Source organism: Meleagris gallopavo, chromosome 2 (assembly GCF_905368555.1).
Source record: "Meleagris gallopavo chromosome 2, MGAL_WU_HG_1.1, whole genome shotgun sequence".
In the NCBI taxonomy this organism is placed as follows: domain Eukaryota; kingdom Metazoa; phylum Chordata; class Aves; order Galliformes; family Phasianidae; genus Meleagris; species Meleagris gallopavo.
This window is the reverse complement of record NC_139405.1, coordinates 2,046,035-2,189,776: the sequence shown is the minus strand read 5'-3', so window position 1 is coordinate 2,189,776 and position 143,742 is coordinate 2,046,035. Positions and strand designations below refer to the sequence as shown.

Below are 143,742 nucleotides of genomic sequence, written 5' to 3'. Positions count from 1 at the left end.
GTTCCAAACCACTGCCTTGGGCAGGGTTGCCAACTGCTGTATCAGTCACTGGGCCCCATCCCATCCAGCCTAACCCGATCAGACAGTCAGCTCATTCTGGTGAGAAAGGTATGGTGACTCTCTGCAAGCTCTCCTGAGTACACAGCCAGTTTGGGTCTGGGAGTGGGGAAGCAATGTAAGCTTTGCTTTTTACTTGACAGAAAGCCTCTTCGATACTATTCAAAGAAGCCACTATTCCTAATGATGTCAATTGATTTTAGAATTTGTGACAGAAGTGCTAAAATCAAAGTGAGTGTAATGTCACTGAAAGAGATTTCATGCCACACGTTAGCCCTGAGGCGCTGCCTGTAGAAAGTGTGAGTATTGTTTTCTAAAACAGAATGATGATAGGAAAGATATGAAATGAAAATCCTTAGGCAATAAGAGGCACGGTTCTGAATCACCAGAAAGATCTCTTCCAGCACCTCTGGTCTGCCTGCACGCTGCAAGCTTGACATCGGCCTGGCTGATGAAGACCAGCCTCACCTCTCACCACAGGGAGAAGCTCTGCATCCCGATGCTGTCCTGCAGGCATTGCTCCTTGTGGCAGCCCAAAGCACCGGGGAGAGGCTCAGTCAGCCTGCTGGACGGCACTGTGCAGCTGGCTCTTTCTAACACGCTAGGCAATGGGCTGGAGATGCACTGACACTGGATTAACACCTCGTGGAGAACAACCAGGAATGTGGCTCACAGAATCACTAAGGTTGGGAAAGACCTTCAAGATTATCAAATCCAACTAGCAGATGGATTTAGCTTGATAAACCAAGACTAATGTCTGAGCTTACTCCTGCCCTTTCAGTACAGGCACAACCAAAAAGAAGAATGATCTTTTATAGTGAGCTGACAAAAGGGATGCAGACTGAAGGAACTGTAAAACACATGAGAACCAATGGGAAAAAAAGTTTAAAATAGATGTGGAAATGACGAGGACCAGGAAATCATAGAATCACAGAATCACTTCAGTTGGAAGGGACCCTGAACGGCCGTCTGGTCCAATCCCCCTGCACTGAACAGGGACACCTACAGCTCCATCAGTGCTCAGAGCTCCTCCAGCCTGAGCTTGAGGGTCTCCAGTGATGGGCATCCACCACCTCTCTGGGCAAAGAAGAAGATCAAAAAGTGAACTGATAATCACACTCATAGCTCACATAATTATAGGAAGCTTTTACGGGTCATCCCCAGTCTGCTGAAGATACAGCTAATGGCAGCACTGTCTTCAGCGACCTGCTCTTATGGCATAGGAGAGGGATTCTGTGCACACACAGACATTAGTATCCTGGTGGGATATCTTTCTTTCCTCCCTACATTACAGAAGAAAAACGATTTTCGTGTCAGTGCTGTGGAAAATATTTTTCAGACTTTCACAAATCCTTTTTAGCATGAGAAGTTTCTGCTGCATGAAGATTTGAAGAGTTATATGCTTAAGATGTCCCTGGGAAATATGTATTTGCACTCTGATGCTAGGAACAGGCGTTGGGGAAAAAGCATGTGAAGTGAGTAAAAATGTCGGGAAACAGCTTCAACGTTTTGGGTTTTCCAGCTGTTAGTTTCACATAGCACTATGCAATTTTGGAGCTGCATGGACACAAGCATAGAGTGATAAATGCAGGCTGTACTTTAGAGAGGGGTGAATGTTTTGGAAGACTGGGTAGTTTTCAGAGATGCCTCTCATTAAGACAACCATAAAAAATCAAGAGAAGTTGCCAAAGCAAACAAACGCCTCCGCAGTCAATCTTCAAGTCCCTGCTGTTATTGGCCATTTCTTGTAGATGTAAAATGTACCCAAATAACCCCTTAAAAATAATTTGTGATTGTGGTACCATACTGCAGATTTACTTAAGGACAGGGCAGATAGAATGTATATTTTAATAGTGATTTTTGCCTTTTCTGTCTTGTAGGTATATCACATCACTGTGGTTTTTAAAGATTCAATACCTATTATGAAAGCCTGCATTTGGCAATGTCAGTGTTGTCTGAATAAAACTGGATAAATTTTTTCCTAAATTAATGATGAAAGTAGAGTGAATAAATGTTCCTGAGCTCTCTGGCCTGTCAGCGTCAGCACTTTGTGGCCTTTGCTATTGTCAACGAGCCCTAAGGAAACAGGTTAATCTGGGGCAGCTGTGTGAATTTGCATGGAACTGTCCTGGATTTTTCCATGTTCTCCTGAAACCCCAAATTTTTCAGAACAGATGGGACAGAGGGATTTCCATTAGTACCGGAGAAGTGCCTGTGACTCCCTCGCCTGCCTTTTTCTGTACCAGCTCCTGCATGCTGATGCCTGCTGACACCCTGAACAGTTGTCTTGAGTAGGAGTGAAAAATTGGAAAATTCCAAACATGTAGATCGTTAATAGTTGGAAATGCCCAATTTCCCTCCTGCCCTTCTACTTGTCCTGGACTGACACACTTACTAGCATCACCATCGGAAGGGAAAGTCCCTTTGCTACAAACTCAGCATCTTAATTATTTTGGTGAAGTGCAAGGTTGCAAATAGAGCTCAGAACAAATCGTAGCTATGTGGTTGCTATATGGAGTCATTCTACGATGGAAGCAACCTTGAGTGCTTTTACCAAACAATTTTTTCATAATATCATTGGATCTCTTATATCTTATATGTATGTTAGGCATAGATGTCTGTAAGCTGTATTTGAAATTTTAACTCTAATATTCCTGTGTTTGAAGTTCTTTCTTGGGAAGAAGTCCATACAGTGCATTTATGCACAGTTTAATGATATTGTCTATAACCTTTCTTAACCTGATTTCTATTTAGGAATTAATATTTGCCCTTCAAAGCCGAATGTGCCTGAGAAAGTGTAACTTCTGGACAAAGAAGGATCTATCCTTGTTAGAGCTGGAGAGCAGAAAGTTCTGAGATCCTCTGTGTGTAGCACAGATGGTTAAATAGTGCTGCAAGGCCATGGGCTGATAATTCTGTTTTGTGATGGTCTATTTGTCTACCACCTCTTTGATGTGAAAGCGGCGTAGCAAGTACTCAATAATTTACATACTGTACAATATAACTAAATATAAATGATGCATTATTCTTCCATTTAGCCCCATTTGAATTGATTGATTAGTAAATCTTACATTTATCATTTATCAACATTGCGATTATTTATAACTTCTGCTGAGTTTACAAAGTAATGCATCAATCAAGGAGCTGAGTTGCTCTTTCCCGATTTATAATGGGTATTTTAATGATCAGGACCTGATTCTTGCATTGGTTATTTATTTAATTTTGTCAGCACTGAGCTTGAAAAGGGTAGCCAAAAGATATAAGGCCAAGGCTAAGTCTCAGAAAGAAACCTCCCCCCCCTTTTTTTTTTCTTTCCCGTTTTGTGATATTGACTTTTACTATTGTAAGTTATTTTAAAAATAGATGTATCATGGAATCATAAAATGGCTTAGGTTGAAAGGGACTTTAAAGTCCATCCAGTTCCAACCCCTGCCATGGGCTGGCTGCCCCCCACCAGCTCAGGCTGCCCAGGGCCCATACAACCTGGCCTTGGGCACCTCCAGGGATGGGGTACCCACAGCTCTGGGCAGCACTGCCAGGGCCTCATCGCCTGGATCAAAAGAAGGAAAGGCAATGCTGATAATTTCAGTAATGCTTTCCCTCACCTGAATCCACACAGACTCCTGAGATACCCAGATGACTTTCCTCGCTTGCCCCATGGCTCAGGTCAGCCTTTCCCTGCTCTGTCCACGTCACTCCTGGGTTGTTTCTTGTTCTGTGGGAGGCTTAGGGAGGGAGCCCAGCTGGACACACAGAGCCCTCAAGTCTCTCGTATTTAAACCTGTGATCCCAATTCATTCTCTGCAGTGAAGCAAGTGATGCTGGTGACAAGACTGACGCTAGTAAAGCAGAGAAAACGAGGGTGCTGCCTCTGCTGAAAAGTTCTTGGAATGTTGGAAGACTGGAAATTATATCACAAAATTATATCACAGGATAGGTCCTTTTTTGGTCATTGATAGCTACATTTAATCACTGTGCAATCTGGTGGGGTTTAGACTCACCAAGCAGATTTGGAGTTTTTGTGCTAGCAGTCAGTAGCATAACTGCTAAGTGTGTTGCGGGAGGTGCTGCTCACGGGGTTTTCCCCTGTCTGCTATCCCTATTAACAATTGCTCCGCTAAGAGAAAAGAAGATTGAACATAAAAAGCTGAAGGTCGTCCATACAGTTGTCTCAATAGCAATCTGTGTGACTTTACCCCCGTTGAAGAAAAGTAATTACCCTTTGGCTTCCGATGACCCCAACTAACCTTTGCTGAAGGACCAGAGAAAATAAAGGCTGACCAACAGCCTGCCCTTGCTGCCCTGTGGTTAACCCACACGGGGAATGAGGAGCACTCCCAACAATAGGATGTGAAAATGTTGCCATGGAAATAGCACTGGAAGAAGAAACAAAAATCTATTACAATTAATAGTGTTTTATTAGGTGACTCCTATAGAACTGTTTAATCCATGGAAGTTGCTCTATCTTGAGATCTGGGGTCAGAAAATTTCAGGAGGAATAGAAGAGGCAGGCAGAGCATGCCTCTTTAAAAATTCAAGGGCTGTTGACATAGCTAGGATGGTTTGCACGAGATAAAAGAGTCCAGGTTGTGGTGTGTGCTGGAAGCATGGGAGGTGATGGCAAAGAATAGATGCAATTACTTTAATTGCAAATGATAACCACTGGCTACCCCCTGGTCAGGAAGAGTATGGATACACAAGCATTTTGGTTTTCTTGTGTGGTGAACAACAAGGATCATTTAGCTTTTCTTTCTCTTTTTTCCACAATACTGAGCCTAGAGAACATCAGGTTATTTGCAGAGTGCATGTTGCTTTTGTGTGTCTGACACCTTCAAATTCCTGCAATCCTTTTGTTTTCATTTTTTTCCCCCCTCCTTTTCCTTTTAATTAAAGCTGACACCTTACAACACATCACATCAAATTTCTGTTAAATTCTGTTAAATTCTGTTAAATTTGTGGTCTACTGTGTTGTGTTTCAGGCTGAGTTCTGTGCTGTTTGTTCCCCCAGCCACTGATGTTCACATGGTGCTGAGAATGCTGCACATTTCTGGGAGGACTTCAGAAGCTGCTGAAAACTCAGCGGTTCTCTGAGCACATAAAGGCAAATCACTGTGAACACAGAATCTACTTCTTGTTGGTCTACAATGTTCTAGTCTACACTAGTTCTAGTGCATGATAAAGCATTTCAGTTACATAAATTCTCTGATATTTTGTTACTCACTGGACAAATTGCAATAGGATAATTAATTTCACTTAATTCTTAATAAAAAAGTTTTAAGTTTGTGTTTCTAGCTGCATGTACCTAAACCATTTTGAATTATTGTATGGCTTTTAAGAGAAATGAGAAATGTTACCAGGTGTAAGACATTAATACACAATGGTATGTTTTCTGATATTGAAATGGAATTCAAAATAACTGTTACAGCACACGTTTTAAGAATGTTGTACAAAATTCCACACCAGGATCCTATTTTTGGTCTTGTTCCCCAAGTACAAATGCTTGAAACTGGGGGGATGTCAACTGAAATACTGAACTGGTGTTCCTGATAACCACACTGGTAGTGTGCATGTGTGCAGGACTCTGCCCTCACTGCAGATTCCTCGTGCTAAAAGCTGGAAGCACGGTAAGGAAATGAGTTGCCCTAAGTGTGATATTAAAATCTTTTCCTTCTCTTAAAATGGTGACAAGATTTTTTTTCTCCAGTACTTTCGTATCAGCTTCCAGTAATTTAGCTGTGAATTTTCACCATGAGAGTTCTTCAACTTATGAGTGTTTTCAAATGGTGATTTGCAAAGAGCACGCGATGTGCTGGAAAGAAACAAGCTTATTTCTGCGTGAAAAAGACTTTCCCATGCAACATCAAAATCATTTCCCATATTGCAAATCCGATCGTTACCTTCACTATTTCTGAATTATAACAGCAGTGCTCAGTTTTTAAGGTTTGTTGCCATTGGGGACCCTTGAGTGCACTGTGTCACCCTGCCCTTTTCTTATGACATGGAAACTTGTCTGTTGCTTTAAAACGAATCGCGTTGCCGTAAGCTTTTATGACTGCGTAAACATTTCAGATGGTTTTGGTCAGATGTCCTTCAGTACACAAGTTTGTATTTCAGCTTATGGAACCAGTGTAGGTCTGGGATCAAGGCAAGGTGCTTTCATTAATTTTCAATAACAGTTTCCATGTCGCTGGCTGCGAGGCATTGTTTGCTCGGAGGACTCACCTGCTCGTGGTGCTGGGGGCTGTCACCTGTTCCACTGACTGTTCCACTTTCTCCCTTGTGTTAGTGCCCAGGTTTTCATGTTAACCCTCTCCGTTTCCAGATGCTTTAGGTCCTTGGCAGTCTGGCAGAAGCTCAGAACAAAATTCAAGGGAGTCCAGCATTGCATGAGGAGTTTCTGCTGCTGTGTTTATTGAAAGAGAGAGAAGGCAAAGGTAAGCGTTTTGATAGTTTGCTCTGTTCTCAATACTTTGAGGAGTTTGAGAGATCCCTTTAAACCTTGCACATCTTATTATTTGTACATTAGAAGTTGCTAAGGTCTTCACCTTCACTTGTGGATCGTTTTCTGTCATGCTTTAACTGGTACATAGGCTACACCTTTCTCCATTTTACCCTGACATCACTCCCAGGCTTGAGAAGTGTTTGCATTTGTCAAATATTTGCATTCCAATTGGGGGATTAATAAAGATAGAGGACTCAGGGATCAAAGAACCTTACGTTGCTTCTGAGCGTTTGCCACAAAAAGAATTTTCTGTCCGACTCGCTAACGAGCTAGATGGACTTACTCTGCTTTGTAATGTGTTTCGTACTTTCGTGCTCTGAAAGATGCTATTGTCTGTCATTGTAAAATCAATTGGAAATTAAATACAGATTCCATTTACAGGTCATTATTTTATTGCATCGCTGTTGTTTTGGTATGAGCGTACACGTGTATGTTAAGCACAGTGTAACTTGTATAAATGAGCTAGTTAGGAAATATCAGAGCCAAACACTCAGAAATGTTTTTCATTCAAGTTCAAAGTCTGGTCACATGCAATGCAATTCTTTTAAAACCTAAAATCTGTTTTTACTTAAATTAAATTTGTTCATACGTTCATTGATATTTTAGTCATAAAACATAAAAAGGTAGGCTGGAAGCTAATGGTTAATCTTGCCAGCATATTGTCACAGATATGTTGTGGAAAGTCAGAAATGAAATTATTTCTGTGTTATCAATTCAGAGACGTGTATAAAATGCACGGCTTTCAAATGCATCACAGTTCTTAAAGCCTTAATTAATGTAACATTGCTGTGCTGGTGTGTTTAACTAGTGGCCTCCTATTGTTCTGTAGCATTATCTAAAAACATTATGCCTCTTAAGAGGAAGCCTGCCAATACCGAGGCTTAAATGCCATATATATGTTATAGGAAGAGAACTGATTTGGTCATTAATGGTAATTGCGGCAGAAATATTAATTACATCAAGAATACTTCACGGCAAACTACAATGCTGAAAGTATTGTAGAAAGAATGAACATCTGATTCTCAAAAATGTGAACACAGTCTGAGCACCCAAGGCATTGCAGAAAACGGTTTGTTTTAACAATTCGCTAACACTGCAGAACAAGAATTGTTTATAAAATAGTAGGACATTTCTGAGCACTTCACAGCCATCAATGAGATATTCATTAACAATACGGCAACAAAGCATAGAATAGAGTTTGGGTATGTGTTTATTGGTATCCCACATTATACAAGCAGATAAGTAAATTTTTATCTCGAGAGTTTTGTTTATAAATCAACAGCAGCATTAGATATCCTAAAAGTTACCATAGCCATTAAATACCTTATAGCGCTGTATCCCTGGTAATCCAATTTACAAAACTATATTCTCAGCAGAAACTCCTGGGATATACAGTAGTTCTCTTCAGTGAGCCCTTCCTGCTTTTTCTTGTCATGAAGCAGTGATGGTAGGTTTTTGTCCTGTTGATAATTTGGCTCTCTTTAAACTATTGCTTGTTGACCCACTGGACTGGTCTTTATGAGGGTGGAGGTAGCTGGAAGACTGAAGGACTGCAGACCATACATCTTATCTTTCTTCCTTTTTTACTGTACCTTAACATTCAACATAGCATCATTATTCTGAGGAAAAGAAAAGCTGGTCCATCATATATTCCACACATCGCTAGTCTTTCCTCCATGCCCTGCAGTGCTAGAGAGGGGGATTATTGCTGCAGAAAAAAAAATCTGGCCATAGTGTAAGGAATAATCACTGCAGTCCAGCTCACCCCCACACCTCTTTCTCTCTCTCCTTCTCTCTCTCTCCCTCTGTTTGAGGCCCCAGCTGATTCAGTCTGCATCCATCCATACATAAATCATTGCCCTTATTCTATTGGTTACATGGTACATGGCAAGTATTGATTTTTTCCGTTGCCTCATTGCTGGAGAACCCATGGTTTTTGTGAGACTGAAAATGCAAAATTTTTTTTGCCGGAGATCTTGTCAAGGTACAAAAATGACAAGCGAGGAGGGTGCTGTTTTAAGGCTTCTGTGACTTAAAAATCTTCACCTTCTCTGTTCCACTCGAGGAGTGCCTGTGTCCCCCAAAGTCATTGCTTGTTTAATCACCACTGCTTTAGGCAGGCTTAGTGGCTGAGCAGCGGGAGAATAAGCAAACAGAAGCAGGGCCTGGACACTTGGAGGATGGCGCTGCTTAATTAGCAGAAGTTTAATTATCCTCTGAAACATTAGATAAAGAAACAGAAAGATAAAGAACAGTAAGGAAACGATGGCATTTCAAGGAAAGAAATGAGTCGTGGGTGTAAGATGATAGTATGCTGTAGAAAAAGAAAAGGGAATCAACCCTTCTGCACAACGGACATATAGTAGTGTGTTTAATTCAGTGAGCTCTTTGCAGCATGCTGAAACCTTTTTGCTCTTTTCAGTCTGAATGCTGCATCGAGTTACTTTTTCTCAGCATGCAAAGCTGCCTGAAAATGTCTCACGGAGACGGCACCTTATTTCCTCAGAGAAGTGTTCTGGGGGGACAAGGAAGCCTGATTATGAGGCAGATTGTCAGGCGTTCTACTTCAGTAGCTGACAATTCCCTGGTAGAAGGGTCTGTCTTACTGACAGCCTGATCCTAAACACACTGGAGTCAACAGGGATGCTTTCATTGACTCTATAGGTGTGGGCTTGGCTTGGCATTACAAGAAGCCAGTGTTATCCTCTTCTGTGGAAACCATCATTCCTCTTGCTTGGAAAAAATGAAGTGGGTTAGGAAGGGTGGTTTCTACATGGTATTGTTGTATTTCACCTGATTGCATTGTTTAACACTTTTGAACACGATCTAAGCAACAGAGTGTAAATTTTTTTTTTATACTGCTGATGCAAAATCCCCCAGGCTTAAAATGCCTGTCCCCTGCCAACTCTGATCGCTGTAGCTTGCTTTTCTTTTTTTTTCAAGTCATCATGCCCGATTTCTGCTTATCATATATCCAAAGCAGCTGATATTTTCTATCTAACAAAATCTTAAACAAAATACAGGTTTAGAATATGCAGTATTAGGCTTGGATGGGGCCATCCCTCTCTTGGAGCATGTTTTTTTGTCCTAAGGTATGTTGCAACTGTTTTAGTGAAATGTAACTTAAAATAAAATGAAATAAAAGGTAGGACTGTGGGAAACATGAATTTTGGAGGCGGACTATTTCCTATTCCTTTTGCTGAGGAAAAGAGCAGGGTGTTGCCTTCAGCAAATGAGCTTCTTCCTTCACCAGAGGAGTACCACCAGTGAAAAATGTGTCTTTGTCCCATTGAAAAACGTATCTTTGTGGCAGCGGCTGCAACAAAAGGTTTGCTACATGTCTGTATAGCAGGCATTCGAACCAAGTCTCAGGTTTAAGTTCGCTCCTTTAACCTTTATTAATAAAAGAGGGGGGTTATTTGCCCAGCTGGGTGTGCTTTATCAGCAGAACACCAGTAGTTGACCGTTCATAACACAAAGTTACTAAAGAAAGACTAGTCTAAACCTGAATATTACAAAGCTTTTAGGACTCATCTTTTATAGGGACATGCTTCCCTTTTATAGGTTTCCATGGAGGCACTCAGCCTGAAGTTTTGGAGATTCACAAGATAACTGGCCTGTCTACATTAAAGTATTTTTCTTGTAGCCTGTGCTGCCCCTTTCCCAGGCTGTGCTCAGCTCTCAGCTCTGTTGCACTTTGGTTGAAGGCCTGGCAGACACCGTATGTGCACAACACAGAAATACCTCATGTATGCATCTAGGTTACAGACAAGGGAACACCTTAGATTGCCAAGCGTTCTCCATCTCAATACCTGCAGAGCTGCTGTCACTGCAGCCACAGCTGCCTTGTCTCCCATTTGTACAAGTGAAAGGGGTCACGGCTTCCCAAGCCCCTTTTCCTGTTTCTATTTTAACCTAAAAGGAGCCACTGAGAACTTGTGGCATGAGGCACTGCTCAGACCTGGTTGGAAAGGGGTTGCAGCTGCTCCCCTGGCCGCCTGCTGCCTTTGGCACTCACTCACACTTGCCCATAGGCACATGTAAATGGCAGCTGGCCCATGCTGGAGCTTTCTTGTGCACCAAGCCCCAACCACAGCCTTTTGCTGTCCTGCTTTGCAATAGCAAGGTTTACTTGGTGCAGCAAACTCAGCCAGCTTCCTTTTGCATCACTCTGAGGAAGGCGAACACTGGTCCTCGAAGATGGACATGAGAATTAATAAATAGCACTGACAAGAGGTCAGGGGGATTTGTCATGTAGCAGCTAATAACTAGTGTCTGTGTTGAAAACACTCATGAAAAGAACAGACAGGCGTACAGACTGCGCTCCGTGGTTGTGTAAGATGGAGTGACATGGTCAGGGACATTAACCCTCCCCAGGCAGGGCAACAGGGCAGCTGCCCTCTTACCCATGGCCATGGGAAGCCATCAGCCTGCACTGCTACCCTTGGGATCACGTGTGTGTGCTGCATCCGGGCACAGGAGAGCTGCATACAGCCTTGCCCTGTCCCCTGGCACCCATCAGCAGTGCCATGCCATACTGCGCACAGCTGCATCTCCCCTTGTGACACATCCGAAAATTAGGTGTCTGTTGGGCAAGAGCAGGCTTTCGTCCTCAAAGGCCTTCATAAATAAGCTTGTGATGGAGAAAAAATAGTCCTTGCTAGGGTCTGCAGTTCATAGGTGAAGAAATTATGGGAAGACCTGGCACTGAAGCTGTGATGGTGTTTGAGAGCTCCTGCTTGCGACACACGTGGGAAAACTGCTGAAGGACCACGTACGTGGGGAAGCTTGACCCCTATAACACTGCCAAGGACACAGAGATCTTTGGTGGCTTGCTTAGCAAGCATTAGTCAGAAAAGCATCTGGTTCAGCTCAAACCTGTAGGTTGCATTTTCTCAAAAAAAAAAAAAAAAAAAAAAAAAAAAAAAAAGAAGGAAATATCAACAGAACTTTTTTTTTTTTTTGTAGGAAGGCCTGCCTTCTTTTCTGCTTTCCTCAGCCTGTTGTTGTGCAAATCACTCTGTTACATCCAGCAAAGTAACTGCACGTGCTGCAGCATGCAGTGGGAAGGCTGCTGCGGGTTTGTCCATTTCAAAAGGAGTGGGATATAGTGTCACTTCATTTAACCCACACCAAACGCTGCCTGAGAACCCTGAAAAGTTATTCAGCAATAATTTTAAATCCCATCCCCAGGAAGGAAAAAAAAAAATAGTTTCGAACTGTACAGTTGGAGCCCATAGTTGCAATAAAATCCAGGAAAAGGCTATTTTACCTGAATTTATCACTTAGCAACCAAGAAACTACCTCCTGAGATTGCCATTCGTGGGTTACCAAGTAACTGGCTGTGACAATTACCAAACAGCTGTCCCAGGAATCTACATAGCCTTTAACCTCCGTCAGCTGAGAGATGGGCTGATGACAGCTAACAAACAATAGGAACACACCCTAATATTTTATTTAAGAGCTGAGGGAAACCACAGCTGTATGGATCTTTCAGCCAGCTGGATTTAACTGCTTCGGACCACGCTGTGCTGAGAGGTGTATGCAGGGCTTCTTCCTAACTTTGTGTCTGAGAATTGGTTCCATGCTACCAAGATAGGTTTTGCTAATGTACAGGAATGCTAAGCTGCTCGTTGAGGTGGTTTATAATATTCTTCCATTAATTTATTGTTGGCGTTTACAGAATGTAACTGTTTTTGCTAATTATTAGTGAAAGGCAGAGCGTTACCTATCAAAATAATAAAGGAGTAACTTAGGAAAGGGAAAAAGCATTGCTAAGACTGGCGAAGAAAAAAAGTACTGAGCTCGGCTATTGAGAGGAGCTGCTTATAATGAGGTGGATTGTGTCTGGGGGTGGTTTCCCAAAGGAAACAAGGAGAACTACAGTTGCAATGTGTGCAAGTAAGCTGGAGGCACTGTAATGCACTATAAATGTTAGATAGACTAATGCACGTGTCAGTCCAGGTTATGTAGATTCCGCTCCTAAATCTGAGGGGTGGAAGTGGCTTATTATTATTATCATTATTTTAAATTTCCTTTTTTATTTCCTGTGATTTTACAACCTTAAAAACACAGGGCAGCAAACCTGCCACCGAGTGCAAAGCCAACTGTTTGTGCAGATGGTTTTGATGCTCTGAGCTGGGAGAGACTGATGGACGTGCCTCATGCCAGAAGTTCTCAGTGGCTCCTTTTAGCTTAAAATAGAAACAGGAAAAGGGGTTTGGGAAACCGTGACCCTGTTCACATGCTCAAATGGGAGTCAACCAGCTGTGGCTGCAGTGACAGCAGCTCTGCAGGTATTGAGAGGGAGAACACTTGGCAACCAGTTGTTTTGCTACCGTTAGTTTTGCTTTGGCATATTCAAATCGAGATGTTACAGTCTGCTCTGGCACATTCCATGCACTGCCATAGGAGGAATCACCTCAGAAAATCCTACACCAGATTTCCCCTGGCAAATGAGTTCAAAAAGGGAATTTCCCCAGACCAATGCTGTCACATTTCTCTGAAGGGACGTCGTCATGGTCTTTGCTATTTATCTTATTTTACCTCTTATGGAAGTAAAATTTTGCCAGAATTACTTTGTTTTTGGAGTATCTTTATTGCATTATCTTCCCGTTAACTTTGTGTAATAGGGAAGTCAGAAAGCTTGTGATCAGGTTTTCAGTTCATTGTACAATGTTTTTTCCTGATCTGTTTGTATTTAATAAAGGCCCTCAAAGACTGTTAAATTTGCTACCTCAGGTATGCAGAAGAATGGAGGAACTGAAAGTACAGTAGCCTGGGGAATGGAAATCCTTCTCCTGTGCCTGCTGTCTGACCACGTGTAAGAACCCACGTGATGCCATGGGTTTGAAGTTGGTAGCTTTGGCCCTAATACAGATCCCCAGGCCTACATCTGGGCTGTGGCAGATGCTGACAGGTGACGTGGGTGGAGATCTGTGCTTCCAGCCAGTGATTCAAGCCCTGAGGACTGCAGGACACCAGTTCTGCTGTCATCTTTTCCATTTACAGCTGGCTTGCTCTTTCCTCCTGCTTCCTGCACGTTTTGCTGTGCTGCTCTGCCCCACTGCTCAGTCCCTCCATAAGGGCAAGTAGCCTCTGCCACTGCCTCCAGTGTCCCTCTGTACTCGTTTGGTCGGTCTTGTAGCCTTTTTCATTAAAAACTGTTAAAAATGAAACAAAGTATTTCAACTTGCCATGAATTTGTAATGATTTTTATTGTTGGTTGATTCAAAGTACTGTGTTTTTTTTTTTTGTTTTTTGTTTTTTTTAAACTTTGGTCACAGCTGAAAAACTTGTGATCTGCCCTATTAATGACTTGCATCAAGTGTGAGTGTTCAAATGATGTGGATGCTTAGAAAATGAGCAAAGACGTGGGAAGTATTTGTGTAAAAGAAATCGAAGCCAGGTATCTTCTTGATATTAATCACTTGTCATTGCCATCACTGCAAAGTCTTTGCATATCTGCTGTGGACATGTGGCACTGTGATCATAAGCACTTGGTGTAAACCTGGGGATGGCAGAGCCATGGTGCTAGAATGAGGCTCAAACTCATCACTGCGCAGAGGACGGTTCCTTTCCTGCTTTCCTGTGTTCCTCCAGCCCCATACCAAAGGTACTTCCACTGTTCAGCTGGTTGTTGGCTTACTTGGCTAGAAAGGGAAGGGCAGGAGATGCCAGTGACCATCTTGCTTGCACCCTGTCCTGCCGTTCATTTATCTCTGTGGAGTAGTTTGGATATGGGAAGTCTTTGCTGGGACATTCCTTCTGGCTCTTGATGACAGACCATGGCTGTCCTGTTTTCTGGCTGGTAGCGGTTGGTTACATTGACAGATGTTGCAATGATTCTTTTGGCAATATTCTGTTGTGCTGACTGTTCAAACAGGAAATTCATCTTTTAGTATTTGCACATGTTAAATGTTTGCTTTAGTAGGAATCGCTCTGACAGCAGGCTGGTCAAACAGTGTATTTTTGGAGCGGCAACTTCTGGAATTCTCAAAGTCCTCATCGTCCCATAGATCTGCTGGGGCTTGGCTTGGAGCCCCGTTCTCTGAAATACCGCAGAACTGGCTTCTGAGGAGAGGCGACGTGAGCTGCTGAGCTCCAGGTTGCTGCTGTTTCCCTCCCTCAGGATGACGTGTTCCTGCATGTGTTGGAAGGCACCTGGCTCAGATCATGCCGTGGTGTGGCAATCTGGGACACCCAGGCAGGTTTGCTGTGTGGTGGAGTCCATGCTGCCTCCATCCTCTCTTCGGTCTCCGAATGCCTGGCTTATCGAGGTGGCCTCTTGTCTCATGCTCATGGAAGAGAACAGGAAGGTGGCTGTGGCTGTGCTGCATGTGAGACAGTGAGGACGTGCTCAGGAAGCATGGAACAAGGACTGGCTGGAGAACTTAGTCTGATGAAGCAAGTTTTCATCTAAATCTACTTGTCTGATGATAAGCCCCATTTCAGGTGACACAATTTGGCCTTAGTAGGCTTCTCCTTTCACGAACAGTCTGCAAGTGCTGGTGTGATTTAATGTAATGCATTCTAATGTGTTTCCTACATTTTCACCAATCAAAAGTGTGTGTTCTGATTTGGGAGCTGGGAGTGGCTGTCTCATTGTAAGCAGTGGCACTAGAGATACCCTGCCTGAGGCCCATTCCTTCAGCTGAAGTTTATAAAATGTCACAAGTTATAATATTTACTTCTTTTCAGCACAGGCAGCATACTTACTGATGAGCTTATTATGGGAAGAAGCTGCATACAGGCAGGCTTCTGCTACCCATGGCAAAAAAAGGTTTGATCTGAGCAGGACCTCTCCAGACCCCTTCACCCTCACTTGGGAGGTGAGAAACAGAGCACATATGAAAGCTGCTTTGTGACTTGCCAGTCTTTTGGCAGTACTTCAGAGCTACGGCTATTTTGAGTAATGGATCTTGGGAGTGGAAAAAGGCTTTGTGGCAAACCTAGCATATGCATTTCTGAGAAACACATTCGGTTCCTATATGGTTATTTTTGTGTGTTTTGACAGGAAAAATCGAACAGTGAGGAGAACATGCTCAGAGGAGTTGGATTACAGCTTACAGTGTATTTGAACCCAAAGTTACACAATTTCATGAAGAACTGCGTGCAGAAATGGTTTCTGATTTTGCTTACAACGGCTGAGGTATAAAATCCTTGTTATTTGTGAATTTGTAGAGGAAACAGAAACGTTTGCTAGGTGGCGAATTGCTGAAAATGTTACACCTGCAAGAAGGTAGAAGAGTCCTTAAGAATTCAGTGCTGATTAGCATTGATGAAATATGGGATATGTGGTGAAATATATCCTTCAAAAACTGACACTTATATATTTGGCGTTTGGAGCTTGCATTGGTTGTTCACCCTTCAGTCGTATTATGACACACATATAGTTTCTAGAGTATTACTGTCTTGCATGCTGTGATAGTTTTACTGATCACCAGCATTTTAGTTTCCTTATCATTCTATTTTTATTATTAATTTTCTTCTCAAACGTGCTGATCTCTGAGTAACAGCATTGCTTCTGGCGGAGTCGTGCTATTTTCAAAAGAAACATCACAGTATGAGAAAAGTGCGTTGCAGGAAAAGGCACTGTCTTATAACAAAGTTTGTTTTTTAAGCTCAAAATAAGCAGGATTTGAATGTTATTAAATAACATTTTTGTGAGAAGGAACTGGATTTAGAAAAATGAACTGATTCTTCAGCCAGATCTGTCATGATCTGGCTGATGTCAAAAGCAGCTGGGAGATTTGGCCTGAGAATCAAGGTTGTTTTTTCTTTTTTCTTCGTCAGAGTTTGTAAGAGATTTGGAGGGACATAACATTTATTTCCTACTTCCCTGAGCTTCAGTCCAGGCCTTGGAAAAACCCATCTGACAGTGAGTTTGTTTGTATATTTCAAATTTTTTCCTAAGTATGCTAGGCTCATTAGCAAGCCTTGGAAAATGCATACTTTGTTGAAGTTAATATGGAAAACAAGATACTGAGGGCTCAAATCTGTCTCCAGAATATAAATAAGCATACCTTCCTTTGGAGCAGGTTTTGACTGGAGTCATACTGGAACCCTTGTTTCTGGGAGAGTTACGAATGTGCTTTGCTAGGAGATGCTGTTCCTTAAAGAGCTCGTGAGGCCTACAAGGTCTACATGCAGAATGACTGCAGTGCATGGCACCATGTGGCTTGAACAGGACCTCGCTTGTGTTGGCAGGAGATGCTGCTGGCAGGTACTCTGCCATGGAAGCTCCTGGAATACTTGGCTGCGACACGTCGTGAGGACATGGCGGTGACAGCTCAACGCTGACCAGACTTCTTCAATCAATACGCAACGCCATTTAAATAGCAGAGGAGCCCAATCAAAAGGTGTTGCTCAAAACTGTGCTTCCAAGGCTGAACCAATAAATTAATTCTTGACATTGCATGAAGCAGTCATATTTAACTCTGCATCTCCATTTCTATGGTAATTTTTGAACTCAAAGATTGGGTTTGAGAATTTCATATGTATTAAATGTCTGTGTAAGCTCTGCTTACCCACTTGGCACAAGGTGGTTGTTTCCGCATGGATCAGAATTTATACTTCCCATTAAGCCAAAGTAATTTCTATTCATGTTGTCACATGAAGTTGGGTCCTTTGGTGATCCTCTAATTCCAAAAGCCCAGTTGTTAAGTAAGGTTTGATTGAAGGAGTCTCTTTTTTAAGTCAAGCTTATGGTAATGTTAGAGAACACTAAGAGAGCAGAACTGCACCGTACTGAAGGATGTGGGGTGTCTCAAATTGCTGCTAGAGAAAAATACATTCTGAGGCAATGTGTAAAGCTTTTAATTTGAAACATGCTCTGGTGTTCAAGTCCCCCCAAGCAATGATGTACTTGGCTCTTCAGCTACTAACTAGAGGAGTACGTGCATGACTCTGAGTGTGGCACCAGGAGACACCTTCCTACTCTGATTGCTGAAGTATTTCAGGCTGCAGTACCATGTGGCAAACTGCAAAATCCTTTTCACCATCCACTGTTCCTGCTGCAAGTATTCTTTATTATATTTTGCCTGTGATAGAAGAAACATTTTCATCTTTACAGCATGATTATTTCTGTAGGGTTCAACAGCTTTCCCCATTGCTCTTTATCTGGAATCACATTGTGCAGCATCATTTAGTTGTGGTGAAGATAACAACATTATATGCTCTGAAAGGACAGCTAGATGAATGCTACCCCCCTCAGGTAAACTGCTTTTGTGCATGTGCAATTGTAAATGGTGGAAAAGAATGCCTTTCTGAATTGTTTATAACTCTACTTTTTGCAGCAAAACTGCATTTAGCTCACCACAACTAAGTGCACAGTTAGTAGAAGGAATGCTCTGCCTAAGTATCTGTTCAAACATTTTGGGAAGCCTCCATGTATTTGATTAAACCTTTCAGTAGCCAGCAAAGCTCCTCTTGAATGCATCTGCAGCAAAACATTTGGACTGGTATGCAGTGCTGCAGCTTAATTTGGTTAATCCTAAACCAACACTTCAGTAATAAGCAAATTTCTGAGTTAACTGTCAGATCAGTCTTCAGCTATCTATTGGTGGTGTACACTGAGGTGCTTTTCTGAGGCACTGGTGTTTTGATTTTCATCTACCTATATGAGATGATGAAGTGTCCCTCTTTGCATTTTTTCTTTTTCTTTTTTTTTAATTGGGGAATTTGCATTCAGGAAAATTACACAACTCTCCGAAAAGGAACAGGTGTTCATAGCAGTTGGAAGAGGTCTATATCTTCCATCACAGATCTGGCTTCTTCCTCAACTCATTTGCTCCAGGAAGGTTTTAAAACTGTCTTTTGTAAGAGGAAATATACTGTCTTGTACTGAACAGAGGCAGAGCTAATTTATTCTAACTTGGTATTCATCTGAAGATGTTTCCTTGGGAATTGTAGCTAGAGAGTCAGGTAACATGGAGAGATGGATTGGGACCTGTCCTTTACAATTTATTATTGCTGTTTCTTCTATGAAAGTAATGAAAAAGTCCCTCCCATAATTACCTTATAATGAATGTCTCATTCCTTTGCAGAAACCAGTATGCAATGATTATTTCTTAAATGCTCTGATTGCTTCTCTGACTCCTAGAAAACGGATGCAGTATCATCAGGATCACTAGCAGACATGGAAGGCAGCTCTGTTTGCACAGAAGTGGAACATGCTTGGTTCCATGAGCGTATACTACTGGATCACGTCAAGCTTTTGGTCTCCCAGAACCCCCACGTCCTTGTCCACAGGGCTGCTCTCAAGGAAATCTTCTCAGTCTGTACACACATCTGGGATTGCTCTGACCCAAGTGCAACAGCTTGCACTTGGCCTTGTTGAACCTTGTAGGTTCACATGGGCTCACTTTCCAAGCATTTCCAGGTCCCTCTGGACGGGACCTTCCTCTGTTGCACCACTGCAACACTCAACTTGGTGTTGTCTACACATAGCCTGAACAAGATCAGATCAGGTGAGCATTTCAGAGCACAGCCAGTCCCACAGCACTGACATCCCCTTCACTCCTTGTGTCATTGGGGTCTTCTGAAGGCTTCTCCCAAGGAAAGCCTTTAAGTGAATTTCCTGCTGCTGCTCATTAATGTTATGCTAGTTTTAATTTCTTCCTTGTCTTGTATCACTAATCAAGAAGTAATTGAATTAGCTGAAAAGAAGGATAAGACAAATTAGCTAAGAAGAATTAACTGTGTGTACCCGAGGTCAGCAGGCTCCTAGAAAATTCAAGGTGAGAATTAGTTGGACTATAACAGATTTAGCAGGAAGTTACTAAGTTCTCTGGAGAACCAAGATGCAGAAATACAAATGACAGCCTAACCATGAAAACCTAGGTATATCTGAAAGTGTTTGAGCAATTCCTTTCTATTTCAAGACAGGAGAGCAAAGGACTGCACTTACATTCTTTCCAACGGCTTTGTTTAATGAAGGGAATTTCCCTGAAGTTTGACTTTTCATCCTTGTGTGAATCGGCTTTGCCAGGAAGATATTTCTCCTTCTGTATTGATATTAAGGCAGTAAATTGTCTGTCCCTGTGTTCACTTGCTCAACTTTTTTATTTTTTTTTTCATGGTTGCTCTGTAATTTAAGTTCATCTTTCATGAAAACCATATGTTGGATTAAAGACAGGGTATTATTTTCATGCATTGTAATATACTCTGTTACCTCCTCCATTACAGTGCCATGTTAAAGTAATTATTATTCCACGTGTCACTGTGAATGCGTTTAAGATTCTTTAGGTCTTCTCTAGCAGGAGCTGATTTCCACTCCTGATTAACTGCTCTCATTCCTTTTATATGTCGGAACTAGCCAAGCATAAGCTTATAATTATTTTACAGGAAGACTTTTAGAAATATGAAAAAGTCTTTCTGAAATAATTAGAAAACGAATTAGATTACAATTAGGATGAAAATCATAAGCTAATGGCAGTAATTAACTTGACAAAACCTAAATAAACATAACTAAGTAATGATATAAAGAAAGGAAGTTTCAGTCTTGAACAGAAATGCCTTAAGACAGGTAAAAGAAGCAGTTTATACAATTGCAATTGTTTGATCATTGTATTTGCTCTTTTGGAGAAAGGTTGAAACTAGTTGGCTATAAAATAAGTTTATGAACTTATTTTTTTTCTAGCAGGGCTAAACATTGCACTAAAGGCATAGAAAGAGGCCCCATTCGATAACCTTATCACTGATACTCTCTTTTCACCAAACCTCAGCTGTAGCCGTATTAAATAAAAGCACAGAAAATGGTATAGTAACCTCACCATCTTCTGTGCAGCTTAGTTTGTGTTCTGCAGTTGGAGCTGAAAATACGTTGCTTCAAATTGTGAGTTAAGTCGCTGAAATGAGATGGGACCCCTGCAGCCTAATCCATAGGAACCAGCCAATTCTTTTGAGTTCCCTGTGTTTGATTAGTTGTACTGTAATTAAAGAAATTACCAATAGTCCGCTGTCTGGATGTGATTAACTCACCAAGTGCTCATACCTATATTCCTTAAGCATCTCCAAATAATTTAGGGCCTCATTTATGTTCCTTAATAAGGAAATAAATGAAAATCGCCCACAGCCTTAATACAGTGGCTTGTGCTACAAGCTGTTCTATCTTGTGCCTCGGTGATGCCTGCTCAATTGTTTCTGATTATGCTGCATTGTAATTAAAGAACCAGAAATGCTATTTGCCTGAATGAGAACATGCTGCCCAGTACAGGAGGGAGGGAAAGAAATCAGATAATGACGAGAGCCTTCTAAGCAAATCAAACCCAGAATGTCAATGCTGCACATAGACATGGAGCTGTGGATAGGACTGCTTGAGCTGCTGGTAAATTTCTCCTGGGCTCTTCAGAATTGGAGTTTTTGATGATAGTGACTTTTGTTCTTAAAAAGAAATGCAGGTCGGGTTGTTTTTGAAGAGCAGCAAAAGGATGCATTCACGCTTGCTGCTGCTGTCCCACTGCCTCTGAGCCCTGTTGCTCCCTGAGCTTCGTGCTTTCTTTCTAACCATGCCTACTGGAAGGTGTTGGGAAAAATTCAAGCATGCACCTCCCAAGAGCTGGGCAGCACCTGGGGACAGCACGGGGATGCAGCTGCAGATCTGCTTGGTCCCTGCCGAGTGCTGGCTTTCACACAGCCTGCTCCCTGCCAGGACAACCCGACAGCAACAGCATCGGTTGTGTGAGAAGTAACCTGATTTTCTCCAGGATGGGGCAGAGCAGGGCTCGTGGAAGGGGGCAAATGAAGAAGGGCTGACGGGATGTTTTTGTTTTGTCAGTCAGATGTGTTCTGAGAATATTCCCATGTGTTCTCACAGTAACTGAATGTTTGTGTAGGTTGCACCCTGAGCTGCCTGCACATCGTTGAGGAGATGTGGTTCCACGCTGATCCAACACTCCTACAGTCTATCACATAGCTGCTTCTACCCGCAGAATGAGGAGAATAGGGAGTTAATCTTCTGTAATGTGAACATTAATGCAAATCACAGAATGGCCTGGGTTGAAAAGGACCTCAATGCTCATCCAGTTCCAACCCCCTGCTGTGTGCAGGGTCACCAACCAGCAGCCCAGGCTGCCCAGAGCCACATCCAGCCTGGCCTTGAATGCCTGCAGGGATGGGGCACCCACAGCCTCCTTGGGCAACCTGTTCCAGTGCCTCATCACCTTCTGTGTGAAAATGACTTAAAACAAGCAGCATTGTGTGACAGGTGTCATGAGGAGAGATGACATGTCACATTCAATAGGTTCCTGAGGCATTCTGCACTACTTTGGATGAGACCACAAAGTGCTTGTTACCAGATCTAGAAATGGAATCGGAAATAGATGAGCACTTATAGATTTGGATTATGTTTACTGTTAGCTACTAAAATTGCTATTAAAATAGTTGCTGAGATATTTGGTGGGGCTTTTACTTGGCAGAGCATTTGTATTTGATTTCACTGTTATGTGCATTACACTTCTGTAATACATAAACAGAGCATTTCAGTGCACAGACCCTATTGTATCCCACCAAAAAACTAATTGATAAGAAAATCACCCATCTGTGGAGAGCAGCAGCATTTTCTTGGGACTTGATAGATCACACTGTGCACATCTCCTTAGCTCCTCCACGACCATTTGCTGCTATGCACTTTAGTTGCCCGCACCAGAATTTGTGTTATTCTGGCATATGATATGTAGTAAAGGGCTTTTATGGTAAATAAAATGTATGGCTTCATTTGCTGCAGCATGCAAATGAAAGCTCTGTGACGTGTCATACAGAACAGCTGCTTACTCAGCATCTGGCGTTGGCTGCTGATTGTCCTCCAGCTGTAGAAATAAGAGATTAGCAAATAAGTAAATCTGTGTGGGAAGTATGAGTGCCTTGTGCAAGGCACTACCTTCTGTGTCTCCCTGTGGCATTACAGTCACTGCAGGTTTGATAGACATGTCATTGGACTTGGAGTAGAGCCTAAGGCTCAGCAGGGTTGGTGGCCTGCTCACACCAAATGGGGGATGAAACTGGAAGCTGAAGAACCCCTATCTGCAAAGTGCACTCCATCATCTTGTTTTCTCTAATTTGTCTGCTTTGGTTGCAAATTCTCAGGAGGCAGAAGCTGCCTCATCCCATGGGTTACTCAGTGCTCAGTACAGCATGTCTTCATCACGGCTGGTATTTCTAAGAATTATAGCTTTTCCAAACAAATATGCATCACGGAGCAATAATAACGCTCATCCTTAGTGAATGTCCTATCCAACACTGCAGGGATTAGGTGGAAATAGAGGATAAAACTACTTTTCTGGTTCTAAAAATAATTCTTCTGGGTCATGTGGAAAATCATTGTGGAGGTTATTTGTGGGAGTTCAAATGTTCAGTTGTTCTACTTTCCTTTTTCTAGGAATTACTGCATGGCAGCGTGTCAGCCTCCAAAACTCTCAAAAAGCCCATGAAAAGAACTGCTGTATTTCCTTTGGAAAAACAGGATGGCAGTGTAAGAAAAAAAAAAAAAAAAAAAAAAAAAAAGTGTTAGAATGTGTTACAGCTTTACTTTATTGGGATTTGGAAATGTCAGAGAGTTTCGGATGTACTGATGGGTGTCACCATTCATACTGGACACGGAATTCATTTGGGGATGGAGTTTGTTGTCCTCAACGCCTTGTGACCTGCTGTGAGGACAGGGGTGCTGCCCAGCAGTGGAAACGTGTCAGTGGAAAATCATGAGGTTTTCTTTGAGGAACAATGAAATTTTTCAGAGGTTAGCAGTGTGCAGTAAAGAAGGTCAATGAGATGACTGCTTGGACAGTCCTCAAAGCCAAGGCAGAGCTACTGGTGTGCCTGGCCTGGGATGCACAGCCGTGAGCGAGGCTTTGTGACAGCAGTAACCTGTAAAGCTTGAGCAGAGGAGGTGGCTTTCCTGAAAGCTGCTGGCAGAGCCAGGCTGCTGAAACAGCAGGACTGCTGACCAGCAGTTCCTGCTCTCTTTACTGTTTGCCAAAACGTAATTTATTATTATTTTTTTTTACAGCCAGTGACTGAAAATAGGAAAAAATAAAAGAGCACGGTGCGGTGCTGGCACAGTGCATAGCAAGTCGTTTCCTGATATTAAAACAGTTGTCAAGCCACAGGTCGTAAGCACTGCCATTTGCAATTCTTTCTGTTGAATCAAAGGAAGTCAGATCTGATTATACAGCAGATAGGTTACTTCTAAGTAGAAGCAGACTTTAAAGGCTACCCTGCTCTTTTTTGATGCTGGATGTTTAATTATAATTAAAAAAAAAATAAAATCAAGACAGGAGTTTCTGTCTCTTTGTCCTCTTTAATGTTTTCCAGCACAGAATGCCTCTTAATTAAATATTGCATCGTCTATGGGAATGTCCCAGTAACAAGAGATCCGTGGGGAGGGTAAACTTAGGAAGAAAGGAAGTGGTGGGCAGTCATACAGGTACCTTCATCTTCTCCGGCTCCATCCTCTCTGCTGTCACCAGCAGGCATTAGCAGAAACAGGAGATCGGTTGTCCTGTGGCTTTTGCACTGTTTGCGATCTGCATGCATTGAAGAGAAAACTCTCCCATGGTGTAAACACCTTCATGTCCGATAAGGGAAGAAATCAGCTCACCTGTCAGTGCTCATCTTGCTTCAAGGATCAGCGTTTTGTGTTAGGTTGTCCCGCCATGTGGTACGCAAAGGTGAGGGAGGAGGGCCCCGCAATGCCACACATTCACAGAGGAATCTGTTCTGCAAAAACTGGAGCGATCTCAGCCTGCGATTTTAAAGTATGTTTCTTAATATCTCTAAGCTTCACGAGCACGGCAATTAACGATTCTCCTTCTCCTCTGCTGTGGCACCGGCTGAGAAGATGCTGAAGTACAGGTGCTTGTCACCTGCCTGAGGGCGGGCACACAGCCAGGAACTGAAGCACAGCAATCTGAGCAGCTGTAAACCGATCTCTTCAGACTGAGTTCATTTGCTTGGCTCCAATCCGTAGTCTGCCTTTATACCCATTTTGCAGTGAGATTTGCAAAACTGAAAACTGTTTATGCTATAAAATACAACTTTCTAGCATGGTATCAAAACCTGATGATAAATTTGACACGCTGGGAGGCAGAGGTTTGGGTCGGAGGAAAGATGACTTAGAACTAAGTAAAACTAAATGCTGAAGGGAACTTGGCATAGTAAAACTGCCATAGGCAGGGGAAAATTATGACTTTACTGAAGAAGAGAAAAAAAAGTTTTACTACTGGCTTCTGACCTTATTGGCTTCTCAAATGTATACAAGGGAATGGAGAATAATTACCAAACAATTTGTAGTGAGAATTGGCTGCTCCCTGTCGTGCTAGATGCACGTGCTGCCTTTGCTGCAGCATCCTCTGCCAGCGCTTCCCTCTCTGTGCACTGCTGCTCGCGATGCAGAGCCCCAGCTGGCGGCTGCCAGCAGCTCTGGAAATGCAGGGCCTTGGGCTGCAGGCTGGAAATTCTCGTTTCCAGGAGCAGCTTAAGGCCTGTGGAAAACTCCCACTGACTTTGCTGGGATTATCCATCTACGGAAAGTTATTTGGAGGGAAGTGCATTCCTTTGTAGAACGGCTGGCAACAGGTCCGGGCAGCGCTTCGGTCTCAGTTCTGGTGTATTGTTTTTGTTGGGCTGCGTTCATTCTGTGCCTCGCACAATGGGGCTGTGCTCCATCACTAGAGCTTGCACTTTCCATTTTAGTCTAATGAAAGTAGGATTAAAAAAAGAAAGCCCAACTTGAATGCATAGATGTTTTCAGATACCGGACCCCTAGGGCTCTGTCATGTTTGTGTCTTTGAGCACACTTGTAGAGCTGAGAGCACAGCTCTGCCTGAGGAGCATAGATCTGTTGTCAGTGCTTTTGAGGTCTCAGGTGAGGAAAATTGCATTGTAAATGGAAAATGAAATCAGGGACAATGCTCTTCCTTTGTTTTCTGAGCACTGCTGTTACTTATACTCTTTTCATATTTTTACATTTCTCTTTATAGTTGTTTTGTGATCTCATTCCTCCATGCAAAAGTACTCCAGTATTTAATTGGAAGGTTGAGGAGAGAAGTCCCTGAGCTAGCTTGTTTAAGGAGAATGTTATCTGCTGTCTGCTCTTTTCTGTGAAGCTCCAAGGCAAAGAATCCTATGCTGCATTTAAACTTAGGAGTTTGCTAGTAAAAATACCCTTCTTCCTGAGGTTATTTAAAATGAGAGCCTACATTTCTCACATCCTACTGTTGTCTGAAATACAAAATCCCATCCTATACTGCTATGCCAGAAAATGTTAGCGGATAAAGTGCCGAGCAGGTCACAGTATTTCTAATTCAGATTAATGACCCCATTCAGCTTGTCTCCTTAGCAGGAAATTAGAAAGTGCTGGGAAGGAGAAAATAGTGATTCATAATGCGTGACTCTTTGTATTGGCAGTTGCACTCATTAAACACTAAGATACTGTTTTGATATAAAATAATTGAGTCTGACTTATTTATGGAATATGCCTGTCTCAGCTTGTAGAGCTTCTCTGGAAAGATTGCTGGCTCTTGTGCCCCAGTGGAGGAAAAAGAGGTGACCGGTGCCCGTTGGCAACCCCTGGCCAGGTGAAACACAAAAGAAATGCACAGAAAATGACCACCCCTGCTCTGCTTAGAGAGCCTCAGAGGGGAAAACACCTTCTTCAGGAAGGTGTTGGAGCAGTCAGAGACAAAGTGAAGGTAAGCCACCTGGGAAAGCAGCTTACACTGACTGCATAATTTGATAACTGCAGTTACAGGAGGATGACTCCTCACATCAGCGTGGCTCCTGGCCTCTCTGGACTAGATGTGGGTACAACAATGGTCAGTCGTGTGTTCTGAGTGCGTCCTTCAGGCTGAGCCCAGGATATAGCTCTGCACCAATCTCTGCTCCCCAGCCACAGCCTTTCCTTACCAGGGGTGCCAACCTTCCTCCAGCCTCATGCACGTGCACCGTCACTTGATATGGTGAAGATACCCATCCCTGCAGGCATTCAAGGCCAGGCTGGACGTGGCTCTGGGCAGCCTGGGCTGCTGGTTGGCGACCCTGCACATAGCAGGGGGTTGGAACTGGATGAGCATTGTGCTCCTTTGCAACCCAGGCCATTCTGTGATTCTATGGTTCTATGATTTTGGCTGGAGAAAGTGTCCTGGTTCCAGAGCAATTACCCTGAAGTTTCTGTGGAAATGTGGGAGAGTTCTCTCCTTTTCAGAGCTTTTGACAAAGAACCTTCCTTCAATTTCCACTCTTAGCTTTTTTTTTTTTTTTTTTTTCTTCATTTGTTTCAGGCAGCAATAAAAGAAAGTAAGATTTGATTCTTTATCAAGTGTGTAACCTAGCCCTGCAGTGAGAGCTCTGCACTGGGCTAGGAAGAGAGATTTCTGTTAATAGGTGAGGTTCTTGCTCATCCCCAGGAATGCAGAAATGATTCTGAGAAGGAAGGACCAAACCTTTGGTTCCCTGGGGAATGCTGCAGCTCGCTGTTCTTAGGGTTTTGCTCCTGCCCGGTTCTTTTTTCCTACCCAGCAGTCCAGCTCCAGCTCCGTGGTTTGTGTGAAAGATGGCAAGAAGGATAAATGCTGGTTGCAAAATCTCTGATGTGTTCCACAGATTTGTAACCAGCAGGCTGTCCGTACCTCTAGCTGTGGTAAAAAGGGCTGTCAGTACTATTGTTCTGTGAGGAGCTCAGGTTGCTTTGTGCCTGTTCATTTGGAAATAAATATGCAGTGGGCTGAGCTCAGATGGGCAGAAAAAGGACTGTGGGTCAAAGGGGACCAGAGGGTGGGAAATGTCAGCATATAGGAGGCAAGGTGTGCCAAAGGCTAGGGTGCAAATGACCTTGGATTTTCAGATGTGTATCAGTATTGTGCCAGACTTTCAGCATTTGTATCAGTCACCTGCAATCTGCTGAAATTCCATATTTGGTGTCTTTAAGAAACATATATTTATTTACTCTGGATTTGGCTCCTGATCTTTAAGAGCTGTAGTTACTAGATGCTGAGAGGTGGCCCTGTTCACAGCCTCATGCTGCCTTGATTGAAATGCTGAGGTCAAAGGCCAGCAGGAGCCAAAGGTCTCTGCAAGCTAACCATATGCACAGGCTCGCCGAGCTCTTCTCCCTCTGTGTCATGAAGACAAATGGCATTTTTAAGAATTCTCCCAATGAACTAGCATTCATTTTCTGGTGTCTCTTCCTTCTTTATTGCTTCCTAATGAGCTTCATTCCCATCACCTCTAGCCTCCTGCTCTTGAGTCTGCATTTACACCGATGCATAGAAGAGCAGCAAATTCAACAAATTAATTAATTAAGTTGGCCCGTCTAATGAAAGGAGCTCTGGTGACTCTTGGGTTTTCCCCTCTTGCTTTTTAAAGAAATCTTCTCTATATCTTTAATGACCACAGTTGCCAGGCTTTTTCTGTCCACAGGCTCTGCAAGAACACCAAATTCTCTTTGTGTGGTGTTTTGGGCTTAACTGAGAAACATTTCCTTCTCTGTGTATATTTTTACACATACACACATGTATATATGTGCACGCAGGTATATTTTTATTCTTTATTTGTGTATTTCTGACCGTTATTTTACTTGCTTTATTATTTTAGCAGTGGAATTTTCATGAACGTGCTATTCAGGAGCTATTTGGAGTGACAGCTATTACTGAAGAGGGAATCTGTGCTGTTACAGCCCACAGAGCTTCCTCTCTGCCTGGTCTGGCTGGAGTTTGTTTGTGCTCCTGTTCAACCCATACTGCTTTGTTTGCAATCTGCACTCTCTGGGCCAGACCAGCTGATTCAAAACTAAGCGTTACCTACATGTCCTTCTCCTTTCCTTTACATATCTTTTTGAGACCTCTGAAAAGTTTGAGAGTGAGCTGGCACCAGCGGTGCCTCCTGACACGTTCCTAGTGAAAACTGCACCCAGGTATGCTCATGCTTACATTGCCTTTCTTTTCTTTCTCCAGCAGTATCAATCCTTAGTACTGGGAGGAGAAGGCAGCTGTTTAAAACTGTAAAATTCCACTTATTTCAATGAAGTGTTGCTGTGCAGATCTGGCCCCACACGTTTGTGCTCCTCATTACCACGGACTTATGTTTTACGTCAGGTGAGGATGTTGACTTTGGTGCTGCAAGTTGCCTACGTATAAAATGCATACAGCACCTCCGTGTGTAAATTACTGGCTTTACGCTGCTTTAAGAGACTCTCAAGGTGTGAAGGAGCATGATGAAAACAATGAACTTGCAAATGTTAAGTGTGGATCTAAGAAAGGGCTCTCCCGGTCCCGACCGTTTCCTTCTGTGACCACTGTCTGTAAGCACGCACTGCATGGCAGTGGAGCCATTGGTGAGCTGGAGCTGTTAACCAGGTGTTGCCATCAGGCCAACCAAGTTTACCCTTGGAAAAGAAAAATCATGACAGCTGTGCTTTCGTTTCTTATCACCAGTGCCCTTTGCTGCATATCTCTGCTTTCTTAGGAGGGTTTTAAGGCTGGTTACAGATGAATGGGACTAATGGCCTCCACCTGATTTTTACAAGATAGCTATTTAATCCAACATTTCTAAGTGCTGTTTCCTAACACAGTACTACTGTTACCAGATGAAAGTGCTATGGATTCTTTCCAAGGAATATGTGAATAATTTTAAATTGCTCTGCTGAAAGTGCTTTTGCTGAGCCTTTTCCCCTTCCTGTCTGCACTGCGTTTTCACTTTGAAGTAATAAATACATATAGTCTCTTGGTGTCTAGGTACTTACCCTGCTCATTTTCTTCCTTTTTATTCCACAGCTCATCACTTCATTATACCTGAAAAACAGTGAAGCTTCTGTGAAGTGAAGGCTATACGGAACACAGGGATGTAATTCCGTACCTGTAAGAGGTACTGTCTGAAACTTCAGTAGTGGTTAACAGAAGATCTGTAACGTGGTATGCAGAATTGCTAGTGGGAATCTGAACCTGATCCAGCTTTCAGTGTTGGTACTTTGTTAACTTCATTAGAATTATTACCACAGAATCACAGAATTGTAGGGGTTGGAGGGACCTCCGGAGATCATCGGATAAGAAATATCAGTTTAGAACTCGTCCCTCTGCACCTCTTTAATTCACTGTACATAGGACTCCAAAAGGAACGGTACAAAATTTTGTTTCTGCTGCTTTCATCACGCAGTTTATCCTGCAGTACTTTACCATTCTTCAACTAGAAGGTCTGGAGATGGAGGACAAATACATGGCTATGGAATCCTTATGCACTTGATACAGGCTGGATGATGGGTTTACTTCAATCCCTGGGTGTGAATTTGTTAGTACAAACTCTGAAGAAGTGAAGGATATCCAGAGTAAAGCAAAAGCCACAACTGGGAGAGAAAGTTTCACCAAAATTCTTTTAAAGACATCCTCTTTTTATTCTTGTGTTTTGTTATGTGCTCTTCTTCTTTTTGTGTTCCTTCTACCTCACTGATAGAAAGGACATAAATGGCTCTCTGTCAGAGAATAAGAGTGCAAGAAAGTGCTGCTGAAGACATAGGCTGAATCTGTGCTCCTAACAATGTCAGCCTGTAGAAATAAGACTTGCTACTTGAAAAGCTGCCTATTGGCATTTTTGTTTTTCCTTTTAATTAGAGAGATCAGAATACATTACCTACACTGAGAAGAGCAGCAAGGGTGATGTAACCTATGGGTGAGGTTTTGGACATTTCATTTGTCCAGTTTCATTAGTCCTGCTGTGGCCAGATTCACTGGCTCCAGCTTTCATAGTTTCAGGACCTTTCTCCCTGCTGGAATTTCCTTTAGTTGAGGCAGAAAGAAATGAGCTTATTTTGGAGGGCCAAAGTTTTTTTGTGAAAATGAGGACCTGCACACCTCATATTACTGTCTCTGCAGAGGTGGAGGGCTAAGTTGGACTGGTACAATTGTAGAGTTTAATCGCAGAACCACACCGTAAAGTATATATTAAAATGGTCCTCCCCCCACCCCCCCTTTCCTTTCTTTTTTTTTTTTTCTTCTGCAATATCCCTGAACCATTTTCTGTGAGCTAGAGTTCTTGCAAACATTTTCCTGCTTTAAAATGATCCAGAAGCATCTTTAAGAGTTTGACAGAGCTGTTGCCTCTTATGCTTAATGGCTTGAAATTTTGTCAGAAGAAGGAAGAGCATAAGGCTACCATGCAAGCCTGCTTATGCTGCCTACCAGCAAACCTCAGCTCTGCAGTTTGGGCAACACTGCTGAGAATTCTACTGACAATTCTCACATAACTCAAAAAATGGCACTAGGGTTTGTTATAGAAAGCACCTGAGCATCTCCTGAGACCAAGGTTAGCTCCTGAAAGAAATGGAGGTGCAATAACTTGTTGAAAGCTATGCAGCAGAAATAATGGGCCTGGCTATGACCCTAAGCCAGTGTCTTCATTTCTGGCTCATTCAGCCTCTTGGTGATGTGATTTCTTCACAGCACCTCCAGGTCTAGAAGTAAGGGTACAAGATCACAGGGAGGGGTATAAATGCAACAAAACCTGCTAAATTTGGTTTCCACATACCTGTCATGCTCCTTAGGAGATGCAGTTCCCTTGCTTGTGCCTTGGAATGTTTAGCAAAAGGGTTCTGTGAGTAACATTATAGCTTTATAGAGAGTGATCCAATTCTTTTAGCCTGACATATCTCTTCATATGTTTAGGAAGAAGCCAAATAAGGGGGAGAACAAGATGTCGAAAGGAACATAAGATGTATATTTGCTCTGTCAGTTTTCTTCAAGAAAAGAAGCTGTGAGAACTATACTCCCTACATGTTTGAGATTAGCTCACTTCATGGGAGTTGGCACTGCAGAAAGTATATATTTGTAGGGCTATACTCACACAAAATCTACTTCATACAGTCTACTGATTTAGATGTCTTATTTAGGAGCATAGGCTCTCTCTGTAATCACTGGAGTCTAAATTAACGCCTTGGAATTCCCTTGAAAGGACTCACCTTTCTCTATTGAGTACAGACTGACCTGAAGCTCCTAATTCAGGCACGCAGGTCCCACAGGCACACAGGTTAGGGACGGCCCAGCGTGTTAGCCTTGTACAAACCATACCCTGTTCAAACCCTGCACACCTCTCATTTGCTGAGCAGGGCAGAGATCTCGTAGCACAGACCTTGCCGTGAACCTGTATCACCGAGCAAGGAGCCACTGGTCTTTGCCAAATGTTGCCAGATCACAGCCTTGTCAGAGCAAGGAATGGCTCTGGCCAGCCTAGAAGTCAAGAAACTTTCGCAGGAGCAACCTCCTCACTGAGAGTAAATTGCTGGAGTGCACTGGCAGAGAGCAGAGCAGCTTTTGGAGTGAGGGGTGTACACCATGAGCAGGGCCCTGCTGGACGTGCCCTGCTCCAGAGAATCAGCATGGCTGTGGTACACATCTCACCTCTCCTTGAGGGTGAGGGAAGAAGTGGAGATGATTAACTCAGGGGGTGAAGGCACTTGCAAATCCCTGACTTCTATGTCCGCCTCTTCCTGCACAAGTTGCTGGTCTCCTGCTCAGCCTCCACCCTTTGCAAGGAGAATGATTTATTTACAGGAGGTGATGTCACAACAGCGTTGTGAGGGGATGTGACTCAGTGTTTGTATAAAGCTTTGAAGACGAAGAGTGCTAAGTATTGTTATTTGAGACGGCAACAAAATAAAACAAAATATGTTCGGTGCGGCTATTCGAGCCAAATCCATTTTCAGTTAATCTTCCAAGACAGGAATTCAAAATCAAAGTAAAAAGCCTTGCCAACTGGAACTTTACAGCTTGATGGGAAAGTATGAAAGAGAATTAATTGGGTTTTAAATAGTTGTAACTGTATTGTGATGCAGCATGATCTGGAGCACTCGGCTGCTGCTGGTTGCCAACTGGTTTGGAACTGGGATTGTTCAAGGGAATATTTTTTGCAGAAAAGAAAAATAGTTGGGCCATCGTGCACAGTGTGCTCTATAGACTGACAGGAACTGCCTCTGTGCTCTCTATGAAAACATGCACTTTTTCCACTTCGTGCTGCTGTTTTTTTTTTTTTTTTTTTTATTTAAGCAATGCAGAAACAGTGGAAGATGTGGAAAGCAACAGGATTGCCCAACACCACCACAGAGCACCTCATGGGGATTGTCTCCCCTCCCAGAAAGGAGGGATGGCAAAATATGATGGCAAAGCCTGTTACAAATACCTGTTCAAAGCAAGTTCTCCATAAAATAGGCGTATCGGCACACTGGCTTCCTGGGAGCATTGCTAAATCCAGATCACTTGCAGATGACTTTTAAGCTCTGTATTGAAATTAGCAAAGTTCCACGACTGTTAACTGCCAAAGACTTGCTTCTTGTAAGGAAAAGTCTGTGTGCATTGGCTTCACATTTTTCACCTGATGTTCAAAGGGGCTTGGACACGGCTCTCAGCCTCTTGTGTTTGGTGGGGTTTGTCAATATGAAGTACCCTTATAAGTGGGCTATTTAGTGCTTTCCCACTTTCAGTGAATGCAGTGTTTTGTAGCTAAGCCATACTGTTTGGGTTTTCCTGTTCTGTCCTCAAATCCTATTTTTTGTTTTCTTAATGCTTTTGAAGTTACTTGGTCCTAAAATATGACTCTCAGTAAACATTTCAGCACTTTAATTTGGCTTAAATTTTACACTTTAATATTTAAGTTCCAAAATAGTTTTATGAGCCAAGAAAAAAGATGATGGCTCTGGAAGCATCTCTTTTCAATATCTTTTGCTTCTGCTAAGCTATATACACAAGAAGCTGCCTTATAAACAGCTTTATATTGCACTCTATTGCCAATCACTGGAAAAACATGCCATAATGGGTTGCAAATGGCATAATGTTATGCAGCCAGAATGAACAATATCATTGGAAAGATACCATATTGATAAAAGCAGGCATGGAGAAAATAACTTTAAATCTAAAGTCTCTCTATCACAAGTAATAGAACAAAGGAAAAATTACAGATATTTTTTTCTACTCAGAATCAACCTGAGCCAACAGCACTTTGCTTGCTGAAATGTTTTCTCTGTCATATTCCAAGCAAAATTTGTTTTTCCTTTACAGCCATGTTTGCTGTTGTTTCTTTGCATAAATCATTTTTCTCACCTTTAGAAAGCAGATTCTCTCTGAGAATCCATTAATTAGCTGTCAGATGAGAGCAAAGATCATACATTCTCAAACACTGAGCAGACAGAACGGTCCTGAAACACCCACAGCAAACATTCATTACTTCAGGTCTGGCAACGTTAAAAATGCAGCACAGGACTGATAGATTTTTTTTCCCCCTTTTTGGAGAAAAAAAACCTGTGTAATCAGTCTTTATGCTTTACTGTCTAGTGTAAAAGTAACGCAGCAATTTAAAACCATGTTATGGAAGTCCTATGCCCAGCAAACACTGGACTGGATTTCAGTTTCGGGTCCCTGTTGTGTCTGACACTGAGCACAGAGTGCTCATTCCAGAGGGCTGATCTTGAAGGCTGCTTGTGCTCTGAACTTCCTTGCTTCAGTGCAGAACCCATTGGAGTCCACTTTGCAGGAGAAAGCTTGCTCAGAGTGCTGTGAGGCCTTTAGAGAAGGGGCGGAAGATGAGAGGGGCAATGGCTGCAGTCTTGCTGGGGTGGATCCTTGATAGCACACTCAGGGTGGGTGGCAAAACTAAAAATCACAGACTCGTGAAAAGATACACATCTTTTCCGATTATTATTTTGGCAATCCTGACTTTCCAAGTGCTTTCCGGAACACATCCAGAAGCTGAGGAGCCCTGGCCCACATGGCAGCTTCTGACATCCATTGAACAGAGGCTCACCCTGTAAAACTCCACCTGGAAAGTTCTGTCAGAAGATAAAGCATCATTAACTGGGGAACATATGTGGCTCCTTTGTGTTCGCATTGGAGGTGTCAGCTGTTTGACTGTCATACAGTTTAATTAAGGCAAGGCACGCTGATATGTGCAGTTTTATTTCAGCTTGTTCTTCCTTGCAAACCTGATGGACTTACTCAGCCCCACAAGCCTGAACAAGCCGGCAGTGTTTCTGCCAGTGGTCGTTGGCAGAGATCCCTGTGTGGATGCTGTGGGCTTATAGAACGAATTGTCTGGTCCTACCAGCTTCTGTCCGTAGTGATTTGAGGGGCATTACTGCCTTCCTTTAGAAAAGGTGATGACTGAGACAGAAGGATCTCATTTTAGTGCACGACGGAGAGGATACAATGGCTGTAAGGTACAATTCTGTCTTTTGTGGTGCTATATTTCACCAGCTTAGGAGCTGTCTCTCACCAGAGCCGCTGCCAGGCCCTACCGTGCGCTGCACCAGGCGCTGCCACAGGCGCTGTTCCGGGCCCGTTCCGGCCGCGCTCCGCCTGGACGCGGGCGCCACCTGCTGGCCGAACTGCGGCACTGCCGCCTCTTCCTTTTGCACCTCCTGTCCCCTCTGACGTTTTAAGTTACTTGGAGTTACGTTCTAACAATGCCAAGGAATGACTGAGATTTTTTTTGTTTTGTTTTGTTTTGTTTTTTAAACATAGGTTTACTAAAAAAAGCGCACCTCAAAACTCACCGTGCTGAATGAAGTCACTCCGCTCTTCCGTACTCCTCATGCAGTACCTCTCACGGACAGCCGAGGCTGCTGTGCAATTGCTGCTCTTGTATCTGAGGAGTGATAAGAAGGGCACTGTGTCATTGCTAAGGATCTCCTGTGGCCTCCCACTCTGTTGTCTCAGTGCTTGGGAATGCTGCTTTCCTCCCCAGCGGGGTTTGGGGCAGAACAGCTCCGTATCTTTGCAGCATGCAAACTGGAGTTCCCTCACTTCCCTCTGCTTGCAGAGGCTGCTGAGAGAGGGCACTGCTAGGGAAGGGCACAACAGGGAATCGTATCTGCTCCTGTTAAGTGGCACACCAGGCACCATGTGTTCGTGAGCATTTTCCACATGGAAAATCACCATCTCCAGACAGAACTGTTCTGTGCCGTTATAAATCCAAAAGAAAACTGAGTAGTTCAGTGCAATGTATTGTCCTGGGAAAGAGCATCTATTTGCAGCAGACCTACATATATATATATATTTATCTCCAAGGGAATGTATTGAATGAACTATATTATTCTCAAGATAATGGACAAAAATGTTCTTTATTATGAAAACTTTATGCTCTTTCACAAGTATTAATAATTCCGGGGCTGTGTGGGTAGGAGGGCAGGAAAGTAGAACTGATAAATGGAAAAGTGAAATGGGAGAGGAATGAAGGTGTAATTTCATATGAAATATTTCTCCGTATGCTACCTCTTTCCTTTAGAACTGTTCAATGAAGAGAAATGCTTTGCATTTCCTGCAGCCCTCAGGTTTTTACTGCTTTTTAAGAGCAGCACTACTGAAAGGCAATGAGAAGATGACGGCTTGTGGGAGCCTTTATTTGTCCAGATGATGGACAGTATGAACAGCAATGGAAATTTCCTCGTGCTCTGGGCCAGTGCTTGAATTTTATCTAAAAATCATCTTGTGGGCTGAGAACGCTGTTCCTCTCCACTGCTCACTTATTCTCCAGCATCTCTCCCAGACTTAATGAGATCGGACAAATTTCCGTGCTCTTCAGTTTTATTTTCCTGTACCTTGGAAAACTGGGTGGCTTTCTATCATAACCTTCTTTACAGGTGACAGGGCAGTGGTAACAGCAGTGGTCACTGCATGCGTGAGTGGGCCCAGGTGAGCTCCTGTGTGGGCTCCACATCAGAGCAATCCTTCCATCATGCGATTGCCTGGAAAATTCTGCCATTAAATCTCATTGGAAGAACCAAACGTTTCAACTCTCAGTGTTCTTTCTCAACGTTTAGCACATTTTAGTAATTTTTTTAAGAAAACTACTGTTAGTCCATCCACCGTGAATTGTAACTGATGACATTATTTTTTATTTCAACTTCTTTGCCTCACTGCTGCTGTTGTAAGCTATTTCTTATGGTCACTAGCAAGGATTTAGAGCTGTCCTGCCTTACCAATGAGAACTTCTGTTCACGGCCCAGAAAACTTTATTAACACTGAATAAACACAGTTCTGCTTTCCATAGTGTGCACAGAAATGCTTTCTGATTGGATCTTGTATTCAACATCACGCAGATTTAATTTGTGTCTGAAAGTAAAACGTAATGAGCTTGAAACTTTGCTATGTGGGTCTCACATGCAAAATTAACAAAATAGGTCATTTTGAAGAATAATGATAAAAAGAATAATTAGCACAGGAAGGAATATTTGCAGCCCTATTAGTCAGAAGCAAATGGTATAATAAGCAAGATTAAAATCCGTAGTGGCCTTTCCAGTTAGAAACTTGGGAGCATGTGAGTAACTTAAGTGGGGAAAAAAGCTGCTAGTTGAATTGTTAGTGAGAGCTTTGTTCAGCAGGGTTTGGGTGAGCTCTGCTGGTCTTTGCGAGTGGGCTCCTGTCCTTGTCACCACCTGTGTGCTGGAGGTGTTGGATCTCTATTTATTTACGTAAAAAAGAAAGCACCAGGAGCGTGCTATTGATTTCATTGATTGGAAACGTGTAGCTGGCACAAAAGAAAAGGCAAGTTAGAGTGGATACCAGTTGCTCCGAAGCTTTTACAGCGAGATAAAGAGTTAAGACATGAGAAGGCGTTTAAAAGAAGTCACTGCATCAGGCTGGGTAAATGCTTTTGTCCCTCTGCACTTAGAAGCTCAAGTGCAATTCTTGACAGTTACCTGTGAAGAAAACACAAATGCACTTAGTGGTCAGCTGGGGGAGGTTTCGCCTTGTTGTAGGCTGTGTATGGCTGCTCTTGTACAGGGGTGCTCAAAGCACTGGAGGTCACTTTGTTTTGGTTTTCGTATCTGAACGCCTTTGGTAACTGCAACAAAAAAAAAAAAAAAAAAAAAAAAAAAAAAAAGAAACCAACCACAGCGAACAAAAAAACCCAGAACGAACGTTTCCTTTCTCAAAAAGGCCAATCCATTAGCCACAAAAACAACAGATGTTGAAAGGAAGTAATTGGAACTGCAAGATTGAAGTTGGCAGCCGAGGGGAAGGAGTTGCCAAAATGCGTCTTTGTTTTGCTGCTTCTGAAAGCCTCAGTTCCTGCTAATGGAAGGCTTCTGCCTTTGGCCCATGTGCAGATGTCATTTCTCACTGAGAGCACGGGGTAGATTGGAACTCCGTTACTACTTTGCAGTGAGTTGTGTGGGATGCTTTGTTACACATCAGTACAAATAAAGAAGAAGTGTTTTGTAAATGGAGCGGTCAGAGGAGGGCAATTGAAATGATAATTCTCAACATATGCTGTTCTCCTGGGTTGATTTTTGAATTCACATTCTCCACTAATTAGCTAATGACAATGAAGAGTGTTGAAGGTAGAAAGTGCTTTAAATGCTGTGTGCTATTGCTACTGTCGTTATCTACTAGGTTTAATTAGTTTGTGTACATTTTAATTGGATTCTTGAGATGTAAACTAGAGAATATGGTTTGGGACTGAATGCCATCCTCAGAATCCTGGTGAAATGAACAGCTGCAATGCCCATATGCATAGGTAAGGAGATGCACTTGTTTACTTGTTTACTCAATGGGCTGCTAAATCTTCATATCAGTCCTGCACGAGCATCGGATGGCTTCACTCTGCCGTCATCGTGTCCTCGTCTAAGACCAAGACAGGCTGTATTCAGCCTGGCCTGGCTGTGGCGTTTGTACTGAAGGCTTTGTTACAGTGCTAAGGAGTGATTTATGGCCTTGGAGAACTAGAAACAAGAAGGTTATAGCAGAGAGATGAGCAGAGTCTCAATTTCCTTGTGGGGTCAGCGCATTTCTGTCACCCTTTGAAGATGAGGAGCTGGCTTTAAACCAATGGTATTTTTGACAGTGTCTGCTTTGCAGTTTTTCTTTTTTCTTTCCGTGCAGAAATGACAAAACCTGCCGACCTTGTCTTTCATTCTTGCCTGTGGCTCAGAAAGTTATAGAGTAAATAAGTTTCTATTCAGTCATATTTATGTAGTTAGAAGTGACTACTTTGGAGGGAAACAACAAGATCCTGTTGGGAGAAAACCTCTGGGGGCTTTCCCTTTCAATTTGGTCCAAACCACTGCTCTGCTCTCCTACCAACATCAGGGACTTTCTCAGTTTGTGTAAACTTGCACATGGTTTACTTCTAGAATTTGTTTTACTTCCAAAAGCAATTGGGCAGCTGGCAAACCTTCCCCTGCTAGCCTCTCTGTCCTGCCTTTTTCAGAATGTTTTGGTTTTAGTGCTTTAAGATACCTCCCACCATTAAAAAAAAAAAAAAAAAAAGGCATTGCAGTTCGAAAAAGGAGGAAATTTGCTCTTATTGTAAAACACATTTATCAGAATTAAATCAGCTGGGTACTCTGATGTACAGCTAACTTGCAAAACTCTTTAACATCATTGCATTTTTGGCACTGGAAGGAAGTTCTTACTGCTTGTATTACTGGAACTGGAAGGGGATTCCACTTGAAAGTAAGTTATACTATTTATTTTTTTCTTAATTATTTTGTATTAACTGTTTCCCTCTTCTGCCGCTTTATGCCTTGTTTCTCTGTGCACATGGCAGCCTGCTCCTAGAAAGAGATCAGAAATAAAGCTGATAGCTAAGGACTTGAGCAGCATGGAAACCATTGGAAATCACAGCTTTCTTTTCATGATCAGTTCTGGACACTGGTGGCATCTTATCCCCAGCTCTTTAAACTTCACAAGATCGAAACCATTTGTTCCTATCTTCAGGTATGAGAAGGTTAAAATCCTTTGTTTAAACCCTGGATGAATGCTTGTTGTGTCAGCCTAGGAAATCAAGACACTGGATTAGATCCTTTTTTATTTCACACAGCGCTGCACTTGCACGAATTCCCCATGCAGTCGTCCTGCTCTGTGTGCATTATTTATTTAATGCTACGAACAGAAAGTACTCATCTCCTGAAGAACCTGTTTTGCTTTGGCCTCTAATATTTTTTTTGTTGGAACAATGGTTTATCCTGCAGCCTGGCAGTTTATCTTCTGAAGCCCTTGCCCTTGGCAACGCCATACGTCAGCTGTGACAAAATGTACAGCAGTTTGTCTCTCTTTCCTTTCTGCTCCTTTTGTATTCCAAATATTGCAGTGTATGTCATCCCTAATTGCTGGCAATTGGCTGAGGTTGGCAATGCTTTGCTGGCAGTTGCGAAGCGATGGTTTGTGTTATAGTTAAGCTAAATGTTTGTTGGTTTTTTTGTTTTGTTCTGTTTTGTTTTCCTTCTCAGAATCTTTCCCAAATTGTCCCTCTCTCTGTCTCTTACCTCTGTTTTGTTCAGAGTTGTTACCTGGGCTGTCATACCTGCGGCTGTGCAAATCATACATTGTGATTGTCTCTACCAATGAATTTCTGCTCTGCTATATGCAAAACAAAAAAGCAATGAACCAACCAGCCAACATCACTCCAGTGCCCTCCAGTTAGCCTACAGCAGCTTCTGGAAATCCTGCCTCTCTGAAATGGATTGAATAATACCTGTGGGTAGATTAGATTGTGCATGGAGATGGAAGCTGCAGAGGAATGGTGGGGATCACCATTCATTCAGTGACCATCGTGGCACACCCTCTTATTTCTTGCCATGTGTGGCATTGATACACACGTGAGCATTTCAGCAGCCCCACGCCAGTAAAAAATTTCACAGCCTTACTGTGTGACGTGATGGTAAATGTGGAGTTCATGGCTGTTTGCTGAGATGACAGTGCTGTTGGAAGTTGGTACATCCTTTGATACATCCACAGAAGATGCAGAAAGGATGGAGTTAGCAGATCTAGCTCCAGCTCCAGCTTGCAGCTCCACTTGCCCTTGTGATCACTGGGATAGCTTCACAGACCTATTATTAGTTCTTTCTTCTCCAAGATTTTTGTTTTTTTTTTTTGGTGTCACCTTTTCAGTATTGCTTTCATTAGATGAAATGAGGATCAGTCTGTTTGTTGAATACATTCTGAGAACTCTTCATGCTGCCATCTCCACCTATATGACTAGCATATTGCACCAGATCACTGCAAAGAATTGCCAAAGAGCTAGAGACTGAGGGTTTGATCAGAGCCATATATGCTTGAAAAATGATGTTATAATTTTTTAAACTGCCATAGCAACAAAGACTATATTCATTAGGAATTAATACTTTCTGCTAGAAAGGCTCTGAATGCTTCACTTCACAGGAGCCCAAACATTGAAGGTGGGTTTGTTGTTGTTTTAATTTGAAAGGGGTTGAAAAAAATGTATGTCAGTAATGCTTAAATTTAAGCAGAACTACAAATAGACAACTAATTAAAGGATTTAAAGCAGAAACTTTCTTTTCCCTCTCTCAGTTAATTTGAAAATATTATTTTTCTAGATTTCTTTTACATTTTCCTAGTTGTGAATCCACAAACCTTCCTCTTTCTCAAAAATATTCTGGGGATGAGAAAGCTGCATGTTTAGTGCAGCTACGTGGCTCTTAGGACTCCTAAATGATTTTCCCCTCTGTCCTACAAGGGAGGAGGAGTGGATGGAGCTGCTGGTCACTGAGTGCTTGTGGAGCTGCAGTTGGCTTTTCTGACCCTGGGATCCTCTCTGAATGTTGAGGTCTGCTAGAAAGAAATGGGGCCCACTGTCCAAATCGAGCATCTTTGCCAACAGGGAATGGACAGGAGGAATTAGGGGGGAGGGTGCACTTGCATGTCTGCAATCTTATTGGGTCATGGAGGCATGGTTGGATGGCTCACTGGACCGGGGTGCTCCATGAGTGGATGGAGGCTGAGGGGAAGGCCAGGATGGAGCTGTGGTAGCACAGAGGGACGTGGTGAGCCAGCCTGGAGCTCATGGCTGGGAGCAGAGCAGGCCGATGTAGGCCACACCACGCTGGGCATCTGCTGCGGGCACGTGGATGATATCTAGAACTAAATTCCTAGATATATCTAAATATACTTCTCATTTTTAAAGCTCTTGTTTCCTTCCAGTCTGGAGATGACAGTTTTCGATTCTGACCTCTGCTCCAAAGCATTTTTGGAAAGTCTGAACAAAAACGATTTCGGCGTCTTTGTGTAAAGTGACTGCCATAGAAGTATTTGTTTGCTGTGACACATTTTTTGGCAGCCAGCTGTTGAACAGTTTTAGGGCCTCGCTGGAAGTGCCTAGAAGTGTTGGTAAAATCCTTGTATGTTTATCAGTGGTCAGAGTAATATTTGGAGAAATCAGAGCCCTGAAGTACTGGATAACCTGCAGGCAGTGGTGAAAGGACTGTGCTGGCCCTCAGGGACCTCCCAGCACTGCAGCCCCTGTGCCCAACTGTTTCAGCTTGGGGGTGAGAATGATTCAGGGGAACAAGACAAGCAGCTTCAATGTGAAATATAAGTGTGTTTCGGGGCACTTGTGGTCATCACTGCTGCTGCTGATCAATGCCAGCCCGGGTGGGCTGTTGTACAAACAGTTTGGAACCTGCCAGGAGCTGGAAATAATTACGTGGCATTTCCCACTCTCATCTTGATCCTGCAACATGAGTGTGAAATGAGACCCTTCTCACACTGAAGCATTCCGGATGAGTTTCACTTCACGTGATTCAGGTCTGTGTTCAGAACTAGCTCCAGCTGTGGAAGTTGGGCCGTACTGAACTATTTCCAGTGGCCACAACTTATGTTAACACGAGCTGAGTCTTTGTTGGAGCTTTTGGATTAAAAGTCTCCATTCCTGCATATAAGAAATCTACCATCACGGGGCCTTTCAGCTAATACCCTGCTGAATTACAAGAGTAAGAAACGCCTTTATTTATCACCACATTTCCCCCCAAGCTGTTTTTATTTAGTTGCATTAAGATGGAATGTATTTGGGCATAAAAGACGACAGCTCCTCTTCTTGGCCTCTTGGTGTACTTCCGCTGTGGCTGGTCAATGCTTTTATCTAAAGCTTTGCTCCTTCCTGAAGATTTCAGGGAGCGGTGGGAGAGTGAAAACACAGGATTCGTGCTTAGCACTGTGGCATACGGTGACGGCGAATCTCTGTGCTCCGTTGAGTGACAGACTCGGGGTCTCCCTCGGGAAGAAGCCCTTCCATGCGCAGATGTGGCAACATGGGAGGTGGTTGTCAGCCAATAGCTCACCGCGTAGTGGCGTTTCACCCAGCTCTGAGCTGCATCACGTCACCTTTCTCTCTAAGCGGTACGGAAGGATTGTCGAGCGTCGTTCCCAAAGCACCCGGAGACGGCTTTACGCGCAGCATCTCTAAGCAGACGGGCTCAGCCGAGTTTTGATCCCGGAGCATCTCGGCCGCGGGATTACTCCGGCCGATGCGGACGGCGCTCAGCAGGTGGCGCTCTCGAGCCGCGCGGCCCGCACCGGCGCGCCCCTCCCCGCCCGCCCCGCACGTGGCGCGCCCGCTAAAAGCCGCCAGCGGCCCCGCGCCCGCCACTGGCGCCGGCAGCGCCCGCGCGGCCCCGCGCCCGGCGTCCCGCGGCGGAGAGGCGGCGGGCCGGGGGCATGGGGTGCGCGCCGACTTGTTGCGGGAGCTGACCTGGCTTTTTTTTTTTTTTTTTTTCCCCCTGGCTTTTTTTTTTTTTTTTTTTTTTTCTCTCCCTTTTCCTCCCCCGGGGAAGTTTGCTCCTCGGACCGCGGCCGGTTTTCCTCCACGCCCTTCCCTCCTCCTCGCTGCCCGGATCCGTCGCGGTTTCCCCCGGCCCGCAGCATGGCCAAAGTGGCGGCGGAAAGTTGCGGGACGGCGCCGGCCGAGGACTTGTCCAAGGTGTCGGACGAAGAGCTGCTCCAGTGGAGCAAGGAGGAGCTGATCCGCAGCCTCCGCCGCGCCGAGGCCGAAAAGATGAGCGCGATGCTGGACCACAGCAACCTGATCCGCGAGGTGAACCGCCGCCTCCAGCTGCACCTCGGCGAGATCCGCGGCCTGAAGGTAGCGCTCGGGGCGGGCCGGGGAGCGGCACTTCGTCACCTGCGAGCCGGGCTGCGCTGCGCCGGGCGAAGCGACGCGTCCCCATCGGGAGAGCGCGGCGATAGGCGCGCAGGAGGCCGTGCCCGCTTTACGCTGCCGCCGTGTAAGGTGACTTAATACGAGCTGCTCGTCCCCGGGCTGCGGGCTCGGCTGTAGGCTGCTCGGCAGCGTCCCGCATCCTTTCGCGGTTCGTTCCGCTCCCAGCGCTGTGCCGCTGCCGGCTGCGACGCTGCGTCCCTCCTTCGTTTAACTCTCGGCCGGTGTGAGCCGTAAGATCCCGGCGCTTCCTTCTCCGCTTCTGAAGGCTGGGGAGGCGGTGCCGTTGCTTACAGGTGATCGCCCCGATGCACCGTGCGGCGGTCCGTGATAGAGCCGGCGTGTTCGCTTCGAGACGGCTGAAAGGCAGCTTCTGTCTTATTGCTTCGAGAAATGAAACTGTCTTAAGAAATTCCTTTTGAAGTTAAAGGGAAGGAGGCACCCAAACGTGGTGTGGGCTTTGCGTTATTACATGAGGGAATAGGGGAAAAGGGGTCCCGATTTGCAGAATAGATCCAGGCAAGTAAATTGTTGAAAAAGCATCTTTGGTAGCTGTGTGACACGGCTAAGTAGTGTGCAGGGGGAGGCTGCTCCTCCGCCTTCCCGTTCTGCAGAGTATGAGTGTGTCCCTTCTGAGGATATGTGATGTCCTGGGTGGGGGACCTCTCATTGTGCATCAGTGCAAGCAGATGTGACCTTTGTGATGCAGGTTAGTTATGGTGCCTTCTCCTAGCTATATGTTGTGCCATCACGTGGAGTTATCTGCCAGATGAGGAACGAGCCAGGCCAAGATGTGCAGGAAGGAGTGACAAGTTCCCCTTGCAGTGCCTAACTCCCTAAGTGACGTGTGACTTCCACCATTTGTTCAGATGTCTTAGCTGGAATTTCCACAGGGAGTTTGGGAGAACGAGGTCTGAGAGCCTACTGTGGTGCCTGAACCTCTCTGTCCATGAGAAGAGTAGGGCCCTGGGGAGCAGTGATGCCCGCACTTGGTATGTGGGTCCTCCTGCTTCTGCCTGAGCCATGGGATCACTTATTTCTCTCCAGTGCAGGTTTCTTGAGGCTGCCTTGAGTTTGCTTTGAGAGGAAGATCAGACAAATGCACACGTCTAGTGGGGCTGCAAAAGCCTCACGCTCTTCAGAAACTGTGCTAAAATGGCCTTTCTATAAGGCTTGCCTTCTAATGGTTTGACTAATCTCCACTTCTAATGTCCCACAGAAGAAGAAATGAATATTGAGTTGAGAAAAAGTAAGATACGGCACAAGAAAGTAAGATATAGCCACTAGGAACACGAAATAATGACAGTATTTTCTTTGGCATGCTGTTCTGCTTTAGTAGTAGCTTGAACACTTCTGCTTTGGAGCATTTGCTTCGAGTGCTTCCTCGCCTAAGGAAGGATGTGGAGTCGCGTACTGGGATTGGAATGCAAAATCTGTTAAGGCACGTGGGTTCTTTTCAGAGTGGTTGAGGTCGTGCTGGTAAGCTGATGACTGATAAGGTTCTCATGGAAATCTGGAATGAAATCAAAACTCAAATATCTTAAATCTCTAACACGTGCTCACTTTCATATGTGATTGTGTTCTAAAGAATAGAGAGAATAAGCATTAATAATTAAGTGGAATGACAATTTCTGATATACTTTAGTTATATTTAGCAGTACCATGCATGTGAATATTTCTCAAGGGAGTGAGATCCTCATGAGAGAGCTTACGATCTTTGCTCTGTTTGGGAACAGAGCTATTCTGATATTTAGGATGAGCATAAATGAAACACTGGAAACTTTTTTTTGCCTGATCAGAACTGAGCTTTTGAACCTTTGAAAGGTTATAGTCACTTGCTGAGCAGCAGCTCTGTTTGTTTGGAGCACGATGCTGCTGTTGTATGGCAGATCTGCACATGCAATTATTTCTGCCTTGCTCGAGTGCTTAAATGATGGGTTTATGGCAGTGCTGTTTGCTGGCTCGTATCATGGTGATGATGTAACGCTGGTTCTTTTAGACACCTCTCAGTCACGATTATCTTTCTTTTAAAGGATATCAATCAGAAGCTGCAAGAAGATAACCAGGAACTGAGAGACCTGTGCTGCTTTCTGGATGATGACAGGCAGAAAGGCAAGAGGGTGTCCCGTGAGTGGCAGAGACTGGGCAGATACAGTGCCAGTGTTATGCACAAAGAGGTTGCCTTGTACCTACAGAAGCTGAAAGAATTGGAAGTGAGACAAGAAGAAGTGGTGAAGGAAAACCTGGAGCTGAAGGAATTGTGTGTGTTGTTGGATGAGGAGAAGGGTGGTGGAGCAGGCAGCCGGAGCTCTATTGACAGCCAGATCAGCCTGTGCCAATTAACTGCCACCAGCACTTACATAAGAGATGTCGGTGATGGGAGCAGTACTTCTAGCACGGGAAGCACAGACAGTCCAGATCATCATAAACATCATCCAAGTACGAGCCCAGAACATCTTCAAAAAGCTCGGGGTGAAGGAAGCCCTGAGCATCAGAAGCACAGGAGTATCAGCCCCGAGCATCTCCAGAAGCCCAGGAGTTCGGGCAGTCCTGATCATCACCTGAAAGGACCGAGTCCAGAACATCAGAAAACCATTGTCAAAGCACCTGAACAACAAAAGCACAGCAGTAGCAGTCCAGAAACTCTCCCAAAGCATGTTTTGAGTGGTAGCCCTGAACACTTTCAAAAGCAGAGGCCTGGCAGTAGCCCTGAGCATCAAAAGCACAGCAGTGGCAGTCCGGATCACCTTCAAAAGCACACGCCCAGTGGAAGTACAGAACATCTTCACAAAGTGAGGGGCACGAGCCCTGAGCACCTCAAAAAACACTATGGAGGGAGCCCAGAGCATCTCAAGCATCTCAGTGCAGGCAGCAGAGAAGGTACCCTCAGGAGACAAGTAACAGATGACCTGTCCCCTCACCACAGAAGTATATACAATGGAATGAATGGTGGGTCAATAAACTCAGTGAAAAGTCACTGTGAAAATTACCAAGGTGGTTTCGGTTCTATTTTGGCTGGTTATGGAAAAGGAGTATTTTTCTTGTGTGAAATGGAAGGCAGGAGGTCTGGTGTCAACATTATTCTGGTAGCAAGCAGATTAATTAGATTATACCTCTTTGTCTGTCCAGTAGGTGTTGGGTGGTTTAAAAAAGCAGGGATGTGAATCTTGAGTGCTTGCCTATAGGGTATAAAGCAGTAGCTCTTGCTCTTAATCCTGCTCTGTGGAAGGAGGCTGTCCCTAAGTAGGCTTATTTACATCCTTAGGGAGCAGTTGTCTGTTTCTTGTCCTGCCTATTTTTGAGTCATTGCAGTGGAGGTGAATGTATCCAGTTCTTCTTCCACCTTCCTAACCTAGCCTGCGTGGAGCCTTAAGGATTGTAAAATCTAATGTTTATTGCTAGAAGGCTTCTTATATCTTTTTTTTTTTTTTATAAACTTAGAAAAGAACCCAAATGAAGAGTGAGGCTCAATATACTTGACTATACAGTGCCTTCTAAAACTTTTCAAAACCTTGACTTTGCATGTGTTTAATTATAACAAGTTAAAAAAATCAGGGATGATCTCAGGGTTTTTTTGTGGGTGTTGTTACTGCTGCGCTTAATGAAGATGGCCAACAAGCAGGACAGCTTCTAAGAGCTGTGTATTCTCCCTGATTGCAATTAACTAAAGATAGGCACAGTGTCAGTATTTGGAAAGACAAGCAGTTGTGACAGTATTAAAATGAATGAAATAGAGCAAATGAAATGATTAAAACAAAGTTGAAACATCCTGCTGTGCTGCTGGAGTAACTTGTTATAGACTTGGTGCAATTTCTGTAGTCTGCTCTATTTTCTTTGTGCTTAAAGATGTTTTCATGAAGGAAATCAGCATCTTGTATACATGAAAACCCATTTCTTGGACCTCTACACATCTGAAATCAAGTTCTGAAGTGAGGATTTTGCCTTAATAAATTGCCTTGGATGGAGTTCACATATTTCTGTCTTTATAAGCAGCTGGGAGGAGTTGTGTTGGCACCGGTGAAAGTGAATGCTTGTTGGATCTGCTTGAGAGATGGAGTGAGCTCTGTGCTGGGTGCTGTCCTCGTCACTTACCATGTTTCTCTCTCACACCTGTCCATTTATCTGTGATGGCTATCTTTACTGAAGGCGTTCTGTAAGTTAACCTGCTCTGTAGGGACAAATCCAGATTACTTACAGTGAGATGGATGTACTTGACAGGGCTGACAAACCCCAGAGTGGTAAGTGCAAGAGACTTCTCATTAATTTTTGAAGCATTTTAAAGTGATTAGCAAGAAGAATGCTTGACAATTTTGTGAAGATGTGTAATGCACATGTTAGGAAAGTTGATTTTATAAAACGTCCTTTTAAATACTGTGTTTCTTTCATCATTCATTCCTTCCTATTTAAAATGAGTGCGTTGACTTAGCTGTAAGCATAGTGAACTATGGAAACCCAAAGCTGCCTTTTTCTTGCTTATGTTCATCAGTCTAGCCACTGGTAAAGCAGAAAAATGATGTAAGGTTTTAGTGTTTATTTTTAAAACTCATTTACAGTCAAATATATGGTTTTCTGCTCTCAGCGTGGTGGGCTTTTTGATGGTATTTGTTTTGTCCAAATGGTCATGCTGGGAGCTCAGCATTATTACTAATAGGAAGGCAGTTGTGGTGTTAAACCTGTGATGACTGGTGTCCTTATGTAGTGTATTGCCATGATCTATAGCTTGGCCTCAAGCCATGAGGAGCTGGAGATGGCAGCTGCCCATCTAGGAGTCTGTTTATTGACTTTAATCAGAGTTTTGTCTGTCCCGCACTTCATATAATCAGTTTTGCAGAGGACTTGGCTCACCAGTAAGTTGTCAAATGTCTCCTCTTTCATATATGTAACTTGATGCAAGCATGGAGTGGGTGTCAGCTGGGGGCTTACTGCTGACATTGGTTTGGCCTTGGTCTCTTCAGTCAGTGGTTGTGTGTGACAGCTTTGCTGTGAGGGACTTGCCTTAAACTTCAGGGAGGTACTTGGCTTCACATCTGGGCTGAGTTGTGGGTTTTGTTTGTGTCAGCTGCTGTTAACGTGGGTAAGGGCAAGTAATATGGAAGTGGTAAAAGCTCTGGCTGTTAGCGCTTTTGTCATTGCAAAAGTAATCACAAGTAACAAGTCAATCTCAATTTGCACACTTTGTGTGCACCCCTGCCTTTTGCATCTGCTGTAAGGGATGGTGAGAGTATGGGAAAATATGGGTTGGACATTCTGATGAGCAGTATAAAGATGCTGCTTTGGGTTCTTACCTCCAATCACGTAGTATATATAACGTGTCATTTTGGTTAAAAGCTGATTTATTAAAACTTGGAGTATAGGAAGACCGTGATGTCACATCTGTTCAATTATTTTGCGGGTCACTTTTCATCTTATTGTGATACTCATATACTTGCAGTAAGAGAGAATGAAGTGTTTGTGATCCTAAATGATGAATGCTAACATCATCTGACTTAATAAAATAATGAATAAATGATTAGAATTAGCTGTCTCGGTAGAGGACTGACCTGTCCCTGTTGATCTTAAATCCAAACCATGTTTGAGAGGAGAAAGTATTCCTCTGCACGTTGGATCTTGTTCTGCAAAGTACTGTGTTTTCTATCTGAAATTGCTGTTCCTATCTGGAAAGCATGCATGCAAACAGCCTGGCTATTTCTGCTGGATCAGGAGCTTCTGTACGTCACTGACAGCTCCTGCTCACCCTGAGTTGTGGTCTTGTTAGTGCCTAGGTGACCACAGGGAAGCAATGTGTTCAGTCAGGTACTATTATTTAAACCAGAACTTTCCCTGCATATAAACACACGGGGAATGGAGTTGGTCTTTGCTAGTTTTATCAAGCTCTTAAGCTACAGTTAAATCAGTGGTATCAGAAATGTGATACATATCAGACTTATAAATCAGTTTTAGTTACTGCACAGTGCTTTACAGGACGTGGCACATGCATTAACCATTTTGGCCTCATGCTTGTTTTAAGCTGTCCTGTGGCACACAGGAAGCTGCTGCAGGTCAGGAGCATCTTTGGTCCTTAGGAACAGCTGAAGGAGCAGAGAATAAGGTGATAACGTTTACTTTCATAATTATTCTCACTTTCTATTCTCAAAGGTTTGATTTTTGTCATTTTTTTTTTCTTGTATGACTTATCAACAAAACCTGAAAACACTTGAGAAGCTTTATATAAGAGTGTGTGTGTATATATGTAAATAACTTCAGTATTCTACGTGTATTTCTGAAATGTGCATCCTCATTTCTGGAGTGACAGCAGATGAGGTCTGAAAGCTGTGTTTTCAGTTAACAAACATCAAGCCAAACTTACGTATCTTGTTTTTCAAGGCTTCAACCAAGTGAACACGATGATAAAACTGTGACTCTCAGATGCTGTGGTTAATGAGCACAGGGGTATTTGAACAGACACTGAGTTTGGAAGAGAAAATGCCAGTGGTATTAAATACATAAAATCAGATTGTACCAATGCTGTGGCATAACACACATTAGTCTTTAACTGACACAAATACCTGGGGTGGAAGTGCCTCTATAGAAACTCACGTCACTTTGGCATTTGCAATCTAAGTGGTGGTGTAGCAATTTACTGTAAACTTCCTGTTTTTAAGAATTCCTTTGTTTTACCCCAGGCTTTGACTTCTGTGTGCAAAGAAAATATCAGAAGGCTTTTCTGTGTGCTTTTTGCTTCCTGCTGAGGTTATTACAGAGGAGCAGTAAAACTGCTGACTAACACTGCATACTGCTGGAGGTGTGAGGGCTCTTGTGGAGCAAATGCAGCAGCACCTCAATTGAACAAGAGTATTTGTCAGTTAAGCTCAGCTTCAGTCTTGTGCCATTCCTGCTGTAAATGTGCTTCTTGGGAGGGGAACACAGTAAGAAAACACTTTTTTTATTTTGCTTCTCTAAGTAAAAAGAGAAAATACAGTATCTCTTCAGAGAGAGGAACCTTGCAGTAACATTACTGAAACAAATGACAGCCTTTCCATGGAAACAGCTCACATTGTGCTGGCCAAACAGTGAAATGATGTCACTTTTGCTCGCATTCTCTTCTTGCAGTTGAAATGGAAGTGATTTTCCTACCCAGAATGGCAGTGTACAGCACAGCAATGGAACTTGAGCTTTCCCAATGGCACCCACTCTGGTACAGCTGCCATTTGAAGCCTGATACAGCATTGCTTGCTCTTGAGAGCAACCTGATATGTAAGCTAAGGCTTCAGGATTGGTGGCATTTTTTTTTTTTTTTTTTTTTTGCTTGTCAGTATGAATTAATCTACTGCTTATTTTGGGCGTTTATTTTAAGTGTAGAGCTCTGAATTTTTTGTGTCAACGGGAGTCTGTCAGTTGAATTCTGTAGGTTTCACATCAGGCTTGTAAATCAGTGTTATTGTATGCTGTAAGAGAATATGCACGTATGTGATTGGTAATGAATACAGCATGCTCTAAACTCATTTTTGTGGAGGTTTTTTTTTTTTTTTTTTTCCAGGTTGAAAATGTGACTTGTAATACCAACAGTGGTAACTGACCAGATTAGGGCTGACTGTGGAAGTTCATTTCTGTCTCTGTCTGTTTGGTGCTAGATGGGCACGTGAAGTCATCACATAGGGGTTTTTACATTCCTTTGTGGATGTCATATCTTGCAAAACAGATGACTTTGCACTAAGGGCTTGCTCCTGATTCATTGGAGGCAGTGATCCTGTCACTGTGAGTCCCAAGGTATTTTCCTCTGTATCAGCAGGAGAATCATCAGGAGCTTGGGGAGCAGTTAGTGCTGTCTGCCTGAAATACGTGGGCAGACTTCATTCCGTTTGAAAGTGCCAGAATGGAGAATCCTCACATTGAAGCCCTAAGTTCTTGCTTGGGAAGAGTGCCTTTTGCCTGGGGGCAGGACCTCATCTAACACAGACCCCTGCGTGGCTTTCTGAGGTACTGTGCTCTGGTTTTGTGATAGTAAAATATATTTTAAAAAACACTGCTCTGATTACATTGTGAAATCCTTTAATCTCTGGCAGCTCTAATGTAGAGTTTGGCTATTATAATAATTCTTAGTGTTTATTCAAGTAATTCAGCCTCATAGGATATACTGTGTGTGTAATTAAAGACAGTTCTGTTTTTTTTGTTGTTTTTTTTTTGCTCTGCTATCTGTAAATTGAATGTTTACTTTTGAGATATATTAAACTTCATTAGCTAGTGATGCAGGCAGTGTAGATGTTGGGGCTGACTAGGTTCATAACTAGAGGGGAGAGCATGGCAGCCAGTGTAGTGTGGGGTTTGCTTTGTGCTGCCAGTGACATTCTGTGCATGGACAGGTGTTATGGGGCATCCATAGTGAGGATGTATTTATTAGTTAGAATGTATTTATCTAATGGTTTTGATGTAAATCTTGCCTGCATGTACTTCTTGAATATCTGGGTTATGTTCAGAGAGTCAGGTAGGGCTGCAGTGCTCAGTTCTGAATTTTGTTCCTCAGTGCAGAAAGAAGTGTATCTTGACCTACAACCATACTGGTAAAGGGTTTCCATCTGAACTACGTGGTGGCTGTGGGAGGACTGGTGTTACAGCATCCCGCTTGAAGCTGTGGAAAAGTCCACTGTATAACCCTCAGTGTTGTTGTCTATCCAAAGACAACCGTGTTATCCCTTAGCAAAGAAAAAGGGATAGAGCATTGTGCTGAGAAATCTGGAGAAATGACTGAGCTTCCTATTAAACACAACTAAACTCTTCAGCTGCAGTGGCAGATCTATCCAGGCTCTGTGAAATGATGCGGAGCCCAGCAGAGGTCAAGGCCTTGAGAAGCATCACCTGTTCCTTTGGGTAACGCAAAGCAAAAGATAGCATGTAAAGACGTGGTAATTACTGTTGGGGGAAGAGATGGATTCATCTGGTATAAGACAAACATCAGCTTCTAAGTAGCTGAACTGTGAATGAGCTTCACTCAGGTGTTTTGTTACAGGGCTGTTAATGGGAAGAACTTTTGTCATCACCTAAAACAGCCAGCCATAATTCCTGCTGGGGGAAAGAAGAGGATAAAATGCTGATTGTCCCAGTGGGCTGATCCACTATAGCAATTTCTCATTTTCTTATGGTTATTTTTCCTTTGTACAAGAGATACAATTTTTTTTTTTTTTTTTTTCCCATATGCTCACTTTCCAAGTGTGGCTTGTGATATTGCTCAAGAGCTTAGGAATTTGGCTTTCACCTTTTATTGCAAACCTCAAGTAATGTGAAAGGTTTTGATATTGTCCTTTGATTCCTTTGGGAACGCACATTAAAAATCTCCTGTAACATGGGGAATAAACAGTTGAGAAATTGAAATGTGTGTTTAAACAGACAAGGAAGATGAATTCAGCCTTCTCTTTTTCCCTTCTTTGTTTTGTTTCGGGTTCTCTTGAAGTGGGTTCTCTTATTTTGGGACTTAGTGTCAGACAGAAAAATACCAAAGAAAATAAGAATAAGGAAAGATTAATGCAGAGGAAGTGTTGAATAGTAGGACTAAAAGACAGTGAGATACATTGGTCATAACAGTAAGTTGGGTCTGAGGAAATTAATTATACAAGTATAAAAAGGTGGGAAGCTTATACACTAAAGTATTCTTGAAGCAGACATGGAAACAAAAGAAATCCCATGCCATGATGTTACCACTCTGTGCACACTTAGTATGTTTGTAAGTCTTTTAGGTGTTTTTAATTCTGCAGGATACACAGAAGTGCTGGGATCATGGTTTGAGGTCTGCACATGAGCATTTAGGGATGCATGGCATGAAAGTGTTTGCAGATCTATTGACTGTAAGTGGGACAGCCTACCTCAAGATAGCAGCTGTCCTAGAAGATGAACAATTAAGTGAAGCTTGTGAATAACAAGTAGCCTTAGTGTACCTTGTTGGTTTTGCTGTAAAACTTTGGCTTATTAGCATTGCCTCTGTATGTTCTTGGTGAGAACAGGGAGCCAGCAGTTACGCACTTGGATGCTTCAGCAAGTCAATATTTCTTTAACCCTTTATTTTTTTTCCTTTCCATCATTTGGTGAAGTTCACTGTGGTTACTATGGCTGCTATGTCGTGATTTTTCTTCCTCTCTGTAACCTGAAGAGGTTCATTATACTGATTTGAGAAAGTTCCTCTCCTTTAAAAAAAAAAAAGGGGTTATTTGTACTGACCCAACACACTTGCACTGAAGCCCTGCCTTGAGTAACAGCTGGAGGACTGCAAAGAGCCATCTAGTAAGCAATAATATTGAAAGTTTTTTTTTTTTTTTTATACCTTCTCAAGGCTACCCAAATTGTTCCATCACTTCCGTGCCTGTCAAACCTAACTTCTCTGATCTGATCAGTAGTAGGATGCTGCTTTCAAGTGTTTGGCCTCAAAGCTCACTCACTATGTTTGTGTTACTGCATCTCTTTATCTTCGTGTGAATAGTGAAAATTTGCATTGATAACACTTCCTGTGGGAGTCTGGAACAGGTATTTGTACCTTGGATTTGAAGCAGGGGGAAAAATGCTTTTCTGAAACTTGCAGAACTGATTGATCACTATGCAGCTCACGTCTGTGTGAGGTTCAGATGAGCCTGGGCAACAGCATTGATTGGTGACCCACATCCTCTCTTGGTTTCTGAGTTTATTTTGGTTTTGCAGTGGATGAATCTTAGTAATGTTAAAAATGTATTTTAAGTTTTTTGTGGTCAGAAAACATCACTGATAACAGTAGGAAGGATAACATGGGAAGAAAGGAGGAAAAAAAAAAAACAAAAAAACAAAACAAAAACTAGCAGCCAAAATAATTCATCTAAAGGCAGCCAAATACATCAAGCAGGAGCGTATGGATGCTGTGAAGTAGGACCTGAAAACTGGTTTAGGTCCTCTGAAGCATGTGAGTGCTTCACTCCTGGTTGGACACATGACTTATATACTGAGATGGGATGCCCAGAGAGAAGCAAGATGCCTAAAGAGCCATGCCCCTGTGGTGCTCTGAATGGGATCAGTAGCCTCTTGTTGTAGCTTGCCTTGCTTCCTCGTGTCTGTTGTAAGATTTTTTCGAACTTGAATTTGAATTTTAGGTTTTTGCAGTATCATTAAGTCCATAAACAAAACCTAAAAGCAAAGCATTCCAACAACGGTTTTTTTTCCCTAACCAGATTTCCAACCACCAAGACCAAAGGCTCTGCAGTCTTAACTAAACAGCAGAAGATGCCAGAATCAATGTCTCCTCCAGGTACAGGTGCTAAGAACTTTTTGATTTTTCTTATTGAAACTTAATATTTGATCTATGCTCCAGTTGGTAATGGTAAATCCTTCTTGCTGACTGCCTGCTACCATAGCAGATGTGAATATTTTGGGGAGTTTGGAGGACAAAAAAGCATCCTGATCATACTAAGTTCTGTTCAGCAATTGAATATTGCTATTTGCCCATCTTTACATCATTTATAGAAGTAATAGGATAGAAAGAGTTGTTATCTTTTAGTGTATACTGCAAGTTGAACTCTGCTGGTAAAATGGTTGGCTGGACTACCTGACAGCATGGAAGTGATTGATCAGACTTTCAGAAGCATGGATCTTAGTTCTGTCCTCTCAAGCAACTTCATGTGGTGTTGAGGAGCTCCTCGTATTGCTCACACTACTGCAGTTGAATCCAACTGTAGACTGAAGGAGTGCAGCAGTGGTCTAAAAGAGATGTAGCTCAGAAGGACTTGTTTTGTCCTTATTGCTCTCCAGTAACCTAAATTAAACAGGGCACTGTAGTTAAAGACAAGTCAATGCTTATCAGCTGCCACCTGGAAATGTGTACTGTGGGCACTGAAGCTCGGAAGCAGTTCCCTGGACAACATATTCTATTCCAGGTGTGTTGCCTGATGGTGCTTCTGTTTAAACATTCTTAACTAAAGAGAATATTCAAATACCAGGATGGGTGTTTGAAACATATTAATGTAGGATATTCGAATGATAAATAGGTTTTATTTTGCTTTCAAAGCCAAATAACTTTGGAATTTACCAGTATTGAAAAAAAAATCTATACTTCTAATGTAGTGTCTTGTGTCTATTTTGTTTGGTAGAGGTGCATTTAGCAGATTTTTTTTTTTTCTTTTAGTAAATTCACATTAGGTGCCCACCCTACACGTTATGCCCTAATGTGAAGTTCTGAGTATTTGCTGTCTTAGTTACTGGAGAAACAAGGTGTTGACCAGATGCAGTCAGGCGCCTTGTTCTCTGATTTAATGTTTTTGAGTGCTTAATTGCCCCTGAGTTTTGTTAAATTTTAATTGATTGATCTTGCAGTGCTGCCCAGAATTCCGTCATGATGCAATAAGCTCTTGAACCTCATGGGAAAAGGTTTGTTACAGAAGATGAAAGTGATCAGACTTTCACTGTCTGGAATGAGAAAAGTTTGGTTAGTGCTTGTATCCTGTTTGTTAGGAAATGCTGTTTCCCAGGGAGCCAGGAGCATCTTAATTTTAACCACTTTGGTCTCACAGTGCCTGTTTTCACCCATTGGTGCTGTTAGTGTTCACGTGCCTCAGCAGTGTGAGTGGCTGTGCTTGGTAGGTGAGGAACAAAGCAGCCAGCTGGTTTCAGGATCTAGCAGCATGGCTGGAGGAAGAGCAGTTGAGTCCTGTGAGCAAAACCCAGGCTTTCAGAGCTTTGCTCTTTCAGTTCTGCAGCTCTTCGGAGGCTGGGCATGATTGGAGTTGTAAAAACCAGTACTGCTTAATGGGGAATCTTGGTGAAATAAATTCTTGCTTTGAATGAGAGGAAGGACTGTATGGGTTTGGCTGCCTGGAGGGATCTCTACATCTTGAAGCTGATGCTTGCAGAGAGCTGTGGATGTGATGTTAACCTGAGTAAACTCTTACACCTGTTGGTAGTGCCTGGATTTTGTTTGGCACTTATCAGTAGATCTCAAAGCAGTTTACTAAGGAAACAAATGTTGTGATCTTCATCTTGAGCATTAAAGAACAATGGGCTGAACAAATGACAAGACAGCCCCCAGCTGTATCTACAGTCCAGATTTCCTGCACTTTAGCTACTGATTATTCCATTGCATCATACCACTCTTCTAACAGCTTTTTTTCTTAGCCTGTTTTGAATGTGGGGCAAAAACTGGGGCTGAGGTTACTCACATGTCTAAAAAACACATTGGTGAACAATTAGCTTGCTACAAATGCTCTCAATGTGTTTCCTTTCAAAATCAAGTTTTAAGGCAATCTGTTTCCTTCCTTTCTGAATGTCATGACTTAAGCTAACCAGGCCAGTGGGGTTCAAAGCTATTTTTTAATTTTTGTACCTGCAGCAAGCATACTGTATGATCTTAATGCACCTCTTGCATTTAAAGGTGTGCTTGAGAACACTTCTTAAACATCTACCAAACTGCCTTAAAATGGAGCACTGTGATAGCTTTACTAAGGGAAATTACAGTTTTCTGTCTTGTTTCTAACACTGCAGAGTAGCTGTGTAGCTGTAATTGTCTTTGGGAAATGCTGATCTGAAGCTGAGATATGGCTATCAGCTGGGGGTTGTACTGAGCTGGTACCATCAAAGGGGGGGATATTCATCTTTCATCAGAATGAAATCTTGAAAAGAAAGCTCTTACTCTTCAAAACAAATATGTAAGAAATCAGAATGTAGTAATGTGGCAAGATAGTCACTGGACCCCTAGTGTCAATCCACAGTGTGGCATCTTGTGGATGTGGCAGGGAATGGGGGAAGTGTTGCTTAGGTCTAAATCTGTGGCAGGACTCATAGTATGAGCACCTGTGTGACGTGGCACAAGTGGGAGATGGACTCCTGGTGACGTGGAGCCTCCTGAGACTTTTGACTGAGCGCCCTTCCCTTTCCATCCACTCATTTCCAGCAGGTGGGTGGTGGCTGCTGATAGCTACTGAATGCTGTGGGTAGCACAAAAGCAGTGTGCAGGAGCAGTGCGTTGGAGGGGAGGTTGCATGAAGGCTCTTGCTGCCTACCAAAAGGTGGAGATTCGCTGTGCAATGTCACTGCTATACAGACACTTGTAAAAATTGTGAATGGCACCAACTGGAATCCAGTCCAGGGTTTTAAAGCTCTGTAGTAATGTATGCTCACTGGGGAACCAGGCTTTGACATTCAAAAATGACAGCCTGAAAGGTTCCATTCTCTGATAAGTGATGACATTGCAAAGCCACGATTCTTGCTCTCTACTCTCATAACTACTTCAATTACGGCAGCTTCCTGCCATGCTAAGTATTGAGGTTTTTAATGTGGCTGTGGTCTGAGTGCAATTCAATGTTTGAAACTTGTCCAGGGATTAAAGTAACGTTGATCTTGTTGCTATTTTAGTCTCTCTTATAAACTAGAGCAAGCGTCAAGTTGTATGTTCTGAGTGTGATTTAGCAACCTGTTAGTCTTCTAATTATCCTTTTCTTAATTAGATTGGTCTGATTATTTGGTGCTTGATATAAGTGCATATTCTTAAGTTCTCAGAGCATTAGCTTTTGGGAAAAACTTTATTGCTTTTCAATTAAGAAGTGTCTTGTCTCCCGTGCTGAAGTATGGGAACATGTGGTGCTGCTTCTGATGCAGCACTTGTCTGAATATCTTTCCTTGTAAAAAGTCTTCTGCAGAGCCATGTAAACTTCTCCTTTAAGAACATTCCTATTGTATCTTATCAGCTATGTAAAACTAACATGGGACTGTCATAGCTTTGTCACTTTAAACTTTTCCTGGCTATTGGTCAGGAAATGAAACTCTGAACCCCTGAATAGGTAAAATTAACAGTAAGTAGTTAAAGAGATGTCAAGAGACTAGAAAAAAATCTAATACAGTAATAATAGTCTAAAAAATAAAGTAGTTTCTCAAAACAACTCCCAGATATTTGAAAGTAGTCAAAATGTCAAGGTACAATCCCAGTTGTTTTACTTTCGAGCTGAAACCCTCGGGATACCACTGGCAGTCAGTGAAAATGGTCCTCTAATGCAGTGTCTAGAACATCCACGCGACAAGTGGTTGCATCCAAGGTGAAATGGCTTTAAACTGGAAGAGGGTAGGTTTAGACTAGATATCAGGAAGAAATTCCTTACTGTGAGGGTGGTTAGACACTGAACAGGCTGCCCAGTGAATGTCCCCTCCCTGGAAGCATTCGAGGGTTGGCTGGATGGGGCTGTGAGCAACCTGGTCCAGACGGAGGCATCCCTGCCTATAGGAGATTGGAAGTTGATGATCCTAAAGGTTCCTTCCAACCCAAACCATTCTATGATCTTGTGCTTTGTGTTCAGTCAAGTGAACGTGCTTTCCAAATGACCACAGGTCAGGTGCCCGAGTCACAAGCATGCATTAAAAGACGCAACACTTTTATCTGTCTACCACGAAGAGGTGCTAATTCAGTTTCTGAGACTGAAGACCATGGCCTGGCTGGAAAAGTTACAGAGTGACAGAAGAACCAGAATACCTCTGTGTGTGTCTGGGCTGTTATCCAGTGTGAGAGAAAGTTAGCATGAGGAGAACTGTGCTGCCCTCCTGCTTTCCAGCAGCAGGGTTATCCAGAAGCCTGCAGCTCGAGTGCATGTAGAGATGGAACTGGGCAGGCTTAGGAACACAAACCACCAGCAGATATCCTGGCATGCCTTCCAGGAATACGGACAGGCCAATGAATGAGGCTCTGGCTGCTGCTTGGGGTGAGCATGTGCTTGCCTGCTTTGCATTCTTGTGTGCTGCACTATAACAGTACATGTGTGTGCAGCTGTGGGGACTGAAATCTTGCTGCTTCTGAGAACAAAGTGACTCACCATGCTGTCATGTTGGAGATACTGATCTAGGTAATGAACTACTTTTGTTTATGCAGGTGACTGACTTTATACACTTGCACATTCCCACTGAGTTCATAGGCTTGTAGAAGCTTTCTTTGTTTGATCTTCACGTGGTGTCATGAAAATAGGAACTGAGCCTTAGATATCAATTCCAGGGGAAGCAGGCAGAAATCCCTTTTTGCCCATAATACAAAGGAAATCCTGCAACTTCTCTTACAAGAAGCTCTGTCCGCTTTCAGAAAGATTGGTAGCAGACATAGAGCTCTCCATCCAGGTTTGAAGGCAGTCAGATAACAGCCGTAGCCTTTCTTGCTGTCCCTGGTGTGCTGAGTCGCACCCTCGTAAGACCTACAGGGAAGCTGCTCAGAGGAGAGCATGTAGTTTCTGGTTTTTTGTGTGTGTGTGTGTGTGTGTGTGTGTGTGTGTGTGTGTGTGTGTGTGTGTGTGTGGTGAAGGAAAAAGGAATCTAGTACAGAGGTTGCAAAGTGAAGGACTGAAGAAAGGAGAATGTCATGATCAAGTTACCTGAAGTTGGCTCCTGCAGCTGTGCTTTTTGATAAGTTTGCACTGTTTTCTAACTGCATCCCTGCTTCCAGAAAATGGAGGTGCTCTTATAATCTAGTTCTTCTTTCTTGCAACCAGAGCTCCAGTGTTTCCAAACTTGAGATGGTAGGAAACGATGTAAGTAATGGCCAATCATATATCACTACTTGTTGGTGATAAATGTACTAACCAAAGGGTTTCTTTCTGACTATGCAGCTTTTTTTGTCAGTTGCAGATACAGAGTTGATATCCTGCCCCCCTTATCCTGCTATCAGATAAAAACCAGATGTGTTGCAGCATCCTCCTGCTGTGCTATAGCAGCCATCGTGGTAGCACTAATGCTGCCTGGCTCACAGTGGGCACTCAGGACTTTATTTCCATGGTACCTCTGAGCTGTCCTGGGCTTTCGGTGTCTCAAACTTAATGGTGCTTACTGCAAGTCTGCTGTAATGCCTGACAGTGGAGAAGAATGACTGGGGCTGGTTTGGTAATCCTGGTAGTTGATACTGTAGAAATGTGAGTCTCTTTATATACCCTCTATTTCTCTACTGAAGCTTTCTGTAAAGCAGGACTCTTCTGCATACTGGACAGCAGGAGTCTTTCATTATTAATTTCTTTAACCACTGCTATTGTGCCATCTGCGAGAAGTTTGTGTTAGCTGAAATCTGAGCTTTCCTATTTAAAAAGGAGAAAAAGAAAACATGTTCTGTCTACTTTTAATCAATTAATCTTAATTTCTAAAAGCCATTCCTAGGACTTCTTTGATTGTTAGTGCTGCTGAAAAAGCAACTATGTTAGAGCAACAGAAGTCTTAACAACTATGGAAAAACCAGCACTGTCAAGTTTTTATCACTTTTATGGGGCAGACATTCTCTTGTTGCCTTTTATAAACACCGTACACTATCTGCAGGCAAAAATGAGGTGATCCAATTACTTGGATTCTCAGTTTTGCTATTAAACAGCAAGTACTACTTTTAATAGTTTGTTACTACAAGTATATGTACTCTTAAGAGTCTTTGTCAGCTGTCTCTCTTCAAAGTGCAGAATCCTGTACTTCTGCTTTAATCTGGTTGGATTTGACTGATGGTTCAAACAAAATTGGACAGATTCAGCAATATGGCAAAGAGGTCAGCTCCAGCAGTATGTAAGGATCTAATAAAGATTTTCAGTGGAAGATCCAGATGGCTTTCACTATGTTCCTTCATCATTGTAGAGCTGCTTAAAAGCTTAGAGATGCGCCTGCAAGCATGATCAGAGCAATCCATCAGGCAGGGCACAATGCACGGTAGTCTGAAGTGTGAAAAACAAACAGAAAAGAGCTGAGTAGATCTGTTTGGTTGCAGTCTTAATGTATTGAGTGTGCTGCTTGCAATTGTGTAGCCTTGAATCTTTAGGCCTGGATCGTGGTCATTTCTGGACTGCTCTAACCTGATATGGCGAAGTGGTTCTATTGACTTCTGTAAGCTTTTCTGCATCTTCCTTGTATGTACAATGTCAGCATTTGCTCATCTGAGGATTGTCTTCTAAAGGGCAAAGTGTTCTTCATTAAACTTCACAGTGGAAGAAATCGTGTGCTTCAGGGAGCTGATGCACACCTAAAGTTCAGAGCATATCGATAGGTGAGCGTTAGTTAAATCTTGGCTTGGAAACTCTGCTTTGGGCATTTTGAAAGAGCTTGTGTAGATCATGTTGTAGGTAACATTGACCAGAATACCTAAAAAGAGGAAAGCTCTGGGATCATGGTTCCCTTCCCACACCTCCAACCCAGTTGTAGCTGCTGTAAGCCCTGCCTGTCCTGTGTATCCAAAGCTGATGTTATTTTTGTAGTTTGCAGCAGTGCTGTGCCTGTTCCCATGAAGGCTGACTCTCACCTGTACCAGCACTGATGTGTAAAGCTGCAATTTGGCTTAAAAGATGACTCTCCTAAAATCTTACTTATCCTTGGTTTATTTTTGACAATGTTGAGGTGTTATTCAGAACAAAATGGGCTGGAGGTGTTCCTCTGGTTAGTGCTTGTCTAGCAGCTATTTAAATGACATGGTGCAGTCTTCATTAATGGCAATGTGATGATCCTTTGTGCCTGTGCCTTAGTACTTGGGAACAAATGAAAGAAACACATTAGTGAATGAGGGAAGAAACTGCTGGTCCTTTAAGTGTATCCTTATACAACGATATTAATTAATTTAGGGGCCTCTTGTTTCATTTAACATCAAATTGAAAATATTCACCCAACTGCATAAGTATGATAATATGTATACAGACAGATAGTTGTATCAGATTAATTACAATGAAAGCAATAGAGTATTTTCATTGACAAAAGCTGCAGTGCCTTGCTTGATAATCATATAATTACATGTTGCACAAATGCAAGACCCACATCTAAATAGCATGGGAAACTGTCATATACATACTGTTTAAAACTTTGCTATCTTACAGCAGGATCTTGATGTGTTTGCTGCTAATTGTATCTCCAGGTGTCATGTGGCCTGGCTTTGCAGGAAAATAAGTAGGTATGGGCTGTCATATCCATGCAAATATTTCCATGCAAATGGAGTGAACTCCGGGGAGGATATGAAAGATGTTTTAGGGAATTCTAAATCTGTCTTCCAAAAGGTTGCAGAAGAAGGTACAGAGGGTATTAGAGATTATATGGAAGCTATTTAGTTCTACAGGCTGAGATTCAACAAACAGAAGAAAAAAGGAGAATTATTACATACATGTTGCCAAACTGTTAGTATATTGAGTGCAGGAATTAGGTCTGCTCTATGCAAAAGAACAAGTATTAAGGAGCTCTTTGAGGCATTCTTGCTGTCAGTGAGGCTTCATCTAATGCTTCAGAAAAATAACTGTATGTGAGTAGCACCTGAGCTGTTGTGTTATGAACTTTGATTACATTTCTGGGGTTTGGAATGATGCTTTGTCTATTTGCTTTTGACACAGGTGGCTGCAAAAAGCCAGCAGTGTTTGCTTAGGAAATAATGATATGTTGGTGTTCTTGAATAAATACAGATTGTACTCAACAGTGTACTGGAAGTCACAGTTGCTGTGGATGTGGTTTGGAGCTTTTTCCCTCTTAAGTCAAGGGATTGCACCAAGTATTTCACTGCTTTTCAGGAAAGCAGAACTATATGGGGAACTGCCGTGGGAATTGTGGAAGTTGTGGAAAAAGAGAACTGCAGGATTGTGTGGCCTTTGTGTGTGGTTCTCCTGTGCTGTTACTCCTATTACACCTTTAGAGGAGGCATGTGTAGTCTCCCCTGGGCTCTTGTTCCTGCCCGGCTGGCTGTGAGTAGACAGGTAGAAAGGCAAATGATCCTGGCTTCTACCAGGCAGCGTGGGTAAAAGGAAAGGCAAACAGAAAGCTGTGATAGGTGAAAAGTCTCCGAACTCCATATAGATTAAAAAAAAAAAAAAAAGCATTTTTAAATTTATCAAAGGGCTTTTCTTTATAGAACTTTGTTTTTCTTAATATATCAGACAGAAAAAGCCAAGGGATTTGCTGTTTTCCACAGGAACCCGTGTTGTTCTTGACATTCTTTTGCCAAAAACTTTGCTTCCTGCACTAATTAAAGTATGAGATATCATACTTAAATGCTTATAGTGAAGAAAACAGGTGGGGTTGGAATGAAGGCTTAGCACAGTCAGACGTGTGTAATATATCCTTTAGAGCACAAGCAGGGATTGTGCCAGAAGAGAACGGCCAGCAAACTGGCGAGGAGGGACAGAGGGATTTGAGAAAATGCTGAAACTGCTTTTATTTTGTTTTTGGTAGGAAGGAGAAAGGAAATTGATTGTACTCAGTTTGATCTCTTCTTGTAGAAGTAATTGCCATTGATCTCCAGAGGAATAGCATGTAGCTACATTGTAGGCCTGTCATTCAGTTCTTTTCCACTGCTAATTGACTAACTTAGTTACTTCCTTTATTTTAGACAACCACCAAAACCAACCAGCCAGACAGCGTGCAGCAAATAAGCAAACAGAAGCTTGACTGAGTGGGAACTAAACTGACTCTTCAATCCTTAATGTGATGCCATGGGGACTGGGAGGAGATTTTTCCTTCAACTCCAGTCCTCAAACTGTCCTCAGATTCACTGAGTTCAGTATCTGAAAAGGTGAAGTTGTTTTCTAAAAATCCAGTAGATAGATGAAGCTGAGACTGCGATTTACTTTGAGTTCTGAGAAATATAATGTGAAAAAACTATTTGGGTTCTGCAAGCTGGACAGAGACTGCAGTCAGTTCAATAAAGGCACTGCTAAATTTACCATGATGAAGTGCTGCTTCATGCATGAAATAGATGCTGTGGTCTTGTGCTGGTGATTTGATGATTTATCACCTTTAAAACTGTAGAAACAACATGCAGAACTTGTTTCAGTGGATTATTCGTGTTATCACTTGTTTGCATCCCTTGGAATCTTACATGATTGATAAACATTTCAAACAAACAGAAGCCCTTGAAAAATAAATTTGGAGATTTTAAAACTGTTCTTTTCACAACAGGAATGCCCCTCTATGGCACAGGGCTGAGGGGCTTCTCCTGCTGCAGAGAGACTCGGGTTTGATGCTGGCACTGGAGGGGGATGGAAATAACTGTGCTATGTAAATGTGTGCAGCTCATCCACAAGGAATGTCTCATCTCTGTAGTCTTGACTATGTAAAAGGAGCTGACAATGTACACTGGATCCTGTAGGTGACTGGTGCATATGGAGTCTTGGCAGAGGAAGGAGCAACTCAACTGCTGAACAGCTCAGCAGTATCAGGAATTGCATTTCTATGCGTCTACTGATAGAACTGTCAGTGCCAGTGGCGCTTCAGGTGCCACTGGAGACTGTCAAAGCCTTTATCCTATGTTGCCTATCTCCCTAGCACCTGTGTATTGGATCTAAGTGGAAATTTTCAGGTGTGGAGTAACTTTGGTTCCTACCCTACAGCCGTCTGCTGAGCCCACTGGCTTAGCTTTGGTTCAGCGGGTGTTGCATTATCCTCAGTTATACACGGGCTCTCATGCAGTTCCAGGATGGCAGAAGGGTTCGCCAGCGTCTTGGCTAACCAAAGCAAAGGCTCAGCATATTTCCATATTTTTTGTTTATTTTCCAATTAAGAAAAGCTACACTTCCGTGAGCGTGGCTCTTCTCACTGTTTAGGTAATGGGGAAAAAATATCTTTTGAATCAATTTTAAGTATGGTTAAGGCTGAAATAGCAAGGTGAATTCTTTCTGCTTGATTTTTAAAGTCCTAGTGACCAAGAACATAATTTTCCCAAGGTTCTCTACAAACATTGGTTGTGGTTTAGGTTATATTCACTCATTGGAAACTGCAGCATGGTTCTGCAGTGTGCTTCAAAGCCAGCGTAGCTCTGCTTTCCAGTCTGTTTTGAGTCGTCAAGCACTTCATCCTTTCTCATCGCAGCAACTATGTGTTTTCTCTACTACAAACAGCACCTATCTCATGTTTTTTGCCCCTTTTGGGTCATTCCTAATGCTCTGCCACCCTTCTGTGCTATGATTTTTGGAATGAGAAATAAATGTAATTATAAGCAAAACTGTCTGCTGAGGGTGGAAACTGTCTGAGGATGTGCCTTGATGAGATTATTCCCACTCTGGGAAGAATTCCTTTCTCTGACCTGTTTTCTCTTTAGGAGATGCTGTCTCCACTATGGCAACATCTCTTCAGAAAATTCAATGCTAAGCAGTTTCAAAACTTAGAAGCCAGGTCTGTGCCTCTCCTGGCTGGGAGAGGCAGTAACTCTCAGGTGCCTGTAATTCCCCTGCTCTGATTACCTGAGAATAGAGTGCCCTCAGAGCTGCTCACTACTGATTGCTGTACATTTTCAATAGTAATCCCTACAGAGCAGCAAGCTGGCAAATATTCTGCTTGATGAAGATCCATCATGGTTGTTCTTTGTACATCTCCCTGCTTTGTTATCTGTCACCCTACATTTATCAGAACAATCAGTGTTTGGAATTTCATACCTAAATCTGGCTTGACTGCCTGATGAGCTACTGTAGTCGTGAAAGAGACAGTTTCCTTAAAAATGTTGGCATCTCAATCTTCACCCTTTTTTTAAAAAAAAAAAAAAAAAAAAAAAAAAAAAGTGCAGTGTGAATGGAGTGAACTAGGGGGAATGGCCTTGAGTTGTGCTAGGGAGATTCAAGTTGGCTATTAGGTCATGTGCTGGAACAGGCTGCCCAGGGAGGTGGTAGGTTCACCATCCTGGAGGCGTTCAAAAGGAACATGCTGATGTTGTACTGAGGGTCATGGTTTAGTGGGGCAAGATTGGTGATAGATGGTCAGTTGGATTGGATGATCTTGGAGGTCTTTTCCAGCCTTTGGTGATTCTGTGATTTGTGAATGTTGATGTTGCTGCATCATGGGTTTGTTTTCAAGGACCAAGTTTTATTCAGTACAACCATGAAATAGTGCTTGCTATAGCTTTTCTCAGTTGAATGACAAAGGAATGGCTCAAATGTCAAATGAAGGTATGAATGAATGTCTTGCAAGTCCAAACCAAATGCAGAATAACTCTTGGTCTAATGGTAGCTTTGGTTCTTAGTGTGGAAGCTGAAAAAGAGCTCTTACGCATGAAATACCCTAGAATATCTGTTTCCTGAGAATTAAGAAAGGGAGTGGATTGATTGATTTGAGGGTTTTTTGTGTATATTCCTTTCCTTAAAGAAACCAAAGTAAAATCCTTCCCAGATCTGAGGTTTCCAGGTAGGAAGTGTCAGCAGGAATCATAAAGCCTCTGAAGGACAGGAGGGCAGTAAAGAAGTACAAGGCATGGTTTATAGGCAGTATTCATTACACAAAATGCAATGAGCAGTTAAAACATGGAGTAGATGTGGTGTCAAGGCTTGAGGATACCATACTGGAGCCAAGAAAAAAGGGAGAAAACTGGGAAGCCTGGTGCATGCTTTAGGTGATTTTTGTCTAGATAAAAGGTACAAGTATCAGGGCTGTCCTGAAAGTAATGCTCCTATTTTATGGTGTTGGCCCACAATATCAGAAGTGGATGTTGGTGGGATGGCTGTAGTAATAATGTTCCATTCCATTTTGTTGCCATGTGACAGATGGCAGCAGAGGGGCAGTCTGACACAATGGCATCTGACATGGAATTGCATATGAGTCAAATATCTGGAGTATAATAGAGCTTGCAATGCCAGAACCCTTAGTCTGCTTGTGAAATTCATACTAGGGCTGCTTTACATTATGTGAGATAAGCAACCTGGGAACGCATTCCGTGTCATAGTGCAGATCAGTGCTTGCTTCAAAAGTCAGGTCTTATGTGAGTGCCAGCGTGGGGAGGATTACTTGGGGAGAGGCATTCAGTCACAGTAGCTCAGTAATTGCTGCAGTGCCAGATGCTGAATGCCATCATTGATACTAAGCTTTAGTGATGTTCTGGGTATCGTGTCAGAGGGGATAGATAGAAGGAAAGTGTCCAGGAATATGTGCAGTACAAGTAATCTTGGTGCTGATGCTATTTTTGGAATCTGTACGCTTACCTCGATAGTATCTTGATGAAGTCAAGACTGAATAAGTTTAAGGTTTTGAATGAAAAGGGAATAATGTTTTTCCAGAGGTATCTCACAGCCATTTCTGAACCTCTACTTTCTCCAGTAGGAGCAAGAGCTTAAGTGGTGCGAATTCTATAATTTGAAGCACAAGGAAGGCTTGGTAGCAAATCCAAAGGTAATGATTGCAACAGTGGAACTTCAAAAATAAAATGAATTAAACTGTGGATAGAATTGCCTGGGATTGAACAGCATTCTTTCAGGTTCAAAGCTAAGGAGATGAACCTTCTTTCCCTTATTTGTGGGCTATTTTATTTATAAGTGAGCAGCTGGGTTGAGATCTTATTTGCATGACTTCAAATTCCAACTTGATGTTTTTCTGATGAATAGTCTGTCTCCTGGGCTTTTTGGAGGCTTTAGGAAAAAAAATGCAATCTGCATGTACAGTTGTGAGAAGAATAAGCTGTATTTCACTTTGACAGGAATTTTTAAACCTTAAAGGTTTAGAAGTAAAGCTTTCTAAAAGAATAGACTTCTCAGTATCTCTTTGGACTGATAACGATCTGACAGAAGCATCATCAGTGTTGGGCTAAAATGGAATACCCAGCTTTGCACAGCTAGTGATGTAGGTGGATTGCTTACATTGAGAGACAGAGTCCAACTGATATTTGGACATCCCCGGGGTCTGGATGAGAAGTTACTGCTCACTTCAGGACAGGTGACACCATAGTGGGGTTGAATAGCAGGACCCAATTCTTATTTTCAACAGCAGTTACATCACACTGTTTGTTTTTCAGCTGAAGTGTTGCCCACCACCTTTTACCCTTGCTGGTAGTTAATCTTGCTTTGGAACGTGCTAGGTTAAGGAAAAAGAGGCAATAACTTTGCTTCTCCTTTCCCTTAGTTTCATTCTGTGCTTTGCTGCTCAAAGATGGAGCTGGCCCATGAGCTTCAGAGCAGGTCTCCCAGCAGGCATTCCTCTGGAGCAACACCTCTAGCTCTACCGGCATTGGAACAGCCAGGGAAGTACCTCCAAGGACACACTGAAAATGCTGTGCTATCAAAGTATTGACCTTGCAGATGAATCTGAGCTGCTCGATAACTTGCTGGCACTTGCTGCTAGTGATCAGTTGTCTTCTGTGAACTTGGATGTGAAACCCCACATAGCCCTGGTGCTCACTGAGGGGTACTAGTGCTCCTTGCCTGCATTCCAGCCGTCTGGCACTTGAAGATCAGGTGTTTGTAGCTCATTCACTCATATAGAAAGTGCCAGCATTCTACCTGAGACACTGCAGTTACTGTATTTAACACTGCTATTTCTACAGAAAAATTGTAGCTTTTGTTTTGCTATTTCTGGCTCATGACACCTTGCTTCTTTCTGCTAACTACTGCCCTATGTCTGCAGGTTCCTGAAGGAGAAGTGTAAAGGAAATTTCAGGCAAGCAGTGAGATGAAATTGGCACAGTGTAGGATTGAAACTGGAATGTTAGGCTACTGCTATTCCTTCAATGCCCTTCAAGTAAGACAAATGGCCTTTAAATACATTGTGAGAACATGAAAAGACAGTGACATTCGAGAGAACAAAGGAAACATCCTCAGAATTCACAACCAAGGTGTGAGTACAGGAAGAAAACCCCAACAGAGCAGCAATTGAACAAAGCTTTTCTCCAGTGGAGGTTTCAAATACACTTCCATGAAGAAGATTCAAATGTCTTTAAGAGCAACACCGCACTGTGGATAGTACTTGCTTAATATCTGAGTTGTGCTTGGAAAAATTCCACAGAGAAGCAATATTTAGAATCACAGAATGGCCTGGGTTGAAAAGGAGCACAATGCTCATCCAATTCCAACCCCCTGCTGTGTGCAGGTTGCCAACCAGCAGCCAGGCTGCCCAGAGCCACATCCAGCCTGGCTTTGAATGCCTCCAGGGATGGGGCATCACTCCTGGGCAACCTGTTCCAGTGCCTCACCACCCTCTGTGAAAAACTTCCTCCTAATATCCAACCTAAACCTCCTATCTCAGTTGAAAACCATTCCCCCTTGTCCTATCACTGTCCACTCTCGTAAACAGCCATTCCCCCTCCTATTTACATGCTCCCTGAAAGAGCATATTTAGGATCAACTTAATTTAGCTGGTAAAAGAAAATACTGTATTGAATTAGAATCAGATGTAAAGTCATCTTGTTTCAACTATGATATTAAAAAGATACTGTCTTGCTAGTGTTAGTAACCCTTTTCTGTTTTTATTTAGTTTTTTTCTTTGGTGGGGTGAATCTTTGCTGTTAGCTGGGTTCGTGAGGTGGAAGAGCACACAGGCCATTCTTTATGGCCAAGTATGAATGCTCTGCTGTTCAGCTAGGACGGCTGTAGTAAGAATGTGAAATAACAAAGACATGCTTCACAATGTGAAAATGATGGCATTATAGTACTGGCATTGAACCTGAGCATTAAAGCTGGAAGCAGTTCTATGCATGTACAGCACTGCCTGGGCAAAACAAAGATGCTGTTGGGTCACATGGAATCGTGAATGCTTTGGAGAGCACGGTGATGTGTGTATATTTTGTATAAGCTTTATTGTGATTATAAGGGGAATTCTGTTGATCAGGGACAAAAAATGGTAAGTTGATGAAGAATGATTAAAAAGTTATGGAGGAAAAGGGGAGGGGGGAAAAAAATTGACTTCCAAAGGGTGAGTAATGGCAGAAGGTAGACTGAAGCTTTATTTTACGTCTCTCCTAGAAAGTGTAGGAGCTACTCTACAAGATTTAAAAAAAAAAAAAAAAAAAAAAAAGGAAGAACAAAATTCCAAAATGGAAAAAATGGAATAAATTTACACATTGTTGAAATAGATAATTTACAGTCTAGAAAGGTTAATCATACTTGAAAAATGATTACAATTGAAAAAATCAAATTTGACTTCTGGGAATGTTCAGGGTCAGAATCAACTAGAACAAGCTTTCTTCCCCAGTAAGTGCATTTCAGGATTCTCTTTGCTCTACAAATCCCCAAGTTGTACTTTCTACTGCAAGGGACAACTTAGCTAGGAGTCTGCCTGTCTGTCTGCAGCATCTTCCCCCTATATATGGAAGGACTAATCTGATTTCAGCGCAACAATACCTGCGTTGCTCAAACAGCAAGTTGAGTAGTCCGCTTAGAGGCTGTATTTACCCTTCTATGCTGCAGATTCATTTAATTCATCTGTCAAATGTTTGCATTACTTATTTTTTTTAATAGGTCCCTGTGGCTCACAGAGACTTGCTCGTTGAGTGGGCAACCTTGAGCTGAGCCTGCCTGTATGTGCAGTGGGGATGCAGCTGCTCTGCCTTCTTTGGCTGGCACTCAGGGTGAGCTCATCCTGAGGATGCTCTGATTTTTTTTTTTTTTTTTTTTTGAAGTCTGTGAGCATTAAATACTTGAGCTGATTTTAGTGCAAGCGGATGGTTATATTTAAGGGAATTTGCAAGAAGAAAATTAGTTAAGGCTGTGTGTATGGGAAGAACATTGTATGGATTGAATCCTAAAGATAGCCACGTTTTGTATGAAAATGTGTTTGAATAGTTTAAAAAAAAAATAAAAAATTGAGATATAAACATGAAACAAAGACGAGAAAGAAACACTCCAACTGTATCAGGAAATCAGAGAAAAGGCACAGCAGATTCAAAACAGGGCTGAGGCTGCTAAACCCAGCATGGTACAGGAGAGCTTTGTTAGGGGCTCTGGCCTCATCCCCAGGGCTGTGCAGCAGTGTGGTGGGAGTGCTCTGCATTTGCTGTGCGCCTGGAAGCTCTGTGCCATAGATCTGTGCAGCCCTACAGAGTTCTGCAGAAGGAGGTTTATTGCAAGGGTCTGCCCAGGCCCAGCTGGTAGAAGGTCAGCACGCCAAAGGTGGCAGCTTTATCAATATGGTGAGTGAGACGATGTAACCTCAACCTACGTCTTCTTGACCCACTGCTGTCCTGACCTACTTTTTTTTTCTAGTGTAGCTATAGCATATTCCAGGTCATGCCTTAAGAGCAGTATCCAAATCTACTCATAAAAAGAAGACTCAGCAAGTTGGATTTGTACTACATCAGCTCTTGCAGACATTGCTTGTTGCCCTTCTGCTACTTTATCTCTGTACTTCCCCTGCTCTGTCTCATCCACATCAGCCTTGGGGGCTCACAGAGGCTGCCTGTAGCAAAACCTATTGTGTCCTGCACTGAGGGAGCCAAAGGGTTATTGTTCTTCCCACAAATACAGTGAGAGCTAAGAGGGCAATAAGAGGGGTGTGATGAGAACTACACCAAGCAGCTGTAATGATTAGTGGGGTGACAACTGCATTGTTTATGTATTTCCTGACTTTTTATTTGCATGCTAAATCATAGAATGGCTTGGGTTGGAAGGCACCTCAAGGGTGGTCAAGCTCCAACCCCTCTGCTACATGCAGGGCCACCAATCTCCATATCTAATACTAGATCAGGCTGCCCAGGACCCATCCAACCTGGCCTCAAACACCCCCTTAAGTTTAATTTGAATGTATAAATAAAAAGCTTGAATTACCTTTCCTATGCATTCACCTACTCATCTCCATCTTTGGCTTGCTTAAATTTTCTTAAAAAAAAAAAAAAAAAAAAAAAAAAAAAAAAGTAAATGAAAAATCAGAAAAGGAGTAAGCCAGTGATTTTTGGCTTGCAGTATCCTGTAGGGTACAGGGATCAGTTGAAGGAATTTGAATTCCTGAAGCAGGTGAAAGGCTGGTGCTTGTTTTATTTGTCATTTTGCTGGAAATGTAATAAACTGCAGGTGAGGGATGAGGGTATTGTTGTTCTTGGGTTAATTTCTGTATGGAAAGTACTGTTCAATTCTTTTAAATTACAGAGCTGCCAACTCATAAACAGACTCAGTGGAACACAAGAAGTTCTTATGAATTTTATCTTTCATTTTAAGATGTGCAATATCCTGCTCTTTATTAAACTACCTGAGGGAGGGACGGTGAGATTCAAGGAGGAGCCTTTACTGTTCTCACAGGCCTCCTCCATCTCTCACTTATTGGACTTCTTGTTCTCACTAAAACTCATGTCTCTCCTCTGACAGTGATGTGCTGCCTGCCATGCATGTGGGAAGTTCATGGGAAGGGACTCTGCCAAGTCTGCAGCTTGTAGTTTGTCTGTTGGTGTAAGGGAGGGCCCAGCCCCACACTTCTGTAGCTTCTGCTTCCCCACAGCATTGCTGTTCTCCTTGTGAAGCTACAGGGAGTGAGGAAAGATGGGTGGTGCTTTGGGCCAGATTTTAAATCACAGTTTAACTTTCATTTTTTTTTGTTTTACTTTCCGAGTTATAAATTTAGAAACTCATTGAAGTGTTGTCCTTATGGATTAGATGTACTTAGGACAACTCCAGGGTGTTCTCTGAAGGATGCAATAGAACTGTGGACGAGGCTGAGCTAGGCTTAGGGTGATACCCAGCACCCATGGAAGTCAGGGGGAGCTTTGCACCTGACCTTCAGAAAGATACGGGGGGGGGGGGGGGAGAGGGAGAGCTTATTTTACTTCCTGGAGAAATAATAATGCCTTGATACTTTATAATAGAAACTGTGGGCATTGATTCTGCATAGATTTGTATGTGGTCATTTATAAGACTAATTTTTATAAATGGTTTCTGTTTGCAGATGTGAGTGCTGTCTGGCTGCACTACAGCTACTATTAAGCAAATGGTTGTTATTAGCATTTGTCTTTTTTAAAGATTTTATTTTCCTTCAGCATTTGTTTTTAAAATCAGAATATCTGTAAAATTGCAAAATAGAAAAAAAAAAAAAACAACAAACCAAAACAACCACCAACACCTGCAAATGCAGTTCAGAAAGCTGAGAAATTGCTTTCCCGAGTATCATATAAAGTCAGAACCAACTCTGCAGTTTTTACTGTTTCATTCTAAGTATAATTCTACATCCTATTAATTCTTGAAATAATTGCACGATGAGAAAGGGAAGATGAGGGAGAACTACAACTGCATGGAATAAGTAGGTCTCTGAAATACCTGTACATTCCTGCATTTACCTTGCATGCCCTGAAATGTTATTTTTAATCTTACTCCAGGCAGCAGAGCTCTCTTTAGCACTTTCTTTTTAGAGTAACACCTTAGCTAAGAGAAAGTGGAAATGATAGTCTTGAAATAATGTTTCTGGAGATTTATAGCAGCTTCTTAGTGCCCCTCGTTTGCCCATTGCCTTTGTGAAGCCTCACGCGTGAAGTTGCTTAGCAGTTATTTATAAGATTCCTATAACTGTTAAGTTTGCCACAAGGCCAGAGGGTTTCCTTTAGTTCTGTGTGAGTGTGAGATGCTGATTTCGGTTCTGTTCCATCCAAGAGCTGGAAGGGTTTGGGAGGCTGGCAGAGGCCATGCTTCACCAGCACTTTGGAAATCTCTAATCTGTGGACCCAAATGTTGCAAGGTTTGGCTGTGCCTGAATGCCTTGGTGCTTGCATTGCACCTTGATGCATGTTCTAGCAGTTGGGTTTCCTGAGGAAATGGCTTTGTTGAGGGAGCTGTGGTAACCAGCTCAACCTTGGGTAGCTCTGGGGGTTTGTGCAGGATCAGGCCCTGAGTGATGTGACCTCAGCAAGAGTGGAGGCAGCAGGTCTGATCCTTCCTTAGATCTAACATGGCTGCAACTTCAAGCTGACCTTAAGAAAACCCAGCACTGCAACACCAGATACATGGTAGTTACTGCTGGAAATGGACTACTAGGACAAATGGGCCACGCTGTGAAGGTAAAAATGGTCTTCTGCAAGTGCTTTTCTGTTCACTACACTATTAAGGGTTTTAAAACCCTTATGAGACACTATTTTCATGAAACTTATTTACGATAACTATTAAACTCCTCTTAATTATTCATGTAATTTAAATTTTACATGTTACTGCTATGACATAAAGCTACTTTTTCCAAGTAACCAAGAAACGTTGTACTGCTTGTATTACGATTCAGGGGGAGGTTGGGACTCAGTCATCCTGCATCGTATCCAGAATTAAACAACAGTTGTGACTCTCATTTCTCTCTCTCTGTTCTTCCCTTTGGCTTTCACAACTGTTATGGTTTGGTGTGAAATGCTTGCAAACTACACAGTTTGCAAACTACACAGGTTTGAATTTAGATAATTGTTTAAGCAGTTTACATGCCTGTATACTCATCCTTCTTTTAGTGAACCTTTATATACGAGGAAGGATTTTAAAATTCTGAGTTTACTTTTCACTCCATTTAACTCCAGAGAGGTTTTTGCTGCTGGCCTCAATGGGGACGGAGCCTTTTGAAAATTTGACTTGTGATTTATTAAACAGCGAATCACCGTCAGCATATGCAGAGGATTTCCAGTGGATGTCAGCACTTACAGTGGGCACACACAGCATTTGCAGTGTTAATGTGCCCAGTAGACAAATCACTACAGAAGGGGAAGAGTTACCCTTGGCTTTAGCTGGGACTTGGGCTGCTGGCCGAGGCCTGGTTGTGGTGTGTTGCCTGGCTGCACTGGGCTTTCTCCTTGGGAATCACACTCAGTGGCATTGGCTGCCTGCTGTCTGCAGCACAGCCAGCCTGCACATGGGCACAGGGCACTGATGGCCTTGGAGATGGGAATGAGGAGGCCTTGGGGTTTGTGCAGAAGCTGGGTGTCAGCAGGGCTCAGCACCCCTGTGCCTGAGGCTGGTGGTTTTCTGTGCTCCTGGCCTGGGGCCCGGCTCCTCTGCCACTTCTGTGGTGCTGTGCTGCTTGTCACAGCCAGCACCCACTCAAAGTGCCTGGAGGAATTGCTGCCAGCATTGATATATAGGAAAATGCAAATGTGTTTGCTATGGAGTTTGCTGAACTTGAAGTGAAAACCAAGTTGCTGTGCTGCAGGAGTTCTGATGGTGGGGAGAGGCACAGAGAAATGCAACGTGTGCCATGCAGCAGAACTGCACAGAGCATACTGCAAGAGAGAATAGAAAACATGGAGTTTGCATTTCTGTATTTTTAGGGAAAATTGTTTCTCTTCATGCTTGCTTGTATTGAATTACTCAAATAAACTATTTGGGACCAGTTTGTGCCAAAGAATTAGGGCAGTTTGGTTTAAGGGAATCTAACTGCTCACTTTCTGAGTCTGTTAGTGAACCTTGGAAATGAATAGAGAGGTTGGTGTTTTCTCTCCATAGGCCCTGGAGAGAGGTGAGAACAGCTTCCTGCTTTAAGGGATGCATGGAAGGAGGAAAGCTGTCCTTGGCATCACCTGCCTGAACTGCAGAGAGTAGGCCTGTAGTGATTTAATTCTCTTCTTGTTCCTTCCACGCCATGTGATGCTGAGAAGTGCAACAGCTTCTCGTGACTCCTGCTTGGAGGAGTTACTACTTGTTCTTGTGGCAAAACTGGCTTGGTAGGAGCAAATATGTAAGAGCATAATCACTCAGCACATCCCTTCAGAGCACACTAGCAGCTGGTACGTGAACAGCATGTGTGTCTGATATTCAGTGGCACAATCTTCAAGCTGGAACTTCTGCATTGAGCAGAATTTCAGCCCTTGACAAATGGCTTTTGGGTCAGTGGCTCACTGCAAGGAAGAATGCAGAGAAACAGTCAAAACAGCAAAAAAATAAAATAAAAAAATTCCTAGCATAAGCCAAAGTGACAGGTCACGTAAGAGAACAGGCAAGTCACAGTTAGCCCTATACATTCCCTTTGCACACTATTATTAACCTGAAAAATAGTAGCAAAATGAAATCTTCAGTATGGGGAAGGTATTTTCAACTAGCTCTTAAAATGAATCTTGGCTTGGGTTGAGTTAATTTTGCTAAAATCATTGGTCTCACTCTTCAATATCCTAAACTTACAGCTATGTGGCAGATATTATATGTGAGAGAAAACTGTTAGCTGAAAATGAAAGCGCTGTGGAAATTCTGGGATGGAAACACAGGTATGCAGAGAGAGCAGCACTTACCTGTCAGTGCTCACACTTGCACTGCTCCTCTTGGTAAGTGGCTTACTGTGGAATAGGCCGGCAGAATTAAAAGAACATCTTGTGCAGGTCTTCAGAATACTCTTACAAAAAAATCTGTTTGCATTCTATGTCAAATATTTCATTCTCCAACATGTCTGTAAAATGCTGAATTCATGGGAATTGGCAGCAAAGCTGTTCTCACAGCAAATACAGGATCTGCAGCATACGTAGGACATATTTTTATCATGTTAATTGTAGCTGTATGAGCATTCAGAAGTGTGTGTGTATTTGTTAGAGCTTTGAAAAGAGCCAGTAACGGCACATTTGTAAATGGGACTTTCTTTATTCTTTTGAAACTTTTCCTCTGACTTTTCTTTGCTACGTGATCTAAATTGGTTTGAATGTGTTGTTTGTTATAATTATTTTAGAAAGTTAGTTCTGCTTTAATCTTAAGGCCACCTCATCATTTATATGATTTCAATCTTCTTTCCACTTCTCAAAGCATATTTGTCTTCCCCAGCTGCAAAAATACACAATGTGAATGTCTGCTCCAGGGTCAGGGTGATGCTTCAGAGTGTGAAATTTGACAATGTGCATATTTATCCAGCTGATAAACACGTCAAACAAAAGAGAAATGTTTGACAAGAAGGTAGGAAGCAGAATTTTGAGGACATGGAGGCTTATGCCCACTCATTACTTTTCACAAGCTTTCAGCTATTTTTGTTGGCCTATCTCTGTGTTCAAGCACGTGGTTGTGTTGATGGATAAGAAGTAGTAAGTCACTGAGTAAGGAAGATATCTATGTATTCTGTTTCAGAAACTGTCAGACAACTGCACTAGTGAAAATGGGATGAAGTTAGAAGACTTTACTCTGATCCTTAGTGAGTGTTTCTTCAAATAAACACAGTAAAAACTGAGAATCGACTTAAGCAATCATAGTTAGCAAATGTTACATGAAGAGAAAAAAGATACATAGAACTTTTTAAATAGTGCAATAAGCAGGAAATGTATAAAAGACATGGCACATGGCGGGGGTGCCATGCGGAGGACTTAGGCAGTGTTAAGGTATGTGCCCTGCAAACCTCCTGAAGTTCAGCAAGCTCATGTGTAAAGTCTTGCACCAGGGTGGGGGTAATCCCAAGCATGAATAAAGCCCGTATAAGAATGGACTGAGGGCAGCTCTGAGCAGAAGGGCTTAGGGCTGTTGATGGATGAGAAGCTTGACATGAGCTGACAACACGTGCTTACAGCTCAGAAGGCCCCCACCATGTCTTGGGCCGCAGAAGAAGCGTGGCCTGCCTGCAGTGCTGCATTCAGCTCTGGGCCTCCAGCACAGAAGTCTTGGAGTTGTTGGAATGGGTCCAGAGGAGGCCACAAAGGTGATTGGAAGGCTGGAGCACCTCTCCTATGGAGACAGGAGAAGAGCTGGGCTTCTTCAATGTGAGAAGAGAAGGGAAGACCTCATCGCAGCATTGCAGTACTTAAAGGGAGCTGCAGGAAAGCTTGAGTGATAGGACAAATAGGAATGGCTTTAAACTGAAGGAGAGCAGATTTAGATTAGATATAAAGAAGAAATTTCTCAGATAATGGTGAAGCCCTGGCACTGCTGTCCAGAGAGCTGTGGGTGCCCCGTTCCTGGATGGGCCCTGGGCAGCCTGAGCTGGTGGGGGGCAGCCAGCCCATGGCAGGAGTGGGGCTGGGGGGCTTTAAGGTCCCTTCTGATCCAAACCTTTCTGTGATTCTGGGAGATTTGACTGGGGGTAATTACTGATTAACCTATCCTGTTAGCGTGAAACAGATTTTTTTTATTAGAGGCTCTTCTGCTGGGGATAGCAGTCTTACCTTTGATTACGTGCTATTATGTTACGAAAACTGCAGTTCAGTCAAACTCATCTTTCATACAACAAGTTTTCTATTTAATGTGCTGTGAGCTTATTGAACTTAAACTTGGTATGAAGATTGCTAAAGGTGACATTTCAAATAAACATTTTTCTACAGTCTTTTTGTAGGGAAGCAAGAACAAATGAACAACAGATGTGAAATATTCATGCAGTTAAGAAATATGACTTGTAAAATTTGGCTGTTTTGAGTAGCAACATCCCTGACTTCTTTTATGCTTGATTAACTTTTATGTTGTGGCTCACAGGGCCAAGAAGAAGACTTGATTAGAGTATGAAATGTCTCAACGTGCTCTGATAAACTGTTCTCTTGGTAAAAAGTGTTTGAGTCCTTTAAAGTTTGTAGCATCAGGAGCAGCAGGTGAAAGCAATTACTGGTAAAAATATAAACTTGCAATTAGCAGGTAAAGACTAGCATTGGGAAATTACTCTCAGCATGATGGAAATATATACAAATTAAATGATATAGATTGTAGCTTGTTGGCACAGCAGAGGAGATCATCCTGGATGAGCTGCCCCTGCCACTCACAGCCTTTACAGCTGGCCAGGAGTTGACTGGGCATCCAAGTAATTTTGCCCTATGTGTCGTGCCTCACTTTGAGTATATAAATCAGTTAGTAGGTAAATTCTTCAAGGGAAAAGATGTGGAAATAAATGTAGATAGGTATGAATGAATGTACTATCCATCCACGTGCCTCTGCCCAGGAGTGCAGATCCCAGCACCTTGCCTCTGCTATCAGTCATCTCCAACATGATACAGCCCATTTATGGCCCTGTAAAAACAGAAGTGATTAGTGGCTGTGCACCCTGCCAGGGTGGCGAGGCAGCCAGCGGAGATACTCATCAGTGAGGGGAAGTAGAGTTTAAACTCCCTTTTAATTTGTGCCGAGACATTAACTGTGAGTTATGGCCCAGCATTATTTAATGAAATACGTGGTCTTTCATTGCCTGGGCGTGTGCGTACTTAGCATGTAGGACAAAGCAAGTGGTGTATGCCATTGGATCAGCGTGAGTTCAGTGCAGTGTGTGGCACTGCTGATTCAACAGTCTTTTTTCTTTTTTATTTGGGAGTGATTTTGGCTTGATGCGTGCTCTATTCAGAGCACTAAGCGAATGGTAGGCTCTTGTGCGTTATTTCAGCAGGGAAAGGAAGTTAGAGAAGAGTTGGAATACGCAGTGTGGAAATTATTTTTACAGTGTGGAAAAGCTTTTCTGTGAGGTGTGAAATATCTTCATCCGTGATCAGCAGCAGTCAGTAAGAAGTTGCAAAGATGTTTGCCCTGTGCTCCAATTGGTGCTGACCATGGGCGTAGGGCTGCTTTCTGCTAGACCATGTGTGGTATGTGGGAGCCCAGCACCCTGTGGCTGTGGGCAGGGAGACCTTCACAGAGAGCACAGAAATGGACGTTCCCACACGTCTGGATGCCAGGGTTACCCCCCTATTAAGGCCACATTTCCTGAAGGTGCAGATAATACTTGTAGAGGCTGATGGTGGGATGAAATGCTTGCTCAGCACCAGACATGGACACTGGTGAGCCTTATGGCAGCTCGGCGTGCAGTTGCTGCACTGCTGTCTGGTGAGCTTGAGCACTTGCTGTGTGTGCCTTGGATAGACAGAATTTGTTTTTGCTTACAGCAGGCAGTTCTGCTGCTAGTTTTGCTTACCTGTGTGAAAATTTGTACAGAAGAGGCGAAGGGGAATGGTTTTCAGATGAAATTTCTGTAGTGATCAAAAACTAGAGCTTAGATCTGGCCAGTACTTGCTATAAACACATGGTTTATAGGCTTCTGTGGGCTTTCTTTTTTTACATTTGTGTGTTATTTTGAAAACTCAGTTGAAATAGGGCAGTCACCAACTTCCGTCTCTGACCCTGCTGGCTCAATCCATTAAATATCTTATCTGCTAGTAGCACTATTTTTAAGAAAACGGAGTGAAATGTCACTTTTGTCAGTTCTGCAACTATTATATCATGATACTTAATGAATGTGAGGTCGTAAGAGCTTTCAGTGAAAGACACTTTCAGATAATTTAAGTGTGTTTCTTCTGCAGCGTACCTAGTTGCCAGCTGCAGAAAGAGGCTGGTTATGTAGCACCAGCAGTGGGAATTATTTGGGCTTTAGCGTGAAGCTGGACTTGCCATTGTGTGGTCAGCATTTCTGAGCATTGGCTATGCTCAGGGGGTTGTAAGCTTTCTTTGGAGGTAGGGGATGACTTGAAGAAAACTGTCTAGAAAATAGTTTTGCTTCTCTTCACATTTTTGGGGAATTTACTGCAACGTAAGAAACACTGTATTTGTGTTAAGAATAAGGATTAAAGGTAAGGTGATTTTCTGAAAGTAAGTTTACTGATTATTACTTATTTTGTCTGATTTTACTTTTTTTCCAGCAGGTCTGCATTCCTCTGGCTTCTGCAGTAAGAGATTTGTCTGACGCGGTAGTTCAGATTGAGGTCGCGTTTCCTTGCCAGCTCCCTGCCTCCCTCCCTTTCTCTTTTCCCTTCTTAAAGCTTCAAAACCAAGTGCGAGCTTTTCCCTTAATCTTTTTCTAACCAGAAGATCTAATCCCTTTGAGACCTGACCCTTTAATCTCATATTCTTCTAAGGCCGAGCAATGACTTTCATGCTCATGCTGAACATTTCATCAAGCATTTTCATCAAAATAGAAGATGTCTGCGGTGGCGATGGTAATAAAATCAACAAGCAAATCTGGGAGGCTTGGAAGAGGCTCTCTTTGTTACTAGCCTTGCTTGTAAAAAAAAAGCTGATGTCTGGTGAGTGTGTAGTCTGAAACAAAAAGGTAGTCCTGGGCTGTTTGTTGCTCTGGAGTGGGACCTGCACTGTGTCTGCTGTCCAAACGTGAAGTTCTGGTGTGAGGTTAAAGCCAAAGGAAGCTCAGGGCCATGGGTGACATTGCTGAACGTTGTGCTTCTTTCTGTTCAGCTGAAAACAGCGTGCCCATTTCCATGTTGAGATGGCATCTCGACCATGTGATATTTAGGTGACATTACAGTGTTGCTTGGAAGCTTTAATTCTGTTTACATATGGAGTCCACCATGGCTGCCCAAGCCTTACACCTGGCAAAGCCTGGAGGAGCACTGCTTCTGGAGCTTGGGCTTTTCATTTTCTGCTGATTGTAGGAAGCTGCAGGATTAGTGGGATTAGCGAGAAATTCAGAGTTTGCTTCTGAAGGCAATTTGAAGTAATTTACAAAAAAACAAAACACAACGGTGCTCTTTGCATGTCATTAGGGCATGTTACGTCTCCATTTGTGGGGAATACAGGAATTGAGTCCTGCCCGTTTTTACTACTGAGTGCCAGCATCATTATCCCCACTTACGATGTTTCTAGAGGAGGTTGTTTCAATCACACCATAAAAAGTGTGGCCTTATAATAACCTCCCTTGGGTTGCACGTGTTCTGCCACCCTAGCGCTTTTTTTTTTTTGCTGTCCTGTACAATGTAAATCCTGCCTGGAGCTGGGCTGCTCACCAGATAAGCAGTGCTCTCAGCAAAGCTCAGCTAGCCGTTTCGGCAGTGCTGTGAGCATCTCTTGGCACGGAGCAGGGGTGGAACCTGAAGGGCTAAGGGGGGTGGAAGGGCTCTGTCCACAGAGAGGCAGGCAAACAGGGGATGCTATGGTGGAAAAATGTTGACTTAGTTCAACTTTCCAACCCATGAAGTGGCTTAATGATGGGTAAGATGCCTTACTACCTGTTAGTAACAGTGGGACTTGGAAAAAAAAACACACAAAAACCAGAACAAAAGGCCCTGGAAAACAGCAAAGAGAGCGAATGTACTTCCATTACTGCTCTTCTTGCTCCGTTTGCTGCCTGAGTGCTCTAGGACACCCAACTGTGAGTGATGGGCAGAGTTCAGCTCCCAGCTCCCAGCAGCACTGGGTCCCAAGGAAAGGTGCTCTCAGCTGCCTGAGAAGATGCACTGTGTCTGTGGATAGGGCAGGCTGGTTGGGCTGTGCAGGCAGGCAGCAGCAGAGAGGTGGGGAGCGTACAGCATCTGCTGTGCTTGGTAATTCTGCTGCTGCTGTTACTGTGGAGCCTCATCGAAATGCGTTTGTGTACAGGAAAGTCAAGCTTGTAATTTTCCTGAGCCTCTGGCATATTTCCAAGGAGAAGTTGCTTTATGTGTCAACCACTTCTGGAGTCCTAATTGCTGCTATTAGAAGGATGAGAGGAAAGGAGATTCCTTTTGCTCTCCTGTCCCATCCGCTGAGATTTTTTTTCAGTCTTCATTAAATCTGAAAGTTTCTGTGGAGTTCTTGTGCACGATGTGATGTAAATGAAGCAACAGAAGTTGGGTGAAAGAGGTTTTCTTCTGCTATTTCCGTAGGTAAACGTGACAGTGGGGTTGTGCTGATGAATGGCAGGAAGCCACGCAGTTGCATTACAACAGCTTGTCATGCTTTGTAGTACCACAGTAATGGAAAATAAAAATCTTCTGCAATAACTTATCAACTCTGATCTTATATTTTTGACATCAAGAATGTTGTTCTGAATTTTGGTCAGATAGTTTTTCCATTTCAGCCAGAATTTTAGGTGGGAGAAAAGGCTCACAGCCTTCTTTTGGCGGTATTCACTTCCAGCAGAGAAAAGGAAACCGGACGTTCCGGGATTATTATTGAAATTCCTCTGTCTCTGCAAGGCAGGAAGCTGGACTGTATTGTTTCAGTGGCATTTTCTAGCCTTAGGTGGCCAAGATTGTCTATATTTCTGAGTTCTCTTCAGAAATTTCAGGATGCTGTCTGTGTTTGGTTACAGCAGCCACCCCTGGACTTACTTTACCTCCCTTGCCCTTGGCACTGTGGTAGCAGAGCTCATGCTGGGTAATATCACAGTAGGTAGTCTGGTTTTGCTGTATTTTGAATATGAATTGCAGCAGTTATAGATGTGTGGCCATGGTGTCCATCCCCATGCATGGGGCAGAGGGCCAGGGACGGGCTGCTCTGCCTGCATCCTGGTTTCCTTCTCACGTGGTGGCTTCTAACAACCTTTAGAAACAAAAGCCTTGCTCAATTATTTATGTTCTGAGGAGAGGAAGTACGTAAACTACTTTCCCATCAGTGAAATAATTGGGAAATAAACAGAGGAGATCTTGTCTGAAAGATTGGTATTCTGTTGAGATAAGGAGCAGTGGGAGCTCTCCCACTTGGCTGCACCGTGCATCGCTGTGAGCACCGCCCTGATGCCAGAGCCCTGTACGACTGAACAAAGTCCTGCGTCCCCAGTGAAGGAGGTGCAGACCTGCGAAATTGCTGCCACTGTTCATTCACCACTTTCAGGTTCTAAGGTACTTGCTGTTGGTTTTAAACCTGCACTGCTTGCCCCTGTTAGACTGCCTTCTTCCAGCGAGTCCCCACCATCTGCTCTCAATGTCATGGCTCACCCGTGGTGCTTCTCTTCCCTATGGAGCCCTGCTGTATTCAGCGTTCCATCTCTGCCATGCATGGCCCAGAACTGGGTGCTCTCTGGTCCATCCTGTGCCCAGGCAGAACACTGGGGCTATGGGAAAGCTGCATGGCTTGGAGACTCAAAACTAGTTGCAGTGCTCGTTAGGAAGTCTGACTCATTATTCCAGTATACAGTTGTATGTTGGCAGAGCTTTTGACGTAGTAAGACCTTCTTGGAAATGTTTACGGTTCTGGCAATAAACCCAAATGATATTTTTCTCTTTTTTTTTCTTTTCTCTTTTCCATTCTACAATTGAGAATCAAAGTGGAGATTTCAGACATGACAAAGAAACATCTCTGCAGTTAATCGCCGTTTGTCAAATAGATTTGTCTTGTGTATGTATGTGAACAATGATGCTCCTTACTATTTATAACGATCATATCTGTCCTTATTCATAAAGTACCAGGATATGCTTATTTCATAACTGCAACTTTGCCACTGCAACTTGTCATTTTAGCCACGTCCCCGAGTCCTGCACCCAATGCTGGGTGAGCTGCAGTGATGGCCTGGGAGGCACCAGTTCTGTGACTGTGTGTACTGGTGTAGCTGCAGCAGGAGCAGATCTCAATTCAGTGCCTCGGCGTTCTGCTTCCTTACCTTTTCCTTTTTTTCACTGACATTGCTTACAGAATTGATTTCTTCATTTGGTTCTGACATTTGCTATCCCTCCTGTGCTTGCTGACTGTAAGCGCTGCTCTCCTTGTCCCGCAGGCTGCATTCTGAAAGCCTTTCTGCTGTCAGCAAGAGTATGTGCTGGTGTTTGCTGACCTAAAGTGAAGGTTTCTGGTTTTACTCTCAAGGACATCATTTGAACCTGATTTGGAGTCACGCAGATATAGTGACCCATGAAGAGGGACTTTATGAGATGGGTAAATCTACTTCCTAACTGAAGTAGATGAGCAGAGAAATGATTTATGGGTTTGTTCTAATTCAGGATCGCTGGAAGTTTCGCTTTCAGTTGCAGCCTACATTACAGAGCTCCCAGTGGAAGCCAGTGTAATTTATTAACTAGAGCTTGCTGTACCAATGCTCTCAGGGCTCAGGCTGCCCTCAAGGTACAAAGGGACTGCGGTGATATCAGGACGAACCCAAGCAGCCCAGGAGCAAGTAAGGGCTTTGCCAGTCACAAACCACACAAAACTGAGAGAACAAGCCAGCAGGCAGTGGGAAAGGTTTTAGCAGTAGCGCAAGAGATTTGATTTTTCTCAGTTTTCATCAATAACGTGGCAAATGCAGCTAGCACAGGCTGAAGTGGAGCTAACAGGATAGCAAGCAGGCTGGGGAGAAAAAGCTTTGCTGTTGTCATTTCTGGTGTCCAGAAATCCAAACAAATGAAGGGTAGTGTTACAGCAACCCATTAGTGTGGTGGTGTTATCCAGCTGATAGCAAGAGCATGATGGATAGCTTCTGAGCCTTACCTCATCTACCATTTGATGTCATTTTTAGGGATCCCTGTAGGCAAATCCTTCTCTAAGAGAGTATGGCTAAGGCTGCCTCAAAGCACTGAGAAGTATTTTCCTTGTACTAAATAGGTAATTCATGATTAAATGTCACTGCAACTGGGAAAGTACTATTTTCATACAAAATCTGTGTAAAAAATATCTGATTATGTAGGTATCCTAATTGGCACATCGATGTGTAGTGTGTTTGAAATGGGGAACCCTGGCACACATTGCCTGAGAAATAAAGCTAGGTCTGTCACCTAATATTGCAGTTTGAAAGAACTTGTGTGCATTTTTCTCTTTTCTCCAGTTTTGAAATACTGAGTGAATGAGCTAAGCTTAGTTAATGATAGTTATAATTAAATAAAGAAGTTGAGAAGGGCAGGATCCGTATTGATGGGAAATCTCAGCTTGGGCTGGGAGAATTTTGGACAGCAGCAGTGCTAGTCCTCTAGCTAGACTCCAGCAGTGCTGGACTCTAGCAGGGCTAGAGTCACCAGCCCCAACTTAACCCTAATGCTGTGATGTTTGCTGTCACAAAACTTTCCCAGAGTACGTGCCCCACCAGTAAGCAGCACCTGAATGTTCTGGTGAGCTTCATCAAGTTTGCCTTAGGCGAGCTCCTCCATGATAATCCTAATGTTGCTGGGCTGCAGGGGAATTCTGCCGCACTGTAAGAAGTAGTTCTCCAGCATTTATTCAATAGGAGCATTATGTAAGGTGTGCAGCCATAACAGAAAATCATAGCAGACAGGGCTACATATGACCTTCAGAGGTCACCGTGTGCCTGCGCTGGAGGCTGGAGCTGCTGGGCTTAGCAGCTTCACCCATGGAGAGATGCAGGTGGTGCAACATCTTCCTTGATGTAAAGCCAGCAGTGGGGCTGTTCTCGTATGCAGAGCAGCTGAAAGGGGATGGATTGCAGTAATAACATGTTTTAGTCATGAATATTCATTTTGAAGTAATTAAATCAGATGTCTAGGAATTATAGGACGGGAAGATGCTTTATGTGTCGTTGAATCTGCTTCTCAGTTAGCATAGAAACCCTTTCATAAATGTATGAAGCTGTCGGTTAATAAATAAAGGAGCATTTAACATAACCCTTGCTCAGCCTTGCTGTTCATCTCCCATTTATTGAAAGATGATTTTGTTTTCATTGCGGGATACTGAGCGTGGATCAGAATGACCAAAATCTGTTTTGATATGCATCTGCCAGCACAGTGCAGGGAGAACAACAAGTGACTTTTCCTGTTGAAGATGAATATGCCTCAACTGAATTGTTACACATGAAAGTAGCACTCCACATGACACGCTGAATTCTTTACTGTAGTAAATTGTTGGCAGTTTCACTCATTTGTACCGTGTTTAAAGTATGCGTGCTGGGATGTGACAGTTCTCCAGATTCTGGTGACCTCCTTTAGGCACACGAGCACCAAATGAGCTGAGGCAGTGGAAGCACAAAACGTTGATGTTATCAGAAGTGAGGTGATATTTGCCTTCCTATGAAATGACATTTTTCCTTTTTCTGGCCACAAGGAGGTAAAGGATGGCTCCAGAGCAGCAGGCTGTGCAGCCTTGTGTCTTCTCTCCTCTCTGGCCATAAGGTAATGGCTCAGGGTCAGGGCAAACAGTAGTACTCTCCGCTCCTGATACCTCCAGCCTCCAAGTATTGTCAGCTTGAAAGACTTTCTTTGCTTCCAGTGGGTTGTGTGCTTTGCTTATCCACTGTACTACCAGTTTTCTCCAAAGTAGAAAGTTCTACACAAGCTTTTAACATCCATCAAACAAGTAGCATGTTCTACACTGACGGCTTTATGCTTTGGAGTTGGTCAAAAGGAGATCTGCCTATGGTCACTTTTTGCAGATCTGAGAACAGGAGCTAGAGGCAATTATGATTTCTAGAAAAATCACCCCGAGACTGTGCTGGTATGAGCATCTCCAAAGCTGGAAAAGTGAGATCGGGTGGACAGATGCTCAGAGTATGTTTCAATGTTGTTAATGATTTAGTTTTGTCATACAGTATTTGATTTGTAACAGACAGAAGCAGAAGTTGGCACAATAACCATTATGCTTGTTGTTATCTGTTGAACATAGTTTCACACAAACAGCAGAAAAATGAGCAGATCTGTTATCCTTGCAGCATGCTGCCTCGCAGTCTCCAGCCCTGCATTGCTTTCTCCTGCTGGGCTGTCAGTGCTACACGAAGCTTTTGGCTTCGTGCTCAAGGCATTGATACTTCCTTAATACTACCTTAATAAGGGGAAAAAAACTAAGCCCAACAAAATACCCAAATCCAGAAAAAAAATAAATGGAAAGTGTCCTTAGAAACCTAGAATTTCACATGACATCCTCAACCATTCTGAAATAGCAGAGGATAATCTAGCTTAAAGAACATTACAAATTGCTTGATAGATTGAGAACGGGCACTGTCACATGAAAACGGATAAAGCCAAGGCACAGATACGCCCTTGGCGTCTGATAGAATTTGACATAAACCAAAAATATCTACTAGCTTCAAGGGTGTGGACGTCAAAAGAAAAAGAGCTCAGCTATGTAAATACTGATGTTCTCTATTAACGTGTTAGAATGATGGATATGGAAACAGGGCAGATTGTCACGGAATTTTCCTAAAAGCAAGATGTTACTGCCTCTATCATAACGTGGAAAAAAGTTTTAGTCTCAGTCCTGTAGTGAAGCACTGCACAGCAATTACATTTTCAGTCGTGCTCTGAGCACAGGAAGCTGAAATAGAAATAGCTGAAATAGGGAAGTTGGCTTGGTAGGAACCCATCCGTGAGCATGGGAGTTGTTCAGAATTGCTGCTCTGATAGAAGTGTCTGGCAAAGAGAGTTGAGAAGGGGCAGAAATGGCATAACCAGGAGCCCCCCACACTGGTGGTTTGGCAGTGTTGGGTCTCAGCTGTCTGTTAGGCTAAATGATTCAGTCGTGTGTCTGTTCTTAAGAGGGCGTGCTCCATCTTAGCATCATTAACAGCCGTTGTGCATTGCTCAGAGCTCAGCAGTTGGGCTTTGGGGTTGTTAACACACATGGCATCACTCACTATTGGGCTGTGGACAGGAGAAATTCAGTATGTTTGGGTGTGAAGTGTATCTGTAAGAATTTGCATCCGTGACCCTTAGGATGTGCAGATAAGGCATGGCTTTCTGAGTAACCAGCAGCATTAGATAACTCAGTTGGGAAATGGTGGCTGCAACCTGAACAGCAGTGTTGGTTTGCTCTTTATTTATTGCTTTTTACTGATCTCTGATTAAGAATAGATGGATCATATAATCCTTCTCGTACTTTTTTTTTTTTTTTTTTAATTTTGCTGTTGCCATCACTGGTGACATTGTTTCATTATGTACTTCCAGTGCCTTCATCTCTTGTGTCCTTGGCTGCCTTTTCTGTTCAATTTTTCCTCTCAGCTCATGGCATCAAAGCATAAATATATTAAGAGATACTGAAATATATATGTATCTAGTCTGTGTGTCAAGAATACTTGCATAAATAAGGATTTGCTAGATCAAGCTTTTTGTAGCTGACCTAATTTTCAGTTTTAATCATATTACAAAAAGATTTAAATACATGTTTCACACTTCAGAGGGGTTAAGGAGCAAGGAGGCTTTGGTGAAGCAGGGCTGGGGCAGCAGAGACCTCCATGCTGGGAGAAGAAATAGAAGTGAGGGGATGGCTTTGCCAAGGGCTGCACACTGTCTGAGGAGCTCATACATGGTAACATGGAAAAGGACAAAAAACCCAAAGAGAATGCAGATGGGAATTTGTGAGAAGAGGGCTGTTGGGCACAACTGGGAAGCTGGACTTCAGCACAAAGCACAAGCCCACGTGGCAACGGGCATGTAACCGGTGGGTTCAGGGAGGGCTGGTGCCAAGGAAGGCAACCACTGGTCCCTCCAGAAGGATGGCTATACAGGGACCATCTTCGCAGAAAGCCATGGGAAGGGCTGAGATGCGCCAGGAGCTGTTGCCTCTGCCTCAGCCATGATAGCAATGGAGCAGCTCCTCCCAGGAGTGCTGCTGCTGGGCTGGACGTGGGTCTGGTGGGAGGCACCGTGTTGTACAGTGCTGATGGTTGGTAGGAGGCACCCTGTCATACAGAGTTAATGGAATGAGCTGTTCATCTCAGAAGGGCTCATCCAAACCATGCTTAGTGACTCTCCAGAGGTGCACCCATCACCAGCTATGAAGATCCTTATGCAGCAGAGCATGAAGAACCTCAGATTACCTCTCTCCCTTTTATTGCACAATGCTATTCTTAATCCTTGCTCTGTGCCTTGCTGTGTATTAATCATTTTTGACAAATTATGGTGTGTTGTCTTCCTGTTGTGTAAATTGCTATGCACTATCCACGTGTGCATATTTTAACCTGCTGCAGTCTTGTAAGAGCAGTAAGTGCCTCCTGATTTCCTGCTGCTTGTCTTTTATGGGCAGGCTGGCACCATGACTGATAGAATCATAAAGTCATTAAGGAGAAGAGCACTAAAATCATCTAGTCCAAACATTGACCCATCACCATTTAGGTATCAGAGGAAGCTGGTGCCCAAATTTAGCTGCGCTGTTGCCAGTGCAGCTTTGCATGTCTGTGGCAACAGGCAGTACTGCCCCAATAGCCATGGGTTCCATGCCATTAATCACCCAAAGTCCAATTTCTGTGTTGGCATGGCTGTGTGAGTACAGGTGTGGTGGTAGGACGGACATCTCAGGGAAGGCTGGGCAGCTCATTGGATGGGGAATGTGTACCTGTTGAGCTTGCAGCTCTGTACAGGGAGGCATGAGGCTTACTACAGCCATTCTGGACCAAGAGGACATCTTTTCTCTTGCAGGTGACAAGTGCTACTTGCTGTGGCACATTTCTTTTAGGTGTAGCGTTTTAATAGCAGAAACACTGTGCAACCCAAGAAATGCACCATAAGAAAACTCTGACATGCTTTTGGGGACTGATTGTGGACCTTCTCCTTGGAATCAGCGCGGGGGAAATAAGGCCACTGAAGGCAGCACAGAGGTGCTCTTTCAGTACTGGTACCATGGGAAGTCTCGTTCTCCATAACCAGCCACATGCTTTCAGGAAAGTCTGAGAGGTTGCCCGTCAGTAGAGAGGGCAGGATTTTGGCCTGCCGCAAGCCTGTGCAGCATAGCAGTGTGTCTGCGTGTGCGTGGGATGAGGAGCATGGTCTGCCAGCAGCGCTGTGTCTGGGCTCTTGGGCACACGTTGCCTGACCTTGGCCTCTCTCAGGGTCCTGGGCACGTATGTCTGGGTTCAGGGAGCACTTGAGCCATGCCAAGGCAGCCAGCTGCTAGCAGAGGACACCATTACCTGCCCTGCCCTTGAGAGGAGCAGCACTTGGCAGCCATCAGAGAGGGAACCTGCGGCCAGCATGACGCAGAGCCAGGCCGTGACATCAGCGTACGCAAGCAGAGCTGTGTGGATAATACGAGTTTTTCTCTTTTTGATTTTAGAATCAACCTTGTCCTATGTTAGGCAGCTGGAGGCAAGAGTAAGACAGCTGGAGGAGGAAAATCGCGTGCTGCCCCAGGTGGGTGACTTTTGCTGTGGGAACAGTAGCCGGCAGCTAGACAGCAGCGCTGACGGCCTGCTGCTCGAGATCAGCTCAGTGTTACGTGTCCTTGGGCGCTGCTGCATCTGGACACTCAGATTGATCATCTGGGGAATCAAAGACACTCACATCTTTTGTTCATCTTGCTTGGGACTGAGTGGGTATTTACTGAAGGCTGTGACAGTACTTCATGCATTTTTCTCCTTTGCGGGCGTTGATAACTTGCTAAGAAAAATTCACTAGAAGCCATTGCTTATAGTTAAAAATTAATGTGAGGAATGAAAGTAAGAGAAGAGAACCTGTACACTCCGGTGTTATTCCAAGTTCTTCTTGTCATTAAAAAATCAAGTATTTTTTTGAGGTTAATCAAAATATTTTGCTCTGGAAAGCCAATGTTTCAAGTAATAATAATTGTTTTATATTATTTCTATATTCTATGCATAAAAACAAAAAATCAAATTGAATAAATAAGTAAATCTGAAGTTAAAGGTTCTCTCAATATAAGAATGGAAAATATAGAATTTCATTAAGAATGAATCAAAGACATTTGTCATTTTCTTATTATACCGATGCATATTTCTATCGTGTTTCATTAAATAATCCTTAGGAAAATCTGTAGTGTCTCCAAATGAAGGTGCTCACTGGAAAATAAAAGAAGTTGTGCTTAGTTTAAAAGAAGACATTAGTCTGAAGAGTAGAAGTGCTTTTTATTAAACATACTATGATTCAAGACAAAAATTAAGTGTGTTAAGAAATAAAATCCAGTGACTCAGATATATCCGTTTGTATCACCCAAAATGCAAATTGATTAGCTAGATGATTTCAGCCAGGGTAAGGATTTCTTTTCTTTTGGTTGATTTTAAGCCAAGCTTCTTTCTCACCCATAATATGACAGTTGGAAGGGCCTCTGTAGCTCTTGTTTTGCTCTTGACTTGCTGTATGACCATGTACCATTTATTTAACTTCTCTGTACCCAAATTTGTTGATTGGATGAGAAGTACTGCAAGCATGTCTGAATGTCTCCCCATGAACATGCATCCAGCCATCAGTAGGAAAGACAACAGTTGATCGTCGGTGATAAAGAATATTTTCTTGACGAAAAAGCTGCTTGAAGCAAACATGAACAGAGTTGTGATTTGTTTCAGGTGTGGGATGGCTTTGGGGATAAATTGTGCAGAAGATTCTTTGTGGGCAGAATCTTTAGAAATGATGGTGTGTTTTATCTGTGTAGGGCCAGGGGTGCTCAGGCAGAGTCCCAGTGATGTGCATTTCCTGATCTTGCCAGAGACTGGAACAGCCGAGCTGTGCATGTAGAGTTCATTAGAAATCTCAAATGGGTGCCAAAGCCAGAAAGCATCGCTCGTGAAAGTAGAGCCTGAGCGTGTAGGTGCCACACATTGCTGTTGTGGGGCTGCAGGTGTGCTGAGCTGCAGCTGCTTTGTGTTTTAAGTACACAGGTCCAAGTTTGTCTCACGATTGGTTCTGTTGGCACCGGGATCTGCAGTAGAGTTCTGAAGTTTCCTGACATCTCTGGGCACTTTGCTGTGAGGGATGATGAGCGATGTTGATTCACATTTCACAAGATATCTCACTCACCTTTCCTCCTGAAGAGAGTCCTTGTTTTTAGGAGGAATGCAGACAGCAGCTCACTCTGCCCGTGCTCTCCGTTCAGGTGTTGCATTTCCCCAAGTTCACTCTGGCAGTTTGTTGTTCCTGTGACTAACACCATGGTCGTGCTGTCAGCCACAGTCAGGTCCCACCTCACAGGCGAGGACATGGAATGGAAACCCCACAGCTCCTGGCACTGATTCCCTTCCTCTGAATGGGAGGAGTGGGAGTTTATTAGGCTTCAAGCCAGACTAAGAGCTTTTGACAAATCAGCTGAAAACACCCAACAAGTGACACAACTGATGAAGGTTTTTTGGCACAGCTCTCACTCAGTTCCAGTGTTGTGCCTTAAAATTTCACCAGTGCTGCAGCAAGAGTGTGCCTTTCACTTGTGCATCACTGCCCTGATGGCATCCTGGTGTAGGGGCAGTCGAGACTTTTTCACTCCTCGTGCTGTGCTTTTCTTCTTTCTCCCCTCTCCTTTCAGCATCCTTTCTTTCCCTCCTTTTCTGCTTTTGTGTCACTCGTGAAAATGCACCAGCACATTTATTAATGCCCTCTTCAGACAAACTATTCCATCTACACCTAGACATGGTTTTTTTTCTATTTTATTTTGCTTCCTTTCTCTTACCCCATGCATGTGTGTTTTCTTTTCAAAATCTCGTACACCCCTATTGTAAAGGTTTATTAATATATAGTGGCAAGAACAATTCCAGAGAAGATGTTTTTAAGTGTTGAGATCAAATGGAAAATGAGTTTTAGTTTGCTGTGCTGTACTGAAGGAGTTCCTTGTCAGCAGAAACGCAGACACACCACTGAGTCAATATTAAAGTTTCATCAGGTAATAGGAAAGGTATAAAATGCACATATTCGCTTAAGCATGCTAATGCCTCTGCCCATGTGGCAGAGTTGTTCTGGTGGTGGCTAACAGCACAGAACTGGGCTTGAGAGTCTTGAGAAGCTGTAGATGATTGTAGGTTTGCTCTGTTGCAGAGGGCCATAATCAGATTCATAGAATCAACAGAGTAGGCAAAGATCTCCAACGTCTTCTAGTCCAACTGTCATTCAGTGCTGTGTGAGGTCAGAGAAGAGGAAGGGAATGGGTTTTTCCTCCTGTCCTCAAGGACCTGCTTGGGGTCTGGTTGTTATCCAGGTCAGGCAGCAGTGGAGAAGGGCCACGGTGCAGTGAAACTCAGGTGAGCTTTGGGTGGAAGGATGAACGTAGCCGTACTCCCCGTGGCAAGCAGCAGCTGTGCGGGTAGGTCTGCAAAGCAGGCTCTTCCATTCTCCTAGGGCACCTTGTTTTCAGGCACCACCAGTGTGGCAGAGTGCCTTCTCCCCTGCTTTAGCTGCAGTGCCTCAGAAGGTTGGACTGCAGCCGGTAGTGCTGAGGGGGCTACGAGCCCACGGGAGGTGGAGAGGAACAGCAGAGCTGCGTTCAGAGTGGCCCCAGCCTGTCCTGGATGGAGCTTCCCCAAAGAAGGCAGTGCGCTGTGCTGCCTTTTGGAGTGGCCTCACCATGGACATCCCTGAGCTGCACGATGGACTGCAAAACTTGCCTTATTTTTTTAGGAAAAGCTTATGTCTCCTCTCAATGACAGAGGGAGGAGGGAAAAGGTTATCCTGAACCAGTGTTCTTTTTCTTTTTTTTTTCCCTTCTCAACTGGCAAGTAACAAGAGATGGTCCAGGCCCTTTCAGTTTCTGACCATAAATAGGATTTTTGTGCAGGAAGGTAGGCACTTTCCAAGATTGATGGTGTGCAGCTGGGTCTTCTGGTGAGGACGCCAAGTTGTGCAAGCTGTGCCCAGGACAAGGGTGCTTATCAAACACTGGTGTGGGCAAGAGTGTGTGACAGCAGTGTGTAGAGAAGAAGAGAATTTAGAGAAAGAGCAATTTGGGCAAAAATGTTTGCTTTGCCCAATGAATTCCAGGCTGTAGTTGCTCCATGGCACCAGGGCAGGAGCGGCTCCCTGCAGGGCTCTGCCTGTGCTGCTGCTGCTGAATGTCCATGAAGCTGCGGCATCCCTGGGGATCAAGTTCTGCTGCTGACATCCAGAACAATGCACAGTAGTACAGCTCTGCTGTAGCCAGACCAGAATTCTGTGCGTATTCTAATGAAGATACCCAGCCATAATTAAGAAAATGTGCTAGGAGCAAACAATGGATCTGGATCGCAGTTACAGCTCCCTGGGCTGTGCTCGGTTATGACAGCGAGTAATTCCAGAGAGCTGCAAACAGCACAGTCCTCACAGGGTTGGTCTTAAACTGGGGGAAGTGAGATCAGGGTCTGGCATCCACATGTCAGTTAACTGGAGATATCCCTGGATTTTGTGAGGGTAGAATTTCAGGGCCGATAAGCTCAGCTGAAACGTTATGGAAATGTGGACATCTGTCATATAATGACAGTGAATGCGTTTGCAGAAGATATTCTTGGCAAGCCCCCAACTTAAATTGCTTCAATTTTATTTGTTGCATAGGAGGAGGGATCAAGAGGCAGAGATGGAAAGAGCTTTCCTTCTTCTAACTCCTCGTCCTTGTAAGGCAGCTGTGCCTTTTAGTAAAGGGGAGAGGAAGCATTGCAGTATATTGCCCTTGAGCAAACAAAGCTACTGGGGAGCCCAGCTCCTGCAGCACCAGAGCCATGGAGCGGCTGTGGTCAGGGCTGGGGCTGAGCTGCTCTGCTTCATGTCATGGGGCCATGTCTGTCTATTTCCTTCTTCCTCCATCCCTGAGTCTCCTTTCATTTCCACCTCCTTCTGTTGCACCTCTTTCTTTTCCAGCACTGCTTCAGGCGCTTTCTTGGTGGTTGGTTGGGTTTTTGTTTGTTTGCTTTCATCCTTGCTGGCCTTTTCCAGTCCTGGTGTGTTTGAGTGTGAAGCAGCAGGCCTGATCCTTAGGCACATACTCATTTATTTTTAAATCCTTCCAACACTTTTCAGTTTCCCTCTTTCTTCCCCCTTCGATTGCATTCTATTTCAACCTACATTTCCAAACCTTTCAAAATCTTTTTGCTGAGATAGGTATTCTTGATTTCCCTCTGCGTGGCCTGGTTTTAGTTAGAAATCTAATTAGAAGATGGGAAGTGTTTGGTTAGTACTTTTTTTGTGTGTGCAATCTGTCACACACAGTTCGATCTCCTCCCTTTCATAGCATGTAGTAGAACAGCGAAGCCAACCAAGATGTAATTCAAACCCACTGAACTCATCATGTCATCGAATATTTGCTGAAAGTAAATCAAGAGCGTTTCCTCACACTGTTTTTTCATATGATCTCATCCCCAGTTTAAATTAATAGGCTCGTTGGTCTGGAAAGAGGTTTATGAAGGGCCATTGAACACAGAGGTGCTGTAGACTTGCCCCCTCAGCAACCTGAGTGGCTTTCAATGTGCCACAGGGGCTGTGGGTCTGGCAGCACGATGCAAAGCAAAGGTCCTCTTGGGAAACAGGAATTGTGGTGAATAGCCACGGTGTTCAAAACCAACGTGTTTTAATTGACAGAAAAATTCCTCAGAAAAACTGTCACTGATTACTGGCTCAAGAGATAGAGTTTGTGGTTGGTTCCCTCCATGAAAGAACCACCTGTTCTACCCAGGGGTCTCCATTCTGACCGTAGCTGTGCCACTGGCACTCCAGGAGCATGATGGAGATGCTACATTTCTGTTCATCTGATTTTTTTTGTAATGTGGCCTTATGGACTTGAGTGAGATTTCCCATGCTTTCTCTTCACTAAAGAGTTGCACATTGGCTCTGGATGTTTAGTAGATGTACTTGCAATAGCAAAATGGTTGTGCGTGTTTAGTGATTGCACTTCTGTTACCTTTGTGGTGAAATGCACAGAGGATCTGATGTGGTTTTTACCTGCTTCTGGCAATGCTTTCTGCAGCCCTATAATCTGCACTTTTGACTCTGAGTAATGAAACCATGCTGCAGCCTGGGCGGAAGGGTGGGCAGTTGGGAAGGATGTAGGATGAACCAGCACAGTTGGTTCTGATGTTGATCTCGTGTTGTCTATTCAAAACAGCTCAAGATGTTTAAAGTCAGTGCAGATTTCAGCACTGGAGCTATGGAAACATGATTTCATCCCTTACTGTCTGCTTTGGTCCTACTTCCACAGTAGTGAATGAAAAGCTCTGTCCAAAACACGTGGGCATCTGGGATGCCTACTTTGAGTGAAATGGGTTTCTCCTCCTATCCTCAAGGTCCTGCTTGGGGTCTGGTTGTTGTCCAGGTCAGGCAGCGGTGGAGAAGGGCCACGGTGCAGTGAAACACAGATGAGCTTTGGGTGGAAGGATGAACGTAGCCGTACTCCCCGTGGCAAGCAGCAGCTGTGCGGGTAGGTCTGCAAAGCAGGCTCTTCCATTCTCCTAGGGCACCTTGTTTTCAGGCACCACCAGTGTGGCAGAGTGCCTTCTCCCCTGCTTTAGCTGCAGTGCCTCAGAAGGTTGGACTGCAGCCGGTAGTGCTGAGGGGGCTACGAGCCCACGGGAGGTGGAGAGGAACAGCAGAGCTGCGTTCAGAGTGGCCCCAGCCTGTCCTGGATGGAGCTTCCCCAAAGAAGGCAGTGCGCTGTGCTGCCTTTTGGAGTGGCCTCACCATGGACATCCCTGAGCTGCACGATGGACTGCAAAACTTGCCTTATTTTTTTAGGAAAAGCTTATGTCTCCTCTCAATGACAGAGGGAGGAGGGAAAAGGTTACCCAGAGGGCATGCACGAAGATTCCATCTCCTACCAACATGTGTTGAGATGGGATTGTGCCGTGTACGGCAGAAGGGCTGTGGAGGAGAGGTGCCTGGAGCAGCGTGATTCACAAGGCTGTGGGATTTTCTCGTGGTCAGGAGGCTTTAGATGTGCAATCTATTCTAATTTTCCAAGCCTCTTGGTAATAGTATTTTCATTTTACCACCCAAAACTGGCCAAAATCTTGCTGGCCTGGGAGTCAATAAAGAAACAGAATACTTTGACTCATAAAAAAGAAAACAAACCAAAAACCAACCCAAAGCTGAGGGAATTTAATCCTAAACCTGAAGCGCTCCATTTTGCTTTATTACCCCTTTTCCCTCCTCTTTCATTTCCTTTCCAAAGTAGAGCATTAAGTCAGATCCATCACTAGCAGATCTATAAATCCTTCCCAAAGAAAAGTAAGTCCTAAATCTTCCTCCGTAGATCACAGCAAATTGATAACAGTCGATGCGGAGTGTTGTAGGGTAATAGCACTCCGGCTTTGGACAGGACTGCCTTTCATTCAGGTATTTTAGGGAGACCAGTTCTGTGGAGTTGAGTCTCATGCCACCTCTCCGTGCCCTTCTCATCCCAGCTCTGCTTTCACCTTTCCTGTAGTTCAGTCGCTGGATGTGATGCGTTGCTCTGTGGGTAAATCAGTGCCGAAGGGGCACTGGATCTGATCAGAGGCTCTTCCCACTGTCATTAGTTGCCTTTCACATCTGCGTTTGCCATGTGATCCTGCAGGAATTACTGCCACGTTATTTCTGAATGTGACGGTGTTTCTGATTCTGTAAGAAAGGAACTTTTCCTCTCTCTCTCTCTCTTTGAAATGTTTGTTTTCTTGTTCTTTACCTTCCTCATTTTCAAACAAAATTCAGCACAACGAGTGGCAGTGAAGGACCCTCCCTGAAGAGTGGGTCAGGCTGGCAGTAGCTTGGCACTGCTGTCAGGGTATTTTAGCCAGCAGCTCCATCAGGTTCCCTTGGCACTGCAGGGCTGCAGGGAGTGCTGTCTGTCCTGCAAAGTTCAACCTGCATTTATTTAGTGGCACCCTGCCAAATCCTTCCCAGCACCCCCTGGTGAGAGAAAGTCCTCCACGTTGTCATTCTTTGGTGCAAATCTGGAACAGCCACAGCTGGAGAAGGAGTGCTGGCTGCTCCAGCCCCTTCCCTGCTCAGCCTCACTTTGCAGCACAACTTAAAAATGTTCTCTGAGTCAAAGTTAAAAACCTCCAAAATGCCTGGGATAAAATTAGATGTTCTGAAATCCTTCCCCTGAAGTCAAAGTCGTCTCTCTGAACCTCACTTTTGTGAGGAGGCGTACCAAAATTTTATTGCTCTGCCCTGATTTTCCAGATGGATGCCCTTGGGGGCTGGATTGTGTGGGTGATGCTCAACAGTGGTGCTTAAGATACCCATATGGATGTTGGTTACTGTGGCTCAAAAGGAGGGTGACTTTGGAGTAAAACATGCCTTCAGTGCTTCTCAGCATTAAAAAAAAATAAAGATGACATCTGTTTTAATTAGTTACCAACCCTTTTCTTTATTAAATAGTCTTTAATTTTTTGCGAAGGATCCCATTAGGATGCCAGGAGGGTCAGAGGGGAGTTACTGCTCAGCAAACGAGCCAGCTAGCATCAGTGGACATGGCTCAGCTTCTCAGCAGTCTGAATCAGTGGTAAATGCTCTGAAGGTAACGCTCCTCCCGTACAAAACATCTTGTCTGTTCCTCAACATGTGTCATATTGTCCTGGCAACATTCCTGTGTGCACCACCGGGATGCTGCTGTCATTAGCAGGATTGTTTTTCTGTTTGTCACTCATTGCATTTGTGAGCTGTGTGTTCTGGGGGCAGGGGCAGGCCACTGCCATGGGACGGTGCCAGCTGTAGTGAACTTACATTAGTACTGCCTTTGTTTGAAGATGGAAGTGGTGGTTTTCTGAGTAAGCAAGTCCTTCTGCTTCATCTAGAATACACATTTGTTCTCTGGGGAAGTGTAATGGAGTACTGTAGCTTATAGAGAGAAAACCTGTATTGCAAAGGTGGAGCCAGCATGCATGGTGTATTCATAATACAGTGAGCAGAATATTGGACTGAAGACCATACGTTGCTGCTGAAACTTGTGAGAGCAGCCCTGATTTGCTCTGAAGTCAGGGTTGGATTGCCAAGACCTAGCACAGAATCATAGAATCACTAAGAAAAGACCTCTAAGATCATCTAGTCCAACCCACTCCCACCATGCCACTCACTCATGTTGCTCAGTGCCACATCTCCATGGTTCTTGAACACCTCCAGGGCCGGTGGCTCCACCACTTTCCCTGGGCAACCTTTTCCAATGCCTCACTGCTATGTTGCATTGCTATGGGGCAATTAAGACAAGCACTGTGGCAAATCTGCTTTCCCTGACTGCGCTGCGCTCCCTAGCACATCTCCTGCTGCCACCTGGGAAATAAAGCTACAGATTCTGCCAAGACACTACACGTATTTGTTGAAAAAAACCTTCTGCAGTCCTCTTAAAATACCCATTGGCAAAGGTACTTTACTGAATGGAACTTCTAACAGCAAGCTCTTGACAACCTGTAATAGCTGGTTAGTGTAAGTGAAATATTTGAACAGTGGCTGATACCTCGGTTGCTGAAATAGATTGATAAGAAGTACACAGAATTTAGTTCAATATGATATGAAATCTCAGCTTTTAGTTTGCTAGGAGGTCTTGCAGCAGGCAGAAATAGATATAAATGATACTGTTATTTTTGAAATGGAAAGCGAGCTGTCAGCCAAGCAGACTGCCCAAACTTCCCATCTCCAGACAGAGAGCAGATCCTGCTGCTTCCTGGGAAAGCAGCTCGGGTTGGATCCTGCTTTCTTTGCAGACTGGAGTTTACAGTTGTGGGATGACAGCAGTCAGCTGACTGCCTGAATTAATGTTTTAGTAGGGATGCAATGTTGGTTTGTATTGATAAGAATTTTCTTATGTGGCAATAAATGAGGGATGCGGTGGGAGTCAGCTGGCCTCAGCTTATTCTTCAGAAGAGTAAAATTTGCAAGTGAGACGAAATCTGGCAGCTGTGTGATGACACATCTGTACTTTCCTGCCTACACTGTTGCTTTGCAATTAATGGATAAAAAGCATTTTCAAAAATATTTAGTAGCAATCCATGAGAGTTCTCAGGATATAAGTAGCACCACTTCAAAACTGCTAGTATGCTATTGTCGATATTGTCAATTCATTTTTGTCAGTCCCAGGTACATACTTGTCTTCTGCCTTGCCTCTCTGCTCCCCAGCCATTCAGGGTTCTGTTGCTGGCATTGAAGTGCTGCCTTTGCTTCCAGCTTTATGATTTACGTCTGATTTGACCCTTGCTATGTTATTAGACTTTTCAAACAGTCGGTTGTTTCCTTCCTGCTTTCACTTTTTCTTACATTCATCTAGTCAGCCTGTGTTAAAAGCACAGTGGATTTGTGGTAAACTTATCATTATGTTTCTTTTCTTATCATTATGTTTCATTACAGTCCCTTCTCACAGTTTTGCTCCAGATTCCTATTCTGCATGTTTTTGTTTGCGTGAAACACTGGCACAGCACTGTTCTGCCTGTGAACACAGTGGCATGGTGACTGGCTTGATGTTGGGCTTCATAGTTTTGGTACCAAATTGCCATTTGGATGCAAAAGTCTTGTTGTCGGTTCTTCACCAACATTATATCAAGATAATGGAGGTGGGAATATGGTATTTATGCCACCTCATCCAAAATATGTTTGAGAATGTTTTTGCTTTGTGTTTATATGCTTGCATTGTCTTAGGGGAATGTAGCAGTACGTAGCAGCAGCTTTAGAGGCAGTTTATCACATTTTTAGTGAGCGTGGAAGGTAATTTCAAAGCTCAGGAATGTTTGCATTAAGTCTGGAGAGGTCAGGTGGCTTTCTTGATGATTTTCTTGATGTTTTTCATGATGAGTTTCCTCTGATCACCGGTAAGTTTTGCTCACAAGGCTGCAACATGCTCACTGGAAGGTTGGGATGCCGTGTGGGGTTGGTGGGGCAGCAGGACAGGGGATCTCAGAGCCCAGGGAGCTCCACCAGTATTTCACACTGCACGAGAAGTGCCACCCACAATTAGGCCCAACTTCCAGGGAGGGGGTTTCTCCTCCTTTTGTTTCTGTGTGTTGGAAGGAAGCTAGAAAGGAATTGCCACGATGTTACTGTGAACCTCTTAGCTGTCCTTTATTTGGTGAAGGCTTCTGCTCAAATGTTGAACCACGTCTTTGGACTTTTTATTCTGCCGTAAGTATTTAAATTGCATTCAAGAATGCTCAGGTATTACATCAACTCTTGAGTGCTTGCAAGCAAAAACCAATTTCATTAGTGCTGCATGACAAGTCAGCGCTGAACTGGTGAGCTGAGAAGAGGGTGAACTTAGATGCAAATCCAGAGCGCCAAACAACTGTGTGTGCAGGAGACAGCAGGATGTGCAGCTGCTGTGGCTGAGCAAAGAGCTGTACATATGCCAGCACCAAAGGAGAGTTTGGCGACAAATCTTCAGAACTGGAGCCTGTATTGCCTCTGTTTCTGAAAAGGATGCAAATAGAATGACTGTGATGCCTTTGAGACCCACGTCTCTGTTGCCCTGTATGCATATGCAGAAGTGGTTTCTGATAACGATTTGTCTGTTTTCTACCCAGAAATATGGCGTATTTCTTTTGACCACACCTTGTCAGTTCTGCTTAGGATGTCAGCTTTGCAGGGCTATCTTGTATGCATGTGTTCCTTCCTAGCAATCAGAGGTCATTTGTTCAACTGGAAATGAAGGACTTTGAGAAGTGTCATCTTTTCACTTATTATTGTGTCAGCAGGAGCTGCTCGGTAAATATTGTCTAATGTTTATTGACCAGAGCAATTGTTGAAAGGTATATCTGTACAGTGTGCCTTCTGACAAAAGGCATTGGAGTGGCTTTGCCTCTTGGTAAGTAGTTAGGAAGAACAACCAAATATCTTAAAGAAACACTTGTCTGATCACATCCAGCCATTAAAGGGTTATTTTGCCATCTCCTGCACAGAGACCTTAGGGCAGTTCTGTCCTTGGTTGTCAGCAGTAGGAGCCAGGGCTCGTGTCTTTTCAGGCTATTAACATTGCAGGATCCAGCTTCTCTGTGTTTATTCATTGCCAGCTCGCTCCTGGGATTTAGGCACAAATAATAAATAATGACAATGGAAAAGCCTTTCTCAAGACATACTGCTGTTGCTCCGGAGATTAATGAGCAGCTTAATAGAAGCTATACATTAGCTGGTTGCTAGTTGATAATGATTACTAAACACAAAGAATATTGAATTGCACCACGCAGTGCAGTAGTGATCACCACTCTTCTCCTGGTGGCCCCTGGCTGTGCCTGGGGACATGATGCTCACTGTGGATTCCCCTGCTTCTCTTGGCTCATCTCATTATATATGACTCATCATCAAACACATTCCTGAATGAATGCTTTCTGCTACAATTTCTCTGCTTTTTTAGTTCCTTAAGTGTAACATGGATGTTATGCAATCATGGAAGGGAGTAGATGTGAGCAGGAAGAAGGAAATCTTTTAACGTCTAGTCCACGCTAAGAAAACTACTTGATAAATTTACTAATGGGTAGATTTCACTCTGCTTCAACATAACACACAGGCAGTGCTGCATGCATGATTCCTTTGAGCTCAAGGAAGAATGAATGAAAGCAAACACTTAACGCCCTGCTTGATTTTAAGAGAGCAAGTAAGGTCTTTGAAAAGAGAAACGAGATGAATTTCTCTGTGCTTCTTTAACTGGACGTGTTTAGACTCTGCTGGAGTGAGTCCTGTGCTTCTGAATTGTGTTCTTCAAGAGACATGGCATGGGAAATGCCTGAATGAAATTTCCGTAGAGGCCTGTAAATGCCCTCAGCCTTGTGTCTGAAGCATAAGGAGCCCTGGTGATGCACGTGTTGGTCCATTTGTCTCCATTTTTAACCATTTTTAGAGGCATGTGCTTTCCCCATTTGGAAGGAACGTTTTACCTCCTGGGAAGCACTCTTTTCCTGTTCTGTGTCCTTCCCCTCTGTCCTTTCCTGCACTGCATGGTCTGTGTAAGGGATGTGTGGCGTGTCCCAGTGCATGCCTGTATGAACACTGGTCCGTCCCAACTGGTGCTAATGGTCTCTCTTTCCATCCCTCCCTTTAGGTTGTGTGGAGGAAACTTGGAGATGCTGCAGGGTCGTGCCCTGGAATTAGGCAACATCTGTCAGGAAACCAATACAAAGGACCGATGTAAAAGGCCTCAAGCACCTCCTCTGCCTGAAGAGAAAGAATTGGAACTGCTGACGAGAGACAACTGGCGGTGTGCTCAGCACCATCCTGGCTGATGATGGGTGCCCTTGTGCACTGCGTGGGCTGCACTGAGGGCTCCTCGAGGTGGTGCTGGGGGGTCTGTCAGAGGAGCTGGCTTTGCAGTGACCCACGGACTGCTGTCTCAGTATGCTGGCTAGTGAAACGCTGCCGCCGTGTCGTCCCTTCAGCACCGCATTTAGAAGCACTGAGATATTTCCATTCCTAACTAAAAGATGATAGGGGTTTTGCAGCACTTACGTGAAAGGAGTCGTTATTTTGGTCAGTGAGTCTCTAGTAAGTCTGAACAAATTTTCCACTAGATTTACCAGTTTTTCACCAGACTGGAGAGACGTTGATGAACTGTTGTGCCTTTGGTCCCCACAGTTTTGACAAAGTCATTTCTTAGCAACTCACACTTCAGTCTATAAGGTATCAGCTAATGGTGCTTAAGCAATTTACGGCTGATTATTATTATTATTTGCTTCGGTAGAATACCTGCCTTTGGAGGTGCTAAAAGACCATAATGTCTCCTAACCAGCCAGTAGTGTAGCATAACTACAGTACTTGTAGTGAAACACGATTTCTTTCTAAATGAAAGTGAAGATAGCTTTCTGTTCAATTTACTTTGATGCGAACCTTCTGAAGATGTGTCTGACGTTCACGGCCCTGCCACAAACAGAACACTGAGGCATCGCCGTTACAGGTCTCAAATCAGAATTTCCATCAGAGTTTTTTTCAGAAAGTATTTTCCAATTGTCAGGATGCTAATTTCTACTGTTTAATTTAGAAACATGCTGGTTTATTTAACAAGAGTCTGTAAGAATAGAAATGTAAAGGATTGTACTGCATCATGATAAAGCTTTTCTCGCTACCATAGCATTCTTTGAAAGAAGAAGGTTTTATTATACTTGGAGCATGTCTTTCATTATTACGAGGCAGAAAGCTCATGTTCAGACTGCCTGAGGTTTGACCAGAAGATGACCTAGATGTGCTTAGTTTATTTTTTACCTCTGTGTATACTAGTTGTGTGTATCAAACTGCAATGATAGGTATTTTGTGTCTATCTAAGAGCAACAATAGTTTCATGTATGAATGTGCAACAGGCTTGTGACTGCTGTTGCTTAACTTTTTACCGTAGCCAAGCATTAAAAAAATAATAAAAGTTAAAGAAAAAAAAATAGGAATGCAACAATTCCTGGGTTTCTTTCTGGTTTCTTCTTGGTTCCGAAGGTTTGAGTCTGTCAGAATCAGTTTTCTCTGAGCTTGCAACATGCTGTGTTTGTGAGCTATTTGCGGTGGAATGTAGCTCCGTTGCTGTACAATCTTTTGTTGTGTAGGAATATGGTGTAAAAATCTGCTAACTGTCTTCAGAAAAAAAAAAAACAACAAAAAACCGTGTTAGTTTGCAGCAGCAATTAGACTGGTTTCTGTTGTTATTTTTGCTTGGTACCATTCAATATAAGGCCTCCGACCCAGCACTGATTTCCCAACAGAATTCCTGTTTGCTCCGTCTGCTTCAGTTGGACGTGCCGTTGGCCTTGCGTATCAAAACGTTGCCCTCTTGCATAATTTCTCACATATATAACCCAGGTCCAGCAGCTGTCTGCTGTCTTTATGTGTTGTTTTCTCCCGTTCATATCGTTTGCATAGTAAAACTTAAATTGTTGTATTCCTATGTATCTATATATATGTATGAAAATGTAAACCATGTGCTTGTGCCTGCAGTATGTATGTGCAGGGGCAGAGCTGAGGGACACTGGTCTTTTGACACTATACTTGTGTAAATTTTGATACTGTATTAAACTATTTTTTTACAGTTCCACATACGACTGGGTATCAAGTATCTGTGTTCATCTTAGCAACGGTAATAAATTATAGAATCTCACCATTGTTTGCTCTCCTTTAATGACCAAAGCCGGGAGATACATCGCTCTTGGAGTGATTTGAAGGAGCTTTCCGAAATGTTACTGCTTGACTGAGATGTTAGCTGCATGTGGTGGGTTTTTGTTCACCTTCTCTCCAGCTGTCTCCAGTAATCCTAGCTCCATGGACTTGCTTGTACCTTATGAGCTAAATGCTGTAGCTATGCTTGAAGTCCTTGAAGTCCTAGCTGTGCTACAAGGGCAGCCCTGGGGTATCTGCTTGTGGTTGTTCTGGTCCCATTCTTGTGCAGGGCTGCTTCAGAGCAGGGATGGGCCATGTGGAACTCCAGGAGCCTTTTTCCCAGGTAAGAGACACGAAGAGTGCTGGTAGTGCTGGGAGAGAGGCCCTCTGTACCTGCTGCACTTCTGCCCTAGGAGCTGCCTCCCCTGTGCCCTGTATGTGCCAGGGGAGGGCTGCCTGCTGCTGCTCGTGCCAGAAAGCAGAGGATGGCAGTCAGTGTCTTGAAGCTATTGAATTCTGTGAGAGCTCCTAAAAATACAGCTTACTGGGGGGAAGATGTGGGCTGTGTGCAGAGAAGAGGGTCAGTGCTGTTGTGGGGTCCAGTAGCCTGCACTGCTGAGTGACCATTGCTGTAGCAGTTAGAAACCTTCGTCTGCTTCGTCTTGCTCTCTGCTCATGCAGGTGCTTCTCAGTAAGATGTAGTCACACCAAGCCTGATGGGTTCCTCATTCTGTTGCATTTTAGCTTAACTGCTTCAGTACAAAACATGGGCGTGTTGTTATAGGGCCATGCTCAGCTCCAGAGCTAAGCATGAATGAGCTATAAAATTCCCTATGCGTGTGGATTTTAACTAGCACTTGCATAGCAGATATACAGCAAATGGATTTTATTTTCTGTGGTGGAAAAAAGCTATTTTGCATAATAGTCAGAAAGTAAAGAATGGCAGTTTGTTTTTCTGCAAGTGAATGGTTTCAGTAGAGCCAGTTCCCCAAAGGTTGCAGTTGATGGACACGTTTATGAACATGGTGCCAAGTCAATGCCCTTTTAATATTTCAAGTGTAGGCTGGAAGCCAGCCCAAACAGTCCCTGCACCTCGGGGATGGCACCCAGCTCTGTGCTGCCCCAGCCTCCCAGGAGCACCATGGACTTTCCACGTGTCCTGTAATCTCACCATTTTGATGTAGAAGAAAGTGGCTCAACCAGAGATAATGGCAGGGGGGTGGAGGGAGGGAATATCTCAGCGAGGCTGTCCTTCAGTTTGAAATCTTGCAGAACACGGTAATGATAGCAGCCGCCAGGTATATAATGCCAAGATGTCTTTGTATCTCCAGATTCCTCTTTTTCATGCTTGGGTGAACCATGTGCCTGGGGACCCCAGCCATGGACGTTCCCAGAAACATAAAGATAAGAACAGCTGACTCGATAACAGCCCTGCCTGGATTAAATATGTAAAGACTCTGTGTTGTTAAATCAGCCAGCCAAGAGGTGCTTGCTGGGCTGCATCACAATTGCAGCACTTCCTTGCACCTACGGTGTGGTCCAGAAGTGAACTGTGAGATATGGGTTGTTAGTTCTGGCAAATGCTATCTGATTCATACAGTAAAAAAAGGAAAGAGCAACTAATATTTTTGCTTTTATTTCCAGAAGGTGATGGGAGCCTTGTCCTTTCAGCTACCACCACTTTCAGCTTTCACCACTACCATGATCGTATTCACAGCATCACTTCGGATGTTTTTTCCCCAGGCTGGGGCTGTGGCTGCACTTCCCACTTCTCATATAAATGTGTTGACCAAAGAATTATAAGCCCTATTCAACATGACCTTTGCTGTTCCCTTCCTCTCTGTGCACACTTCCCACTAGAATTATATATTCTTTTCTCTGGCTGTGTGGTTTTGTTTTTCCTTTGAAAAAAAGAAGTGATGGGGGGAGGGTTTACTGGGGTCTCCTGGGGCTCTGGGTGGCTCCAGCCTTGTCCACGTGTTGGTAACTCCTGTAGTACCAGTCAATGGGAAATGCCTTCGTTGCTTGCTTCCATCTGAGCTACCTCCTGAATACCTGGCTCATGAAGTACCAAAATAATAATGAATTATTTAATATGTCAGAACATGGTAATTACTCTCCACTTGAATAAAAATTTGTCGTGATTCTCCCTTCAAGGCAGTGGTCTTGGCTCTGAGGTCTGGATGCTGAAGTTTGCTTGGTGTGCTGTTGTTTATTTCTTTTTCCTCACTGCTATGAACAGGTGGAAGTAAATTTTTAAAATAACTTACTTATAGATTTTCATATGAAAAAAATGAAGGAAAAAAAAGACTTTGGAAGCCGTGTCCTGACTCTGCAAAGGAGGGTGTAGAGAAGAGGGATGAAGGCCTGCCCTGCTAGGATCTGATGCAGGCCAACCTGCTGCTGCTGCATTAGTGCCACTAGCAGCATAACCCACTTGCTACGTAACTCACCTGTGTGCATGGCCCAAGAGAGGCTGTGTGGAAAAGAAAGCATTTTAAAGCTTTCACTTATGAGTTTATTTTATTTTATTTTTTTAAGCATTGCTCTTTCAAACTGCTAAGGGTAGGGTTTGCCCATGAACAGTAGTGTTGTCTGCGCCTGAGCACCTCAGCTGCAGAGGGATGATGGCATCTTTTCTTCAAGAAGCTTTGAAAATCCATAGTGACATGAGGGCATCTTGAGAGGGGTGAGTGCACTGAGCACTATTAAACCATAGCATCACTCATGGTTTCAAAGTAAAGGTGAGAGAGTGAAAGGAAAGCTCTTGCTTTTGGTTTTGAGGTGGCTTTTCAGAATAGGATCAGGTTTCTTGGTAGGGCGATGGGAACATCTGTCTGTGGCATGGAGCTGTTGAGCTGCTCTGTTTGCACAGGCATTAGACTTCATAAGAGAGGAAACAATCTAAAAATGTTGCTTTTCTCCCACTACTGAAGGGGATGTGTTCACAGGCTGCTGCACGTCCCTACTTAAAAAGAACCAGAACTCACCCTACACAACCTTGAAAATCCCAGGAAAAGCACACTGAGAAACATGGAAGTGTTTCCATGGGAACTCTTGCTAATAAAACAAACCTGTAGCAGTTCTCAATTTCTGCACCAAACTACAAACAGTGAACACTACAAAGGGAACCAGTAAAGAGCGGAATAAACCTGCTAAATTAGGTACATGGATGCCTCCCCACAAAAATCAAGCATATAAACAAAGCCCTCAGGAAAATGAGGGGAAAAAAGAAAAAAAAAAATATCGCTTTAATTATAGCACATCCAGCCAACGTAAACCCCATGGATTGTGTGAAATCAGTTTTGTTCTTCTGGTACGCAGCAGGAAGCTCTGCAGCAGATCAAATGTGTTCCGGGAGGCTGTCTTGCTAATTGCTGCTCCTGGCTGAGCCAAAGCAAACTATTTAGACAAAGGAGAGAATTCACTTTTTATTTAGTATGAATTATGAAGTAGCAAAGTAGCACGTGTGGATGGGCTTCACAGTAACACTGCATTTCCTGAGGAAAAATGTGTAGCTCTAATCCTGTGAAATAAATGGAGAATTAACCCCTTGTTTCAGGCTGGAACCCCAACACATGCCTGTGTTTAAGCACAACATGAATGCTGTCTTGAATAAGGTTTTTCCTTCAATGTCAGCAGACTATGGAACTGCACTCAAAGCCAAATTTTATTTTTGTGTGTTCTCACCTTGCGCTGATGTTGAAGCAATGTGTTCTTTTCTTTCTGTTGTGACTTTTTCTGTTGTGTTTTGTTTTAATTTTTAAGCCTGTTATGGCCATTTCAGAGCATCGCTTTGGCTTCTCACTAAAGATTCTTGGATTGGATATTTCAGGGCTGCAATATGTTGCTAGGACTGCTGGTAGCCAACTAAACATTATCTGGAGGTTTTATTGTCCTGTGCTTTTTACCTGCAGCATGCAAGGGATGTGCTCTCATAGTTGCTTAGCTGAGGGTTAGCATGTGTGGTCATGGACAATTAAAATCTGAAGTGGCAGTAGTGACTAACAGAACTGAGCTCAGATGTGATTATAACCAGTGCTGGAGCCACAGATGCTCAGGCTGAGTGATTGCATGGCTCCATAGGAAGTGGGAATGGTGATGATGAACTTCCAGGTGTGTGTGTGGCCACGTTTGTAGGAAGGGCATGAAGAGGTGGAATAGCAATTGGCTAGGGTTGAAGGTTGACTCTTACCGGTGTGTAACAATGCAGTAATTGCTCTGGGTTTGCTTTCTTCTGTGTTGTTTTGAATGTGCATAATGCAAACACTGCTTCTTGGAGCCCTTCTGCTCTGGGTGGTGCCATCTACAAAGACAGATCTTCCATACCAAGGGAAGAAGACTGCTCTCCAAGGGAACAAGAAGTCACAAATAACATAAGAACCTCTAAATCTCAGTGTTTGTGGTTCACTTTCTCTCTTGCTGAACCAGAATCCCATCTGTCCTCATTTAGCTGCCTCTCAACAGCGCTGTCCATCAGCTCCCTGCAGTAGCATCTGTTGGTGCACATGGAATCACCCCTGTGTGTCAGGGAACAGCCAGCAGATCTGTAGGGCTGGAAGAAGAGCAAAAGTTCAGTGGCTGTACATCTGAATACATTTATATATATTAATGTATATATATATATATTCATAATGCATGATGTAAAAAGTTGTACTGAACTTATGTACAGTATAGGAAGAGAACTATATAAATCGTTAGCATTTTACCTGTCAGGATCAGCATGTGAAGACATGAAGACAGCTTCACTAGAGGAACAAAGCTGCAAATTACTCTTAGTTTACATGCAGGAAAACATCCACTCAGTTTCCACCAGAGAACGTGGAGAAGGACCAGTAAACCCCTTGCTGACCCATGGGGAGCCTGGCCAGCCTGTCCCAAGCCTGAGGGTTTGATCATAGAATAAAATCATTAAGTTGCCACTTCTTCCCACCTTTTCTCTACTTCCACCTTTTCCAATGTTTTCCCAAGTTTCTCCATGTTTTCCTTATTTTCCCACCTTTTCCCATGTTTTTCCATGCTTCCTAAGTTTTCCTATAATTTCCTTTCCTACACTATCCCATTTTTTCCAGTGCTATCCCAACTTTTCCCTTCCTTTCCCAATTTCCTCTCATTTTTTTATGCTTTCCCAACTTTTCTCCTAGTTTTGCTTCTTTTTGCCTTGCTTTCCCACCTTTTTCTTTCCCAGTTTTTCCCAAATTTTCTCATCCTTTCCCGAATTTTTCTTTGCTTTCCCTACCTTTCCCTTTTTTTCCCTTGCTTTCCCAACTTTCACCAAATTTTCCCACGTTCTTCCAACACCTCCCAACTTTTCTCATGCTGTCCCATCTTTTTCCATTCTATCCCCCTTTCTCCCAGTTTTTAGGGTCATAGAACCTATGAATTCTAGAACATTGAAGAGTTGGAAGGCAAGATTTGGAAAATTAGTCCACTAAGATATCTAGTCCGACCATCAGCCCACTGATGATGACTGATGGATAATCTTGATTGGAGATGGCTGTTTCCACTTTTCCACTTGACGCATTCCACATGATTTGCAGTCATGCACATAACTGGGCAGACAGGGAGAAAGACAGGAAGACTCTGTTATATTTCTGTCATCGTAAATTATGCCATATGTTACCTGGAGTTCAGTCTCTGAGTTCTGCACTGACCCCAGTCGCATGTGGCTGTAATTAAGCTGTCTGCAGAGCAGGCCTGCCTGATGGTTGCACATCAAGGCCTGACTGTGGTGGCAGAGGAAAGGTGTCAGGCACCGTAGGACCTCAACAGGTCACTTGTGTACAGCAGAGGTGCTGCCACGATTTAATTAGGCTGTGGAAGGCATGCTGAAGTGATTCATAACAAGTGCACAGGATAGGAGAGGCATGCAATAGTCTGCAGGGGAAGCTGCTGCTGTTGGTGAGTGCCAGCAGGGAGAGGTGGGACTCTTGGGCTTGGCCTTATAGACGTGCAGAGGTAATATCCATGTATAGCAAATGCTGGACTGCAGAAACTAAGGCTGTGCTGGTACCTTGACAGAGTATGCGACCTTCATAGACCTCGAGATGTGCTTATGTAAAGTCATAACTTTCCTGTGTCCAGCAAAATTGAGGTTGTTGTGAAAGCAGCGTGCAATAAGCATTCTGCTCTAAGGTTGTTTTGGAGAAATTTTCAGGTTAAGGAAGATGCTGTGTTTTTCCCTCAAGAAGAACCAAAAATGACTACTTCATATTATCTGACAAGCATTCCCCGGCCCTTTGAAGTTCTTCCTCTCCTCAGATAAAAGGCCCACGTGACGGTGTGCTCGAGCTTCTCCCTGCTAATATCCCCACGTTAACAGGAGAAGGGAACAATAGAGAGCAGATGACTTTTGATAACGTTCCCAGTGATCTGGTCTGCTACTGAGTGATGCCGAGACAAGTGCAGATACGTTTTTATCTTTGATCTTGATGAGATAATTGACTCTCAGCTCCCTTTAGCAGTGCTCAGCTGTCAGTTGAAAAGCTCGTCGTCTGTTTTGGTCCAGTGCTTCTGGTGAAGGGATGGAGGAGTTTGTTCCTGCACTCTGGCCTGGGGATGGTGTGGAGAAACTCCAAAGACTGGTGTCCCAGGGTCAGCAATACGGGGTGAAAGTTTTGTGGTTTCGGGGCCAGATAATGAAGTCAGGACACTTGTACCACTGGTAACTATGTCCTGTAGCCTGTTGCCATAGCAGGTATTGTGAGTTTTGTGCTTTCTTTACATGCCAGAATTTGGCAGGAGAGCAAGGCTGGGTCCTCTCCAGCATCCCACAGCTCTTCCCTGCAAGGGGAGTTTCCAGATGATTCTCATTTTATACGAGAAAGCAATTCTGTCTGAGAGAGAGAATGAAAATATCTTAAAATAGCCTCTGCTTGCCTGTGTGCTGCTATTACCCAGCCTAGAAGGCTTTCCAGAAATAACAGAAAGGATGTAAGCAGGGAAGTCGTGGCTCAGCAGTGAAGCAGGAGGTGTGCTGCTCAGACTCTGCTGCTGCATCTCTGCTGCTGCTGCTGTGCTGCAGGGTGCTGAGGGTCTGCAGCCCCATGGGTACCAAAGATTAGAAAGAAACGTTTTGAATGCAGATTGTACAAAAGCATGTTCTAAATCATGTTTACCGCATTTAAGCTTTCTGTCATCATAGGAACGATGTAAACAGCCAAGTCTGTAAGTCGGGGTGAGTGCAAGAGTTGGAAATGTATTTTCTTTAATTATCTCGTGCTATCCGTTTGGACCTGGAGGAAGTGTTAAGCAGACAGATTGTTTTTCATCTAGGAGTAATTAAATACGCTCCCTAACAGGTTTCTGAGTGAACTATTTCTAATTTCTTCTTCTCATGTAATTACGCCCTTAATTCTGGTGGCCTGAACAAGAGGAGCTAAAATTATATAATTAAAGCATGATATTAGAAGAGAGCTGTGCAACTGATCCAAAATAACGCTGGGTTGTTTGTTCTCTGCTCACATGCACCCTATAAGCTTTCATTCTTTGCAGAGGAATGAAGATGACCACAGGGCAGGAAAAGTACCACTGCAGTTCTGGAGTCTTGGCTGAGATAGAACTGCACAGCAGAACACATCTTCTATTTTAATCACCTGAGTGTCTGCACAACATTTAGAGGTACTTCTGGTTTAGCTGGGTGGAGATTCACTTCAAAGAAAGTACATGATTCCTATCACATTTCTATTGTCATTTTACAAACGCAGTCTCACAAACTGGGATTTCACGGGGAGAAATGGCTGGAAAATTATCTCAAAATGATGCATTTCCTATTCTGTTTGGTGTGTCTGTTGCAATTGCTTGAGGAACAGGTAAATTACATGGAAATTGTCATGTGTAGTAATTAGGTTTAAACTTCAATTTAGCATACCTTGTTGTTGAAAGCGATGGGTGGCACGGTTGGTGATAAAGACGAGCAGATGCTGAAGGTGGCCAATGACCACATGCATTGGTGGGCATTGGTGGGCATTCCTGTTTTACTGACTGCTGGGAAAGACCGAAGGACCAGAAATGGAATCAGAGTTTATAAAACCTTTAACTAAGGTAAAAATGGTAATATGCATTGAAAGGAAGTGCCAGAGCTGTCCCAATAAAAGCTAAACTTGGTAAGCTCCTGAACTAATGCCATTTGATATATTTCTGCTTTAAGTGGATTTTCTCCCTCTTTACCTCATAGCAAAGTTTGGTCAATAAACAGTAGAAATCTAATCCTCTAGGTCAGAAATAGTTGCACTTTGTAGGCACTCTTGTAAATAACCATATAGAGTGGTGCATGGTAGGACAATTAAGTATTTATCAAAAGGATGCAGCTATTGTGCTGGTTTGCATTACAAAAAAATGCAACTGTGTTGTACCAAAAGAAAAAAAAAAAAGTTCTGGGTGAAATGCAGTGATCTGTACTTCGTAATTAAAAACCAGCTTAAAGGAGTTCAAAAGGAAGTTTCCCTCATTTTGAAGCTCAGATTCTCAAAGGCCTTCAGGCAGTCTGTGGGATCGATCTGCAGTCTCCCATTCCTGTTCTCTCCTGTGTAACTAATTTATCCAGCTCAGAACAAGTCGATGAGGGAGTGGGGATGTAACCGATGTCTTCACATGAATAGGGCACAGCCTGGACCAGGTTCTTCTCTGCTGATGAGAACGTAAAGTCATTTCCTGTAGCTCTGTAGCTCATTGGATGCTTTGCTGCATTAGGTGGGGAATCTATCAGATGGGAAGTGTGACTGCACTGACAGACAGTCCTGTGGACCTGCTTGGTGAAGGCAGCGGATGAGTCTGGATGGGTTTCACTCCAGAGCTGCAGTCCATTTGTTCTTGGTTTGTGTTTTGGTACACGACATGAATTCATTTTCGATGGTACCATTTGCAGATGGCAGGTGCAGATGGCAGTGGGTGTCCCCAGTGCCCTTCCCTTGGGAATGCTGCTCCAGAAGTACTGCTTTTTGAACTGCCTTCCTGGGAAGGACTCTGATCCACTCCTGCCTTCATCCCTATTCCTTCAAAATGATTTTGGCAGAGAGCAGGTCCCAAGCAGCTTCATTAACACTATTAACAACTTTTTCCTCTATTTTAAAAATTCTAACAGGCACTTTTTTTTTTTTTTTTTTTTAAGTCAGTGCAAAATATTTCTTTCTTTACACAAAGAAATGCCTTCATCTGTTTGACAGATACACTTGCTTGGCACACAGTACTGCTGTGTCCAGGAACATTTGCTGCTGATTAAAGGGGTGCAGCTCAGTTTGCAAAGCAAAGTGTCAGTACAAACGTATTTCTCCCGTTTGCCTTCTGGTCTCTCTTCCTAGCTTAGCGTTTTCCAGGTGCTAAATGGTCTTCACTCAAAGATAAGACCATCTGTGTTTTGTTGATGCTCAGACAAACAAAACTTTGCAAAGGAAGGCTTATTGCTCTCTTTCTCCTTTCCTGCCTCAGTGCTGAGAGGGTGGCTGTGCTGGAGAAAGGCTTCATGCCAAACCAATTGGAATCCAAGAGTTGCTCTCCATTCCCTCCGTCCTGTAGGATAAGTCTGTTTATTTGCTGGATGATTTTCAGCCTGTCAACTATTTATCCTGCTGATGTTGCTTTGACTTCACAGCTAAAGCATCATGCAACGCAACACGTTTGTCCTTACAAAGGACGTCATGCAACGCGTTGTGTTGCATGATGCTTTAGCTGTGAAAAGTGAAAGTGACTGCTTCCCAGCCAGTGCAGCCAGTGAGGTTTCACTGCTCAAAGTAAAACTGAGGGATGGAGAGAAATAAGATACCAGTGAGGAGGATGTGCTGAATGCCTTTGCTGATGCTGCTTGAGGGGACACTGAAAAGCCAGGTGATGTGATTGCACAGACAGTTTTGATCACTTTGTGCAGTGCAGTCCTCCAAACCTGAACGTATGTCCTTTGCCAGCCGTGGTGTTTGTAGCAACTGAAGGATTTCCCTTAAAACTTAGCAGTACTCATTTGTTGACTTGAGAAGTGAATGATGGCCTGGAGAGTTTGTACTAGGTAATCGTTAACTCTGTGAAATGGATTGCCAGGGTAAAAGTGGCAGTATTCTATGTTTTGGCACTTACTACCTGCCTCACAAAGGAGAGTGCTGCTATTTCTTGGCTACAGACCTGGTGTAATGCTCTGATGCCTCCTCTTAAACAGGAATGCTTCTGAAGGCTGCCATGCTGTCCCCAAAAGGAGTGGTATGCCCCAGTGTTGTCACGACTCCAGTTTGCTGGAATGTCATCTTGGCTCTCGCAACAAGCAAAAGTGAGTTGCAGTTCCCAAAACACTTGGGCAAATTTCCTTCATCCGGATGGGGGTGCAGCGAGGAGGTCCCTGCCTAGAGCTGGTGGCCGTGGTGCATCTCAGGGGGTGGGTGGTGCAGCTGATCTGCACTTGATATCTTTAAAATCGTATGTTTTTTAATTTTAAATCGTACTGATTCTTTGTGCACTGTGACAGTTGTTTTCAGAAATATGTGTTATCTACTCCAAAAACTTGCTATTAATTTTATAGAGGCAGAGGATTTAATAAATTAAAGGAGACAAGAATGAAGAGGCGCACCCAACCTTTAACCAGAGCATGAAGGAATCATGAGAATGCTGAACATACTTTTTTCCCCTTTGTAATGAATGTACAATATTTTTCTTCATTACTAGCTGTTGTCTCTGCAAGTGAAAATATAGGCTTGTGACCCAAGGCCATAGAAATGGGGGAATGCAAGTACATAAAACCATTTGTACTGAAATATTGCACTTGTCCCAAAGATAAATAATGCTGTTAGCAGCAGTAGGAGAGTGATGGTTTGCTATCAGTCCTCGTGGTTTAGCCTGTGCAGTACACTGACTGTGGGCTAAGGGCTTGCTGGATGCTCCCTGCCATCCCAGTGTAGCAGGAATAGATCAAGAGTTGCTGTTTCACATTTAAGTCCATGGATCATGAAAGAGAGGCCGAGAAGCAGCATTGATTATGGATTTGTCAAGTGTGCACATTCATACCACTGCAAATCTGTGTAACTCAGTCAGCTTGAGGGTTGTATGGGCATCAAAGGAGCGCTGCTGTATCTCAGCACTTCTGTCTCCCTGCTCCAGGGGAGCTGATACACTTTAAAACGTATATATTTACAGTTTCAAGAGTTTTACAGCATCCTTTCTCATAACCCACAAGTGGGAAGATTGGCAGTGGACAAACTGATGTTCTAGGGCAAAAACTGAGCGACTTTGCTTGCAGTCAGTTTGGCATGGCTATTTGGAGCTCATGATGCAACAACCTATTCAACATTTTTATACATCTAAATGTTGTAAAACATTTAACGGAGCGTAACATGGATAACGGTAAATTCTGTGCAGAGGCTTGCTTGCATTGATTGCAATGTTCAAAGACTTTTAGTGTGGACCTGTTAAACATCCGCAGTGCTGAGGCTGAAATGATGCTTGGCAAATGCTAACGAGGTTGAGAAGGAGGTGTTCTTTCTGCTTTCATGTCATCCATTGCTTTGGAGAGTCAGTCAGGAGGGCTGGGAATGGCTTGGTGGTGCGGGAGATGCTCCCAACTCTGTTTTATCTGGGTGCAAGCCCACAGTGTGGCTGCATCATGCCTTAGAATCATAGAATTGCTCAGGTTGGAAAAGACCTCGAAGATCACCAAGTCCAACCAGCTGCCCATGGCAGTGTGCAGGGCCATGCGAGATGGGCCCAGCTGCAAGTAGAGCAGGCAAGGGTATAGTCTGGCAGCATTTGGCTTTGGCATGCTGAAAGCTGGGTCCTGGCTTCAGCCTGGTCCCCTGGTGAGAGGTGAATAATTTGTGCCCACTCAGGGATGCCAGCAGCTGTTTCTCTGCCATGTAATGTACGTGTGCATCCCCTCCTGCCCAGCAGTGGGGTGGAAATAGGAAGATGTATGCTCAGGCCGATGCTGCTGAGGAAAGAAAATCAATACAGATCAAGTGAAGAGTTTTAATCTTGCCTCGTGATAACTCTGTGTCTGTCCTTCCCCCGTACATTACATGTTATGCCAGTGAACACTGCTTGCTTGCAATTCAAAGTGCTGTGATGCAATAGGATAGGCATAAATATGGGTACATACATCATGCTGTTTGACCCCACAGCCTCTGCTCCTTTCATCGGCCTGATGGCACCTGTGCCCCAAACTGTATGCAGAGGGCTCTCATTTCCTAAAACAGCAGCTATTTTCAGAAAAGTTAGGAAATACTGTTCTGAAACAGTGGTCAGGCACTGGAATGGGCTGCCCAGGGAGGTGGTGGAGTCACCGACCCCGGAGGTGTTCAAGGAACGTTTGGATTTTGTGTTGAGGGACATGGATTAGTGAGAGCTATTGGTGATAGGTGGATGGTTGCACTGGATGATCTTGTAGGTCTTTTCCAACCTTAGTGATTCTGTGATTCTGTGACTTCTCCTGCATATGTTCTGACAACAGCAATTAAGAACATTGCAGTACACTAGGGAACTACTAAATATAGTGTGGCCTGAAGTTATAAGCTTACATTTCCTGATTTTTTTTCCTTACTTTTTTAGTGGTTGGGATTTGCTCTTTTTTCCCCTGCATATGGTATGGGAGAACTTAAAGGTCAGGTGAACACCGGAGCCCTCTGCACAAAGCTGTGCCTCGGGAAACTCTTCTCCTTCAGGAAACGCAGGAAGAGGCAGAGCTTTAATTCTTGGATGTCTCGATTCATAGAATCACAGAATGGCCTGGGTTGAAAAGGACCACATCCAGTTCCAACCCCCTGCTTTGTGCAGGGTCACCAGCACCAGCCCAGGCTGCCCAGAGCCACCTCCAGCCTGGCCTTGAATGCCTCCAGGGATGGGGCATCCACAGCCTCCTTGGGCAGCCTGTTCCAGTGCCTCACCCTCTGATTCAAGGCGACTTGATGTCTCTGCTGCAATAATGCACGTTTTACTCCTGCATAGCTTGTTATTTATTTTACAGAGTCCGAATGACGGATGGAGCTCTCTCCTTCTCTGTGGTACACGGACACTTATGGATGGTTTGGCACTTTGTTTAGCAGCTGATGCTTTTAAAGATTTGACATCTTGTTTATATTACCTAAATAGATACGTGCTATTTCCGAGAGCTGTTGCTACTGCCGGGCTTTTAGGACCATCTTTGTATACAGTTTCATTTTTAGTGTGGGAGAGGTCACGGCGTTTTGCTAACTCAGAATACCTGACACTGACAACAAAACCCAAATTTCATTAAATAAAAAGAACTGTCAGCACTGTACAGGACGATTATAAATAGTGCCACCCATCAATACCTGATGGTGTATGGAACCTAATGAACCTCCCAGTAGCCAAATGTGTATATTTTAAGAAGGCTTTTGACCTTGGGCATCCCTCCTGCTGGGGATGCTCTGCTGTGTCAGTGGTTCAGAATCAATAACCTCCAGCACCATCCCGTGCTTCTGCTGCGTTGAAGGGTGATATTGTAAAATGTGACAATATTCTGCTGACAAACGGCTCGATGCCGATATCCCTGCGGGGAAGGGTGGGCAGGGTTATGTGATGACTCTAAAAATTCACTGATAATGAATGAGGAAAAAAAAAAAAACTGCTGGGGATGCCATTCTGCCCATTTAGCACTGGGACCTGCTGCCCTTGTACCAACCTTAATCATTGCTGTCCGCAGGTGCCTGAGCTAAGTGGGTAAAATGGCATTGTCTGCTGTGTTTTCCAAATTTCAGAAGACTGTTAGAGCTGTGAAATTCATTATGTGTTTACCTCCTGCTTTTAGTAATTTCAGCAGCCAGAGGGTCTGTGTTTGCAGAAGTGCTTTGCGTCTGGCTGGTACTCGAAGTAGTACTGCAGTTCAAAAGTCATGTTAGGGCTGGCTGGATGTTGTATGCTGTTGTCTGTTGATTGACTGGGGCTAGGTACCAGAGAGAATCACAGAACCATTGAATCCTTAGAGTTGGAAGGAACCTCTGAGGGCCATCTAGCCCAACTTCCTGCAGTGCACAGGGACACCACAGCTAGATCAGGTTGCCCAGGGCCTGATCCAGCCTGGCCTTGAAGGTCTTCAGGGACAGGGCACCCAAAACCCTGGACAACCTGTCCCAGTGCCTCACCACCCTCACTGTAAAAGATTTTTTCCTTATATCTAAGAAGAAGAGTTGCTTGGTTCTGGAGCAGGTGGGTGTAAGCTGGGGCTGACTGCAGTTTGTGTAGCAACTTGGAGAGGGCTTCCAGCTAGCAGGACCGTCCTCCTATAGAAGGAAAAACTTGGATTTCTTTTTAAAATTAACACTCAGTTCATGAAAGAGGTTTGGTAGACAGGACTGGTAGATGGGAGGATTGGTTCACTGATTTGCAAAGGACCTTTTTTGTTCTTTAAATAGTTATTACTTCAGACCAGCCAAGATATTACTTATGGAGGAGCTTCAGCACCCATCGTTGTTTGAGGTAGTTGTGATATTTGTGGCCTAGACTGAACACAGACTTTCTGGGTTCCTAGCATTGGAACTAGGTTGTGTATCAAATCTAACTGACCTCTGAATCACAGAATCACAGAATGGCAGGAGTTGGGAAGGACCTCAAGAGATCTCTGAGTCCAACCCCCCTGCTAAAGCAAGTACCCTACAATAGGGCACACAGGTAGGCATCCAGATGGGTCTTGTATATCTCCATAGAAGGAGACTCTACCACCTCTCTGGGCAGCCTGTTCCAGTGCTCCATCACCCCCACCATAAATAAGTACTTCTGCATGTCTATATGGAACTTCTTCATATATGGAAAAAACACATATTTCTTTCTTACATTTGAAGAGGTGAGATATGAGCTTTCTGTGAATTAGTCTGACAAATCTAACCAGCCAAACAGCTGCTCTGTAACTCAAGAGTTTAAAATTAATTGCCGTTCAGACTAATACTATGCTTTTTTCTTTTTTGGTAGGCATGTGGCTCCAGACATTGAACGGTTTGAACCAACCTTTGGTAGGATGCAAACTGTGCAGTAAGAGAAGGACTGAGTGCAAGCGTACGAATAGATGTGCAATTGCAAATGTCCAAAATAAATTCTAAAATAACACTATTTTAAACATTTTATGTACTAAAGGGCTCAGCTTGTTTCTCCATAATGTAGAATGTGATTAATTTAAATGAGAGGGAACAGTCATGCAGGCAGACAGGCTTAACAGCTAATGAGCTGGGTGCATAAAATGTGCTCTGCCTCACCAAGGTATTATTGTCATCTGACATTTTTGCAAACTCCCATGGAATTTATTTTGCATTAACTTCTGTTGGTGATGATGGAAGTGTTGAATTAATGCCTCGTTGTCTTGAAGCCTGAACTAATTCCCCATGCAGGTTTTTTGGAAGCTTCCTTTGCACAAGTCTGAGTTATGTGTGTTGTTAAGAGCATTGCGCATAGGAAGGCTTGTTCCAGCAGCACAGGCAGTAAAGTAGACAGTAAATGGCATTCCTACATCACTGGGGGATATGTTCTCAATCATAAGCAAAGACAGTGGACTTTTTTTCTCTTCGTGTATCTTGGAAGTTTATTTTCTATTTCAGCCCCTTGTACATTGCTGGGCGATGTGTTTTTAGACATATAAACCCTGGACCTTGCAAAAAGAGACTTGTTGCCTGAAAGGAACCTATCCTTGAGCCACTTTTAGGTGGAGAGCAGATGCTGATTTGCTGTCCTCTCCTAAAGGCTGAGTCTCCAAAAAGGAGACACCCAAACTGCCTGTTGTGTATAGGAGTCTGTATAGGAGTCTGGGTGCTTTGGTCTTTCAAAATACAATCTTTATGAATGAGGAAGAATCAAGTTTCTCCTGCTTCCTTGCGTGCATCTCTTCATGTTATTCTCTGCATCAGTGAGCATGTTTTTGCCATCTATCTGTTAATTGTTCTGGATCTGCCTGTGCATTTCCCAGGGCTTGGGTATACAATCACTGTGCCTTGATATGAAGTGCACTGCTGTACCAACGTAACAAGCCACAGGCACAGTCTATATAAAACAACTGCCTCTCCCCGACCTGAACACCTGGTGTTGCTGGGGAAGTGTCCCAAAGGGAAATCCCCTGAGTAAATCCTAGGAGGTGACTTTCTTCAATGAGCTGCCACGTTGTTTGTGCATGTGCCTGTCCCATACTGTGTGCAGAGCACCTCCCATTACTCCACCTGAGATTTCTGTAAACTCACCCAGCAGAGAACGCTTCCTTTCCCTTGCTTAACAGAAAAAACCTTTTTTGCTCTCTAGCTTCTGAAGTCATCCTATCACAGGAGGGACTTGCTACTCTTAAAGAAAGCAGACTGAAAAAAACCAGGAGGGCTGCTAAAAAGATAAATGACAGAGTCAGCCTTAAACCCCGCACTTGCAATTTATTTGAAGAAAATGTTCAGAGAGTGCGAAGATAGGACATCTGTTTCATGCTATTCCCAAAGCAACCTGCTTATTCAGCTGCAGACATCCCCACCTGCTCCTCTAATGAGCTCGGATCTCTCAGAATTCCCTGTTCGCTCATTTGGACCTGGACAGAGCTAACTGAAGCAAAGGGACACTGCCCAAAATTTAGCACAGGGTGAGAACTCTGCACTCAGGCTGCTGGAGCCTCTTTAGTTACTGGAGTTCCAATGGCAGGATTGGGCATTGCTGTGAATGGACCTAATGTAGGATAATGTCTCTGAAACCGGAACAAGCTTGGAGCTGATAGCAGCCTGGGCTTTGGGCATCAGGGCAGGGTTTTTTCAGCCTGATCCATTTCTGATGCACCACTGGTGTCTGACATTTACAATTGGCTGCTTATGCAAACTGAGGAGTAGTAGAAAGAAACTGATTTTTTTCTCTCTCTCTCTGCGCTTTTAATTTCATAAAGTAAATATCACAAATATATGCTTTGCAGGTGCTTTTTAGCACAGTAAGCACAATGCTTGGGGAATGCAGCTGAAATCCTTGGCCGAGGCTGCAGAGTCATTGTATTTCAAAATTCCTATGACTTTGGTAAAAACTCTGGACCAAGTGCTCGCAACCTGCAGTGATGCCAGTAGCAGTGGAAAAAGTGCTCCACAACGGTGCAGTCATCTGCTCAGACAGCTTTCTTTGTACCGTGCAGAGAGGGAGGGGAGATGTCCTTGAAACTGTGCAGATCCTGGTCCAGCCCCTGCGTCTGATGGTGTCTTTGACAATAAGGAGAGTGAAGCAAAGGAACAGGTTGCCCAGAAAGTTGGTGGATGCCCAATCACTGGAGACATTCAATGTCAGGCTGGATGGGGCTCTGAGCACTGATGGAGCTGTAGGTGTCCCTGTTCGGTGCAGGAGGGTTGGACCAGATGGTGCCTCTGAGGGTCCCTTCCAACTGCAATGAGCCTGTGGTGTCTGTGGCATTGTGCTGCCCGTGCTCCTTTCAAAACTAGTGGTTAACAGATGTGTTCTATTGCACCTGAATACTTGGAGCTGATTACTTGTGATCCGTAGAGCAGCAGAGTAAATGGGTGGCAGGTCAGACGAAAAAATGCCCTTGTAGACTGCCAGGAAAAGACTGGGCAGAAATCTTCCTGAGTGCCTTTCTGCGTGCCCATTCTTGCACCATAATTCCTTTTCTCTTTGTACAGCCAGATACGTGTTTTCAAACCTGCCTCCTCTCATTCAAGCATAAGGATATTTGGTGTTTCCCTTATGCTAAAAACTGCTATTAATTTGCTGTTTACTTTGGAGCCTTTTACCAGCTGCTGTTTCCAGGGCTACTGTTGACAGGAGAGGATGTGTCTCCAATGGATTTCCAGGAGGGTTCAGAGTGAGATCCTTAAGATGTGGGTGTTGATTCAGGGAAATAAGCAATGAAATTCCTTCTGTTGGCACCTTGCAGTAAATATTCTGAATTTACAGAACATAATACATGTAATGTCCTAGGCCTTTCAACTGTATTTTCTGCAGCAAATGGTGACTTCTGCCTTGAGAACCATAGGAATGCAGATGTATAGGGAGGGATAGGCATCCCCATTCTGAAGCCTGGGCCTGGATTCAGGATGAAGGAGCAGAATGCTGTTGTTGTAGCATTTCACTGTCATGCATACAGCTTTTGTAGCATAAAGGTGAGCTGATGTAGGCACTGGGAAATGGGGCAGCTGTATTTGACAGCTCTGAAGTTGCTATCTGCAATCACAGACCAAAAAGAGCATCTCTGGAATAGTGAAAATGGCTTCTCAGTGTCCTCTTAAATATCACTGGATGCTATGGAGATAGACTGATCCAGTAACCTTCCTGTTTTTGTCATCCTGAGCAAACACTCTTTTTCCTTACTGGTATTTAATTTCCTTTGCCACTAGTTTCTCAGAGGGTCAGGCAAATATCAACAGCACTTTTTCTGCCAGCATAGCCCTAGCTGTTGGGCTGGGAAGAGCTGTAGGGTGATACAGAATACCCTGGGTGACGACTGGAGGCTCTGAAGTTTCTCTTGTTCCCCTGCACCTCCTGCCAAGCATTCTGCATCACACCAGTGGCACTTTGTCTCGTGCCAAAAGCATGTTGCAGTGAGGCTGTAAGGTGTGTGATCAGCTGTGATGTGAAGTCTGATGGCTCCTGCGGAGAAGAGATGATTACCAGAAAGCTTTTCTGTAAATGAGGGGATTTTGTGCAACAGGGATCTTTTTTCTGCATGTTGGATCAAGCTAGATGAAACGGAGCACTGGGAAATTTATTAAGGATGTATAAAAATGTAATGTGCGCAATGCAGTCAGCATATAATGAAAGAATCTGCATGTAAATGTTTCATTAAAGACCACCACGAGAATCTGAGTTTTCATAACAATATAGCGTTTTGCGGTCTCCAAGGAGAAGATTCCTTCTTGGGCAAAGCCTAATGAGAGCCTTTCTGTTTGCCCATCCTTGCACCATGAAATCTTTTCTCCTTGCACAACTAGATACATGTTTTCAGACGTGGGTCCTCTCATTCAAAAGATCTCTGCTGTGAGCTCCCAGAAGCAGCAGAATCACAGACAGAGCAGTGCTGGAGGGAGCGGGGGCAGATAGCTGCCTTCTCTACTGGAAACCTGTTGGCAATCATTGTGGAGCAGCCAGGTTTTGTGTCTCACTGCAGCTTCTCCATTCCTAAAAAATGTCCCATAGTAATTGGTTCTGCTGGCGTTGGCCAAACACCAGGTAATGGGCTGGATGCTGGGGCAGATAGCAGGTGGCTGTTGGCATGGTATTCCCCAGGTGCTGGTATGGTCAGTTTTCAGTAAGTTTTGATGTCTTTACCAACATCACACATATCCAGTCACTGCACAAAGCGTAGTACATAGCTAACTGCATTTCCCCAATGCCCAGTGTTACCATTTATGGTTTTTCAAGTTGACCTATCTGCAGAATTGTGAATGTTGGTTGTCTCTTTGTAAACGAGGTGAGCATTTCCTGATAAGAAGAAAGGGCAATAGTAGCTGGAAACTGTTCCATGGTAGAAAAAACTGGATCCTCCCTGTAAGAATGCCTTTGCTCTTTGTAGCCAATTGCACTTATCAGTAACTTAGTTATGCATTGATTTCTGTAAGTGGTATTTAGCTCATAGGGTGGCATTTAGCGTGTTAAACCCAGTAAAGAGGAAGGCTGGGAGATTAGTGGGAAAACTTGGCACAACACAGAAACAAGTCACTTCTTCATCAGGAAAGGACAAAGCACAAACACTTGTCTTAAACTCAGACATGGTCACTGCAGGCTGGGACTGAGGTGTGCTTATGGGCCAGCTCAACACAGAAGGTATTTATCACTGCTCTCTGTGTCTCTTCCTGGCTAAGTGGGCACCTTTCAGAACCACTGCTGTAGTTTTCTGTTCACTGAAAAAAGCCATGCATACACAGCATGTGCTGAGGACCAGCAGAGCATGGGCTGAACTTCTAAATAACTGAACAATGCATTCACTCCTGATTTAGAAATAATAGAGGCATCTTCAAAATGATTCAATTACTGCTGAGGTTAATGGTGGCCTAGGGATTTGTTCCCTGGTGTTGCTCGCAAACCTTGCCTGCAAATCTGACGTTAATAATTATATGTAGCTGTGTGATCTCGTGTGCTGATAGCTGCAGGCTCACAGCATGTGGAACAGGTTGGTGCCCCGCACTGCACAGCTGATCCCCACCATGAGCAAGCCTAGTGTGGAAGATGCAGAGGATCAGTTTATTCCCATCAACCATGGAAAAAAAACTGTAAAGTACCTTCACCTCCCTGCATGAATTCTGACCCATTTAATTGCCTACCTCCACCACTCTCAGTACAACAATTGATAACTCTTGTTATCACTATCTCAACCTGCCCATGCATTTACCTGGCTTTCCCCTTTTTTTAGGTAGAAGACAGTGCTTGATACCTCAGCAGCTTCTTTGCGGGTACCACTGTCGTGTATGCACTGTGATGACTGGCTTTAATGGGCTGATTTCAATCCTGTGACACTCATGTTAATAACGATAACTTTTGAGAAACCCATTCAAACTCTGTAATGGTAATTTAAAAGAAAGGTCAGATTCGCCTTTCCCCATTCAATCACGATCAAGTTAGGAACTTGATAGATACATTAAGCAATGCTGTCATCTCTGTGCATCTCACAGAATCGAAATGAGGCTTCTATATCCTTCAGAGCGGAAGTAATACTTGCATTGAAATGCCCTTCCAGTTAAGGCAGCTGCTTTCTGCAAAGGCAAGGTTTGCTGTTTTTAAACTGCATTCAGACCATTCTGTGGGAGTCTGCCAATAGACAGGAACTCGTAATCTATATAAAAACTACACGAAATCCTTTCATGACAGGAACGTTATTAAAGCTGCAAAGTCAGATGCTTGGAGGCGAAGGAACGCCAGCATCACAGTTTCCTGGGTGACCTCAGTTTGTTCTCTCCTTCCACTGTGCACATCCGTAGTGATGCAGGTTATAATTACAGACTCAGAATGTTATTTTTTTACTCTATCTCCCTGTGTTTGGTACCTGAAACACCCCTGGGGCTTTGTGGTGCTCATCTCTGGGAGAGTTAGCTGCAGTTGTGTTATTAACTAAGTGAATCATAGGATCACCAAGGTTGGCTAAGACCTCCAAAATCATCCAGTCCAATCATCCACCTACTAAGCCATGTCTCTTAGTACAACATTTGTGTATAGTAAGGTAATAAGTAAGGTAATTTATGTAATAAAACAAGAACTGGATGTTTTTTTTCCCCCAGAAGGAGATGCCTTAGGGTTTCTTGTCTCCTGTGTACCCAGAGGGTGACCCTGTGGATTGTGGTCATACAAGGCTCAGCCACCCAAAGCAGAGAGATCAAGGCTTGCAGGTGCCCTGCTGCTCCTGTGGAAGAGCAGTACAACAGAGATGTTTAAACACGAGAGAACCTGGCTCCAGCAAATAAGCAGGAAACCAGCTGTTCACTATTAACTCTTCATTTGCTGTAATTCTATTATAGCACATCCATGGTTGTCTTTGCCTTCGAATGTTTTCACTGTAAATGCAGCAAAAAAGGAATAGAACAGTTTTATTCAATGTGATTGTTTGATGAAGATGGTAGATGCTAGATGAAGTTTAAATTTATGGAACAAATATCTTCATTTCAACATAAAAAGTTCAATTGTTTTCCTTTTAAAACTAAGTTTTTGTTTAATATGTGAGTGTACTTGTGCTTCAGAAGTCAAAGGAAATCCTGGTATGGAGCCAGGGAGTCATAACAGACATTGAACCAAAATTAGACATGAAAGATTTCTTAATCTTTTGTCTCTGGAGCCTGAGAGAGTGCTCCCTCTCAACAAGTGCATGGTGGAAAGGGAAACACAACCTCCTTGAAAAAGGCTTTGTTCTTTTGAGACAGAGAATAAAATCGGAGCAGAACATTTTTAAGAACATCCGTCTGTCTTTCTCTGGTCACTCGGTGCCAACCCCCCACTTCTGCTCTGACCGGGGGTCACTTGGCAGTTAGTTATAAGCATCTGGCTACAGATGGCCCAACCCTCAGCACATCCAGTTGGGGAAATTCACCCCAGGAAGATGCAAGGAAGAATAGAAATGTTCCTGGAGATAGGAGCAAGCTTCTTAGGGTTGCTCAGAGAACAAATGCCTCTAGTTTTATTCAGAGAGGCAAAACTTATCCTGTAGGTTTGTAGCCTCAGCCTCATTTTTGTGTGTATGATAACAGTGTGGATCAGGGCTGTGAGAGAGCTGTGGTCACCATTCTCCTTTACTTCCTGCAGCTGTGTGCTCACATAGGGCTGCAATCTTCTGAGTCTCTACTGCAGACAGTAACCTAAAATAAAGAAGGACAGAACTATATTGCTCGTGCAGAGGTTTGCTTCTCCAAATGGCAATTTCATTAAAAGCAGTAGGAAAGTGCAAATACAATGCAGTCACATCAGCCTCATGTTGGAAAGAGTGTGTTTAGGAGACAGATGTCTCAAATGCAACAAATATGTGCAAGTCACCACTGCAGCTATAGAGCATCTTAATACTCCTATAGCAAAGATATCATTAATAATTGTCATTATAAATGTTCACAAGCCTTCAGGGTTCATTTTCTCTGGGTTGGGCTGTTGACTGAAGTTCAGTTGCTTGTGACAGCCTACCTTGCTGCCATCTGGTTGGCATACTGGCTTGCCACTTGCACTGAAACCTAAATGTATATTTGTGCATTCCCCAAAATACAAGAATCTGCTTGTGTGGCCAGCAGGAATTCAACTTCCCAACTCCTGCACTTTGTTTGACCTTTTGTTCATGGAGAGTTGCACATTGCGCCAGTCTGCAGGGACTGTGTGCTGACTCTTAATTGTGCATTGTAATCAGCTGCTTGTTTGCAGCCCTCTGCAATGACTTAGCTTTGTCCTCCAGATGAGGGCATGGTGAGAACCAACTGTGCAAGGTAAAGGTGCATAGGAAGCCAAAGTACTGCTGAAAGCTTCTGCTTTGATGCTGTGATGGGGCTGTAACTTCATAAACTTTGCCTCTCAGCATTCACCTCACCTTGTATTTTATAGCATATTATTGATAACGGAAGCACATAGTGCTGCATTAGTGGGCATGATGGTGATGAGGTGATGGTCGGGCTAGGTGATCTTAGAGGTCTTCTCCAGCCTTAATGGTTTTATATCCTGCATTCCCTTTGGAAGTTTCCCTTAGCAGAGGCAAAACTGGGCCCAAAGTGCTGGGACACTGAAAGTGACACTAATTCCCCTCTAAGATTATACATGTTCCTGGATTAATCTGAAGTCAGGAGAAACAGGTGCCACACCGCATCTGTCAGGAGCTCCAGGTTCACAGGAATGAGCCATTGATATGCACCATGCAGGGTTTAAGTTGGATGAAGCAGGAGAAGAAATTTGCTTTGCCTAATCCGAGGTGAAGGAGTACCAAAGGTATTCTGCTCTCCCTGAAAAAGGAAGAATGAAGAATGAAAGCCATTGCCTTTGTTTGGCTTTGCATTAGTAAAATGTGCTCTGTAAAGAAGCTCAGAAATCAGAGCAAAGTCAGAGCTGTCACAAAACACTTTTCACCCAGCCTACAGTAAAAGAGAACTATTGCAGAGATGAAAAGCACTGCAAATGTAAGAGACATAACTTTGTTTTTTGAAGGCCTCTTCTGCCAGGAGCACCAAAGATGTAAGCTTGGGAATGGCAAAATAAGCCCAACATTGAATGATAATGGAACATGCTCAGAAATTAGTTGAACAAGATGTTTTGTCTTCACGCTCTTCACGCTGAGAAATGATGCTTTGGGAAAGGTTGAGGCAGATAAACAGCCCTGAGGCAGTTCCAGCTGATGGAGGACAGGAGCCTAGAGCTGAGAGTGCTCTCTGGGTCCTTCCTTTTAGCCTTTCTCTTCAAAAGCAATTGTTCCCTACCTTGAAGAAATCTCATGAAGTATAATCTGCATACATACAGTTGCTGCAACACTGCCTGTGTTGAAATGCAGGAAACTAGGTGAAAGTTGGGTGTTTTTCCTCAAGTCAAAATTTCTTAAATTCTTGACAGCTTTTGGAAATAGAAATACTGCACGTAGAGTGAAAGTCTTTGACGGAGAAGCAGAAAAGTGAAATAAATGTGAATTGTAGCTTAGTTCTTTCACTTTTTAAAAGGTGAGATCTTAAATTTCTGAAGTGGTCACCTGGATGCTAGAAGTTGTAACATCTGCAGTCAATTACAGCACGTTTCCTCCTTTATGTCCAATAAAACAATATAGATGTTCTTGTCAATATGCTTCTGTCACAGCATATAATATACGCCTCAGGTACATTTCCTCCAGCCGGAATGCCGTGGGGCTGTGTTTGCTTTAGCTTGTTTTACTGGTCCACATCATGGGCAGGAATTGGAAGGAGCTTTAAAAATCTGAGTTATAGCGATGGCAAAAGCAGCTAAGTGGTAAAAAAGATGGTGTAATCCATGCCTTCCTGCTTTGGGAATCCTTTTGCAGATGGGCACGGACTTCAAAAGCAGATCTGTTTGTAACCCAGGCAGAGTTTTGCCAGCTGTAAATATGCTTGTTGTTCACGTGGTAAAACGGGTCAAGCTATGAGGAGTGAGCCTCTGAATAAATAATTCACTGTGCATTTAGTAGTAATTTGTATTTTTAATAATTTCTGCTGCTTCTTTCTGGTGTTTTATGCTTTGGGAGACTGATATATTCGACTTAAGTGCCTGCAGAGTGCTCTGAGAAACAGGAAGCCTAGAAGTACATATTTACAAGCTTGGTAGCTCGACACATTGATTTTAGCTGTGTGATAAATCAGTAATTTTGTTACCTACCATAGGGGAAAGCAGTGTAACTTAAAGAGTATTGATGTTAATTCAATCTTCTTGAATTTAAACAGACATCTATATCCATCTATTTGTCCATCTATCTATATAGCAATACTTAATAGGTACTTATATTCAATAAGCCAGTTCTTATAACTTAATACATTAAATGCAGAAAAGCACAATAAATATTTGGTAGATAGTCAGTAGTAGTAAAATATTGGCTATATTTGGTTTGCTACAATTCACCTTATTAACATGAGTTTTAATTAAGTCTAGTGAAAATGCTATTCGTCTCCTTTAACAGTTCAGTAGAGAAGTAGGACAAATTCCAGCAATAATTGCACTTTAATCTCTTTAGGGAAAAAAAAAAAAAAGATAGATATACTTTCTACTGGTGAACATTATGGAAAATGTCATCTGCAAAGATCTGATACTGGGTTAAGAAATGGACTATTACTTTATTTCCAAATAAAGATGAAAAAACAACAACAAAACTATCGTCCTCCACATATGTACTTAACTTCACATATGAGACTGAACAATTCTGGGCTATTCCCATACATCAAATTAAATGCATAGGCTTTTTCATCAGTATCTTGAAATGTAACAAGAAATGAGGGTAAAATGTCATAAAAATTAAATGTATTTGTTGCTCCATCTTCCCTCCCCCTTCTCTTCAGTGTTCAAAGTGCTGATCTGGCCATAAACAAACAAGTAACCAAAATAATTTTCATTTCATAGATTGGATCCTCTTGAACTCCTACTGCAGTAACATCAGTAACATCATGTATATTTTGCCCTGTTTCACTCTTTTCTGTCATTCAGAAGTATCTCAGTCTAACCAGATTTGAGAACGCCTCTCCTCAAAGCTTGAGCCCTGCTTGTATTTGCCATTGGAAGACAAACCTTTACTCCTAGCCCAGGGCTCAGCACCAGGCGTACAAGCTGGCCCTAATGCGGTCTGGTGGCTCAGCTTTGGAGATAACTGCCAGTGATAAGGGATTTCAGCTGCTTGGGAATAAATTCAGGTAAACTAAAAATGTTGATACAGCCTTCTGGGGTTGGTGTTGCTTTCTTTGTGCTTACTGTTGTGGAGATGGTGGGGTATATGTTTAGTTGACTATAATGTCCTTGATAATGAAGGCTAGGTACTTGTAAAATAAGAAACCAATTTATGAGTTGTTCTGTAGGCCAGTGAATTACATAAATAAATGTGTTGACATTGATTTCTCTTCAAATGCGCAGCAGAATCTGTGGAAATGCAGGTAATAATCATAGAATCATTTTCATTTAGGTTGGAAAAGATCTTTAAGATCATCAAGTGCAACCATACTATGTTTGCTGAAGAATGAATCACTTCATCAAGTAGATAAGGAGGGATAAAACTCCCGGACCCTGCATGCCCTACTGATGCATAACTTGCCTAAATGCCTGCAATTCGGTGAGGCACTTGATGGTCTGCATGGAGTACTTCTGGAGTGCAGCTGGGATACGGTAACCATGTGGAAGGCATCAAAAGGCTATTTCCTAAGTTGTAGATATTGTCACTGGTGTAAAAAGGAATAGCTCTGCCAACAGGGTGGAGTAGATGGCTTGCATCTAAAGCCCTTTCGGTGTAGTAAGAATTTTTTCATTGCTTTTTCTGGTATTTGACTCAGAGGCCTCTTGCTTGGACTTTGGCTGAGAGTCTTCACTAAAGCTATATGAAATCTGGGGTTAGTCGATTGTTTTATCTCTGTTTCTGCTCAAGAAAATACATGACATGGAGTAGAATATGGAGGATTAGTTTATTTAAATTTCATTTATTTATTTTACAAATTTGGAGAGCACACCATCCTAGTCCGTGGATTTCTGCCACAACATGTATTCATTGCTTCGGTTCAGAAATTAAGAGTTAGGTGGCTATTTCTGTCCTTTCCATCCGGAATTTGGTTTGGGTTTGTGGTTCCCCTGAATATCTGAGCAGGATTGCTGCATGTGTAGCAGATGAAGGGAAGAAATAGGTGCTTTGGGAGAGAGCCAAGGAAAGCCAAAGTGGCATTTCCAAAATGGCGTGCTCCAGAACCATTCCCGAGCTTCTTAGCACTGAACACTATTAATTCAAAGAAGCTGCTCTAGGGCCTTTCAGGTGTTAAGAGGAGATTAAGCAAAGGAGCCTAAGTACTTGAATATGGTTCCTTAATACCCTGATGAAAGGAGGCTGGACCAGATAAGGGTTGCTCCTCTGCCTCTGTTAGCTTCATGTCAGTGCCTGGCTTTCTCCAGTGTACACTGGAGCCATCTGGCTGTGGATTGCAAAGCTCCCACTGCTCTGGTGTCAAGCTAGTGTCTTTTTTGGAGGTCTGCACTGAGCTAAAAAAGAGAGCTGTATGGGACTGGAAGGAACACTGATTGAGATTTTTAGGATATGATGGCAAAAGAATTGTTTGAAAGGTGGTATGACTTTTATAAACAAAAAAGTGGTGGTGAAGCTGATGAATTGGAAGGAACCTCTGCTGAAAAATAGCCTCTGCTAAAGAAAGTTGCTTTCTAAAGGAAGGCATAACTCACAGAGAGGCTAAAAACTAGCAATGAAATGTGAACAATAGGCCCAATGCTTCCATTGCACTTTGAAAAATAAGGGCAGACCTTGCTGAAATATATGGGCTCCTGCAGTGGGCAGGAATGGTGGCCCTGTGCTGTTGGAATTCATTCTGGGGTGGGCTCCTGGCTATGCCCCAGCCTTGTACGTAGGGGTTGCACCTCAGGTTTCTGCAGGGATTGGGATTTTGTAAGGAAACCAAATGGCTGTTTGTTTTTCTCTTTGATAAGCCTCACAGAAACAAGAACATACATACACACACTGCTCTTGCCTCTCATGCTGGAGCTGCCCCACGTGGATAAACAGGTGCCCAACTGTCCAGGAAAGAAGCAGATGATCAATGCACGAGGGAAGTGCACCGACTGCTCCTTTAGAAGTGTCCCACCAGTATAACCAACTACTGAACAAAGTGATCTCTTCTCATACCCCTCTTCAAGGATACTTGCTGCTCCTTAGAAGGGGTGTGATTCTGATCCCACCTGTTTCTCAGCGCTGCAGCAGCTGCTGAGCATTCAACTCTTTGGTCAAAGGCTTTGACTGGTGGATCTGCCGCCATGGGCAGCAGGGGGCTTTGACCACTTTGTAACTCTATTGATTGTAGCCTGGCAAGAGATTTGAAAAATGTTCCAGCATGGCTCTTTTCAGTGAATAGATTCTGTGTTCCTCCTAAGAAGCCAACTTCTCCAGCAAAGCTTTTGGCTGGAAGGGGGAACTCCAGCTCACCATTCTTAAGGAACTGATCTTAGTGTATTTATTTTCAGTATCCCTGGTTTTGCCCAAGCATTTTAGGGCACACAACTTTTTTTTCTATCCTGCAAGCATATTTAGTCTTTCACTATCAGAATTATGAGCTTATTGAACCAGCCTGCCATCTGCCCTCTGCCATCACTTTGAAGCATGCTTCACTGTGTGCCTGTGCCTTAGGTGGAGTCAGTGCCCTGTCCTCCTGCATTGCTTTCACAGAATCACAGAATCACAGAATCACAGAATGGCCCAGGTTGGAAGGGACCTCAAGGATTACGAAGCTCCAACCCCCTGCCACATGCAGGGCTGTCAACCTCTCCATTTAATACCAGCCCAGGCTGCCCAGGGCCCCATCCAACCTGACCTTGAACACCTCCAGGGATGGACGGGGCATCCACAGCCTCTCTGGGCAGCTGTTCCAGCACCTCACCACTCTCATAGTAAAGAACTTAAGCTTTCCCTTGCAACATTCTTCAAGATGCCATTAGTTTAGTGGAAACCTGAGTAGTCCGTTGGATGTAATTGGGCTGTTCTTCTCGTGTTGTGGTACTTGAGTGGTTAAGTATTGTGATCCTTCAGTGGTCAAGTGGTGAGGCAGTGGCACAGCTGCCCAGGGAGGTGATGGAGTCACTGTCCCTGGAGGTGTTCAAGAACCGTGGAGATGTGGCACTGAGGGGCATGGTGGGGATGGATTGTGTGGTAGATCTTAGAGGTCTTTTCAAACCTTTATGATTCTGGTATACCAGCAATAACTGGAAGCCAATATATTCCAAGAAGATGGTTAACAGGCTGGGCGGAGACGCTGGGAGGAGACGAAATCAATTGCACTGCACTCAGAAGGTTCCCAAAAGTCTGCAAGACCTGAAAGTGCATTAAGATAACATCAGCACTGTAAACCCAGAAGAGGAAGGAGTGTGGCACTTGGGGATGAAGCTCAGATTTTAAAATGCATCTGTGCGTCTGGGTAGTGCAGGCACAGCTCCGCAGGGAGCTACCAGGGAAGTTTGTTTGAAGTTGCACAGACGGGCACGGCTGTACGTTGGGGACAGGCTCAAAGTACTGCATCTTTGATGTCTTTCTGACTCGTGTTGTTATTGTGACTGCTGTTGCTGTCAAGGCAAAACGTAGGGTATTGCAGTGGGATGAAGACACTGATCTGATTATAGTGACAGACTGTGAAAATAAACCCTTCCTTAAGAGCAGAGTTTTGACAGTTGATATATTTTTTTAGTGCATTCTTGAAGCCTGGGATATTATGATCTTTTTTTTTTTCAGTGTTGAAAGCAAAAGGTTACACGCGTTATGCACATACAGCTATGCAAAATTAAGTCTAGTAATAAAGCAGTCAACGATTTTGAGCCTAATACATTTTAAAACCTCTTAAAAACCTATCGAGTTTCCTTTTGTCTTTATGGAGATGGTCTCTGGTAGAAACTACGCTTCCTTGCACCACAGTGGGAGTGATAGCCTGTCTGGTGGTGTGGCAGAACAGGGAAACTAGAGATGTTCCAAAGACAGCATCAGCCATACCAGCAGAGCTGTGCTTTGCCAGCAGCTAAATGAGGAAAGTCTGCTGGAGCCAGGAGGTATGGAAGCCTAATTTCTCATGGATTTATACCTCATAGCTAACTGTAGGCTTCAGCAAAGCCTCTCCTGCAGCAGATAGGGCATGAGGCTTGTAAGAAACTCAGCTTGCAGTCGCTGGAGAAGGAAAAAAAAATGCTCATTCTGTATGCAATCAGTTCTGCTGGCGAGACAGTGAGGAGCTTTCTACAGAACTGTCTATGAAAATCTTTTTTTTTTTCTTTTTTTGGAAAGAAAAGCTCCTGGTGAATTCTTCGGAAAAGAGTTCTCGACATTTTTGAGAAGCAAAAAAAAAAAAAAAAAAAAAAAAAAAAGAGGAAAATCCTATACAGTGATTTTTTTTTTTCCCTACAAACATTGAATCTGCAGTGTTTAGGCTCCTTATTCCTGTCAGCCATTTCCATTCCTTTCCTGTTTTAATAGGTGAACTTTGCACATGTATGTTGCCTCCTTAGCTGCGAGCACAGTGTGCTCAGCCCGACATCTCCATCCAGCAGCTGCTGTTCCACAAAGCTTGGCTCATGTCACAGCTTACTGGGGTGAGAAGAGCCATCAGTGTTGTCTTCTGACTGGTTTGTTCTCCATGAGCTGGTGTTGCGGGCCGGCAAACTGGGACGGAGTTTTCTTTGCTCTGTGAACCAGCAGCAGGCACTGCTCAGTGGGCTGGCTCCTGCCCTCCCAGCAGCAAGTGCACAGCTGTCGGATTGAGCACCATGAAATCTCATCCTTTGCTGTGGTGTGTGCTGAACTGCACCTTTATTTATGGAGATTGGCTCTGGAGAGGCTGTTATTTAGCAGAAAATAAAGAACTTTGGCATTCATATTTAATATGCTTGAGGTAAACAATAAACTGTGTCAAATCCAGCACAAGCTTCCCTTTTAGATAGCATTGAGTCAACAGTGATATACAGATCTCTCACCCTCTCACCTCCTCCCTTATATATTATAGAGCAAAGGAAATTTGTATGATATTCCACCAAATGACCAAATAACATTTACACGAAAGGACAGCAAATGGATGCTTTTAAAACAGCACATACTTGTTTGAATGGAGCAGACGTTGATCCTTCTTGTCGTTGTGGGTTGCTAAAATGTCAGACACTTTTGTGTGGTGCTTTAGAGAGTGAAGGTGCTGTGGAGGAGGACCTGGTTGGGTCACGCCAAGGTGCAGCCTGCATGCCCTCCTGGGAGCACCCAGCGTGTGCAGAATCATAACATCATAGAATTGTTGGAAGGGATCCTTAAAGGTCATCTAGTCCAATTCCCCTGCAATCTACAGCTAGATCATGTTGCTCAGAGCCCCATCCATCCTGACCTCGAATGACTCCAATGACGGCATCCATCACCTCTCTGGTCAACCTGTTCCAGTGCCTCACCACCCTTACTGCAAAAAAACTTCTTCCTTATATCCAATCTAAGTCCACCCTGTTATAGTTTGAAACCATTTCCTCCAGTCCTGTCACACAGACCCTGCCAAAAAGTCTGTCCCCTACTTACACCTCCCCTCAAGTCCTTTTTGGCAGGGCTGTGCTTTATCCTTACATCCTGAGCTTGTACTGATAGTGAGGGTTGCCACAACCCTGGTGCAAGACTTTGCAGTTGGATTTGTTGAACCTCAGGAGCTTCTCCTGGGCCCACTACTCAGCCTGTCTAGGTCTCTCTGGATGGCATCTCAACCCTTTGACATGTTGACTGCACCACTCAGCTTGGTGTCACCTGCAAACTTGCTGAGGGGGACTCAATCTCACCGTTGATGTCACTGATGGAGATATTAAAGAGCACCAGTCCCAGTAGAGACCCCTGAGGGACACTACTTAGCACTGATTGCCATCCGGACACTGACCATAACCCTGGCAGAAGGACAGATTTCCCCCAGGAGTTTCAGTAGGTTTGGGCCATTCTCTGCTGTGGCACTCACTGCTTGCCCTGCTGTGACATTTGCTGCTGTCAGAACACCTGCAGGATTTGAGCCTTGCAGCCAGCAGATACCACAGTACTGGGTCACCGGGGTGATCTCTGGAGTCTCAAGCAAGTCTTTTTGCTGGGCTCTCGCTTTCACTCAGAGTGGGGCTATCAGCATACTCAGTTTCCAGCTGTGAAGATTGCAAATCTGCTCTGCCAAGCTTTCCACATCTCTGCCAATTTTTTCTCATGGTTCAGATGGCCATTTTTTATGGCTTGTTGAGAACTCTCTTTTTTTTAAAAGATAAATCAATGCTATCAGCCTTCCATTTAAATGAATACGTAGATCTAACCAAAGCAATTGGAGAATGAAGTTAGAGGTGATGATATATTAGAGGTGAAAGCGGTCGGCTGGATTTCGACTCTCTGCTTGCCATGCTTTAAAGAGGAAATTATGACAATTGTAGCATTTTTCCAACCTGACAGTCAGCTTGGAGATTTTAGGAGGTGCTGAGGTGCTCGCACAAGGTGCACGGCACTGGAACACATGGAGGGGACTGGACACATGCTCCTGGAGCTGAGGAGCCAGAGAGCATCGCCTGTGTGGCTGGCATTGACAAGGGCATCACTGATGTTTGTTCTTTGCTGCTCTGATGGCTGTTCCACAAAAGAAATTACTTCAGTTTGCAGGAAGGGGCTGATATGCAATACATCCATGAACAAGAAATGTGGCATCTCTATATTATAAAAACTTTTGTCTTATTATTCCTCCCTTCTTACAAAACTCAAGAGAAATCGTAAGAGCAGAATTATGTTGTTTTTCTCTTTTTTTTCCAGTGGCTTCAGATTTTGTTTCTTTCACTGCTCTTGAGGGTTATTTTTGATTGAGGCAGCAGTGCACCGGAGTGATATTCCCCACTACAACCAATACTCTTCATTGACTTTTTTTTTAACAAGCCTACTAAGTGATTTCAAGAACTGTTTATGAAGTCAGAAACAGTTGTGTGATGGAAATGCAAAACAAACAAACAAACAAAAAAGACACAACATAACCACCACAGATGCTTGATAGGAGCTGGGACAATGTTGACAAAGCTGGTCTTCAGCACAAGAAGATGTGTGTGTGTGGGGACTCACTCTGTGCTTTGAATTATGGCTCTGTTTTTGAGGAATGGGAGGTTTTATGGACATCTCTGGTCCCCTGGATGGCCAGATGACCTTAGCACCAGAGCAGCAGAAGACAGCATGACTGGATGGCTCAAACATAGGCCACTTGCAAAACTTCCGTAGGTGATGGGTTGTAGGGTGACACTTCATGTCTTCTAGTCCAGATTTGAGATTTTTGCTCCAAAATCTTTTGAGCAAAAAGCAGATTAAGTATGGCTTCTTTTTGCTCAAAAAGCCAAAGGTTGGAAGAAAATAATTTATGTGACAGACTTGGCAAGGAGAGGCTCTCAGCTGGTGGCTGGCCTCTGTCCAAGCTCTCTTCCTTACAGGGACAGACAGGATGATGTACCAGATATTGTTACGAAACAGTGAGATGACATATTTGTGAATGTCTAAGTGACTGAAGAGCTTAATGCGTAAGCACTTGGGAGCAAAAATCTGTTTGGTGCTTGCTTTTTGCTCCTGCTTGTCAAAAGGAACGTGTTTGACCCCGCTCTGTGATAGACACTGTGCAAAGTCACTTCAAAAGTGGCAATGAAAAGCATGGAAATGACTCACAAATGTCTGAGCGTTATGATTTCTCAGAGGTCCAAAGATTTTTCTTAGTCCAGGGTTATACAGCTGACTTGTTTTATCAACAGCTGGTCAAATGGGTCATTTTTCACCATCTCTATTCTCACTGCTTCAACTTCTTTAACCTTCTTATCACTTCTAACTGACTGTGGTTTCAGCAGCACTATTTTTCAAGAAAAATATTACTGTTATTTTAACAGCTTGAAGGCAGACAGATATTGCTATTGTAATACAGCAGTGTAAGAATATGACTTTACTTGAGCCCTTCCCTCTTTATCTCTGTTTGTTGTTATTATCATTTTAGATCTTTCTGGGATTTAGAATCATAGAATGGCTTGGCCTGGAGGGGACCTTAAAGATCATTGAGTTCCAACCCCTGCCATGGGCTGGCTGCCCCTCATCATCTCAGACTGCCCAGGGCCCATCCAACCTGGTCTTGGGCACCTCCAGGGATGGGGCACCCACAGCTCCGGACAGCAGTGCCAGGGCCTCATAGCCCTCTGAGTAAATTTCTTCCTAACATCTAACCTAAATCTCCCCTCTTTTAGTTTAAAGCCATACCCCCTTGTCCTATCAGATCTATGGTAAAAAAGTCAATCCCCTTCCAGCTTGTAAGCTCCCTCCAAGTACTGGAAGGAGGTCTCCCCAGAGCCTTCTCTTTTCCAAGCTGGATGAGCCCACCTCCCTCAGCCTTTCTTCATAGAAGAGGTGCTCCAGCCATTTGATCATCTTTTTGGCCCTCCTCTGGATCTGTTCCAACATCTCCACATCTTTCCTGGGCTGGGAGCCCCAGGTCAGTGCCCAGTACTCCAGATGGAACCTCACAAGGTTGGAGCAGAAGGGGACAACCCCTTTCCTTTCCCTGCTGCCACCCCTCTTTTGATGCATCCCAGGACACTGTTGGCCTTCTGGACTGCAAGCGCACCATTTGTAGCAACTGCACCACTCAGCTTAATGTCATCAGCAAACTTTGCTGAGGGAGCACTCAATCCCACTGCCTATAATGTTGGTAAAGATGCTGTAGAGCCTTGACCCCAAGACAGACCCCTGGGGGGACACCACTTGTCAATGGCCTCCATCTGGACGTAGAGAAATTTATCACAACGCTCTGGCTGTGACCATCCAACCAATTCTTTATCCACCTAGCAGTCCAGCCTTCAAATTCATCTCTTTCTAACTTAGAGATAAGGATGTAGTGTGGGACCGTGTCAAAAGCCTTGCACAAGTCCTGGTAGCTTACATCAGTTGTCATTCCTTTGTCCACTGGTGCTGTCACTTCATCATAAAAAGCAATGAGATTGTTCAGGCACGGTCTGCCCTTGGTGAAGCTGTGTCAGTTGGATCTGTGTTGGATCGCCTCCTCATCTTTTTGCATGTGCCTTAACATCTTTTTCAGGAGGATCTGCTCCATGATCTTTGCAGGCACAGAGGTGAGGCTCACCACCCTGTAGTTCCCTGGCTCTTCCTTTTTTCCCTTCTTGAATATGGCAGTGATGTTTCCCTTTTTCCAGTCACCAAGGACTTTGCCTGACAGCCACGACTTTTCAAATATGACGGAGAGTGGCTCAACAGCCACAACAGCCAGTTCCTTCAGGGCTATGGGATGTTTGCCATTGGGTTACAAGGACTTGTACAACATTCAGCCTCATGAGGTGGTCTCAGACTTGCTCCACTCTTACAGTGGAATGGATTTGGTTTCCTCGTCCCCTGTGTAGAATTTCATGGACATGAGTGGCGTGTGAAGACCAAGGCAAAGAACTCTTTAAGATCCTCAGCCTTCTCTATGTCTGAGAGGGACAGTTCTCCCTTTTCATTTATCAGATGCAGTATACTCTCCTTGGCCTGTCTCTTCTGCCCCATGTATCTAAAGGATCTCTTCTTGTTATTTTTCACATCCTTCACCAAGTTCAATTCCATTTGCACGTTGCCTTTCCCAATCCCATCCCTATATTTTTCTTAAGCCACTCATGGCCTGCTTCCAGTACTTATCCTCCTTTTCCATCAGCCTGACCAGCAAGTCCTTGTTCATCCATGCTGGTTTCTTGCCTTGTCTATCTGATTTCTTATGCTTGGTGGTGGAGAGCTCTTACACTCTCAGAAAGGCATCCTTAAAATGCTGTCAGCTCTGTTCTGTTCCATTGGCCCCAAGGACAGTTTCCCATTGTAATCCCAATCCAACAATTCCTTAAACAGCCTTGGGTTCACTCTCCTGAAGCTCAGGATCCTGACTCCACTCTTTAACAGACCCATGTTCCTGGAGATCATGAACTCAACCAACTGAGCAACCCATGGTTGCTGCAGCCCAGGCTGCCTCCAGTCTCAACCCCTTTAACCATCTCCTTCATGTTGATGAGCAACAGGTCCAGCAAAGCTTCTTCTCCAGTCAGTCTGTTCAATACCTGAATGAGAAAGTTGTCGTCCACGGACTCCAGGAGTCTCTTGGAGTGTTTGCAGCTTGCTGTATTGCTTTCCCAGCAGATATCTGCTGGGTGGTTAGAATCCCATTTAAGGATGTCAGAAAACCTGCCATGAGTGCAGCCACCTGGAGGCTCCATTGCTCTGGTGTGGGGGAATTCTTGGGCTCTTTCTGTATGGAGCAAGTAGCTGCAGTGGAAAATGGGGAGAGATTGGCATGTACTTCTAACTTCTCCTGAACATGAGTTCCTGCCTTCAGCTTTGTGATGTAAATACATTTTGTTTTATCATGGCAGTGTCTCCTGAAGAAAAAACACTGTTGCTGTGAATATACCTGGTGGTATTTTACATGAATCTAGGGTTTATATTGCTGTAGGATGGAGGCTGCTTTAAATTCATTAGGCTTTCATTAGGAGTATTCTATGGGGTTTTCTTTTACTGTTGCCTTTAAGCTGTGAGGGACTGAAATAAATGAGAATCCTGGAATATCAAAAGAAAGTTAACACAGGGATTAAGCACTTTCTTGTTTAGCAGAGAAATGATGAAATCATTGTGAGAGCACAGCAAGAAATGCAGACTGTAGATCCTAAATGTCCAGCCCCATTTCCAGCCTGGGGAGACGTGTTGTTAGCCTGATCTGAAGTCCAAAGCACCTCAAAATTACTGCTGCGAGGGGTCCCTGCCACCCTGCTCAGCTGTCACTGAGCTGAACAGTGAGTGGCTGGGAGAGGTACGAAGGACAAGACTCTGGCTTTGCCCATGTAAGGTTTGCTGTTCAGTTTTTCAGAGCGTTTTAGACAAATAATGTCAGGATTGATTTAGCAGAGCTGTCCTGCCTTGAGGAAGGGAAGGGATTAACTGACCTTGCAAGATCTTTTCCTTCTCTCTTCAGTACTGTTGTATGACTATTACTTGGTCCTCTGGAAGCTGAAACTGGGTGGCATTTTGAATCTCAAAGTCCACCTGAAAGAAGGCTGGTAGGCAAAATGGATCCAGCTGATAGCACTGGAGATGCATTTGCAGAAGGTATCGACATATTGGTATCATTTGCAAAAGGTATCAATCTGACATGATTAACCTGAGCTGTTGACTATGCAGAATGTACCTGAAAAACTGCACAATCCATCTCTGTTAGCTGTTCAACAATAGCTTTGGGGTGCATAAGGAAAGCAGCTAAACAGAGCCCTTTCTGCCCCGTCTTGTAAGGGGTGCAGCAGGGTAAGGGGTTCACAAGGTGACCTGGAGTGTCCCTCTGCTCCCTACTGGCTGCCATGCATTCCCCTGTCCTGCTGTGACACGGAGAGGACGCCCTGAGCTGCAACCTCTCTGCTGCTACCAGAGCTGTGCCAATTAAACAGGCTTTTCTGTATTTATTAAAGAGGAGCTGCTTATACCTGGTGACATTTCTGCTGACTGCTGTTAAGTTCCCCTCTGCTTTAAAGTCAGCATCTGCAAGTTAGAGCAGCAAACAAACTGCTACTGAAGAAAGCATCTCCTGAAGGTGTTGAAAACAAAATTGGTTTGGAGGTAAATAATACAGAATGTGAAGGTGCTCAGGGAAAGCAGACCAAAAGGAGAAATCAGGTTCAGTGTCCTCTGCCTTCACATTTAGAAGCATTGGTAATGCAACCTGGTGGGAGTTAGTGGGAAGGAAAGAGAACTCAGGGGAGACGCAAACCCCAGCGTGTGCATCTCAGAAATGGGAGAGCCAGAGGGCTGCAGAGCAATGTTATGTTGTATCTGCTCTTGCTGGCTGTTGGTTTTTTTCACTTTTGTTTTTAGAAACATTTCATTTTCTTATCTCCTTTTTCATCTTCTTTCTTAAATTTCTCATTAGCTTCAGCTATGAAATTTTGCAAGATCAAATATAGTCAGCCTCCACTGACGATCGTCTGTCTGCAAGCATTACATAATTCATCCCAGCTCCGGATCAGGTTGGTACATCTTTGAAGTGCCAATCACGCAGCAGAAAGCAGCCGCTGGCACCACATGCCATGCTGGGGTCTGCTAGCACCGCCAGGACTTAGCCTGAAAGGCAATGATCTTTAAATGGACACAGAGATTTTTGGCTCATTGGCAGCTTTATTGACTCTGAATCCGTTGAAACTGTAACCTCTTTTTTTGTGATGACAAAGGTAGAAAATGTGTGGGCTTTTTTTTTTTTTTTTTTTTTTTTTTTTTTCTAATCAGAGACTTGTTAGAATAAATCAGCAATTGAAATCTGTAAGCAGAGCAGAAGTACTGTGCGGTTTGTGGGGCAGGTACACGAGGCCCTTGCTCCAGTGATGCTGCCAGGCCCCTCCATGACAGAGGAGCATGAGCTCTTAGCCCAGTTCACTCTAGACACTCCTCTGCTCTCAACCTCTCATGAACTTCTGATGACTACAGTAGATTTCCCTATGAATCAGAGCTAAATTATGACTCTTTCTGACAGTCTAGAGCTAAACTGGGCAATTTCATTTCAGAGTGTCAAAGAACAGACCAAAGAATTAGTCTAATTTATCTAGCACTCCATTGAGTCTGTCATTCTTTTCCTGCCTTGCCCTGAGAAACTTCTCAGGCACAGATAGGTAATCCCATCAGTTATGATGGGATTTTCAGTGAAACCATCAGACGTACAGATACGCTCTTCAGGAACAGGTTGTGCTTGCAGTGGTGTAGTGTGCATCCAAGTCTGACTACAGAGATCCTCATCCCATGTGTTACATGCAGTAAATAAAGTTAGCGCATTCAAAACAGTCCTGCCAACATTCAGCTCTGTACATAATTCATGGGTCTGCTCATGATTGCTGTTTCAGTATTTCTGTCTCATTTCTTCCACAAGAAAGGCTGACAGGGCTGCAGCTTGATTTTTCTTGGTCAGACAAAAAAAAGCAT

General features: G+C 43.5%; 1 protein-coding gene and 1 long non-coding RNA gene across 7 annotated transcripts; both read left to right on the top strand.

The window, feature by feature from the left end:
• Positions 1–15,582: 15,582 nt before the first annotated feature.
• LOC104909469 (uncharacterized) lies at positions 15,583–16,922 on the top strand. Its single transcript, XR_014881748.1, has 3 exons — positions 15,583–15,710; positions 16,355–16,439; positions 16,769–16,922. It is a non-coding gene; the product is annotated as an uncharacterized LOC104909469 (long non-coding RNA).
• Positions 16,923–42,860: 25,938 nt separating this feature from the next.
• On the top strand, positions 42,861–105,204 carry CCDC85A (coiled-coil domain containing 85A). 6 transcript variants are annotated; one of them, XM_085218554.1, is made up of 5 exons: positions 42,861–43,408; positions 45,517–46,432; positions 90,556–90,632; positions 98,557–98,676; positions 103,174–105,204. In XM_085218554.1, exons 1-5 carry the CDS (start codon positions 43,190–43,192, stop codon positions 103,261–103,263), a joined length of 1,422 nt encoding a protein of 473 aa, XP_085074680.1. In that variant the 5' UTR covers positions 42,861–43,189; the 3' UTR covers positions 103,264–105,204. The 6 variants fall into 6 exon arrangements, 5 of the variants coding, with proteins under 5 accessions (XP_085074680.1, XP_085074684.1, XP_085074685.1 ...); XR_014881792.1 differs by lacking the exon at positions 98,557–98,676 and adding an exon at positions 54,643–54,719 and having other exon boundaries at positions 42,862–43,408; positions 103,174–103,214; XM_085218558.1 differs by lacking the exons at positions 90,556–90,632; positions 98,557–98,676 and adding an exon at positions 54,643–54,719 and having other exon boundaries at positions 42,862–43,408.
• The last annotated feature ends 38,538 nt before the right edge of the window (positions 105,205–143,742 follow it).

What these genes read in the sequence shown, in the direction of transcription:
- CCDC85A (XM_085218554.1), top strand. Translation starts at nt 43,190, where the DNA reads ATGGCCAAAGTGGCGGCGGAAAGTTGCGGGACGGCGCCGGCCGAGGAC. An exon ending in GCGAGATCCGCGGCCTGAAG is followed by an intron (nt 43,409 to 45,516) that starts GTAGCGCTCGGG and finishes TTTCTTTTAAAG; the next exon opens with GATATCAATCAGAAGCTGCA. An exon ending in CAGTGGTAAATGCTCTGAAG is followed by an intron (nt 98,677 to 103,173) that starts GTAACGCTCCTC and finishes CCCTCCCTTTAG; the next exon opens with GTTGTGTGGAGGAAACTTGG.